At 41.4% G+C, this 138,198-nt stretch overlaps 2 protein-coding genes, 1 long non-coding RNA gene, 3 other non-coding genes and 1 pseudogene across 7 annotated transcripts; 4 read left to right on the plus strand and 3 right to left on the minus strand.

The window, feature by feature from the left end:
• Window positions 1-10,090: 10,090 nt before the first annotated feature.
• LOC130681374 (uncharacterized) lies at window positions 10,091-14,788 on the minus strand. 2 transcript variants are annotated; one of them, XR_008994491.1, is made up of 2 exons: window positions 14,233-14,788; window positions 10,091-10,750 (listed from the first exon to the last, which is right to left on the minus strand). It is a non-coding gene; the product is annotated as an uncharacterized LOC130681374 (long non-coding RNA). The 2 variants fall into 2 exon arrangements; XR_008994492.1 differs by having other exon boundaries at window positions 10,091-10,792.
• A 38,233-nt stretch (window positions 14,789-53,021) lies between these two features.
• LOC118908974 (coiled-coil domain-containing protein 34-like) lies at window positions 53,022-57,634 on the minus strand. The gene is given in 4 exon segments (XM_057494366.1): window positions 53,022-53,702; window positions 53,705-53,823; window positions 53,825-54,070; window positions 57,299-57,634. Coding segments are annotated over 4 exon segments (981 nt in total). The 5' UTR covers window positions 57,523-57,634; the 3' UTR covers window positions 53,022-53,310.
• Window positions 57,521-115,554, plus strand: LOC118909937 (histone PARylation factor 1-like; annotated as a pseudogene).
• A 2,965-nt stretch (window positions 115,555-118,519) lies between these two features.
• Window positions 118,520-118,601, plus strand: TRNAS-UGA (transfer RNA serine (anticodon UGA)). Its single transcript has one exon. It is a non-coding gene; the product is annotated as a tRNA-Ser (tRNA).
• A 1,097-nt stretch (window positions 118,602-119,698) lies between these two features.
• On the plus strand, window positions 119,699-119,770 carry TRNAQ-UUG (transfer RNA glutamine (anticodon UUG)). Its single transcript has one exon. It is a non-coding gene; the product is annotated as a tRNA-Gln (tRNA).
• Window positions 119,771-134,929: 15,159 nt separating this feature from the next.
• On the minus strand, window positions 134,930-135,001 carry TRNAM-CAU (transfer RNA methionine (anticodon CAU)). Its single transcript has one exon. It is a non-coding gene; the product is annotated as a tRNA-Met (tRNA).
• Window positions 135,002-135,811: 810 nt separating this feature from the next.
• LOC118912138 (histone H4) lies at window positions 135,812-136,209 on the plus strand. Its single transcript, XM_036884969.2, has one exon. It carries the CDS (start codon window positions 135,839-135,841, stop codon window positions 136,148-136,150), a length of 312 nt encoding a protein of 103 aa, XP_036740864.1. The 5' UTR covers window positions 135,812-135,838; the 3' UTR covers window positions 136,151-136,209.
• Window positions 136,210-138,198: the final 1,989 nt, after the last annotated feature.

Genomic DNA, 138,198 nt, shown 5'->3' on the forward strand with positions numbered 1-138,198 from the left:
ACTTTTTTCCTTCCAAGAGGGAGGAGGCTGACATCTGGGTCTTAGTTGGCACATCAGAAGGATGGAATTCAGGAAGAGCTGTCCCCTTTCCATATAAGGCATGGACCTTGGGGTCTGGTCTGTTCTCCCCCTATGGCATCTCTCTGTTCTGTTTGCATGTCCTTGTTTTTCCTTTCTCCAGCCTAACAGATATTTCTTTTTGAAGACTATTTTTTATACTTTATTCAGATGAAACAGCTTCTGCATTCTCCTGTCCTCCACACTCTGGCTGTAATTAAAGACACTTAAGAGAGCAGAGATCAACTTTGGAGGAAATTTGAAGTTCCTGAACTTCATTTTGGTAGTATGGGTGTTCCATGTTAAACAGGAAAAAGGCCTCCTTTTTCTTTACATGAACATTAACACTTGAGTGGCATTTACTTTCATAAACCATGAATTTTATTACCAGGTGCAAGTCCGGGGAGAGGAAATCCCAGGGTAAAATACCTCTAAAAACCAAAATCAGTCAAAGGGAGAAATAAAGTTTAAAACCCATTTATTGCTTACAAACTTCAGGTCTGGGATGTCTTTCTCCTTTGCTCCAGAAGAAGCAAGCAAGTCAGCCCCTCCCTTTAAACTCTCAGATTCATACATGTCCTCCATTGCCCAGGTAATTACCCATTAATATGGAGATGAACTTTTCTCCACCCCTGAGGATATGTAAATATACTAAAGCCAGACGAGATATTCTGGAAATGTTACAATTTTACCCACACCATGGACAAGGAACAGGAATTGTAGAGAAGTGAATGAGTAATGTTTTAGAATTTGTTTAGCGGTGAATGTTAAGCTATATTTCATAAATATGAACCAATGCCATAGAACAGCCAAATTATAACTGTGTTTAGGAAACAAGAGGAACAAATGGAGAAGAAAGGTGAGAGAAATTGAGGAGGACTCAAAAGGAATGGAAGAAGCAAACTGCTACTACAAAAGGGAGGGTAAGAGCCTAGATAGCAAAGAGAAGCCTACTATCCACTGTGGAAGGAAAAAGGAAGAAGGAAAAGAGAAAAATGAGTAGATAGACCTTGTCATGTGTTTGGTGTTTCAGCTGGATACAATACCTGTTATATAACTGAAATACTCCCCACATTTCTTGGATTGGGCCTCACGAGGGGGGTAAGATAGAAGATGCGGCCCAGCAGGACCAGAGTGCTCCCCACACCCCAGCTCTCCGGTTGGAGGAAAGGAGTTGGAGTGGGGAGGGATGAAATGTTACCATATTTGAGAGACTTTCAGGTGTAAGATGGCACCCTTATATCCCATTCTTAACTTGCTCTATTTATTCTTCATTACAAGGAGCACTAATTGACAGCAATGTATTTATTTTTGTTTCCCCAACCCCTTCTCAAGAATTAAAGCTCTACTGGACAAGTTAGTCCTTTTGCCTGCTGACTCTCCAATGCCTAAAGCTATTCAGACACACTGTAGGCTCTCAAAAAGTATTTGCAGGGTGACTTAAGTATACATATGTCTATAAATACAGGGATAGAAGCCAGAGCTGAGTTGTCACAGTGGTTCAACTGAATGAGTGACTTAGCCTTTCTGGGTCTCACTTTCCTCATATATACAACAAGGATAATAATAGTACCCTATGGAGAGTAATTTTAAGGATTAGGTGAGATAACTCCTATAAGGCTCTTAGAGCAGTTATGGTCATTTAGTAAGCACTTAGCAATTGTTAGCAACTTTTACATTTTCCTTAGTCACTGAATTAAAATGAAAATAAGAGTGGCCAATTCTTTTCAGGTCAAAAACTAAAGGGAGAGAATATAAGCTTTTGAACTATTTAAATCCCACCCCAAGAAGTGTAGTTGGGGGATTTGTAACAGAGATAATATTTTCAGGAATATCTCTTGACAAAGCATGATTTGAGTCATTACCCGTTCATGCTAATAATAACAAAAATGTGGGTTAAACAGGGGTAGAGATACCTCACAGCAAATTATATGAGCACATGTAAAAAGAACCTTATTCATTGTATAGCAAATATTAACACTGATGGAGAGTAGCACCTAACAAACAGAACCTTTTTATTTCTTCAGTTAGGGGAGATATATGAATGCAGAGAAGAAATGAATGCAAAAATAACTGAAAATGGAGAGAGGGAGGAGCCAAGATGGCAGTGTGAGTAGGGCAGTGGAAATCTCCTCCCAAAACTATATATATTTTTGAAAATACAACAAATAAAACTATTCCCAAAAGAGAAATCAGTGGATACAGTACAACAGCCAGGCTACATCTACATCTGTGAGAACTCAGTGCCTCATGAAGGGGGTAAGATAGAAGATGTGGCCCAGTGGGACCCAAGTGCTCCCCACACCAAAGCTCCCTGGTGGGAGGAAAGGAGTCAGAGTGGGGAGGGAGTGAAAGATCAGGACTGCTAAACACCAGCTCTAGTCATCCACATAGGGAGTGCAGACACACAGTGCACAGTGTGCTGGATATTAGAGAAACAGAAAAGCAAAATCTGCCAGCAGGTCCCTGCAACTGGCTCCCCTGGGACAAAAGAAAAGCAAGTGATTTTTGAAGGTCTTAAAGGGACAGGGACCTCACAGCTGGACGGAATCATCCCAGCACACTTAGCCCAGCAGCTGGGAATCCTGGGGAACTCTGGGCACCCTTACCCCCTGGGCAGCACAGCTATGAAGCCCCTGATGGTGATAAGCAGTCTGCCAGTCATTCCCCAGGCTGGCGAGGCCCCTGACACAGCAGCCCAATAGCCTGAGAGTGGCAGCAGTGTAGTGGGCACACAAGCCAGTGGTGGCAGTGGACGAGCAGCCTGGGAGTGGCTCTGCCCCCAGCAGCCGCCCAGAATCACCTCCCAGTGCGCAGCCTCCTGGGCCAGACCCAAAGGCTACTGCCAGTGAGCAACTGCCCAGTGCAGGCAGAAGAAGCCAGGGCAAGGTGCAAGGGGTGCTGCTCTTGCAGGAGAGCCACTCCCTGCAGTGCGCTGGGCTACCCTGACAGTGACCCAGTTCATGGCAGCTTAGGGGATTAATCTGGAGGCTGCTCCAGGAGTGCGGGTAACCTACGCAGGCAGCGGAGAAGGGTAAGGCAACCAGAAAACAGGAAAGAACTTTGTTCTCACAGCTGACACATGTGCTACCTGCCTAGAGCTACCTCTATTGCCATGAAAAGGCAGAAGAATTTGGTCCAGTCCAGAATTACCCAGACAACCCCCAAGAGAGGGCTTGGGGAGATAGAGTTAACCAATTTTCGTGTAAAAGAATTCAAAATAAAGGTCATAACCATGCTGATGGACCTGCAGATAAATATGCAAGAGCTAAAGGAACAAGTAGGGAGGGAGAATACAGAAATAAAACAATCTCTGGAAGGACTTAAGAGCAGACTGGATGAGGTGCAAGAGGCCGTTAATGGAATAGAAATCAGAGAACAGGAACACAGAGAAGCTGATGCAGAGAGACATAAAAGGATCTCCAGGAATGAAAGAATATTAAGAGAACTGTGTGACAAATCCAAATGGAACAATATTCACATTATAGGAGTACCAGAAGAAGAAGAGAGAGAAAAAGGGTTAGAAAGTGTCCTTGAAGAAATAATTGCTCAAAACTTCCCCAAATTGGGGGAGAAAATAGTCTCTCACACCATGGAGGCCCACAGAACTCCCAACACAAGGGACCCAAAGAGCACAACACCAAGACATATAATAATTAAAACGGCAAAGATCAAAGACAAGGACAGAGTATTAAAGGCAGCCAGAGAGAGAAAAAAGGTCACCTACAAAGCAAAACCCATCAGGCTATCATCAAACTTCTCAACAGAAACCTTACAGGCCAGAAGAGAATGGCATGATATATTTACTGCAATGAAACAGAAGGGCCTTGAACCAAGAATACTGTATCCAGCATGAATATCATTTAACTATGAAGGAGGGATTAAACAATTTGAGACAAACTAAAGTTGAGGGAATTTGCCTCCCACAAACCATGTCTACAGGATATTTTAAAGGGACTGCTCTAGATGGAAGCACCCCCAAGGCTAAATAGATGTCAACAGAGAAAATAAAATCACACCAAAGAAAACAGACCAACCAAATACTAACTAAAGGCAAAAAAATAAAATCATCTGCTCACAAAAGCAGTCAAAAGAAACACAAGAGTACAGAATAAAACACCTAACATATAAAGAATGAAGGAGGAAGAATAAGAAGGGAGAGAAATAAAGAATCATCAGACTGTGTTTATAATAGGTTAATAAGAGAGTTAACTTAGATAGCTAGATAGTAAAGAAGCTACCCTTGAACCTTTGGTAACCAAGAATCTAAAGCCTGCAATGGCAATAAGTACATATCTTTCAGTAATCACCCTAAATGTAAATGGACTGAATGCACCAATCAAAAGACCCAGTTGTTTTCATTTACTTAGAAAACTTTTTTTTTACGAACACCTAGACACATTTCCAAGTGTTAACCAGATGTTAACTCCTAATACCCATAACACACCTGTGAACTATTGATATCCTAATTTTATCCACGGATTTAGTGAGTCACCCAAAACTTAAATTATTTTGCCCAGTGTCACACAGTTAGTAAACGACAGGGGGTTCTGACTCAGTTTAGTTCCACGATCCTTTCTCTAATCCATTACAGTAAAAATGTTTTCTGTTAGTAACTAAGCTGTTAGCCCAAGTAACAGCAGGTAAAATTTAGACCAAACTAGCCAGGTTCCCCTGAGCCCTTTCCTCAACTTGACCTATAAAGACCTGAAAAAACCATTAACATAGTTTCTAATAACTCAGGGCTGTATCCCTAGGAGGACCCTAACCCTCTTAAATTGGCTGCCCTAAGTCAAGACCCACCATTTATTCATTCTTCTTTCTGTGCCTTTTCCTTTTTTTTTTTTTTAAGAATAATCTCCACTATTTTGCTCATCAGTGTGAATTTTACAGTCTTTTACCAAAAACCCAGGGGGGGTTTGTGGAGTAACATTGAATGTTTAGGTTATTTGGGAATCTATGTACATTTTAGCAAATTGAGTCATCACAAAACATAGTGCAGTGTTTATCTCTTAATTCGAGTGAATCTTGTTTTGTATCCTTCAATAACATTTCATAGTTTTATTCACATAGACATGGAATATTTTTTCTTAAAATCCTTAGAATGTGTTATATTCTTGTGAATGATATGTTTTTTCTATTTCAATTCCAGATGGGTCACTGCTAATATATTAGGCTATAACTTTTATGTGGTGCTCATATATCCACCAAACCTGCTGAGCTGCATTAAATCTAGTTATTTATATGTTCTCGTGGATTTTTACAGACATATTCAAACAATGTAAGTTCCTTCTTGTTCTAGTCTGTTGATAATGTTTGTGATGGAAGAGTGTTATATTCTACTAAATACTTTCCTAGTAGCTATGGAGATGACCACACAGTTTTTACTCTATCAGTATCTTACACTGGCAGATGTATGATGCTTAAACTTTTCTTCCATTGTTGGAATAAAGCCTACGTGATATATTATTATTTTTTAATTAATGATCTCCGTTTCTATTTGCTTGTGTTTAAAGTTATTTTCTTAAATGAATGTTTGTGAGATAAGACTATAATTTTCTTTTTCTTTCTTTCTCTTTTTCTTTTTTGTATTCTTGTCCAGTTTAGATGATAAGGTTATACATTTTCAAAAGAAAAAAAGGAAGAGAACTATTTCTCTATTGAGACAGCTTCTATAAAACAGGGCTTATAAAGTCCTTACGTTTCACTAAAACTTGTAAACCCAACTGAGCTTGGTATCACTTGGAATGAAGGGTATATAAGAGATTTTTTTATTGCCTATCATATTTACTTAAAATCACCACTTGTTTATTAACTTTTTCTTGAAAATTTTTCCTTTTCTCATTTTTTAATAAAAGTTATTCATAGCATTCTCTCATAAGAATCCATAAACAATTAGATTTAATAAAAGCTCAACAGGGTTGGTGGTTATACCAGCACCACATAAAAATTCATAGCCTTTCTATACATTAGCCGTAATGCATGTGGAACTGAATTAGAAAAACCATAGTTTACAAGAGTACAACATGTTCTAAGGATTCTAAATCCAATTATTTCTACTTAATTCGATTTACTCTTTTTTTCTAGCTTCTTTGGTTGAATACCTAGTTTACATATATTCAGTGTTTCTTATTCTTTAATATAGGCATTTAATATTATATATTTCTCTTTTTGTACCAGTTAAGATACATCCTACAATCTTCATATGTATTGTTCTCATTCATATTTATTTCACGCTATTGTATCCTTTCCTTTCTGATATCCATTCCAATCCATGGTATTTAGAAGATGTGCTTTTAGTTTTAGTTTCCAAGCATATGGGAAGATTGTTTTATTTTTACAATTTTTACAAAAAAATCCCTTGTATTGCTATTTAATGGGATTATAATAAAAGAGTGCAGTGTACACAAACTGAATTTTTGGTAGTTATTGTGTTTCTGAAGCCAGGGTTGAATTTTTTGAAATTATTAAATGTGTGCTCTGAAAAAAGTCAGATACTATGTATAAGTGCAGGAATCATAGATCAAGTTTGTTTATTATGTTGTTCAAATCTTCTACAACCATAAGCATTTTTCTTTGCTTTTTATATGAATTTCTAAGAGTAGTATATTGAAAGCTTGCCCCACAATTGTAAACTTGAGGTTCTCCTTCTAATTCTGCCATTTATTGCCTTCCATGGTTAGTGGTTCTGTGGTCATGTGCATACAAGGTCCTGAATGTTACATCTTATTAGTGGATTTTTATTTTATCATTATGGAGTATCTATAACTCTTTCATTTTTATAAGTTCTATTTTGTTATTTCTTAAAATTGGCCTGTTTTTTTTTATTGTCCCTTGCTTCTTGATATTATTCCATTTTTATTTATTTAAACTTTAAGTGAATAGTTATTTTATCATCTCTGATACTTTCGAAATCTGAAATGTTATGTCAGAGAGAGGGAGGGGATCTAAAACTCTTATTTTGAAACCTTATCTGTTTACGCTTTGATTTGGTCGCATTTTTTATGAATTTATATTTGGACATCCCAAGTTCCTGGTAGAGTGCCTGAAATGTAGTATTTGTTCACTAAATATTGTGTAAATAAACAACCAATGTGTGTATCTAGAGAACGTCTAGATGCTTCCCTCCTGAAAGGACTTATATTTGCCTTAGTAGGGCACTAGGTGGCGCTACCAACCCACATCTCTTTACTTTCAGGCCGTTTTCTTTGAAATTGTAGACTCTTAGGGAGGTGTGTGTTTAAATCCTTGTGGCAGATTTCTTCTGCCCTCCTCCACACGGCCCTGCTGAGACAAACAGGTTTTCTTCTTATGAATCTTTGCTAGATTTTCTTTTTTTTCTCCAGCCTACACTTTCTCAAAGGGACCTGGCTTTATGCTACTTATCTCCAGTATGGTTTAAGGGCCTAGAATCCTTTATCCAAAGATGCAGACATTAATTGACAAAGCTGTGAATTTTCAAAATGATATTTGCAACAGGGAAATCAGTCGGGTGTGTTTATCTCTCTGGTTTCAGCTCCTAGGTTTTATTGTACTGGAAGATTTCAGGGGATTTTCCTTGGCTTCTTGTTATCTGGTCATTGTTGCTAGTTTGTTTCTGTATTTTAGCCCTTAGGTACTTTGCTTCAGGAAGGCTTTCCAGAATATCTTGTTTTTCCACACTTGAAATAAAACTACTTCAGTGCCCTTCTCTATTCCCATTAATACTTTTTGCTTGAAAATGTGCCTGATATTAATATTGCTATACTTACTATCCCTTGTGTGGGTAAAATTGTAACATTTCCAGAATATCTCCCGGGGCTTTAGTTCATTTGCATATCCTCAGGGGTGGAGAGAAGTTCATCTCCATATCAATAGGTAATTATCTGGGTAACCGAGGTCGTGTCTGAACCTGAGAGGTTAAGGGGAGGGGTCTGCCTTGCTTCCTGGCTTCTTCCAGAGCACAGGAGAAACATGGCCCAGGCCTGCTGTTTGTGAGCAATAAATGGGTTTTAAACTTTATTTCTCCCTTTGACTGATTTTGGTTTTTAGAGGTATTTTGCCCTGGGATTTCCTCTCACCAGACTTTCATCTGACACAGTCAGCAGGGTGCCTCTGAACCTGAAATCTGTTATAATGGGTGCAACTTTCAGGAAGGCTGCTGCTGTGGATTGTGGGGAGACCCCAGCGGATGTAGCGACAGAGGGTGCCACTTCATCTGTTATCCCCACAGCTGTGGTGCTTCCAACTTGGGAACCCATAGGGGGGGATTGGTCTAGGATAAAGTACCTCCCAGAGGGGTGGGGCTGTTGGATTTCCCCAGAGGAGGACACCGCCCCAAATCACTCATGAAAGGCGTCTCTTGATGCAATAAGCAAGAGGAATTTATTTAGAGACCAGCTAGCTGGGGTCCAATTGTCAGCCCGACGCAGCGGGTCTCAACAAGGACCCCGAGCACTCAAAACCAGGGGTTTATATGGCATTTTCAAAACACTTAACTCTTAGTAATTTTCTACAGCTGCACATTATCTTTGCAAGACATACATCCTGGGGTTAAGCGAGAGCAAGATAAGACCACTCTTCGATTGTTAGGGAGGTTCTGCACGATAAGCTTGGTATGTAGGATTAACTGACCAAGGTTAGCTGACCGAAGGCTACAGCTGCCCCCATCCCGGTGTTCATGATTAACTTGTTTTCCAAGGCCTTACCCAGTTCCAGTTTTTTTTCTTTTAAGTCACAACTTCAGAAAACTGCTTCTAGGCCCTTAAGATGGCTACTCTTATGCTAACTTATTCTCATTCTTACATTCCCCTCTTCTTCTTGTAACTATTTCAATCATGAAATTAGAGGTCATCTGTTTGGTAGTGCAATAGGGGAAAGGCACAATATGAACGGCGCAGTCTTAGCTTTTGAGGGTTGTCTTTGTCTAGCTGACGTGGTCATCTTGGAATAGAGTTTTTGAGAACGGTGCATGGGTCAGCTAAACGGCGTTGGTGTCTCTGGACATGCACCTGGTCACTTTAGGGGTCTTCTGGTGATTTTTAAGCTGGAGAGGATTCTCAGTAGGTTGGGCTCTCCACGTGAGATGGTCGTCAGCTGTCTCGGCTGAGACAACGGGTTTCACATGAGATGCGTGGATCCAGGTGGCAATCTTGTCAACTTTGACTGCTGTTGGGGTGGTCAGCAACACTAAGTAGGGTCTTTTCTACCGTGGCCCGAGGGTCTGTGCTCGGTGCTGCCTTACAAACACAAAGTCTCTAACCTGGAACGGGTGGGCTGCTTCTGGAGTGCCGGGCTCGTAGACTGCTTTTAGTTGGGTCTACAATTCTCTTTGGACTGCCTGGAGAGCTTTTAACTTATTATATAAATCGCGGTTGTCAGTCTGGGTAACGGGGAAGGGGTCTTTGAATATTAAAGATAATTTCTTTCCTTGTTTTCTCTCTGGGACACTGGCGCCTTGGTTCAGGTGCACATCAAAAGATTGCATGCCCAGCCTCTAAGGTGGGCTGAGATATTGTCTATTTGCTAAAGAATCTTGCTTTTTACTATGCCATCTACAGCTGGGTCTGTATGCTAAGTCAATTGCTCAGCTTGCAAAATTACTTAGTCAGATCTGAAGGAGGAAAGACAGCACACAGGCCTGGGCCTTTCAGTATGCTAAAGTGAAACTTATACACGATTACAAATGACTAGCATAACAAAACATGTGCTACTCTTCTCTATCTGGGGAACATTAACTGATCTCACTGAAGAATGATTCTAGAGTTTCATGTTTAACATAGTTCTAGTAGGGGGGAGTTCTAGCATGTAGTTACATTGCTCTGATTGCAAATATCCCGCCCCGCCTCTTCCAGAGGCTCTTTATTCTGTCTAAGCCTATGGTCCCTGTCTCATTCTCTCCTCTACAGGTAGAGACTCTAGCTGCTGCTAGGGAAAAGGGGCGATGACCGCTCTGGCTGCTTCGTGCTGAGAAGGGGGCGCAGTAAAGGGTGCAGCTAGGTCTCTATCACTGGTCAGTTGAGAGGGCTTCAGAAGGCTAGCGCTTCTATCTTGGGTTTCATTTCTATTACTATTTGCAGTTTTGTGGCTTCTAGGCAAGATAAAACAAATTGTGTTATTAGGTTATGTAGCAACATCTGGAGTTGGATTTTCTATTCTGGAAGGAGGCTGCATTATTGAAACAATACTTTAAAATCACTGTCATTTTTATTAGAAGTAACCAGGTTAAGAAAATAATTAACAGCTGGCTTGATTATTTGCACAAGTGCAGCAAGAAGAGCAATTGATTACACAGGGTCTTTTAAATATGCTTTGCTGGAACTTTTTGCAAGGAACCTCAGATTGAACTTTTAAAGGCCTCTTGAGGCCAGACAGCCAAGCCAGACCTGCCATCAGGCTTTGCCTGCAGTACCTGTAGATTTGGATGAATTTTTCTCTTCTCAAGGTCTCTGCACCTGCCAGGAAGCGACCTTCTTTACTCACCTGGTAAGGCTGCTGGGAACTCTGCAAGCAAGGTACCAGGCTAGTTCTTCTAAGGGGCTTTGTTGGCTTTATAAAGTCAATCTTAGTTCTTTAAAGTTGTTCACATCTGAGTCTATGCACATGTCTCTCAGGTATGACATTCCAGCCAAAGCCTTGGCAGTATAACCAGTGTTCTTAATTAGTCTTCTCACAAGGAAAGCAGATTCTTACTAAACTCGTGCAAATAAACATACTGCCATGGAATACAAAAACAGTCACCAAAAGTTTTTAAACTCTGTAGGGATCAGGTAGAGAGAAGGATGTCTCAATTCTGCTTATAAAGACAGCCATCTACTAAACTGTTGTCAGCTTAAGAGAACAAGCTCAAAACACTATCAGCAACATTCGAAACAAAAAGACACAAAACTATTTTCTTTAGTTTATGTAATCTTATGTAACTAATACCTGTTCTGCTAAAATCTAGTTTTTTACCAGTCCAGGAACAACAAAACAGTGACTATAAATGACAAAAAACTTACAAATCACAATGGTCAAAGATCCGATGAGAGCTCACTGTAAGACAGTTGACATAAGGAAATTCTGATATTTCTGTAATACAAAACATTCAGTAACAAAGTTTAGCATTATTTTCTTTGACAGTGCTTTCTTGGTAAATATATATATATATCAGATAAATAAGCCAAATTAGTCAAATACTTTCTCTAATGAGAAAAAATTCTTCTGACATGTTCCAGGGGCCCTCTGGGAAATATCAGAGTTAACTAGAGGTAAAAGCACTTTTTTGCATTTAATTCTTTTAGAACTGTCTATCATTACACATTTATTGTCTATATACCTAGCACAGTAAACGAGATATCTTAAAAAGGTGGGGCAGCAGGGGAGACTGCTGCTGTCTTTTTTTAAAGACAATATATACAAAGTCAAAATAATCTATGTTACCAAGCATTCTTGAGAGAATGGTAGCAGATGGTAGATTTTTCTGCTTTCATCTTCAGGAGGGGAAAAAAGCTACAATAAGAATTCACATTTAGCTGAAAGAACTGTCCAAACTCAAGGCAGATTATAATATCACCAGGCATACAAAAGACCTGTTAGAGATACATAGAAAGAATGAATATGGCTATAGTCAAATTGAACTTAAAAGTTTAAGCAGAATCTCAAATTTAAATGTCTCTTTCCTTCACACAGATATTCAGATTTGACCAGAAATATGCTTTGAGATGAAAGAGATCAGGCATTTTACTTCTTCATTTAGGGATTGAGAAATGATGACCTTTGGCTTTCTAACCAGCCATTTCATTCATGGCATCAATAGTGGGTTGTGGTGACATGGAAAGGTATGCTGGATATTTGGATGGTTTAAAGATTATATACAATCAATAGCTTACAAACAGTGAAAATAATAAGAACATAACTCAGCATAAGTGTCCAAGACCAGATACAAAAAAGCAGAGAAAGTGCTTAAGTTTACAGGTCTTCCCTGAAAGCTTCAAGAATGTTTTACTCTTTAACAGTAGATAGAGCTTTTAATAGAATTTGCATAGCAACTTATAAGATCATTTGCATTAAAAAATATGGAGAGTCCTCCATGTTTTTTAAAACATACAAACATATCTACAGCATATAAATTAAACAAGAAGACCTGGTGGTTCTCAAAAAAATCTATTACAACTTTCCTCAAAAGTGGTCACACGTTTGCCCATCTAAACTTTTACAGTGAAACCTGTTTTTCTGGGAGAAACATAATCTTGTCCAGATTCTACACAATTTAATTTTTAAGAATAAATTTTGGTTTGTTAACTTAAATAATTCAATTTCTCATGCCATGCAATCGTTTTCAATAATATTTCAAAGGCAAATAAAGGTTACACAGTTGTTAACAAACTTTAGCTTTTAGTCTTTTTAATATTAAGATTTCATTTTTTAAAATATTCTGGCAACTCACTGAGACTTTAAGCATGAGAAACTGCTTTGATAAAACAATTAGAGAACTCTTTGCAATCTTTCAACATTAAGAGCAGACTAACAGTTAAAAAAAAACAACAAAAAACAGTTTTCTTTAACTGGAAACAAAATTCTAATTTTGCTGTGCACTTGATATCAAGACTCACTTGCTTTAATTTCACATAGCATGACTATATCTGTAAGAATATAGTAATTTATTCTTCATTTGCCCCATGGTCTCAAGCACATAAACGGGTGAGAATTATGCCTGGGCTTGCCGGGGTTTGTCCCACCTTATCTCTAAACATCCTGACTTTCCTCCAAAGCAACAGGCTGAGCGGATCCGCTACAACAAAAGGCACCCCGCTGCTGCACCACACTGCTCTCTCTTTGTTAGAGAGAGACGGAGAACAGAGACAAACAGCTGCACTTTAGAATAAAGCCACTTTCTTTTATCAAAAAACACATTCTTTAGCATGCAGACGAGTTTCCATTCTTTATACCTTCTCTTATTAAAACATACATCTTTTAGCATAGAGAAATGTTTTCTTTAAGTAGTTTTCATTAGAACTTAAAATCATTTGATACTTTAACTTTCAGTGAACACTGAAAAACAGGCCACCGTAAACTGTTACACTAGCATTCTTCATCTATGAACATATATTATCATTTTTGGAAATGTGCTTTACAACACAATTTCTCATTAGGCACAAAATATGTCTATATAACTTAGCAAACTTTAAAAATTTTGGTTACCACAAAAATTCTCAAGCTGTTTGCATACATACACACTGTTATACATTAATACAGTATTATTATTAAGATGTTTATTTGCTACACTTGTTTACTTATTTTTAGCAACTATGCCAGATTACTTAGAAAACTTTTACTAAAAACATTAGACAAAGTCAAGCTTTTCTTCAAGCATTTTCTTGAAATGTTTAACTGGTAACATCAAGTTAAATGACTTTAAGTAAACTTTGGCAGCTAATAACTACAATGACATGCCCGCCTCAGGCAAACCCAAATTAGCATTAATGCTTAACATTTTCCATCAGATTTTCTGGAAGTTTTAGAATGCCCAATTTTCACAAGCGCTTGTCTTTAAATCAATTTCATTAATACCATCCGGAGGTAGAAAGATATTTTCATTTACACACTTAGACACACAAACATACAGACTGAGACATAATGATAAGGTTCCCTCCGGCAGCCAGCCAACATTAAAGGATGGCCACTTGAGGTGCAGAAAACACGAAATTTTCTCTTCCTGATGTCCGTGCTCAAATTGTGAGCTCTCTCCCTAACGTCTGAGAAAAATGGTCTGTCATGAGAGACAAGGGGGTCGTCTGCGTCTGTCCCATTGTCAGTATAACAATAATTAGACACGTAAAAGACACAAAAAACAAAGACACACACAAATTAGACACACAGCGGCCGCGTTTAGTTCTCCTCAGAGTCTCAAACAGAAACCGAAAGGAATCAGAGGGTTGATACTTTCGGCGCCCAAAAACCAACCCTATCTCATCAGGTTCACTTTGCCGGAAAAACAGACGGGAGGCTACCAGGCGTCCCTGGCCCCCCAACCTCCCCGAGGTGTCCCCCAGGGTTGCAGCCTGCGGTGCTCCTAGTATGTCTACCAACCGCAGTCGCGACCCCTTACGGGACCGGGACGGCTGCCAGACAACGGGTACCCTTTCAGAATTCTGACCGGTCTCACTGAAAAACAGAAAACAGAATACAGACAACCCAAGGCGCCACTAATCTTACCTCTTCCTCCAAGAGCGACTTCGGGAGTGAAGCGGGGTGAGCGCAGATCCCGGACGAGCCCCCAAATGTTGGATTTCCCCAGAGGAGGACGCCGCCCCAAATCACTCACGAAAGGCGTCTCTTGATGCAATAAGCAAGAGGAATTTATTTAGAGACCAGCTAGCTGGGGTCCAATTGTCAGCCCGACGCAGCGGGTCTCAACAAGGACCCCGAGCACTCAAAACCAGGGGTTTATATGGCATTTTCAAAACACTTAACTCTTAGTAATTTTCTACAGCTGCACATTATCTTTGCAAGACATACATCCTGGGGTTAAGCGAGAGCAAGATAAGACCACTCTTCGATTGTTAGGGAGGTTCTGCACGATAAGCTTGGTATGTAGGATTAACTGACCAAGGTTAGCTGACCGAAGGCTACAGCTGCCCCCATCCCGGTGTTCATGATTAACTTGTTTTCCAAGGCCTTACCCAGTTCCAGTTTTTTTTCTTTTAAGTCACAACTTCAGAAAACTGCTTCTAGGCCCTTAAGATGGCTACTCTTATGCTAACTTATTCTCATTCTTACAGGGCCTTCCCCAAAACTGGGGAAGGGTGGAAACACGAGAAGCTGCAGAATTAGCCCTCTGTGAAATGGAAGACTGCTTGGAGACCTTAGGGGGCCATGTAGAGACTGGCATTGTAGGGTCGCTTTTCATCGAGACAGTGGAAAATGTTATACAAGAGAAAGAGAGGATTATTGAGGGACTCAGGTGGGAGAGAGACACACTTCAGCTTCACTTGGAGGAGCTGGGGGATAACCTATGGGATGCTGTTAAAGAAGAGAGACAGTTACTGAAAAGTCCTGTCAAGCTCCTAGAAGATTCCTTAGCAGCTGTGGGGGGAGACAGCAGGAAAACCCCCATTGCAGGAGGCCCTGGGGAAGGGAGAGGAAAGAGTAGTGCCTTCAGCCCCAGAAATGGTGGCGAAGCCCAAGGGAGAAGAGGAGGCTGGGCCATTGGCAGATCTGCTACCCAGGCCAAGGACAGAGGTACCATCTTCTCCTGTTTTAAAGGTCTGCCCAGCTGTAATTAGGGAAACCAAAACAAAAGAACTACGGGTTCCTCACGGGGAGGAGCAGCCCCCTCCCTAGCTTGTGGAGCACTCCATGCTCCATCCCTATACCCAGAATGAGCTGGTGGACAGGAGCATCCGGTACAGGTAGAGGCCATCAGAATCTCTGTCTATATGGCTTTTACGTCTCTGGGATGTGGGGGTGGAAAACATTGTGTGTCAGGTACTGAGAGGAGTAGAATGGCTTCCCTGATGACTCACCCTTCCCTCCAGCAATGGTTGCAAAATGCCTGTCACGCCTCAGGGAATCAAGACACTCCTGGAAAGGCTGACTTCCATCAGGATAGTTTGGCCTAATCAGGGTGACTTACCATATTTTCCCAGTCGTTGAAAAACGTATACAGAGCTCCAACAGGTACTGTGGGAATTGGGTATTAAAAATATCATCTATAATATGGACCCCCAGTGCCCTGATGAGGAGGTGTTCACTATAGGAATGAGAAACCTGGTGTGCATACAGCTTCCACATCTCTCTGGGTCCCTAGTGAATACTCTTGCCCCGTAACCTAGGGCAACCCATAGGGAGGCTACTGGTGCATTAGCAGATCTGGGGGAGGTTGAAACAATAAGGGCACGGAGGGAAGTACAGGCCATGACTGAGAGAAGTGCTAAAGGCCCCATGAAGGTCTCGAGGACCCAGATGTGGGTTGATTCAATAAAGGCCGGGGTAGTGAAAGAAAAACTTGATGGGCAACCCAATAGAAAATTGTTACAACTGTGGCACCAATTAAAGCCAGAGCAGCAGTTCCAGCCACTGAGGTCCAGGACACAGAAACCAGAGTCAAGGCCTCAGGCCCAGCCTGTGTCCCTGCTAAACTTCATGGGAGACAGTACTCAGGATTTGCCTGAGCCCTCAGCCTGACAGGATGATGATTGGGCATTGTGGTTTGACTGATGGGGTGTCAATGTTGCCACCTTGGAGGACATGGTGGGGACCAAAAGCCACCTGCAGAAATAGCAATTCATTGGTCCCCTGTGAATGTACAATGTGTCCTGGCACTGGTGGACACAGGAGCTGAGTGTTCTTTGATTCATGGCAACCCTGAGCGTTTTCCTGGGAACCCTATTGTGATAGATGGCTATGGATGTAAGGAAATTAGAGTGAAGAATGCCCAAATCTCATTGGGGAAAGGGTGTTTACCCCCAGAGTTGTATACCTTGTACATTTCTCCCATCCCTGAATATATTTTGTGGGTAGATATCCTGCAGGGCCTGTGGTTACAGAACACTGCAAATTGTTGTGCCCAAAGTCGTGAATCCCAGAAGACCACCAAGGAGCCAACACCAATGCAAAAGCAAAGAGCCTTTATTCGAGTTAGCTTGAGCTCAATCTCTCATCTACACCAACGCAGTGGCTAGATGCCAGAGAAAGAGCGCGTTTTCCCCAGAACAAAGGTTTTATGGGTTTCCAGGGCGGTTTGGAGGGGTGATGACCATGGCTCTGGCTGATTGACTGGGCCTGGGGGTAGTTGGGGGGGGTGATGGGTCATGCCTTTGGTCAGTTGGCAGGGTCTAGGGGTGTTGGGTGTACTTCTTGCTGACTGGAGAGAGACTAAGCTCTGATTGGCTGAAATAGGATCTGGGAGCTTGCCCTTTCAAAATGAGCTCAGACTGAGGGTACATGTGGTGAAGGCAGTTCTGAGGGTACATGCACCAATCTATAGCTCTGCGTATACCTTGACGGGTGACAAATATTAAACAGTATAAATTGCCTGGGAAGCACAAGGAAGTTGGAGGAACTCTAAAGGAGTTGGAGAGGGTGGGCATCATAAAGCCCACTTATAGTCCTTTTAATTCCCCAGTGTGGCCACTGAGAAAGCCAGATGGCCCCTGGCATATGACTGTAGACTACAGGGAATTGAATAAAGTCATACCTCCTTTGCATGCTGCTGTTCCCTCTGTAGCAGACATTCTGGGCACCCTCAGCCATGAACTCGGGACGTAGTAGACCTTGCTAATGTTTTCTTCTCTACTGACATAGCTCAGGAAAGCCAGGAACAGTTTGCCTTCAAGTGGGAATGCCAGCAGTGGACATTCACTCTCCTTCCACAGGGATATCTTCACAGTCCCACCATCTGTCATGGACTTGGAGCCCAGGACTTGACCACATGGAGGAAACCACAAACAGTGCAATTGTATTACTACACTGATGATATTATGCTCACATCTGATTGTCTTTCTGATTTAGAAGGTGCAGTTCCTAGACTGTTGCAACGCCTACAGGAAAAAGGAGGGGCTATGAACAGCACCAAGATACAGGGACCCAGTTTGTCTGTGAAATTCTTGGGAGGTGTCTGGTAGGGTAAAACTAAAGTTGTTCCTGAAGCCATTATAGACAAGGTCCAGGCATTCCCCACCCCTACCACCGTGGCAATATTACAAGAGTTTTTGGGTGTTTTGGGCTACTGGAGAGTGTTTATCCCACACTTGGCACAAATTCTGAAGCCCTTATAGCAGTTTGTACAAAAGGGCAGAAGGTGGGACTGGGATGAGGCATGTGCAGCTGCTTTTACTCCTACCAAGTGGGCAGTCAAGGCCATAGAGTTCTTGAGTGTAATGGAGTCATCAAGGCCCTGTGAACTAAATGTTTCTGTAATCGAAGATGGTTATGGATGGGGTCTTTAGCAGCGGCTTGAATGGACACGCCAACCTATTGAATTCCGGTCACAACTATGGAAAGGAGCAGACATCTGGTATACCTTGATAGAGAAGCAACTGGCTGCTGTGTACCACACCTTGCTGTCTATGGAGCCCATCACCAGAACAGCTCCAACCAAGGTAATAAACACCTATCCCATCATGATGTGGGTGTGAGACTGGACCCAAAGGCCGTGGAGTGGTGTGGCACAGGCACCTACATTGGCCAAATGGGGCACATATTTACAGCAGTGTAGCACCCTCTCTACTAGCCCTTAAGTGGAGAACTCTAACCTAATTGGGGCCAGTGACCTATACCAGGAAGAACTTGCTTTTCAGCCCTTGATAGCCAATACTCCTTATCAAGAGGGAAAAACCCCTATACCTGAAGATGCTTGGTACCCAGATGGCTCTAGTTGTGGTCAGCCCCTGAAGCAGAGGGCTGTGGCTTTCCATCCTAAGACTGAAACAATATGGATGGAGGATGCAGAGGGGAAGAACAGTCAATGAACCAAGTTGTGCACAGTATGGCTCGTGATCACCCAGGAGCCTTCCCCCATAGTTGTCTGAACTGACAGCTGGACCATCTATCTGGATTGACCCTGTGGCTACTGACATGGTATCATGCCAACTGGATGGCTGGCACAACATGCAGGGCACTCCTTCCAGTCTCAGCTGACTTCTTCAAAGGTCAGTGGCAAGCCCCACTGATGTGCTACAGCCCACATTGTCTTCTGCCCCACTTGCACCAAATGGTGATGTAGCTATTGGGCCACATCAGAGGCAGGCTTTCCTTCTAACCAGCACACCTGGGCCAATGCATCTACTTCATCATTCCCTGGGGATGCCAAAAGCAAATGGCCAGTCACATGATATACGGTAGATGTCTGTGCCACACCACTCCATAGCCTTTGTGTCCAGTTTCTTACCCACCCCATGATGGGATAGGTGGTTATTACCTTGGCTGGAGGTTTTCCGGCAATGGGCTTCATAGTCAGCAAGGCATGGTACACAGCAGCCAGTTGCTTCTCTATCAAGGTGACCTGGACCTCTGCTCCTTTCCACAGTTGTGACCAGGCTCCAGCTGGCAGCAGGAGCAGCAGCAATGGCAGATGCAGTAGCCTTAGGCTTGGGATATGGGCTGGGGTTGGCATGGCCCATAGTGGTGGTTGCGCCTTCACGACCACACGAGTGCAGACACACTTCCCTTGGGATGAGCACCAGTTCACCCCATCATTTCTAGGGGTGGCCCTCTGAAAGGTTGCACCCATTATGACAGATTTCGGGTTCAGAGGAATCTTGTCAACTACCACCTGATGTAAGTCCAGGGAGAGGAAATCCCGGGGTAAAATACCTTTAAAAACCGAAATCATTCAAAGGGAGAATAAAGTTTAAAACCCATTTACTGCTTACAAAACTGTAGTCCGGCCCATCTCTGTCTCCTGCTCCAGCAGCAGCAAAACCGGCCCTCCCCTCACCTCTCAGGTACAGATAAGCCCTCCTTGCCCAGGTAATTATCCATTGGATTAGAGATGAACTTCTCTCTATCCCTGAGGAATGATGCAAATGCACTAAAGCCATACTTCTTTCGACCTCTGAACGCCTATTGATATGCAGATGTACTAAAGCCAGGTGAGATATTTTGGAAATGTTACAATTTTACGCACATTGACTTTCAGAGGTATTTTGCCCCAGGGTTTCCTTTTCCCGGACTTAAAACTTTATGTTATGAAGAAAAGAATATATGAGTTTTAGTGTACAGTTAGGTTTCTTGGTCTCCATGGGAAAAGCTGTTATCAGTGTAAGGCTGAGAGCGCTGACGGGAGGAGCAAACACATCAGACCCTGATGATGTGTCAAGTTCCTGGCTGCTGCCCCCTCCCACATCGGACCCTGATGACATGTCAAAGTCCCAGGCTGTTGCCCCCTCCCAACCTGAAAAATGTGCCTTACGTTAGCCAATCCTCGCACCGCTGTAAATCTAAGCTCTGCCTCCCCCTGCCTTCTTTAAAAACTCACTGCCTGTCTGCTTACGTGCACGAATTCTCCAGCCTCTATTTCTATAGACTGGAGAAATCTCACCCGGGTGTTCGCATTCAAATAAACTACCTGGCCCTTTGTTGCCTCTCTTCGCCTGCTTATTTCGGCTAGAATTTATCTTACATTTGGCGTCAAAACCTGGGAAGGAGTGTGAGCGTGGGGCCCTGACCAGCCACTGGCAGCCCCCCCTGTCCTTCCTTGACCCGGGACCTCAGCCTGCTCTCCGCTGCGTGGACTATTTTCTGGTGAGTCCCTCAGTTTTCCCCGGTCTGCTTCCCTTCCTAACTCCGTTTCACCTGGTCCATCCGAAATCGTAGCTATGTCCAGGTCTGGGCATTCAGCCCATCTGTTGCGAGTATCCGGGATACTCGCCCCTGGCCCTGTGTTGGGGGAGATGTCCCTCACCCAGGTTCCCAGGCCATCTTCCCTGACTTGGTGCACTTGGGACACTGGGCATGCCTCTCAGCAGGATTTTTTTGGGAAGTGGGCGCAGACATGGGGAACCAGTCCTCCAAAGCAGAGGCTCAGACCCCACTGCAGTGTCTCATTTCTAATCTGGCTACTCTATATTTGTCCCAGGAAATTCGCAAACGGAAGTTAGTCTTCCTTTTCTCTCAGGCCTGGCCTCAGTATCCCTTGGACAATCAATCTCGCTGGCCCCCGAGGGAACTTTTGATTTTGGCCTCCTCATCGACTTAACTAATTATTGCCACTGGGGCAGAAAGTGGAGTGAAATCCCATATGTGCAGGCCTTTAGGACTTTGCGCACCCGTCCCAATCTATATGTTTTTTTTTTTTTTTTTTTTTTTTTTTTTTTTTTAATTATTATTTTTTATTGAAGGGTAGTTGACACACAGTATTACATTACATGAGTTTCAAGTGTACAACACAGTGGTAGAACATTTATATACATAATTCTAGGTTCCAGCTATCACCCTACCAGGCTGTTACAATATCTTGACTATATTCCTTATGCTATACCTTACATCCCGGTTACTAATTTATTTTACCATTGGAAGTCTGTCCTTTTTTTTTTTTTTTTTGTGAGGGCATCTCTCATATTTATTGATCAAATGGTTGTTAACGACAATAAAATTCTGTATAGGGGAGTCAATGCTCAATGCACAATCATTATTCCACCCCAAGCCTAATTTTTGTCAGTCTCCAATCTTCTGAGGCATAACAAACAAGTTTTTACATGTAGAACAAATTCTTACATAATGAATAAGTTACATAGTGAACAGTACAAGGGCAGTCATCACAGAAACTTTCGGTTTTGCTCATGCATTATGAACTATAAACAGTCAGTTCAAATATGAATATTCATTTGGTTTTTATACTTGATTTATATGTGGATACCACATTTCTCTCTTTATTATTATTATTTTTAATAAAATGCTGAAGTGGTAGGTAGATACAAGATAAAGGTAGAAAACATAGTTTAGTGTTGTAAGAGAGCACATGTAGATGATCAGGTGTGTGCCTGTAGACTATGTGTTAATCCAAGCTAGACCAGGGCAATAAAACATCCACGTATGCAGAAGATTTCTCTCAGAACGGGGGGGTGAGGTTCTAAGCCTCACCTCTGTTGATCCCCAATTTCTCACCTGATGGCCCCCCTGCGACTGTGCCTGTCTTAGGTTGTTCCTCCCTTGAGGAATCTTACCCGTCTCTGGCTAACCAGTCATCTTCCGGGGACATACAGGGAAATGTGAAGTTGGTAAGTGAGAGAGAAGCCTTATTGTTTGAAAAAGTTAGCTTTTTACTTCTTTGCATATTTATGCCCTGTCCAATCTATATGTTAAGTGTTCTCCTTCCCAAGTTGTGTTGGTCCAGGCCTCCGCTAAGGGCTGCTGAGCTCTACCACTCCTACTACTGGGAGGCTCTTCTCTGATAGACTCAGTGGAGAATTTCGGCTACCCCCCTTCCCCCTCCTCCAGGCCCACCACTGGGGCCAGCTCCCTTCCTCATTGTTCATGTCCTCCATCTTGTTCTCCTTCTCTCCCAGTCTCTCCTCCGCCTGGTCCCCTTCTCTTCCAGTCTGCCCACCATTTTACTCCACAGGTGCTGACTCCACTTCAGATAAAACTCCCCCATATCTTAATCCCCTGCCTTCAAGTTCTGTACTGATTCCCAGGTTGTATCCCCCACTACCAAAGTTGCCTCCTCTGTCCCCTCCTTCAAATCCACCACCGTCTTACTCACCGCAGCTGGCGCCCAAATGGTCTAGCCCTCCTGTAACTCGCTGTAAGTCACAGTGGTCTCAAGCCCACGTGATAGCTCCTCTAAGTGAGGTAGAAGAAGCTGAAGGAGTGGTGCAAGTTCATGTTCAATTTTCCCTGGCAGACTTGTCCCAAGTGGAACAGCTATTGGGATCCTTTTCCTCCAACCCCGTAATGTTTGCTAAACATTTTAAATATCTCACTCGAGCTTACAAGCTCACCTGGCACGATGTACATGTAGTCCTCCAATCCACTCTAACCCTGGAGGAATATGACCGTGTCACATCAGCGGCACAGCACTGTGCCAATGAGGCCCACGCCACAGATGAACGGGAACCTATGGGCAGGGAAGCTATTCCTCTACAAGAACCCCTGTGTGATTATAATTCTCCTGAGGGTGAAGCTTGCCGGGATCACATGGTTCGCTACTTACTGGCAGGTATGAACTCTACTGCCCAAAAAGCTATCAATTATGATAAGCTTAGAGAAATTACCCAGAAACCTGACGAAAATCCATCAGAATTCCTCAAGCGCCTCAAAGAAACTCTAGGAGCTTTCACTAAGATTGACCCTGCCTCAGCGTTAGGTTCCTCTCTCCTAGCCATGCATTTTATAACTCAGTCAGCTCCTGACATCAGGCGAAAGCTTAAAAAGGCTGAAGATGGTCCCCAAACCCCTCTAAGAGACCTAGTAGATATGGCATTTAAAGTTTTTCATGCCCGAGAGGACGAGAGCGAGAAGAAGTCAGCTGCCCAAATGGCAGAACAAACTCGTGCCATAACAGCTGCTCTGCGGCCAGCTCGTAGGGATCGTCGGGGTGTCCCTGAAGATCGACTTGAACCTCCGGGCCCTTGCTTTTGGTGCGGTGAAGAAGGGCACTGGGCACGGAAGTGCCCCAACCCATGCAAACTGACCAAACCATGCCCCAGCTGTAGTAAGCGAGGTCATTGGAAAGTAGACTGTCCTCTAGAGGGTGCTCCTCCCCCGGGGGCAGAGTTCTGCAGGGAGCAGACGCCTCGAAGCAGACCCTTCAGACCTGCTGGGCATCCTTGAAGATTGAAGACACCTGGACTCAGACACCCTTATCACCCTCGCTGAGCCCAGGGCTAAGCTGTGGGTAGCAGGTAAGTCCATCTCTTTCTTGGTGGACACGGGGGCTACCTACTCTGTTCTCCCCTCCTTTAAAGGGCCTTTATACCCTGCCAAGGTCTCCGTAGTTGGAGTCATGGGAACCTCCTCCAAGCCTTTAGAGACAGGCCCAGTAGCCTGCACCTTTCAAAGCATCCCGTTTATGCATTACTTTCTAGTCATGCCTTCCTGTCCTACCCATCTGTTAGGATGAGATTTGCTCTATAAGTTAGGAGCCTCTATTTCCCTCCCACCTTTTAAACGCTTACAAAATGCCAGAAACTCCCTCATTGCTTTAATCGGTGAAGGAGAGTTAGATGACAGAGATATAAGTCTCCCAACTCCCTGGACTGCTGTCAATTCAGTTGTATGGGACATCTCCACCCCCGTGGTGGCAACCCACCACACCCCAGTTTTAATATGCCTTAAAGACCCATCCTGCTTCCCTTCTCGGCCTCAATTTCCTATTTCGCAGGTTCACTGAAAGGGACCACAGCCCATTGTTAATCGTCTACTCTCACAAGGGCTTTTAGTACCGACTAACTCTCCATGCAATACTCCCATCTTGCCAGTAAAAAAGCCTTCTGGAGTGTACCGCCTCGTTCAAGACCTCCGAATAATTAACGAGGCTGTTATACCTCTACACCCAGTAGTGCCTAACCCATACACTCTTCTATCTCAGGTCCCACCCAGTACCTCTCAGTTTACTCTACTAGACCTTAAAGATGCCTTTTTCACTATACCCCTCCACTCAGAATCGCAGTCGCTATTTGCCTTCACGTGGGAAGACCCTGATACCTGTCAATCTAGACAACTGACCTGGACTGTTCTACCTCAAGATTTTAGAGATAGCCCCCATCTTTTTGGACAGGCCCTGGCAGAGGACCTCTCATGACATTCAACAGGCAAGAGTACTCTCCTCCAATATGTGGATGATCTTTTACTTTGCAGCTCCTCAAAGGAGGCCTCGGTCCTAGACACAACATCCCTTCTCAATTTCCTGGCAGACCTAGGGTACAGAGTATCCCCGGCCAAAGCACAGCTGTCTCTACCTCAAGTTACATACCTTGGGCTGACTCTAACTCCCACCACTAAAGCCCTGACGGCAGACCAAGCAGCTGCAATTACAGCTCTCCTGCCACCTACTTCAGGAGCCAAGATACTATCCTTTCTAGGATTGGTGGGGTTTTTCAGACACTGGGTGCCTAACTTTGCCCTTCTGGCCAGATCGCTCTATGCAGCTGCTACAGAGACTCCTACTGGGTCGCTAACTTTACCCACTGAAGTAGCTTCTGCTTTCAATCAGTTGCGGAATGCATTACTTTCATCCCCCCATTGATGCTCCCCGACCTAACCAAGCCCTTTACCCTATATACAGCAGAAAGGGCAGGAGTGGCCACCGGAGTGCTGGTATAGCCAGTGGGGCCGGGGTGCCATCCCATTGCATTTCTCTCCAAACATTTGGATGCCACTGCCAGAGGGTGGCAGCCTTGCCTCTGAGCCATGGCAGCTGCAGAAAGTCTGGCCCGAGAAGCCCTGAAATTAACCCTCCAACAGCCCATTACTGTGTATTCCCCACACCTTACAAGATCTTTTGAGTCATAAATCCCTGGCCTCCTTGAGTCCTTCAAGAGTACAAGAATTCCACCTCCTGTTCATTGAACATCCACAGGTAACCCTACAAGTCTCTCCACCCCTTAACCTAGCCTCCTTGCTTCCCATCAGCGATCAGGCAGATCAGTCCACTCATTCCTGTGTAGAGATTGTAGAAGCTCTTAGAAAACCTAGAGAGGGCCTACAAGACATGCCCCTCGAAAACCCTGACTTGACCTTTTTCGTAGACGGAAGCTCGGTGAAGGAGAGTGATGGGGTACGAAAGGCAGCCTATGCGGTGGTAACTCTGTCGCAAGTGATAGAAGCAAACCTACTCCCATCTGGGACCACCTCCCAGAAAGCCGAACTAGCAGCTCTTACTCGAGTGTTACAGCTGGCAGCCGGGAAGAGAGCCACAATTTATACTGACTCTAAATATGCCTTCTTGATTACACACACTCATGCAGCAATTTGGAAGGAAAGGGGCTTCCTCACCACCAAGGGAACCCCAATCATCTATGGCAGGGCTATCAGCCGCCTGCTACAAGCCCTACAGGACCCCAAGGAGGTGGCCATCTTGCATTGTAAAGGACATCAAACTGGAAATGATCCAGTAACCAGAGGTAATGCGTTGGCAGACACCATGGCCCGACAGTTAACATCCGGGTCTACCCCACCCTCTGTGTTGTTTCTTTCCCCCTCTCTATTGCCCCAATACCCCGATGATGAACGACAACTGCTCCTACAATGGAGAGTGTTAGGGGATCAGGGATGGATATATCTCGGTGGACGAATTGCCCTCCCCCAAGCCCAAGGCAGGGATGTCATATCCAAAATTCATCAGTTTCTACACATTGGGCCGGAAGCCATGCACTGGTTTCTCTCCCCCATATTTGCCCCTTATGGTCTCCGCAAGGCCATAGATGAGGTACACCAAGGCTGCACTACTTGTCATCGCTTCTCATCTCAAGGTGCTCTGAAAATCCAGATGGCCCTCCACCAGATGAGAGGAACCATCCCCGGACAGGACTGGCAGGTTGATTTCACCCACATGCCTAAAACTCAGGTATTTATTAGTTCTGGTTGATACCTTTTCAGAATGGATTGAAGCCTTCTCCACCAACCAAGAGACAGCTTCGGTGGTGGCACAGACATTGGTAGCACATATCATCTCCCGTTTTGGCCTGCCTGCCTTGCTACAGTCAAACAACAGGCCTGCTTTCGTCTCTCGAGTCACCCAGCTAACAGCTGAGGCTCTCAATATCACCTGGAACCTCCATATACCCTACCACCCCCAATTGTCAGGCAAGATTGAAAGAGCTAACGGTCTCTTAAAAGACCAACTAACTAAGCTGTCTCTAGAGGTAAAGCTGTCGTGGCCCGATCTTCTCCCCATCGCTCTTGCTTGGCTATGTGCTGCCCCCCAGGGACCAGCAGGACTAAGTGCATTTGAGCTGATGTATGGCAGGCCCTTCTTATTAAATACAGGCCTGCCCACTACCTCTCCTCCTTTGGCCTCCTACCTTCCTTACTTTACACTGTTGAGGCATCTTCTTAGGGAACACGCAGACCAGCTCCTACCCCAACTTACGTCATCCAGCAACCAAGGAGACATAGCGATCCTTCAGCCAGGAGATGAAGTGCTCCTAAGAGAACTCCAGCCAAAACCTCTCCAACCCCGCTGGACAGGGCCTTATACAGTAATCCTCACTACACCCTCAGCAGCCAAACTACATGGGCACTCCTCCTGGTATCACCTTTCTAGGCTCAAACGGGTACCCAGAACATGATGAGTGGGTGTCTTGTGAGGTGGGTCCTCTTAACCTACGGGTTAGTTGTGTCAAGTACAGCCAAATAGATGACCCTATAGTCTCCAGGCAGAGCTATTCGGCATGGAAATTCAGGCTTAACCTAACCCTTCCTCATGGAACTGAGGCCCGAGAAGTAGGCACCCAAAACTGCCTTCGTGTGGGTTGTCAGGCACCAGTTCAAATACCAATATACACAGACATCTTAAATACCTTCTCAAACCCAACGCTATGCTTCCCTTATGACCATACCTCTAGTACATGTACATTCCAGTCCTACATGTATGGAAGATGTCATCCTGAAGCAAACAAATGTAAAGTCCATAGAGTAGGAGACACGACAAGGGGAACCAATGACAAAATGTTTACCAAGATACAAGATAGGCTATACATTACCGTTAGTGACCCATGGGACCAACGCTGGGAAAAAGGAGTACGGGGCAAGCTGTACGAAAGCGGTCAAGTCTTTCCACGGAGCACGATCGACATCAAAAGAGAGTGGACCACTGTAAACCCCACTCTGACAGAAGTCTTAAACACCCAGGCATGGGTATCAAGTAATATTTTAAAAACAGAACAGGCACTAAAACAGAGGATCCAGTCAGACCCCTAACCCCACTCTCAACGACCAGCAGGAACACAACTTTCCTGGGCCAGAGTCATTAGAGAAACAGTGCAGTTTCTTAATGCTTCACATATCCTCAGCAATGTGTCTAATTGTTTCCTCTGCGCCTCCCTCCAACGCCCCCCGGTGGCTGCAGTTCCCATTAGTTTTTTCCAAGCTCAACCAGTAAACTCTAAAAAAGACTGCGGCCTCCTTTAAGCAAAGTACCGATGTAGAGAACAAGCCTTGAGCCCAAAGCTCAGCATAAGCCCGGAGTCACCAGAAAACGGCACGAAAAGCCATCGTCCCCGCTAACCTGCTACCTGACTCAGCATTCTACTATCTCAGAATGGCCAATGAGAAGCCAATGCCGATGATGGGTGACTGTAGACACTCCAATTTCCCTTCAAGGAGGCAGATTCTTCTGGTGCACCAGCACGCTTACCCAATGCATCAACAGCACCATGGTAGGACCCTGCTTTTCAGTAATGCTAGTACCCCAACTAACTTTGTACAGCAAACCTGAGGTAAGACAGGCACTAGAAAAATGGTCTATATATCAAAACACTAGACAGAAGAGGGCAGTTTTTCTACCAGTACTGGTGGGAGTGAGTCTAGTTACTGCAGTGTCCGCGGCCGCCACAGGGGCAGGAGCATTAAGCCATAGATTCATGAGCTCTCAAAGTCTAACAAGTCAATTGGCAGCATTAGAAGATAGTGAGCCTAACCTTAGGAGAAACCTCAACCTCTCTTATTTCCCTCCAGTGACAACTTACTTCCCTTGCCCAGGTCACCCTTCAAAATCAACGAACCTTAGATCTGCTTACTGCAGAAAAGGGTGGAACCTGTATTTTCTTGCAAGAAGAATGCTGCTACTATATCAATGAGTCTGGGGTCGTAGAGCAAAGCGTAAAAAAACTGCAAGAATTACAAAAAGACTTCCACAGAACACGAGTACCTGAAGGCGACCCTTATGGGTGGCTTCAGTCTCCCATAATGGCCTGGTTAATGCCTCTGGTAGGCCCCTTAATAACAGTTTGTAGTTTACTCTTAATCGCCCCATGTGTTTTCAAGTTCCTTCAACAGCACATAGCAGAAATTTCACACATAAAAATTAATCAATTGTTGCTGCGCGAGTACTTGCCCCTCCCGACTGAGCATCCAGCCATCAACCAACCTTAAACCCCCCCACGTCGCCCCTCCTCAGCCAGATGTAGCCAGATTGAGTAGGTGCCCATTATAACCAAAAGGCTGAAATGTAAGGCTGAGAGCACTGACGGGAAGAGCAAGCACGTGGGACCCTGATGACATGTCAAGTTCCCGGCTGCTGCCCCCTCCCACATTGGACCCTGATGACATGTCAAAGTCCCCAGCTGTTGCCCCCTCCCAACCTGAAAAATGTGCCTTACGTTAGCCAATCCTCGCACCGCTGTAAATCTAAGCTCTGCCTCCCCCTGCCTTCTTTAAAAACTCACTGCCTGTCTGCTTACGTGCGCGAATTCTCCAGCCTCTATTTCTGTAGACTGGAGAAATCTCGCCCAGGTGTTTGCATTCAAATAAACTACCTGGCCCTTTGTTGCCTCTCTTCACCTGCTTATTTCGGGTAGAATTTATCTTACAATCAGACCAGACAAAATGAGCAAGTCCCATTTTTGGATTATCTATACTAGGAATGGCAAATAAATGTCACACAGTCTCTGCTGATTTATTTTGTTTTCAGCCAAAAGAGAGATGCTCTCCAGAAATGTTAGTCTCAGCTTCAGGGATCACAATTTCTAACTGACAAGAGTTAGAGCACCTGTGAAGACTTATCCATGCACCAACTGAAGCACATACCTTTAAACCCTATTTCTGTTTGTTTCAGAAATAGACTGTACCTGAGGCCAATTTATGGAATTTGAGAAGTTTGACTTCAGGATATGCAGTCTCCTTTTGGTACTCAGTTTCAAATGCCCAAGGCCTGCTGACTTTTGAACCCTATCCCTAATCAGACAAGCTTCTGCAAGGCAAGGTGCTTATCTATTTTACATTTGTATACTTGAAGAAATGAAGTTAGTGGACAAAAGACCAGGGTAGGTGGCCAAACCATTGGTTGAAAAAAAGAGGAAGAAAGTAAAATTATCATCACTATCTACCTTAAAACTCATTTATTTGCTTTAGTTCTTTTACATTTCTGGTTGTGGGAAAAAAGGTCATCTCACTCATTAAATAGACAATGGTAAGCAGGCTGGAAACATTTTCAGGTGGAGGGAATCTTCTCATCCCTGGGATTTTCCTTTATCATACCCTGGGGTTAAGCCTGTTTTCAACACTTTTCCTTTGGTGAGGTGAGCAAGAACCCATTGCCCTCATGTTCCTTCTCCACTTTAATGCTCAGCAAGATGGTTAAGCTGCTCAGAGCCACAAAATGGGGAACTCAGACTTAGCCAAAATAGCCCCCCTACTAATCAATGACAAGGAGTTGGCATTATCATTTAAAAATATATATTATTATTAAAAAATAAATAATGGTAATCGCATTTACTCTGTGTTGGCTATACGTGTATTAGGTAAGTTTCTATTGCAGTCATGTCTCAAAACAAACATAAAACATCTCATGGTGAGAAGGGGACCATGGGTGTAGTCAGAGTAGGGTGAGGGTCACTAGAAAAAGGCAATAGAAGATTTTACAGTCAGAACAATGTAACAATGTGCAAAGAAGTCCCTATTGAAACTCTGTGTTAAACATTATGCAGAGTCACAGTGACACTAATTCTCTAGGGTAAAGATACCAGACTAGGAATATAGACATCTTCAGTGAGATCAGTTAAAGCTCAAAAGACCAGTAGCAACTTGGCCTGGAATGTTTGAGTGTTCCCTAGATAAAGCAGAATATATAGCAGCATAACCCGGGACTTCACTGTATCTCAACTATAAACAGCCCTAGCAAACAGACAACAACCCAGCCCACCTTGCGGGCAGGATACACCTAGTCCTTCACCCACATTCCTGAAAATCGGCAACCAACTATAAATCCCCTAGACAACACACCATCATGGGCTCTCATCCCCTCCTGATGTAAGACAGGAGCTCTGTCCTCTCACTTTATCTCTAAATAAAAGCCTATCCCTGACTCTCCTACCCTGAGTGTTTGCAAAGTTCATTCTTTGGCTCTGTGAACAAGAACCCCGCCATCAACAGGATTACATCTGTAAGTCTGGGGAGAGGAAATCCTGGGGAAAAACATCTCTAAGAGTCAAAATCAGTCAAAGGGAGAAATAAAGTTTAACACCCATTTATTGCTTACAAACTGCAGTCCCAGGCCGTCTCTCTCCTCTGCTCCTGAAGAAGCAAGCAAGCAAGCAAGACTGAGAGTAAAGGCAGTTCTGAGGGGACATGCTAAGCACTCACCTGTAGCTTTGCCTATACCTTGGACGGTGACACATATTAAGCAGTATAAATTGCCTCGGGGCAAAGGGAAATGGAGAATCTCTACAGGAGTTCAAGAGGGTGGGCATCATGAAGCCCACTCATAGTCCTTTTAATTCCCCAGTGTGGCCAGTGAGAAAGCCAGCCGGCTCCTGGCATATGACCATAAACTACAGGGAACTGAATAAAGTCAGACCCCCTTTGCATACTGCTGTCCCCTCTATAGCAGACATTTTGGACACCCTCAGCCATGAACTCAGAACGTATCATTATGTAGTTGACCTCCCTAATGCTTTCTTTTCTATTGACATAGCACAGAAAAGCCAGGAACAGTTTGCCTTCATGTGGGAATGCCAACAGTGGACATTCACTGTCCTTCCACAGGGATATCTCCACAGTTCCACTCTCTGTCATGGACTTGGAGCCCAGGACTTGTCTACATGGAGGAAACGGCAAACAATGCGATATTATCACTACACCAGTGATATTATGCTCACATCTGATTGTCTTTCTGATTTAGAAGGGGCAGTTCCTAGACTGTTGCAACATCTACAGGAAAAAGGATGGGCTGTGAACAGCACCAAGGTTCAGGGACCCGGTTTGTCTGTGAAATTCTTGGGGGTTGCTGGTCAGGTAAAACTAAAGTTGTTCCTGAAGCAGTTATATACAAGGTCCAGGCATTCCCCACCCCTACCACTGTGGCAATATTGCAAGAGTTTTTGGGTGTTTTGGGCTACTGGAGAGTGTTTATCCTGCACTTGGTACAAATTCTGAAGCCCTTATACCGGCTGGTACAAAAAGGCATCAGATGGGACTGGTATGAGACATGTGCAGCTGCTTTCACTGCTGCCAACAGGGTACTCAAGGCTGTAGAGGCCTTGAATGTAATGGAGTCATCAAGTCCCTGAGAACTAGATGTTCATGTAACCAACGATTGTTATGGATGGGGTCTTTGGCAGCATCTTGAACAGACGCACCAACCTATTGAATTCTGGTCACAACTATGGAAATTACCAGAGGTCTGGTACACCTTGATAGAGAAGCAAATGGCTTCTGTGTACCACACCTTGTTGGCTACCGAGCCCATTGCTGGAACAGCTCCAACCAAGGTAATAATCACCTATCCCATTGCGGTGTGGGTGTGAGACAGACCCAAGGGCCATGGAGTGGCATGGCACAGACACCTACATTGGCCAAATGGGGTACATATTTACAGCAGTGCAGCGCCCTCTCTTCTAGCCCCTTAAATGGAGAACTTCAATGCTTATTGGCGCCAGTGACCTATACCAGTGGAAAGCAGGAAGAACTTGCTTTACAGGCCTGGGTAGCCAATACTACTTATCAGGAGGGAAAAGCCCCTATACCAGAAGATGCTTGGTATACAGATGGCTCCAGTTATGGGAAGCCCCCAAAGTAGAAGGCTGTGGCTTTCTGCCAGAGTACAGCTCCAGTGAGTCCAGGAGTCCCTGAAGGATGAATGGCATCAGCGACTGATGAAAAGAGTGAGGATACAGACACTAGCAAAAGTTGAGCCTGGCCTTTAATGAAAAGTAGTATCTTGATTATATACTCTTAGATTACATAAAGTACAGATATTAATCATATAATTGACACATAGCATGGTTACATGAGTTTGGAGAATGAGATTGCATCATTTGGCAGGTCTTAACAGTTAACTTGTTTCTAAGTAAGCTTGGTTTTTAGTTATTACAGTCAGAAAATCTCACAAATGTTAGGTGCCGGAGTCCAGCACCAGCGCTGTGTGTGTGTGTGTGTGTGTGTGTGTGTGTGTGTGTGTGTGTGTGTGTGTGAAGCCCAAAAGGATGAGACGAGTTGGTGCAAAGACAGGACACAGAGTCAGATGGAGGTGGTCTCTCGACAAAGCTTTATTTATACCATTTTGCACAAGGATATGATTATTTTTTATTGTTCTGTTGATTAATTGGTTTAGGCAGTTGGTTAATAGGTATAGGCAAGCTTTTTTCTTTCTTTTCCTTTCTAATCTATTCATGGTTGGTCAAGTGTTAGACAGGTGATCTTTTTCTGTTCCTTGACCGAAACTTTTCCTAGCAACATGTACTCTATTGTGTTGTTTCTATGCAAAGCAGTTTCTAAGTAGTGCATGTGACTGCAGTCGCGTGCAGTATGTAGCAGTGACTATGAAGTCTATCAGCTCAGGGTGAAATACAGGTCACCAACTGCCACAGTTAGCTAGGATTCTTTCCCACAAAAATATTCTTAGAGGCTTTAATAAATTTATAATCAATCTAAAATCATAAACTCATATCCTCACCATACACTCCGTTATAGGACACAGTAGGCAGCAAACTAAATTTCCCCTTCTTATCTACATTTGTCTTTCTTCTGTGTGGATACCAAAATCTCCCTGACGTATAATACACAGGTCTCCATGACTCCACTACTGCAGGGACTAAACAAGTTCTTACATGGTGAACAATGCAAGGGTATTCATATCATAGAAACTGTTTCTGTTTTAACTACAAATCTTAAACTATAAACAATCAAGTCAAATATGATGTATGATTATTCATTTGATTTTTATACTTTATATGTGAATCTCACATTTTCTCCTTTATGTTTCTAATAAAATGTTGATGTAGTAGGTAGATGCAAGATATAGATAGCATGATTTAGTGCTGTAAGAGGGCAAGTGTAGATGATCAGGTCTGTGCCTTTAGACTAGGTATTAATCCAAGCTGGACAAGGGCAACAAATCATGCACGGGTGCAGACAATTTCTCTCAACACTGGGGTGTGGTGAGGTTCTAAGCCTCACCTCTGTTGGCCCCCATTTTCTCACCTGATGGCCTCCCTGCGACTATGCCTGTCTTAGGTTGTTCCTCCCTTGAGGAATATTACCCATCTCTGGCTAACCAGCCATCTTCTGGGGCCATACAGGGAGATGTAAAGCTGGTAAGTGAGAGAGAAGTAATGTTCTTTGGAAAGGTTAGTTTTTCACTTCTTTTCAGATTTATGCCCTGTGGCTTCCAGGCCCAGCACTTGTCTTGAGGTATCTTTACTTCTTGAAAAATTATGGTATTTGGTAATTTCACATATAAGGCATGAATTTTAGTAAATGACTGTAATTAGGAAGGAAGAAGAAAAGTAGAAGTAGCAAATAGAAGAAAACATGAGAAGATGGATTAAGTGTCAGACAGGGTTATTCCATTCAGTATTCCCCCATAACTCTATTTCTCTAATTTTCACACCATAACTATAAAGAGCAGCAATCCCTGCAATCTCCTCAGTAAAAAATTCAGAACCCCCAACATCATATGTTACCCAATCGCCCTGATTACTAAAATCAAAAACAACACTCAACCCCTCACCCTTTAATATATAAAGCACTAAAACTAATTCTATCACCACACCAACAACAAAAGCACCGAACACAACTATATTCGACACCCAAACCTCAGGGTACTCTTCAATAGCCTTAGCCGCTGTATACCCCAAAACAACAAACATCCCCCCAAGATAAATCAAAAAGACCATCAGACCTAAAAAAGACCCACCAAAATTAACTACAATCCCACAACCAACTCCACCCGCCACAACCAAACTAAAACCTCCATAAATTGGAGATGGTTTTGAAGAAAACCCAAAAAAACTAATCACAAAAATAATACTTTAAATAAACACAACATATGTCATTATTCCCACATGGACTCAAACCATGACCTATGACATGAAAAATCATCGCTGTAATTAAACTATGAGAATCCAATGACAAACATCCGAAAAACACACCCTCTACTCAAAATCATTAATAACTCTTTTATTGACCTATCCACTATATTCTGTACTCTATTAGGGGGTGAAACCGGATTAGCATCATATTCTGTACTCTTTGTCTATCCCTTGATTGACTTTGGGGATAGTTTATTTAATTTCGCATTTGCTCAGTAATTAACTGTTCTACTTTCCTTACTGTGGTTTTATCACCTCTGGTGACAGCTATTAAACCTTGGATACACTTCCATCTATAGCAGTCCCTCCAAAATACACTGTAGAGACATTTTGTGGAAGGTAAATTCAGCTTTTGCTTTTCTGGAAATTGATTAATCCCTCCTTCAAATTTAAATTATAATCTTGTCAGATAAAGTATTCTTGTTTTGAGGCCGTTCTGCTTTATTGCATTAAATACATCATGCCACTCCCTTCTGGCCTGTAATTTTTCTGCTGAGAAGTCTAAAGATAGCCTATGGGCTTTCCTTTATATGTGATCTTATTTCTCTCTCTGGCTGCTTTTAATAGTCTGTCCTTAACCTTGATCAATGCTATTTTAATTACTATATATCTTGGTGTTGTCTTTCTTAGTTTCCTTGTGTTGAGAGATCTGTGCACCTCCATGGCCTGAGTGACTATCTCCTTCCCCAGATTGGGGAAGTTTTCAGTAAATACCTCCTCCAAGACACTTTCTATCCCTTTCTCTCTCTTATTCTTCTTCCGGTACCTCCTCTATTATATGAATATTGTTCCATTCGGATTGGTCACACAGTTCTCTCAATATTCTTTCATTCTTAGAGATTCTTTTTTCTCTCTGTGCCTCAGCTTCTTTGTATTCCTCTTCTCTAATTTCTATTTCACTTATCATCTCTTCCACTGTGTCTAATCTGCTTTTAATACCCTCCATTGTGCTCTTCAATGATTTTATCTCTGAACAGAATTCATTCCTGAGTTCTTGAATATTTTTCCATGCCTCCATGAGCATGTTAATGATTTTTATTTTGAACTCCCTTTCAGGAAGATTCATCAGATAGACGTCATTAAAACTTTCTCAGGAGTTGTAGTAATAATTTTACTCTCAGTCAGGTTCCTGTGGTGTTTCATATTTGCATATGGTACTCTCTAGTGCCCAGAAGCTCTACTCTGTGGAGCTTCTCAGCCCCTGCAGCAATGTTGGGGTCACAGGGGAGTGGTATTGGTACCTGGGCAGAGGAAAGAACTGTTTCCTGCTTCCAGGATGCTATGCCTGCCTCCACTGCCTGAACCAGTGGGCCAAGCACACAGGTATAACCTCTGTGCTTTGCATTTGTAGTTGCTGTAGATGGGGCTTCCCTCTGTCTGACCTAATGCCAGGGTAGGGTTTGCCAGTTTGTGAGCCAGGTGGGTACAGGAGAAAGGCACAGTAGGATGTGTTATCACACAGGGGGTCTTTGGAGCTGTGTAGGCAGCCAGGGAGCTGGAGCACCTGAAGATCAAGAAAGTTCCCAACCTGCTGGGCAGAGTGCACCCAGACAATTTTGTCTACCTGTCCTTTCTCCTGAGCAGTAAGCTCTGTGAAATCCTTGCCTCTTTAGCAGCCCTCTTGCTCTTAGGAAGTCTCTCAGACTGCCCTCCTTTCTTTTGTCTCAGAGCTGCTGGATATAGATTCCTGCTTTCCACAAGTGGCTGGAATCTCAGCCTCTCCAGGTATTCTGCCTGTGTTAGCTTTCCAACCCCCTAATCACAAGAGTACCATGAAAGCACCATGAAATGTAGGTTTGTGTTCCCAGAGCAGATATCCGGAGTTAGGTATTCAGCAGTTCAAGACCTCTACTCCCTCCCCGCTCCATTTCTCTTCCTCCTGCTGGTGAGCTGGTGTGAGGGAAGGGCTTGGGTCCATCTGGGCCATGGCTTTGGTATGTTATCCTATTCCATGAGGTTTATTCTTTTCTCCAGGTTTATGCAGTTTGGCGCAGCCCATTTTCCTGTTGCTTTTTCAAGATTAGTCATATTAATTATATTTTCATATTATATGTAGTTTTAGGAGGAAGCTTCTGTCTCACCTCTCATGCCACCGTCTTTAATCCTCTGTCTCTTAAAACTTTTTATTATGGAAATTTCAAACAGACAAAAAAGTACAGAAAATAGTATAAAGAAGGAATCACGTGCCCATTCACAGCTTTGGCAACTTTTAACATTTTGCCAGATGGAAAGGATTTTATCTCTCTGCCCTCACTTTTCTCCCCACATGGCATGCAGTTTCATCCATAGGGATCAATCTATAATGGATAAGGCCTTTTTTTTTTTACATACCCACAATGCTGTTATTAAGCCTAGTTAAAATTAATAATACTGTAATGTCTAAACCTAGTCATGTATAGATTTTTCCAATTGTCTCTAAAATGTATTTTTACAATTGGTTTGTTCAAATCAGGGTCGTCAGGGAAGATTTTTTCATTTATTTTTTGTTACAGTCAATAGTGTGTGTGAGTGGGAGTGAAAACTTGTTTTATTAACTGCTGATGACTTGCTAACTCTCACAGAGACTATGCTAGGGTTTTTTATGCATTCATTATCACCCATAATCCTTAAAACATCACTTTTTAACAGGAAATAGTGATCTCATTCTGCAGATAAGGTACCTGAGCTGGGATGCTAAACTGTTGTAGGTCACCGAGAGAGAGGAACAGGTTGCTGGGATTTAAAGCTAGGTGTCTTATCCCACAGTTTCTAATCATAACTGTTATTGCTGCTCTGAATCTCCATGATAATAGAGAAAATGGTGGATGATTATTCAGGTTACAGATATGATAACACAAACAAACCATTAAGGAAAACATTCTGACTTTATGAAAGTAATGCAGAACTATAATGCCACCTGCTGTTTGTGAGCATGATGTAACAACAGTTGTATTTCCATTATACTGTAAACTCTATGCTTAACCTCCAAAAATGACTAGCTGAAGAATTCAAAAAGGATTTGTTGAGTGAATGTGTGTCATTTAGTATATGTTAGATTAATTTATGAGTAATTTACTTGAATCATAAAGTTTGAGATTTGGAAAGATATAAAACTCAGCTAATTTAGTTGCCCATGTAATGTAGAAACCCTCTCAACTACATACTTCACTGGAAGTTCTCAGATCTCTGTTTAAATATTTCCCAAATAGGGAATGAATACCTCACAAAATGGACAAGGCTGATTGTAATAAAATTTTTTCTTCGACAAAGCAAAACTTGCCTCCCTGTACCTTTTGCCTTCTGTTTATAGTTTGGACCTGTGGAGCTAAACAAATTTAATGCAATACCTCAAACATTACAGCTCCAAATGTTTTTATTACAGCAATACACTCTCTCAATTTCTTGTATTTTTCACATTTATGAAGGACTTGTCAAGGCCTATAGTAACTCATTTTTTCCTTGCCAGACCCTTATGAAGTGAGGCCTCTTTCCCCCATTTCACAGATGATGATAATGCTCAAAACACTTCCTGACCACTCCTTCCTCCCTGCCCCTTTTTCTTTTCCATGTTTAATTGTTCTTCGTAACATTTAAGTCACCATCTGACATGATATATGTGTTATTTTTTTCCTCTCTTCCTCACTAGCATGCCTACTTTCTGAGGGCAGACTTTTGTTAAGGTTTGAGTGTTGCTATTTTGCCTCACTGACTGAGCTCTGACCCGAGCATTGCACCCTCCAGTGACCTGTTATTCAGAATGACTACAGAAATGAATTTAATAAAACTGTAAAACGTGAGAAAGATTCATTAGTCGTGACATCCTCACCCAAATGTTTCTCTTCATTTTGCCATGTATAAAGAATGCTTTTTCCTAAACCCACAATATTTCAGGTTGAAAATAAAATGTGGGTAGGAATCATCCAACTATGCTGTTGTGGGTAAAATTGTAACATTTCTAGAATATCTTGCCTGGCTTTATTACATCTGCATATCAACAGGCATTCAGAGGTGGAAAGAAGTATGGCTTCAGTGCATTTGCATCATTCCTCAGGGGTGGAGAGAAGTTTATTTCCATATCAATGGATAATTACCTGGGCAAGGGAGGGCTTATCTGTACCTCAGAGGTGAGGGGGGTGCCGGTTTTGCTTCTGCTGAAGCAGGAAAGAGAACCAGCCCAGGACTGCAGTTTGTGAGCAATAAACCTATTTTAAACTTTATTTCTCCCTTTGACTGATTTCAGGTTTTAGAGGTATTGTGCCCCGGGATTTCCTTTACCCGGACTTACAGCTGTATTGAGAGAAAAAGTGCAATAGTATCTATAACACATTGTAAAAGGTTTTGCAAATATTACTCACCACTGCATTACAGAAAAGTATTTTTTCCCTTCAATAACTTACTTTCCTCGTCCCCTGCTCTTTCCACACCTCATTACTCCTTCCTGCCCTCCTATTCTACCTTTCTCCTCCTTCCCCTTTCTCCCCTCTCTTCCTCCTCCTCCTCCCCTATCTTTCCCTCCTCCTCCGCCTTCCCTTTCCTTTCCCCTACTTCCTTCTCCCTCCTCCTCCCTTCCTTTCCCGCCCTTCCCTCCCCTCCCCTTTTTTCCTCCTTCCCCTCCCCTCGCCCTTTCCTCCTCCTTCCCCTCCCCTCCCCGTTTTTCCCTCCTTTCTCTCCCTTCCCCTTTTCTCCCCTCCTCCCTTTGCTCTACTCCCCTTCCTGTCTTCTTCTCCGCCTCTTCCTCTCCGCCTCCTTCTCAACAATCACTTTTCAAATGATAATCTTTAGGCTTCTCTGCCCCCTATTGGTCGCTGCTTGTGACTGGATGCACTTCTTGCCTGGGAAACAACAGCCACCTCTCAACCAATATAAAAGAAGGGGCCTATAAATAGGCAAGCCAAGGGTTGTGCACTGTGTTTAATCGCAAGAACTGAAAGCGTGTGTTTTGTCCGCAAGAATTTTATAATAGAGTTAGGAGATTCCCATGAAAAGGTTTGAACTCTGTAGGCCACAAACTCAGGAGTTAAATTCATACGTTTATTTGTATATAAACTGAGGTTTGTTTCCCCAGCCCTCTTTCTGCTTAATGTCAGGACTTTTATCTTAGCCAAATCAGGCTATACCTAGGTCTTACTCAATTCAGGACTTTATCAACTAATTTTGGGTGCTCCCCGTTTCTCAGAATTTTATCTCAGTTTGGAGATGAAGAGAAGAACTCTTGTCTTATTTAGGTATGGGGAAGAGTCACCTGCTCCCGACTGTCCTCTGCTCACTCTGGCATCTGCCTCTATACCTGTGTGCCCTGGTTTCTTAGAGTGGAACCATGCAGATCCCTGCTCCTTTCCTCCTCATCCTGGCAAGGGGTCCCTGGACCCATGCTACTCTCAGCCACATCCACACCCAGAGGAAACAGACATCTGGGGAGCTTCCCTTCCACCCTGTGGTTCTGTCTCAGGCACTCCCAAAGCTGTCTTCCTACATCTTTGTTTTAATGTAATCTCAATTTTTTTTTCTTCTGTGACCCAAAGTAAGAAATGCATTTTTGTATTGTAGCTCAGAACACACATTCAAAGTTATATATACTGTATACTCTTATAGTTCCATTCTGTTCTATTTGCTTTTTAAAAAATATTGGTCACTACACAATGCATTGATTTCACAATTGTTAATGGCCCAGGGCCATTGTTCTAGGATTATTGTTTTATGGCATAAACATTATGCCCCAAATCCTGCAGGGCTTTACTTTTGTTACCCAAGACAGGATTTTGAGACCTGAAAATTTATCTTCAAATTACAGTTTTTGACACGAATTTTTAAAAATAATTTTGAAAACTGAAAATGCATTTATTTCTCTTCATATTAATGCCAGAACCTTTTCATCTGGGCATGAGGCAGAACAGTTTTCTGATGCAAAAGCATAAACACATGGGTAAATATTTCTTAATGTTTTTTTTTGCCTGCAACAATTCCTTTAATATGTATACAAAGTTAGATTAATTTAAGTTGTGTCAAGGAAGAGTGAATGCTAGAGGAACTGTGGGGCTTCTGGCTAAAACGGACTTGGAATAAACTCATTCTAAAAAGAGTGTAAGGTAATCAGGCATCAGGTTTGGATTGGGTTTTGTCACAGAGCTAGGTTTTCAGTGACTGGATAGCTCAGTAATTTTTACATAGAAGGAAGGAGAACTAAAGAGGGCCTGGAGATGACATTGGTGAGAAAAAAAGGGTGTTTAGTTATTTTTGTGATTTCAGTGTGTCCTTATCTCCTTTTTGTTTCAGCCATAGTTATAGACTGATCTTCCCTCCAACTTATTTTATCATAAGTAACAGAGTGGCCTGTTCTGATTATTGTTGATACTGTAAAACATTTCATTCAATTGTCCTAGCATTTAGCTTCCAGCCACTGGGGTGATTTTTTGCACATTTTCATAGAATTATTGTGAGAATTGAGTATAGTTATATTACAGCATATGAAAATTCAGAGAAATGTTTTTGGCACATATCAAATGCTAAATAAATATGTGAGGTTTGTCATTACTGCTTCTTATTGTCATTACTGCTGAGAAAATGAGAGACTAGACCTTAGTGGTAGGCTGGAGCCAGCTTGCACTAGCTCATGGAACCCAATTGTGTACATCCCTTCCCAGCTCAACATTCAATGACTTCAGTGACTTCACAACTGCAGATTGAATCAGCTATGGTGAGAGAATTTATACCATGGGAACTGGCAAACAACACATATCAGGATAGTATTTTTCCCTGGAGTGGTTATTAAACATTTGCTAGCATACTATTGACTTGGAATGCCCTGGAGCCTAAGTAACTTAGTGAAAAATTAATATGAAAATGAAGGGGCACTTAAGAAAGGTATTTGATTTGATCCAAGTGAGAAGTAATTGGAAAGTTGGTCTAGAATAAGGTCATACCTAAAATGAAGTCCACATGAATATGGGATTTTTAGTATAGTATTACATTTGCAGAAGAATACTACCCATGTATATATTTCTGCTCAGCCTGAGGAAGTGAAATGCAAGAGGAATTCTAAATTAGCTTACAAAATAATTATACATTATTATGAGGTAATAATTTTGAGGAGTTTGGAGAAATTTATGTATTTTCTTCCATATGTGTAGCATGTATGTGCTAATAATTCCTATCACCTTATCACTTGGAGTATTATGAGAATGCTATATTTATAAGATTTAGAGTTTAAGCATAAAACATGGAAGATTAATAAGCAAGGGACAATAAAACATATTAGTGATATGAGCTGCTATAACACAGAACCCACAAATATGTTTTTCAAATCAATAAATGTCTATTTTTCTCTCAGGCAACAATGAATGCAGATTTTCTGGTTAGTCTTCACAAGGCTGCTAAGGGACTATCACATGGCTCTGGAGTCTAGGGCCATGGGGTTTTGTTGGATCCTCAGCATTTGACTGACAGAAAGGGAATGAGACAGAGAGGAACCTGCATGGGAGGCTTTCTGGATCAACTTCAAAGTTGCAAACTGATTAGTTACCTCAATTCTTCCCTCATGCCATTGTCTGGATCTCAGCCACATGACCATACCTAATTGCAAGAGAGGCTAAGAAATGTAGTTCATACTGAATGCTTGTGTCGCCACCAAAATTCAGATGTTGAAACCTAATCCACAATGTGATGGTGTTTAGAGGTGGGGCTGTTAGGAGGTGATCAAGTAGAGTCCTCATAAATGGGGGTATTGTCCTTATAATGAGACTGCAGAGTGCTCTCTGGCCCTTTCCACCATATGAGGACACAGCCTTACCAATTCTGCCAGTGTCTTGATCTTAGACTTCCTAGCTTCCAGAACCATGAGAAATACATGTTCGCTGTTTAAAATACTAGTCTATAGTATTTTTGTTATAGCATCCAGAATGTACTAAGATAATTGTGTTTCCAGGAGGAAAACAGACTTTGATAAATCTACTATAGCAGTCTGCTACAATAATTAACCGTGTGTTTTGTCTTACAGGACATCCACAAGGGAAAGGGGTCTCCAGTTTCCTGGACAGGCATTTTAACCAGCCAGAGTTACTCACCTACTTGGTCTTTTCAGGGGCAGAGTCAGATCCAGTGACCCGATTTTGAAGGACTCTCGCAGTACGAAATCAATCATGTTTCCTTGTCCGCTAAAGGGAACAGGTGCATGAAGACGCAGTTATCTCGCAGATGGGGTGTGGCACAAATTAAACAGGTCAGGCCTCGTGTGAATTCATCTCACGGAAACACGAGTTAGAATCTACAATCAACTTTGGAAATTAATTTAAAAACTCACCCTGGTCAGCGTCCCTGATTAGGGGAAGGGAGAGTAGGAAGAACCTGTAATGTTACTCTTAGCTACCTCCCTACCTCTACACCCCTTCGAAGCAACAGACCTTAAACTGAATGTCTATATTTGTATAAAGACAAAAAAACAACAAAACTCCCCAAAATGTCCATTTTATGATATATATGTAGAAAACTAGGTAAGATAAGGAATGAAATAGAATAGGAAGTGAAAAGACAAGCAATTCGGAGACAAAATTAGAGAGTGTTTGGACGGCGTTTTGACTCAGGAGGCAGCCAGGCATCATTTTGTATACAGCCGCGGGATCTTCACCGAGCTGGGAAAATTAATCTCATAGATCTAATTGATAGGTAAAGAAAACCTGTACCTATGGGAGGCTTCATGGCGCAACGGTAGCGCGTCCGACTCAGGGTAGGGAGGTTGCGTGTTTAAATTATGTCGAAGTCAGTAGCTTTAGTTCCTGTGGAGTGTACTGTCCTGTAGAGTTAAAATATAAGGGAAGAAAAATACCTTCCTTCCTTCTGACATTAGATTCCCTCCCTAAATTAACTTTAGGAAGTAAATAAGTAGGTATTCACAGGAAGATGCAACTGTGTTTTGGGGCTTATTTCCGGGCCGTAGAGACAGTATTACTTTTGCAAATGTTCTTAATTTCACTCCGCCAGCTCGTCGGTATTCCCAGCCCTCCCAACCTTCTCTCCACACTCACTTCTGTGCTCACAGACCCGTCTCTTCATCCGCATATCGCTTTCCAACCTTCAGAAGCTTAACAGATCTTCTCGGACAACTAGCTTAGGTTCTAGTGGGTAACCTAAATTCACCTGCTTCACACACGTGCCTGCTTTCCACGCCAGAGACGTTACATAGCAAGCACATCCTTAGCTCCCTGAGATTTCCCCCACTCCTGCAAAACACAAAAGGAGTCAGTTCATTTCCAGAGGCAGAAAGCTTGAGTGGGTTTGGAGGATTTTGTTTGTTTGCCAAATTGAGACTATAGGGAATGAAACATTACATCAGAGAAAGTTAGTACTCTGGGCTAAAAGCTCCATGAACCCCCTAAAACTCTATGTACTAAGAAGTGTAGGAATGTGGATTTTTTTCTCACGTGGGAATCGAGACCCCCACAACAGTAATGTAAACCATGGCATTACAGCATAGAAGAGAAAGCACGTTTATTTCATGAGAATCAGTTATTTTTCATAACTTATACAAGTTATAAAGGATGACTTGAAAATATACCTGGGATATCAGCAGACATTCTGCTACAGATGTAATAATGTGTTCATGCAGTAACAGACGTAATCATGCCTCTGTGCACCGAAGTGTAGGCAAAATAACCTTTTATTCTTACTAGTTGTTCCTTAGTAGTTAGTTCAGACCCATAGCCATCGTATTACAAAAGACAGATTATTGGTCTGAAATAAAAAAGAGAGAAAAAACACAACTAATTCTGCAAGTTGGGAAGGAAAAAAAGTAGAAAAGGCTGAATATTGGTACTTTCCTTTCCACAGCAGAGTGGCACAGTGGAAGTGTGCTAGACCTATAACCTACAGAGCTATAGGTCAATACCGTCCTCTGCTACACTCTGGCCCTTACATTTTCCCTATCCTAAGTGATCTACCCGGGTTTAATTTGGAATGTGGTGCCGCTTCCATGGGGACTGTGAGACAGTAAGCTAAAAAAAGATTGAGCCCTTTTTACAAATCTTGTGAATAGTTTGATATTTCAAATTACGTGAATGTAAATAGGATAAAAATAAAAGTCTATCAAAATTTGCCATCTGTTTATCTTACGTGGCCCATATTTTAAAGCACATGAAAAAATGCTCTACATCTTACGTCATCAGAGAAATGCAGGTCAAAACAATGAGACACTTCTATACACCTATTAGAATTCCCAAAATATGCGAACACTAATAACATCAAATGCTGGTGAGAATGTGGAGCAACAGGAACTCTCTTTCATTGCTGGTGGGAATGCAAAAATAGTACAGCCACTGTGGAGGACAGTTTGGGAGGTCCTTACAAAATGAAACATACTATAATGATTCAGCAATTGCATTCTTTGTTATTTGTCCAAAGTTGAAACTATGTCCACACAAAAACCTGAACACAGATGTTTATAGCAGCTTTATTTACAATAGCCAAAATTTGGAAGCAAACAAGGTGCCCTTCAGTGGGTGAATGGATAAATAAGCTGTTGGTACATTCAGACAATGGAGTATTATTCAGCATTACAAAGAAATGAACTACCAAGCCATGAGAAGACATGGAGGAAATTTATATGCATATTACTAAGTGAAAGAAGCTAATGTGAAATGCCACATACTGTGTGATTCTAACTCTATGACATTCTGGAAAAGGCAAAATATGAAGAGAGTAAAATGACCAGTGGTTGACAGGAGCTGACGGGAGGGAGGATGAATAGGCAGAGCACAGATGATGTTTGGGGCAGTGATAATACTCTGCATAATAGTATGATGGATACATGTCCTTATACATTTGTCTAAACCCATAGAATTTATGATACCAAAGATGAACTGTAATGAAAACTGTGGACTTTGGTTGATTATGATGTGTATGTAGGTTCATCAGTTGCAACAAATATACCATTCTGATGGGGGATGTTAATAATGAGGGAGGCTATGCACGTGTGAAGTCATGTGTAACTTCCTCTCAATTTGCTGTGAACATATAACTGCTCTGAAAAACTAATCTTGAAAAAGGGAGAGAGGGAAAAAATTGCTATTTAGAAATCAACTCTTTGTGAAACTCCCAATCTTAACTCTCAAAGAATGATACATTTGAAAGATCCTCCTCTATTAAACTTTTATTATCTAATGTGAGGTTGGGTCAGTTAAAAAAAATTTAGCAATGTGATTTAAAGAAAATTTAGGTCTGTAACAGAGAAGTAGTGATTACAGCCAGGCCTATATTATTTTTTGTCATTTCTAGTAAAACATTATAAAAATAAATAAATAAAATAAAATAAAATAAAATAAAAATATACACATGGAATTACAGAGACTTGGGAAGGTTGGGAAATTAAGGAACCTTGAAAGGCAGAACCAAAATGGGAGCCAACCAGGAGTGGAACCTGGAATATTCTGATTTGTGGTCAGACGGGTTACCCAAACATGTCTGATGGCAGACTTGCAATTACAAAATAAAGGAAATGGTGGAATTACTATGTTGCTTTATTTATTTATTTAAAATTTTATTTTGGTATCATTAATCTACAATTACATGAAGGACATTATGTTTACTAGGCTTCCCCCTTCACCAAGTCTCCCCCACATCCCCATTCATAGTCACTGTCCATCAACATAGTAAGATGCTGTAAAATCACTACCTGTCTTCTCTGTGTTGCACAGCCCTCCCCGTGCCCCCCCCACTATGCATGCTAATCGTAATGCCCCCTTTCTTTTTTTCCCGCCCTTATCCCTCCCTTCCCACCTGTCCTCCACAGTCCCTTTCCCTTTGGTAACTATTAGTCCATTCTTGGGTTCTGTGCTTCTGCTGCTGTTTTGTTCCTTCAGTTTTCTTTTGTTCTTATACTCCACATATGAGTGAAATCATTTGGTACTTGTCTTTCTCTGCCTGGCTCATTTCACTGAGCATAATACCCTCTAGCTCCATCCATGCTGTTGCGAATGGTAGGGTTTGTTTTTTCCTTATGGCTGAGTAATATTCCATTGTGTATGCGTACCACATCTTCTTTATCCATTCATCTACTGATGGACAATTATTGCTTCCATATCTTGGCTATTGTAAATAGTGCAGTGATAAACATAGGGGTGCATTGGTCTTTTTCAAACTGGAGTGCTGCATTCTTGGGGTAAATTTCTAGAAGTTGAATTCCTGGGTCAAATGGTATTTCTATTTTGAGCATTTTGAGGAACCTCCATACTGTTTTCCACAATGGTTGAACTAATTTACATTCCCACCAGCAGTGTAGGAGGGTTCCCCTTTCTCCACAGCCTCGCCAACATTTGTTGTTGTTTGTCTTTTGGATGGTAGCCATCCTTACTGGTGTGAGATGATATCTCATTGTGGTTTTAATTTGCATTTCTCTGATGACAAGCCATGTGGAGCATCTTTTCATATGTCTGGTGGCCATCTGAATTTCTTCTTTAGAGAACTGTCTATTCAGCTCCTCTGCCCATTTTGTAATTGGATTATTTGCTTTTTGTTTGTTGAGGTGTGTGAGCTCTTTATATATTTTGGATGTCAGCCCTTTATCGGATCTGTCATTTACGAATATATTGTCCCATACTATAGGATACCTTTTTGTTCTACTGATGGTGTCCTTTGCTGTACAGAAGCTTTTCAGCTTGATATAGTCCCATTTGTTCATTTTTGTTTTGTTTCCCTTTCCCAGGGATATATGTTCAAGAAGAGGTCACTCATGTTTATGTCTAGGAGATTTTTGCCTATGTTTTTTTCTAAGAGTTTTATGGTTTCATGACTTACATTCAAGTCTTTGATCCATTTCAAATTTACTTTTGTGTATGGGGTTAGACAGTGATCCAGTTTCATTCTCTTACATGTAGCTGTCCAGTTTTGCCAGCACCATCTGTTGAAGAGACTGTCATTTTACCATTGTATGTCCATGGTCCCTTTATCGAATATTAGTTGACCATATATGTTTTGGTTAATGTTTGGAGTCTCTATTCTGTTCCATTGGTCTGTGGCTCTGTTCTTGTGCCAGTAACAAATTGTCTTAATTACTGTGGCTTTGTAGTAGAGCTTGAAGTTCGGGAGTGAGATCCCCCCACTTTATTCTTCCTTCTCAGTATTGCTTTAGCTATTCGTGGTCTTTGGTGTTTCCATATGAATTTTTGAACTATTTGTTCCAGTTCATTGAAGAATGCTGTTGGTAGTTTGATAGGGATTGCATAGAATCTGTATATTGCTTTGGGCAGGATGGCCATTTTGACGATATTAATTCTTCCTAGCCAGGAGCATGGGATGAGTTTCCATTTGTTAGTGACCTCTTTAATTTCTCTTAAGAGTGCCTTATAGTTTTCAGGGTATAGGTTTTTCACTTCCTTGGTTAGGTTTATTCCTAGGTATTTTATTCTTTTTGATGCTATTGTGAATGGAATTGTCTTCCTGATTTCTCTTTCTATTAGTTTATTGTTAGTGTATAGGAAAGCCACAGATTTCTGTGTGTTAATTTTGTATCCTGCAACTTTGCTGAATTCCGATACAAGCTCTAATAGTTTCGGAGTGGAGTCTTTAGGGTTTTTTATGTACAGTATCATGTCATCTGCAAATAGGGACAGTTTAACTTCTTCTTTACCAATCTGGATTCCTTGTATTTCTTTGTTTTGTCTAATTGCCATGGCTAGGACCTCCAGTACTATGTTGAATAACAGTGGGGAGAGTGGGCATCCCTGTCTTGTTCCCGATCGCAGAGGAAAGCTTTCAGCTTCTCGCTGTTCAGTATAATGTTGGCTGTGGGTTTATCATATATGGCCTTTATTATGTTAAGGTACTTGCCCTCTATACCCATTTTGTTGAGAGTTTTTATCATGAATAGATGTTGAATTTTATTGAATGTTTTTTCAGCATCTATGGAGATGATCATGTGGTTTCTGTCTTTCTTTTTGTTTATGTGGTGGATGATGTTGATGGATTTTCTAATGTTGTACCATCCTTGCATCCCTGGGATGAATCCCACTTGGTCATGGTGTATGATCCTTTTGATGTATTTTTGAATTCGGTTTGCTAATATTTTGTTGAGTATTTTTGCATCTACGTTCATCAGGGATATTGGTCTGTAGTTTTCTTTTTTGGTGGGGTCTTTGCCTGGTTTTTGTATTAGGGTGATGTTGGCTTCATAGAATGAGTTTGGGAGTATTCCCTCCTCTTCTATTTTTTGGAAAACTTTAAGGAGAATGGGTATTATATCTTCTCTGTATGTCTGCTAAAATTCCTAGGTAAATCCATCTGGCCTGGGGGTTTTGTTCTTTGGTAGTTTTTTGATTATTGCTTCAATTTTGTTGCTGGAATTGGTCTGTTTAGATTTTCTGTTTCTTTCTGGGTCAGTCTTGGAAGGTTGTATTTTTCTAGGAAGTTGTCCATTTCTCCTAGGTTTCCCAGCTTGTTAGCATATAGGTTTTCATAGTATTCTCTAATAATTCTTTGTATTTCTGTGGGGTCTGTCATGACTTTTCCTTTCTCGTTTCTGATTCTGTTGATGTGTGTTGACTCTCTTTTTTCTCTTAATAAGTCTGGCTAGAGGCTTATCTATTTTGTTTGTTTTCTCAAAGAACCAGCTCTTGGTTTCTTTGATTTTTGCTATTGTTTTATTCTTCTCAATTTTATTTATTTCTTCTCTGATCTTTATTATGTCCCTCCTTCTGCTGACCTTAGGCCTCATTTGTTCTTCTTTTTCTAATTTTGATAATTGTGACATTAGACCATTCATTTGGGATTGTTCTTCCTTCTTTAAATATGCCTGGATTGCCATACACTTTCCTCTTAAGACTGCTTTTGCTGTAGTTGGTGCTCTGTGTTGTTGTTGTTGGTTGTTTCCATATATTGCTGGATCTCCATTTTGATTTGGTCATTGATCCATTGAGTATTTAGGAGCATGTTGTTAAGCCTCCATGTGTTTGTGAGCCTTTTTGCTTTCTTTGTACAATTTATTTCTAGTTTAATGCGTTTGTGGTCTGAAAGTTGGTTGGTAGAATTTTAATCTTTTAGAATTTACTGAGGCTCTTTTTGTGGCCTAGTATATGGTCTATTCTGGAGAATGTTCCATGTGCACTTGAGAAGAATGTGTATCCTGTTGCTTTTGGGTGTAGAGTTCTGTAGATGTCTATTAGGTCCATCTGTTCTAGTGTGTTGTTCCGCGCCTCTGTGTCCTTACTTATTTTATGTCTGGTGGATCTGTCCTTTGGAGTGAGTGGTGTGTTGAAGTCACCCAAAATGAATGCATTGCATTCTATTTCCTCCTGTAATTCTGTTAGTATTTGTTTCACATATGTTGGTGCTCCTGTATTGGGTGCATATATATTTATAATGGTTATATCCTCTTGTTAGACTGAGCCCTTTATCATTATGTAATGTCCTTCTTTATCTTTTGTTACTTTCTTTATTTTGAAGTCTATTTTGTCTGATACTAGTATTGCAACACCTGCTTTTTTCTCTCTGTTGTTTGCATGAAAAACTTTTTCCATCCCTTGGCTTTAAGTCTGTGCATGTCTTCGGGTTTGAGGTGAGTGTCTTGTAAGCATCATATGGATGGGTCTTGCTTTTTTATCCATTCTATTACTCTGTGTCTTTTGACTGGTGCATTCAGTCCATTTACATTTAGGGTGATTACTGAAAGGTGTGTACTTATTGCCATTGCAGGCTTTAAGTTTGTGGTTACCAAAGGTTCAAGGTTAGCTTCTTTACTATCTTACTGTGTAACTTAACTCACTTACTGAGCTATTATAAACACGGTCTGATGATTCTTTATTTCTTTCCCTTCTTATTCCTCCTCCTCCCTTCTTCATATATTGGGTGTTTTGTTATGTGCTCTTTCTAGGCATGCTCCCATCTAGAGCAGTCCCTGTAAGATGCCCTGTAGAGGTGGTTTGTGGGAGGCAAATTCCCTCAACTTTTGCTTGTCTGGGAATTATTTAATCTCTCCTTCACATTTAAATGATAATCATGCTGGATACAGTATTCTTGGTTCGAGGCCCTTCTGTTTCATTGCATTAAGTATATCATGCCATTCTCTTCTGGCCTGTAGTGTTTCTGTTGAGAAGTCTGATGATAGCCTGATGGGTTTTCCTTTGTAGGTGCCTTTTCTTGTCTCTCTGGCTGCCTTTAATACTTTGTCCTTGTCTTTGATCTTTGCCATTTTAATTATTATGTGTCTTGGTGTTGCCCTCCTTGGATTCCTTGTCATGGGAGTTCTGTGTACCTCTGTGATCTGAGAGGCTATTTCCTCCCCTAGTTTGGGGATGTTTTCAGCAACTATTTCTTCAAAGACACTTTCTATCCCTTTTTTTCCTCTCTTCTTCTTCTGGTACCCCTATAATGCAGATATTGTTCCATTTCGATTGGTCACACAGTTCTCTTAAAATTCTTTCATTCCTGAAGATCCTTTTATCTCTCTCTGCATCAGCTTCTCTGTGTTCCTGTTCTCTGTTTTCTAGTCCATTAATGGTCTCTTGCATCTCGTCCATTCTGTTTTGAAGTCCTTCTAGTGCTTGTTTTATTTCTGTATTCTCCCTCCTTAGTTCTTGCATATTTCTCTGCAAGTCCATCAGCATGGTTATAACTTTTGTTTTGAATTCTTTTTCAGGAAGACTGGTTAAATCTATCTCCCCAGGTTCCTTCTCAGGGGAAGATGTAGAAGATGTCGAAGCTATCTGGGTTTGCCTTGTCTGGATCAAATTTTTTTGCCTTTTCATGTTGATAAGTGCAATGGTGAGCTATTGACTCGTCTGTCAGCTGGGAGAGCCAAGACTTTCCACTTGCTCTGGCCTTTCTTTACTGGGACAACTGCGACCCCTAGTGGCTTGTGTTGGGCAATTGCGTGTAGACTGGGTCTCTGTGTCTTGCCCGGCCAGTATGGGGGAAGTTCCCTTGCTGTGTGGGTTGCCAGCCTCAGGCTGGTGCTCTGCTATAACAGGGCCCTGTAGGGGTAATGGACGGGGGCCTGTTTGGCTGTTTACCTCCCTGAGGTGTGTCAGCTGTTGCCCAGGGGGTTAGTGCACCCGGAGTTCCCTGGAATTTCCAGCTGCTGGACTGTGACACAGGATGCTTCCATCCAGCATTGGGGTCCCTGTCCCTTTAAGGCTTTCAAAAAGCACTCGCTTTTCTTTGTCACAGGGGTCCTGGCTTCAGGACCCACTCAAAGGTCTTACTGTCCTGTTTCCCTAGTATCCAGGACCCCACACATACACTGTGTGTGTGCTCTGGTGCGGATGGCTGGGACTGGGTGTTTAGCAGTCCTGGGCTCCCTCTCCTTCCCTGCTCCGACTCCTCTCCTCCCACCGGGAGCTGGGGTGAGGGACCTCGGGTCCCGCTGGGCTGCGGCTTGTATCTTACCCCTTTTACCAGGCGCTGGGTTCTCACAGGTGTGGATGTAGTCTGGCTGTTGTCCTGTGTCTTCTGGTCTCTCTTTTAGGATTATTTGTATTTGTTGTATTTTCAAAAATATATATGTTTTTGGGAGGAGATTCCCACTGTCCTACTCACGCCTCCATCTTGGCTCCACCTCTACTATGCTGCTTTAAATATGAATGTGTGACATCTTTTCTCTAAACCAATTTTTTCTTCTGGTCAACAGGATTTCAACCCCCAAATCTTCAGAATTCATCCAAAAGGGAATTCTCTCTGTTTGCTCGTCTTGGTTTACTCATTTGGTATGATTTCTTGGTGGTCAAAGAGAACTCCATTTTGATGTAACTTGTAAAAGGTCTGAGAGAATGTTTAATACTTCCAAAGGCAGCTTGTAATTGAAGATCAATTAGATAGGAAAGAGAAGATCCGGGTCTGTGAAAACACACGTCTCGTAGTCGGCAAGACTCAAACCAGGATGGTAGACCCCAATGGACTTCTAATGTATCACCTTAACCACTTGGCCACAACTACAGCCTTTCACACTCTCTATTTTTGTAATGTTACCATATATCACTTATTTTATGGCACTTCAAGATTCACTAACAGGTGAGGGCAAGTCAAAGAATCCCACGGTAATGAATTCTGAGAGGAAATCAACCAACTTCAGTTCCAGCACGTGGTAAACTGAGAATGCTCTTTGGCTCTTTTCTAGAAAGGAAATCCGTGATATGTTGCAATAACTTCTACAATCCTCATATTTTTGCTGGAGCAGGAAATTTATCCTCAATAAACAATCTGAGAAAGATGGTCCTTACAGACACCCTGTATCTTCAGACACCTAATCCAGTGCCTGGAATATAGTAAGAGCTCAAGAAAGGTCAGCTGCTACTGTAACCTTTCTTTTAAAATTCAAGAATGGGGCTTCATCAAAATGTTCCACCGAAAAGCCTATCTCCTTTCTCAAAATATTTTAAAGTAGCAGATAGAATACTTTAGAATGAAATAGAGAAGTGGAAATTATTTCTGAGAATCAAATCCACTTCTCTTCTTGGGGCTTTCTCTCACAAGGGGAAGAACAACTGTATCTGATACTTTGTGGATAACAATTTAAAAATATTTGCAAACACCACCTCCAAAGCAAAAACAGAACCCTAGGATCATCATATTTTTTTTATGGGTATTACAATGTAGTTTTAATAAATGTTATACACAAACACAATTATCATATAATCAATCACTTATCCTTTGAAACAATATGCCAAGATCAACTTTGAAGCATTTATAAAAATGAAAATGTATAATATGTCTTCTTCATTAACTCTAAGGACTCCATATACAAATGCAAAAATTTGAACTTGTCAATAATCACATTGAATGTTAAGCTACTGACTAAGCAATAAAAAAAAGATTTGATTTTAAAATTAAACAGTTCCGGGTAAAAGCATGCAATTTCTCATATATATTATATTTGTATTCTGCACAGAGTTCCAAGGCAAAGATTGTTTCTGGCTTTATGAATTACCAGAGATGAAGACCTGTGTGGCTGACTTATCACAGGCTTTTTGGTCTTCTTTCCTGATAGAGCCTTAGCTTCTTTAGGAGGTGGCATATGAATTGGTTTCCATGGAATTGGGTTATAAAAGGCTGGCTCTGGATAAGAATTCCCACTATAAAAACCTGTAAGCTTTCCATTGGCATAACCATAGCTCTTTGCAGCTGGATGAGGTTTATTTTTTGCATTTTCCAACCATTCCTTAAACTTTTTTTCTGCTATTTCCTTTTTTTCCTGTAATTCAGCTTGCCGTTGTTTTTCTTTTTCCTTTTCTTTCTTCTTCTTCTCACATTCTTCAGCATATTTTTCTTTAACCATTCTTGATATTTTTCTTTCGCTTTCTCTTGCATGTGTTCTTTCTCCAGGTCCTTTGCTGCTTTTTCCTCCATTTCCTTATTAATTTTCTGTTCCCTTTCTTTTCTGCTCATTCTTTTTCTGCACCCATTCCTTGTGTTTTTCTTCAGCAATTACTTTCCTTTTTTCATGTTCTTCCACTTCTTTTCTTTTTTCTAGCTGTTGATTCAATTCCTCCTGAGCTTTCTGTTGCAGACGGTCACGTTCTTCTTTTTCTTTGCCAACAAACCAGACTTCCCAGGGTGTCAGGCTGCCTTCTGGTAAGCCTGTCTGTTTCTCTTCTTGGTTATTTTCTGATTCAGCTCCATTCAATTTTCTCAAGCCATTCTCTTCTTCTCCAACCTTATAACCACTGACTGGATTACAGCCTTCCTCCCTCCATTTCAAACCATTCTCCACAGTTGCCAGATTCATCTTTCAAATGTATCCTTCTATCATATCACTCCATATCTCAAAGTTCTGCAGTGGCTCCTTTGTCCATGCATGAAGTCCAAACTCCACAGACTGACACCATGAATTGGCTCTTGCCTATCTTCGAGCCCCTTCTTTCACCAGTGGCTGATCCAAACTCTTGTTAACTTAGGCAGACTGATGAATGTACCATGCCATTGTGCTCTCCAGCTTTGCCTAAAACTCTAACTTCCTTTCCTCTACCTCACCCAGGGCCAAAACCAAGCTTACATTTTAGAGTAAAACACTTGGGGTGAATCTCTACCTGCCTCTTCCCAGCTATGCTGATTTTTTAACTCCTTTAAGTCTCCATTTCTCTTCTGTAAAATGGAGGTAACAGCAGTGGCTGCCTCACAGGTACTACTGCATGGATAATCCAAGCTACTAAAGCACTTAGTAGAGTTCTGGGCACTCAGTAAACACTTCATACATGTTATTTAGTAGCAGTGGTAGATGTATGGTTAATTCCTACTCTCCCTTCAAGATTCAACTCAGACACTAATCTTTACTTGCCTCACAGTGAAACTGCAAAAAATCTGGACTTACATGCCTTGGGCTTAATGTCACTTGTCCATCTCTGCCATAGGCCACAAATTCCTTACAGAACAGAAAACATGTCTTAACTTGAATTTTTTATTTCAAGAGTTTAGCTTAGGGCCTAGAATACAGTAAGCTCCTAAGAAATGTTTGTTGAAAGAAAAAATCAGTGATGTTTTTTAAAAAATAGTACTTTAAATGTTAAATTTCTTGCCTTAACTCTTTTAACAAATGTGTTCAGTATGTGTGGCGTATACATTACAGCTTTATCCACACTCAGGAGAGGTTTCATAAGCAGTTGTTTATGACCAAGACATTTATTACAGCATGGGTTTCTTAAAAGAATATATAAAAACCAAAATAAAGCTGAATTAACAGCAGGCTGGAAGCATATTATAAAACTCCAGAAAAACACTTCTCATCTTATCTGAACTTAATTGTGAGCTTCATCTCAGTCCTGTCCAGTACATTTGAAGGTCAATGCAGCCTCTAAATAAGGCTCTCTTTACACCTAAAACACCTGGAGCTCATATCCATTGTGTGTAGCTAGTGCCTGAGTCTATCTCAGAAAAAAACCTTGCCCTATTAGTTCTGCTGCAATCCTTTCACTGTACCAGGGGAAGGATGGAATAAAGGCATAAAATCCTACCCAGCTCTTGTATTACTCATTCATCCAGAGAAGATACTCATTGCCCAGAAAGAGCTGTGGCTGGAACAGGCTGCCTGCTGTCCTCAGCACACCACCCCTAAACTGTCCAGGGCACTAACTAAAGATCAGAGGTAGGGAGGAGGAATGAGGACATCTCTAAGAACTTCTCTTTCCTGAGAGGAAAGGCCATGTTTTCTGAAGCAATGGAAAATAATCACTGTATCTATCTGTTCTCTAGGAAGTAGAAAATTTACTCAGCATACATCTGACACTTGCCACACACATGGCCTGACAAACTCCTGCATTCTTCCCAGACCATATCCTGCCTATTCCTTTGATTAATAGGGAATGAACTGTGATAAGGAGAGCAGCCTCAGCCCTGGGCTGCTACCAGCTCACTCAGGCTTTGGCTAAGGTGAGCTGTCACTGTGTCTGACTCCTCTCCTGGTGAACTCCACTAGGTCAGGGCTTTGGCTCTTGGCAGCTCATGCGTGGTCTCAGCAGCTGAGCTGTAGTGTTGAAGGGTTCCTTAGGTTGCTAAACTGTATCTACACTGCTTAGTCCCACTGATTAGGCTGACGAGGTATAAAATAATTAAAAATTATTTTACAGTCCTGAAGAAGTCCTACCAAGGCCCACATGAAAGGAGACTCCTGAAACCCTAATTCTACCACCACGTTTTACTAACAGGTGGATCACAGAAGGCCTGTTTCTTGTTGCTACAACCAGTCTGGCAAGTGGGCTGCTTGGTTCCTCTTACTGATTTCCATTCCCACCAATGTACTTACCTTTACTTCTCATTCTTAAGAAGCTTGTGTGCATTCACTCACCCTGGGTACAAATGCCTTATACTGAAGGGGGCTGACTGGTCACACAGAAAACACGGGTTCTCCGGTCTGTATTTCTCAGATCTCCTGTATTGTGCCTAACAGTCAGAAACCTATAAATGTTTTCTGAAGAAGATGTAATGTGTCTACCCCAGAATAGACCCCCTTATTAAGCATGCCTCAGAAAAAACAGATATTCCTACAAGAAATAGGCCCTTTGCTCCTATTTCTATACAGTACCCAGGGAAGAGAGAGTGTGATCAGTGTAACCTGGTCCTCAGTCCAAGCTCTGCTAATAACTAGGTGTATGTCTTTGATGTAGACTTACTTGCACAGAGCCAGTTTTGTTATCTGTAAAATGAGTGGCCTCATCTGGGCTTTAATTCCACTAAAGTAGAGACCATGACTATCTTATTAATGGCTCCCAGTATCTAGACTAGTATATGGCACAAAGAGAATGTTTGCAGAGTGAATAATTATATTAATAAACAAATTAAGATGGCTTTAATAACTTCTCTGGTTCTGACATTCTTTGACTCAATGCCTATGACTTCTACTGAGTGCTCTGATCAGACCAATGTTGTCTCTGGATGCTCAGGTTGACACTGCTAACCTCTGTGCTTCAGTTCCTTACTTGTGACGGAAAAAGTATACTACTTACTATAACCTACTTCACTACCAACCAGATTTTTTCAAAATAACTGCAGGTACTGCGATGGTGCAGCAAACCACATTTCGGTGTTAAGGGTTTGGACAAGGGCTCTGATGTCCACGATCTGACTTTTCAGTATTCACACAACTCATGAAAAAGTGGCAAAATTTTGTTATTGACACTGTGCGTTTTTCTGGGGACTAAGATTATAGCAATCATCATTTACTCGGGAAAATGGATTAAGAATCATAGAAAGTCTGTCGTGGTGTGTAAGAATTGGCCCAGGGCCCTTTATAGGCAAAAAGGAACAACACCTCTGGATGCAGGTGCTTGCGCGGCCTTTGACGCAGAAGGATGTCGCCACTAGAAGGGTCTAAGGATTCTTCATAGGGCTGCACCGGTCTGCAGCCTCAGGTTTACCTGGGGCACCCCTGTAACTCCATTCCTCTCAAGCTTGCCACCTTGGCCTCTGAGTCATGAGCATCTGGGTCCACGTCGTCCTCATCCTCCCCCTCACCACCGTCGTCGTCAAAAGGGAAGCTCTGGTGGCCGAGAGGAGACAACAGCGACATTGTGGAATTGCTGTAGCTCGGCGGCGGCGACAACGAGCACACCGACACCGTCTCCAGCCCCTGCCCTCGGGCGTCTGCCATGAGGACCGAGGAGGAGTGCGAGGAGGGCTGGGACCCGGACCTGCATTCGAGGGAAAACCAGGGCTCCAGGGTGGGCGAAGCAGAGGCCCGCCGCCCCGCGGCCAGCTTCGGGCCCGCCCGGATCATCATATTTTTGAAACTACACAACCATTATCACAATCTTATTGTGTATGTGTGTAGGTGTATTAGTGTGAAAATAGGGGATCCTGTATTTCATCAATAGCTCCATTCTATGAACAGAAGGATAGGACATAATTGATAAACCACTGCTTTTATGTGTTGATGGATTGAAAATTATCTCCAGCCCAGACCTCTTTTCTGGGCTACAGAATACACAATTATCCTAGTTATATCTTTGCATGTCCATGGACATCTAAATACAATACATACCAAAATGAATGCTTCATCCTCCCCCGACCCACCCCAAACGTGAAGCTGCTCCAACTGAAAGGATATCTCGCCGCGACCCTCCCTACCCTGAAATAACTCAGGGAGGCACGGACCCACGAAAGAGATTTTAATAGCTGAAAGAGAGAATGGCTGTCTCTAGGTGCAGAGAAGCAGCTCGTGGGTGAGGAAGTGTGTTTTTAAGGAGTAGAGGTGGGGTGTGTTCTGTGTTGGTGATTGGATCTTAAGGGGTGGGGCTCTTAGCACGCCAGAATTTGCCTTTATTCCCATCATTTTCTTTTATTAATAGGGCCTCTGGGGAATTGGGCATAGAATCTCATTCTCCAGCTACTTCCTGCTGGAAGGGGGCACAGATCCTGGGGTTGGCGAGGCCATTGCTGTAGAGTTGGGGAAGGGTGGGCATCTTGAGATGATTCGTGATATCATCATAGTTAGTTTCGTTATTCATTGTGAGAAGGCCTTGATAGCCGTGGAGGAGTAACTGGTGGACAGTATGGTCAGAAATTTTTGAAATTTGATTTTGAATGAATTTTTGGAATAGGTTAATGAAGCAGGGAAGGAAAAGGAGAATAATAATAAAGGTAATAGAGGTTAGGAGGGGCAGGAGCCAATTGAAGGGGTAAGGGAACGAATTGTTAGGGGAGTTTTCTAGAAGTTTGGAGGCTTGTTCGTGGATGCGTTTTGCGCCATACCGGATGAGACCGGATTTGTTGGTGTAGAAGCAGCATTGTTCTTGGAGTAGGGCACATATGCCGCCCTGTGCAGCTGTAAGGAGGTCTAGACCTCTGTGGTTCTGGAGAACAACTGAGGCTAGAGAGTCTATTTGATCTTGTAGGTGTTCTAATTGGTTTGAGACTTCTTTTAGTCCTTTTGTGGGTTACCATGATAGTTTAGCGAATTCTAAAAGGGATATTCCTAGAGCTCCAATTCCTGTTCCAGTACCCGTGATTATTCTTAGGGTAGCAATTAGGGGAACTAATTGTACAACACGATGTGCTCTGATGTGGGTTATAGGAGAGACAGAATGGGTATGTCAGGTGTGGCTAAGGAAAGGGTGGGAGTAAGGAGACTTAAAGTACAAGTCCAGGTCCAGCTGGCAAGCAGACATATGCTCTGTCTCTGCATACCTGAAAGATGCCTGTTTCCAAGGATAGACATCCTATGAGGTCAAAGCGGGATAAGAGGAGGAGATCTGGGGGGTGGTTTGGGGAGTAAATGTTGGACTGCTTGAAATTTATGCCATATTTGAAAAGAGGAGCTTAATGCTGCAACTGTTAGAGAGGGTAGAGGTGAGGCTGGTTGTAACTTGGCTGGACTTTCTTGGCTGAGAGCTGCATATTTTTGGTTTAAGAAGATTCTGCCTTTGGGTATGTCGAGTTGTTCGCATTCTTGGTTTCTGCTATGGGCTAGGGTAGTGTCCTTAAGGGAGTCTTTTCCTCCGTCTTGGCAATATTGGGATGTTGTGGCATTTAGACTGCCTTGGAAAGAGTGATATCCAGGGACTCTTAAGAGAGCCCCCAGATGGTTAGTATTGTAGTGTTTTCATGGTGGAAGGAGTTGAAGGGTGTGTTTGCAGAGGGAAGGATCTAGAGAACCTATTGGAATATACTGGTCTTGTTGGGCTGGAGAAATGCATAAGGGGGCAGGATGGACCATATGAAGTTTACTTTGGGATGGGCCGATAATGGCTCGTTGGGGAAGTTGGTGGGCTTCCAAGGTTTGTCTATGCTTTTTAGTCCTTCTGGTAATCTGATGTCAGACCCCTCAGCTAGGGCTGTGCCTCTGGGGTTAGCTGTTTCAGTGAAGTGAAGTCCTGTTGAGGTATTGATCCAGGCTGTTAAGGGAGCAGGGGTTGCTGAGTCTGTTAACTGAGAAAGGTGCAGACAGACCCAGGAAGGGGGTTGGATAGTTCCATTAAAGGTTTGGATGATTTGGACTGTGTGAGAGATTGATTGAGTTATGTGGGAAGGGTTTGAGCCATGGGGTTAGAGGTTGAGTGAGTAAGTGTTATTAAGAGAATAAAGCTTGAAGTAAGAGAATGCATGAGGAAAAGGTAGTGATTTCCTTTGGGGAGAAGTCTGAAAGTGTTCCCTGCAGCCATAAATCTTGAATTATTATATGTAAGGGGGTAGAGGGTGAATATTGGAGAACTTCTTCTAATAAGATGGCTAGGAAATGAGCAAAGTTATGCAAGTTTGGGCTCATAGGAAATGAGTACAATTATGTAGGTGTTGTACGTATCCTTTTGTATCTTTGGGGGTGTGGTGTTTGGGGATGGCTGGAAGAGATGTAAGCCGAGATGAAAACCAGATTAGGAGAGCTCCTGTTTGGGTTATAGAGTAGGTTACTGAAGGATTTGTAGTCTATGGACTCGAAGGTGTAAGTGGTCCCATTGGGATGGAGGAGTAGGAATCTGTGGGAGATTCAGAGGAACGCAAAGAGAATGAGATAAAGGGTTTTATATGGGAGTTGTGGATCCAGTGAGGAAATTTTGTAAGTTTGACTGCAATAGAAGTGGATAGGACCACTTGATAGAGTCCCTACCATTTGGGAGTTAGGGGTGATGGTACCTGGTTAGGAGAAGAGAAGAGGGCTGAATCACCGGGTTGATAAAAAGTAGGAGAGGGAGGGCCATAAGGTTTTGGCATGTAGAGGTTGGCATGGGTCCATAGTAGAGAGCAGATATGTTGAAGTAGTGGAGATATTAGATGAGAAGGAAGAGTGGGGGTTCAGAGTTAGGACCTGGTGGAAGCATAGGGAGGCCGTACATGAGCTCGAAAGGAGAAAGTGAGGTGGGCTTTTTAGGTAGAGCCTGGAGTCAGAGCAGAGCTAAAGGGAGAAGCTTTGTCCAGTCTATATGGAGTTCTATGGATAGTTTGGTAAGGATGGATTTAAGAGTTCGGTTGGTTCTCTCCACCTTACCTGAGGATTGTTGGTGGTATGGGATATGGAAATGCCAGGGATATTAAGAGATTTAGTTGTTGTCTGGGAAACTTGGGAGATAAATTCAGGGCCATTGTCTGATCATAAGGAAGTAGGTACTCCAAACCGGGGGATGATCTCTGATAACACAATGGTGGAGACTCTCTGAGCTCATCTGTTAGTTGTAGGGAAGGCTTTAACCCAACTTGAAAATGTGTCTACCAGTACTATAAGGTATCGGTAGCATTTTACTGAGGGCATATGAGTGAAGTCGAGCTGCCAGTCGGTCCCAGGAATGAGACCCCGTGCTTGATGAGTGGGAAAGGAGGGAGGTCCAGAAGGTGAATTAGGATTGACCTTTTGGCAGATTTCACATGAGGTGGTAAGTGTTTTTAGAAAGGTAATGTCAGAAGAGGAGAGAGGTAGGTGGGTTTTTAGAAAGTGTTGTAAAGATTGGAGATTAGGATGAAATAGGTTATGTAGATAGGATAGTATGGCTTTAGTAGAAGGTGATTTAGAGTCAGCAGCAGAGGGGTCATTAGGTGTAGAAGTGAGAACAAGTATTATAGAAATCATTGCTGCCCATCTGGCTGCTTTGTGTGCTCTGTTATTTACCTGAGTGATAGAAGATTGATCTGATTGATGAGAGTGGTAGTGTACTAGGCCTATGGCAGTTGGTAGGTATGAGGCTTCTATAAGTTGTATGATGTAGTTAGCATTGGTAATGGAGCTGCCCTTGGTATTGAGGAGTCCCCTTTCCTTCCAGATTGCTGCATGGGGAGTAAGATATGGAAGGCATATTTGGAATCAGTGTAGATGGTAAGTGAAGATCCCTGTGCTAATGTAAAAGCACAGGTGAGGGAAATTAATTCTGCCTATTGGTTTGTGGTGTTAGGGGGAAGGGGTTTTGCCTCAATAGTTTGATCAAGGGAGACAATGGCATATCCGGCTCGATGGACGCCCTCATGGATAAAAGAACTACCATCAGTGAACCAAGTATGTGTAGTCTGAGGGAGAACTCCCTCCTGGATACGAGAAAGACAGGGTAGTAACTCATCTAGGATTTGTAGGCAGCTATGAGAGTCAGGGGAAGATTCTATTTTTTCCCTTGATTTGGTAGGAAATGGGAGAAGAGCAGAAGGATTGAGGGGAGGGCAGACTTCAAATTTAATGGAAGTATCTAAGTATTTAATGGAGTTTGTAAGCCCTTGTAGGTGAGGAGTTCAGAAAGATGGTGAGGGGAAAGAACAGTGGTGGGTGATCCAAAAGTGAGCTGCTTTGATTCTTGGATGAGGATGGTGGCTACAGCAAGAGTCCACAGACAGGGGGCCCATCCCTGAATGGTGGGGTCCAGCCTTTTTGAAAGATAGGTGACAGGGACAAAGGAAGGCTCTAACCTGTGGCCTAGGACTCCCAGAGCAAACCCTTGATTTTCTGAAATGAACAGGAAGAAGGAATGTGTGAGATCAGGGAGATGGAGAGCAGGGGCTTATAAAAGAGCTGCTTGAAGTGTATGAAACGGCTTGGTTACTGGTGTATGGAGAGGTTCTGAAGTGGATCCTTGGGATGCTGAATGGAGGGGAGCAGCTAGGAGGGAGAAATTGGGAATCCATGAGTGGAGAAACCCAGCGAGTCCTAGAAAGGAGAAGATTTCATCTCTTGTATGGGGAACAGGTAGTTTTGAATGAGTTTCTTTCTGACTAAGGTAATGGCTTTATGGCCGGGGGTAAGTAAAACCCCTAAGTAAGTTAGGTCAGAGGTGGAAATTTGGACTTTGGAAGGTGAGAACTGATACCCGTGTTTTGAGAGAAAGTTGAGAAGGAGCATAGTATTTTGCTGAGAGGTTTGTAAGGAGGGGCTGCATAGAGAAGATCATCAATAAATTGAAGAAGAGTAGAGCCTGAGAGAGTGAGGAATTTGAGGTCTTGTGTCAAGGCTTGTCCAAAGAGGTGGGGACTATCCCTGAATACTTGAGGAAGGACTGTCCAGGTTAACTGAGCAGAGGTTTGGGTGATGGGATCAGTCCATGTAAAGTCAAAAAAGTCTTGAGAGTTGGGATGGACGAGAATCGTGAAGAATGCATCTTTGAGGTTGAGGACAGAAAAGTAAGTAGAAGAGGTGGGGATAGTGGGTAATAAAATATAGGGGTTAGGGACTACTGGGTGGATTAGTATCGGCCTCCTCCCCGTCTCCGACCCACAGGTAAAGGAGGCGATGCGATGAGATATTGAAGACCTGAATAGGCCAGCCAGTGGACTCAAGGCATACCAGCTCAAGAGTGGTGCTGGAAAGACACCTCTCATATTTTCATATTTATTGATCATGCATCACATTCTTGAGTGGGTTTACAAGTTTCTAGACACAATGATTAACATGCTTTACTACAGGAATGTAATTGCCTCCAGGTCACTGGGGCAAGTCGTCCCTGGCGCCAGGCAATGAGGGGGTAGAGATAACAAGAAACAGATCTCAGTTTAGATTTAGTGAGCTGCGGCATGCACCACAGATAACAAGGAAGGCAAACAATTCCCATAGAAACAGAATGATCTATGGGTGGCAACCCACATTTTTTTCGTTTTTAAATTAAAAAGGAAGAGAAGTCTGTTATTCCACAGTTTGGTAAAGAAAAGCTGCCACAAGAAATGCTTCGTCAGGGGGGCGAGGTGCTAAGCTTCGCTTCAGTTGACTTCTTCATCTCTCGACTTGTGGGCCCCCGCAACTGTGCTTGTTTTAGGTTGTTCTTTCTGTGAGGAATATTATTCGTCTCTGGCTAGCTAGCCATCTTTTGGGGCTGTACAGGGAGTAAATGCAATAGAGCAAAGAGGCATACAAAAGATTTATTCAAACACTTCGTCATTCTCTTAATTGCTGCAGAATTTTAAAATATACAGTGATCTGTTACATGGATTCTCAAGAAAATAATATGCAATTATTAGTTTTTTGCTATGACTTCTTGAAATATAGCATATGCGTGAATTGGCTTTATTAAGCCAGCAATTAGATGGAGCACTTATGTTACTAAAACGGGAAGGCAAATGCATGAAAGAAGTAGGCTTACAAGTATTGGCTAGAGCTAGTGAAACTAACAGAACTAATCAGGTAATTTAGGTAATTGTGAAAACTTATCAATAATATATCATCTAACTGGTTTTGAATTGTCTGTGAAAAATCAGATATATTAAAACAAGACATTTTAGAAAATTGTTCACAGCTCAAATGTTCTTTCAGCAACAATTAGTCTATGGTAGCATGATTCTGGAGCACTGCCACTCAAACTTCTCTAAATTCTTGATTAAGTTCTGACAGTATGGAAGCAGTCAGATTTGTAGTCCTCCTGTAGGCACAGACTAGCTTAGGTATTTCTTTCTGCATTTTTACAAGTCTTGGTACAGGCAATACAAACACAGCTGCGACTGCAACAGCAACAGGGTCTAACAATTTCAAGTTGTCGTCACAATCTGGAGGCAGGGCTCGGGTCACTCTTCGGTGTTTAAATTCAGGATGATCTATAAGGGCTGGAAGAATATGCCTTATACTACAAATGCTTTGATAATGTGAGGAAAAGGCTTGATAGGTTTTGTTATCACACAAAAATACTTAGCTATTTGGGAGTTTATATTTATGTGGCCATTTTACATGAATAGTAGAATTACAGTAAGAAGGTATGTTAGTACAATTGATACATATACAACTAGAAACTATAGTAGTGCTAACTGGTAAATTCAGTTGAATTTCTCAAATAAAAATCTTGGGGGCTAAAGTAATATTTATTCTAGAAATATTAGTAAACACTGAAAAAGGGAGTCATGCTTATCAAATTCTTCTTTAAGATTCCACTAATAGAGGAATCACTTGCTACACAAAAAGATGTCTTGTTAGGCCCTTGATTAGCCAATTGTAACTACATATTGGTGAAGAATATTCATTCTTTGCGGTTAGTGAAATATCTAAATAAATATAACTACTTTTATATATTTGATCAGGGCATCTTTTCTGAAATATTTCACAAGAATAATTGCTAATATCATTCTGGGTTAAAACTGTTTTATAAATATCATAGCGGGTATTGTCTCTTTTAGACTGATCAGTAGCATTATCTCAACTAAGATTTTTTTCTATCTTTCTGTCTATATATTTCATTACTATCTTTTTTCTAAGTCACTGGGCTTACAGGAATTGAACAAGTGGAGATACAATGAAGTACTACTCCCCAGCCGAAGTACAGAGGACTGCTAATACTAGCAGTAATAGTACAGGCCTGGGTTATGTATATGTGTATAGAGATTAGAATCAAAAACTTAATTATCATGTAGGGATCCTCACTCCAGTGACGGAACTGGTTGAGGGACATCACTTGGGACAGCTGTCTCAGATGGCATTGTTGCTGGGAATTCTTCTTTATAGCATATCTTGATCTGCTTTCTAGGCAGCCAGATCAAGCATTGGTTTTCTAATGACACAAACAACCTCTTTGCCTCAGACTTTAATATGACTTTTATACTATTGTGAAGAATGTATTAGAGACTACTATACAGGAACTGCTGTTGTTTTAGAAAAAGAAATATTGTCAGAAAAATGCACTTCTATAGCTGAATGTCTGTTACTTTTTAAAAGACTAAAATTAAGGATATTTAAAGGATGTATTAATTGTTGATTTGAAGTTAATTTTATCATATTGGGCAGTAATCCCCCTTTTTGTTTTAATAAATAATGCTTAAGAGTAGGATGGCGATGTTTAATTAGAGCTCTTGACTTGTAGAATTGTATGAAATACTTGGTTTATGAGTGATATTATATAGCTGAAAAAAATTTTTTTAGTGTAGAGAAGAGGTAAACTGGAGCATTGTTAGCTTAAGAGAAAAAGCTTAAAACATTTTGTCAGCAACATTTGAAACAAAAAGCTACAAAATCATCTTTTCTAGTTTACTTAATTTTATGTAACTAATACTTGTTTTGCTGAAATTTAGTTTTTCACTAGTTTAGGAGTAATAAAACAGTGACTTTAAATGACAAAAGACTTACAAATGACAATGGTTAAAGACTTGATGAGAGCTTACATAAGATAGTTGACATGAGAAAATTTGAATATTTTTGTACTACAAAACATTCAGTAATAAAGTTTAGCATCATTCTTTTTGACAGTGCTTTCTAGGTAAATATATATTAGATAAATAAGTCAAATTAGCTAAATATTTTTCTCAGTGAGGAGAAAAAATTCTTTTGACATGTTCTAGGGGCTTTCTGGAAAATATTAGAGTTAACTAGAGGTAAAAGCACTTTTTTGAATTTGATTTTGGAAAGTTGTCCAAAGAAAGTTTCTTTGGCATTTGCTTAAATAAGATTATAGGTTGCTATGAAGCAATACTTATCTATTTAACTAGAATGACAACAAAATACTTTAAAGACAGATACAGAAGTTTACACAGTTGTTAGCAAAGTTTAACTTTTAGTCTTTTAATATTAAGATTTCATTTTCTTAAATACTCAATCCATTGAGATTTTAAGCATGGGAAACTGTTTTGATAAAACAATTAGAAAATCTTTTGTAATCTTTTAACATTAAGAGCATACTAACAGTTTAAGAAAACTTTGTTTTTTTAACTGAAACCAAAATTCTAATTTTGCTGTGTACTTGATATCAAGACTCACTTGCTTTAATTTCACAAAGCATGACTACATCAATTTTTCTATAAGCTTTCTACAACTTTCTTTTTACATTCAGTGTTTTCTCTTTTTAAATAAATAGCTGTACTTTAGAATAATTACTTTCTTTTATTTTCAACAAAACAAATTTCTATTATTTATACTTTCTCTTATTAAAACACATATCTTTTTTTTTTGTAGATAATTATTTTTTATTGAAGGGTAGTTGACACACAGTATTACATTACATTAGTTTCAGGTGTACAACATAGTGATTCAACATTTATATACATGACAATTCTAGGTACCAGCTATCACCATACCAAGCTGTAAAACACATATCTTTAACATACAGAAATATGTTCTTTATTATATTAAGTAGTTTTTATTAGAATTTAAAACTATTTGATACTTTAACTTTCAGTGAACACTGAAAAATAGGCTACTGTAAACTGTTACACTAGCATTTAGATTGATACATCTATGAACATATATTATTATTTTTGGAAATGTGCTTTACAGCACAATTTCTCATTAGGAACAAAATATGTTTATATAACTTCGCAAACTTTAAGAATGTTGGTTACTACAAAAATTCTCAGGCTCTTTGCATATATATATATATATATATATATATATATATATACACACTGTTATACGTTAATACAGTATTATTATTAAGATGTTCATTTGCTACACTTGTTTACTTATTTTTAGCAACTATGCTAGATTACTTACAAAATTTTTACTAAACATTAGACAAAGTCAAACTTTTCTTTAAGCATCTTCTTGAAATGTTTAACAGGTAACACCAACTTAAATGACTTTAAACTTTGGCAGCTGATAACTATAAGGACATGTCTGTTTCAGTTAAACTTAAATTAGCATTAATACTTAATATTTTTATTAGCCTTTTTGGAAATTTTAGAATGCTTAATTTTCACAAGTGCTTGTTTTTAAATTAATTTTTATTAATACTATCTGGAGGTAGGAAAATATTTTTCATTTACACAGACCCACAAACATACAAATTGAGACGAAATGACTACAGTTTGGCAACACTTTTCATATGAAAACATATACACAGACAGACAAACTGATATAAAGATTTGAGTTACTGATATTTAATTGCTTTTTTTCTTTTTAGCTTACTTGATTAAAAGTACTTCAGTTTTCAAGAATACACTCTAAGGGTGAGCAGTTTACATAACTGGGTTAAGGTTTAGATGGCCTCAGACTAATGGGGCCGATGAAGGCTCTGAACTGATGATAGGGACTGTGTGTCTAGGGGACTGGAAATGAAGTGCCAGTACAATTTTAGCTCTGTCATTTAAAGCCAGGCTGTATTGCAGAAGATAAATTTCTTTTATCTCAGGGAGTTTAGTTTAAGACTTCTCAATTTTCAAAGATAATGATGAACTTAATAAGTAGAATAGATGTTCACTAAAATAATTTAGAAAACTAGCTCTATATTGTAGTAGTCCATGGGACTTTTCACCATTTTCTTCCCTTGTGGCAAAATATATTTAGCTGCATAACATTATATTGCATACTTCTTTCAGGGGCCAAGCCTCTGTAATCAGAGAGTTTATACTGGGGCCAGGTTTGTGTGCAGAAGATAAGATACTTATTTTTTAGAGTTTAGGGATCAAATTGCTCTCAGTTAGTTTTCTTAGTTCTTTCTGCCTGAGCTTTAGACATTCTTTGAGAGGCCCCTGCCTGACTGATAAATGCAGGGACTGCGTGACTTTTTGCTACTAGAGCTTTGATCTGAGTTACAAGCTTGTTTTTCTTCCCTGGAGCTGCAGACAAGGAAATGCTTAGTTCTAGGATGACTGCCTCTAAGGAAAGTAGTTAATAGAATAGAGCTATTTACATGTTGGTCTGAGGGTTCAGCTTGATTACTTTATAGATTCTATTTACATTACACAGGAGAAAGTAACATAGGCCTAAGAGGAGTGCTTTGAATGGGGAGCAAGGTAAAAAAGCAATCTTTAGGGTCAATGATAGCCATATTCCAGTCTTTTGGAATCAGCTGGAAAAGGGAGGCTTTGTTGTAAAGGTCTCATAGGTTTAAGAACTGCATTAATTTGCCTTAAGTCATGTAAGAGTCTCTAATTTCTTGACTTCTTTTTTATAACAAATACAGGGGAATTCCACAGGCTCGTGGAAAATTCTAATCTATCTAGCTGAAGCTGTTCTCTAACTTGTGTAAGGATGCCATTTTTTCTTTATTAAGGGGCTATTGATCTACTTAAACAGGCACAGGGATAATGTTTCCCTGTCTGTGAGCTTCTTTGAAATCTCTTAATGCATTACTCCCATCAGCTTGTCTAAGGGTTTCTTATGGAGGCAACTAATAACAATACTTTTTAATATATTTATGAGGTTGAGCAAAGTTCTTTTTAGAAGTTTTCATTCTTGGTGTTTTCAGGAGGGCACGGAGTAATTTTCAGTAATCTTCCAGTTTATCTGCTTTAGTTTCATGTTGGCCCATTATAGTGTCCCTGATGTCTCGATCCTGTTCCCTACATACGCTTTCCTGGGAATCTTACCGGATTGACAACCTTTGGAGCTTTTTTCCACCCTTGAATTGCAAGTGCCGCCAAGCGGAGGTTCTCCGCCCTGAGTTTCGACCATCTTTCAGGTCCCTGTTCGGGCTCCACTTGTCAGGCTCCTCCCTGTCTCTGACTCACAGATAAAGGAGGCGACGTGATGGGATATCGAAGACCTGAATAGGCCAGCCAGGGGACTCAAGGCATACCAGCTCAAGAGTGGTGCTGGAAAGGCACCTCTCATATTTATTGATCAAGCATCACATTCTTGAGTGGGTTAACAAGTTTCTAGACACAATGATTAACATGCTTTACTACAGGAATGTAATTGCCTCCAGGTCACTAGGGCAAGTTGTCCCTGGCACCAGGCAATGAGTAGAGATAACAAGAAACAGATCTCAGTTTAGATTTAGTGAGCTGCTGCATGCACTACAGATAACAAAGAAAGCAAACAATTCCCATAGAAACAGAATGATCTATAAATAGCAACCCACAGATTAGAATAACAGCTGCATTGATAATTCCTAAATCTTGAACTACTCTATAAGAGCCATTAGGTTTTTTGATAGCCAGTATCGGGGTATTATAGAGGAATTGGCTGGTCTCAAAAGGCCCTTTCATAGGAGCTCTTGGATGATGGGTTGTAAACCCAATAGGCTTTTGAGAGGTAAGGGGTATTGAGATTGTGAGGGGAAGGAGGTAGGGTCTTTGAGTTTGATCATTACAGGTGGGCAGGTTGCTATGGAGGGGATGGAGGTATCCCAGACAATGGGGTTTACTTGGCAAGAGGATAAGGGAAAAGGGGAGGGAGGTGGGTCTGGAATGGTTTGGAGAGCAAGCAGGAAAAGGATCGAAGGCAAGTCAGGGTTGAGGCATGGGCTAAGGGTAAAGGTGATGGAGGCCTGTAGCTTAGACAATAGATCCCTTCCCATAAGGGAAACTCAACAATGGGAAATTACTAAAAAGGAATGGGAGAAAGCAACACCCTTAAAGAGGCAGTGAAGCATGGGAGTTTATAAAGACTGGTAGGATATGCTCTCTACCTTGACTATAGAGGACTGCAAAAAGGAGGTGGGCCCCCAGAACTCCTTCAGGACTGAGTAAGTAGCTCCAGTGTCTAATAGGAAGGAGATGGGTTTGCCCACTACCACGATGACCACCCTGGGCTTCTGCAAAGTGATGTTAGTAGCCAGGTGTGGGAGTCCTGGGCCCCCTCAGTCGTCGGTGGCCAGACCTAGATGGTCTATAGGTGGGTTGTCAGAGCTGGATGGCCTGGCACCTCTCCATGTGTGAGGACAGTCAACAGCCCAATGTCCCTCCTGATGGCATTTTGGGCATGGACTGGGAGCTTCTGGGGATTTGGGCAAGCTCTAGCCCAATGTCCCAATAGGCCACATTTAAAACATGGACCAGGAGGTCCTCCTGGTTGCTTCTTGAGAAGCAGTGTTACCCAGGTACCAGTGGTTGAGGCAGGCTGGAAGGCCTTAGCCATCATTTGGTGTTTTTGTTTACAAGTTTTGTCATCTCTTCCATTGTACACCTTGAAGGCTACTGCCAAGACTTCTACCTGGGGAGTCAAGGGTCTACTCTCTAGGCATTTAAGTTTAGCTTTTATGTCAGGGAAGCTCTGGGAAAAAAAGTAAGTCATAAGTAGTTGTCTCCTATCTGGGGTCTCAGGGTCTAAATTGGTAAACTGTAGAAGGGCTTTAGTAAGATGGTCTAGGAACATGGAGGGATTTCAATTTTTATCTTTGATAATTTCTTAGAGTTTCTCATAATTGATAGCTTTATTAGCTGACCTCTTGAGACCCACCATGAGACAAGTGATAAATTGATCTCGGGTAATGACTCCCCTGGGGGTGTTGTAATCCCAATTGGGGTCTCGATCTGGAACTGCTTCAGCACCAATAGGGTGAGCAGGTGTGGTTTGGTGGACTTCATCAGCATAAGTTTTAGCTTTTTTCCCAGACTCGCCTGCGCTCCTTGGGTAGAAGGGTATTGAAGAGGATCAAGTGTACGTCATGAAAGCTTAGATCATACGATTGGGTCAGGTACTGGAACTCCTTTATATAAGTGGCCGGGTTGGAGGTGAAGGAGCCCAATCTCTTTTCTATTTGAGGCAGGTCTGAGAGGGAGAAAGGGACATGGACCCGAAAAACGCTTTCTGTGCCTGCCCCTTCTCATAAGTGGGACTATTACTTGGGTATGAGAGTAACTGGGGGACTTGGTAGGGGATCTCGGGATGGGAGGGAAATGGGTTGTGATTGAGGAGGTGGCGTTGTTGCCCTGCCGCTGACGGGAGCTTGTGGTGGGAGACTTGGTGGGGGTTGAGGGGGAGGAGGCTGGGCAGTTTCCACAGCAGCACTGGCTGGACTAGGTGGTTGAGGAGGAGGAGGAGGAGAAGGAGGAGATGCTGTGGGGATTTGGGGTAGGTAGGGTGGGGGTTCATCAGTGGGGTCAAAGTCAGAGGATGTAGTGGGATCTGGTTTGTTGGAGGGTGAGGACTTTAAGGTGAGTAGTAGGTGTTTAGGATTGCAGGGGAGCAGAGAGAGGGCTTGGTTCAGAGGTTTGAAAAAGCCTGGATATAAGGAATCTCTTTCCACTTGCCTGTACAGCCACAGAAGTCATATAAATCTTGGAGAATATTAGGATCTAAAGAGCCATTGAGTGGCCATTTGGACTGATTATCTAGAGAATATTATAGCCAGAACTCATTACAGTAACGAATAAGTTTGAAAGGTTTGAGGTCAGGAGTAAGGTGGAGGGGTTTGAGATTATTGAGTAAACATCCCAATGGTGAGTACATGAGGTTGGAAGGGCCAGCTCCCATGGTGAGAATGAGACCGTTCACAGATTGCAAAGGTGTCCCAGAGAGATAAGGAAAGTTTGAGGAGAAGACCGAACACGGCTAGGGAATCGTCACCACCTCTAACCGGGCAGTCAAGGTGAAAAATGCCAAGGAGCCTTGGTACCTGGTACCATGAGTTTATGAGTAGATAAAGGGAGACGGGGCCTCAGTGAATGAGGATTCTCACCATGGGGAGGCAGAGAAGGGTCGACTATGGGGATCAACCGTGGCTGTGAAGGCCATGGGTGGGGGTTCCCCTGCCCTGGAGGACACCATGAGGGTGCCAGAAACTCAACGGTCACTTCCCAGGTTCCACACAGGCATTTAAGTCAACCCCAAAGGGAAACTTACCAAATCAGAGGCCCGTGTTGGGCAGGAGATAGAGCCACCAGGGAGATGGAAGGTGGGGTCGTGGAGGAGGATTGGGAGTGAGGGCTCCCAAGGCAGCTCAAATTCCTGGAGGAAGAACAAGATCCTTGGTAGAGCCTCAATCTGAGTCACAGCACCATTGAAAGGGTATCTTGTCATGACCCTCCCTACCCTGAAATAACTCAGGGAGGCACGGACCCACACAAGAGATTTTAATGGCTATCTCTAGGTGGAGAGCAGCAGCTCGTGGGTGAGGAAGTGCATTTTTAAGGAGTAGGGAGGGGTAGAGTGTGTTCTGCATTGATGATTGGATCTTAAGGGGTGGGGGTCAGCACACCAGAATTTGCCTTCACCAAAAACCCAAAATTTGGACAGGAGAAGTAAGATACTGAAGCTAAAGACTCAGAATTCTCCTTATCCTTTTTTTTCTCTATGACTCTCTCCCCAAAGCCAATGAGTTATGAAGCCTTCAATTCAACCTCCTAATTATTTCTCAAATCTGGCTCTTCCAAGTCTCAGGACCAATTTTCTTAGATAAGGGTCTTACAGTTTCTTATAGGAGTTATTGAAACAACTTCCTAGAAGTCTTTAGACTTCCAATCCCTCATCCCTGAATTGATCCATTCCTTCCTTCATTCTTTCAAAACTTTTATTCTGAGCACAATCACAGGCCAAGTACTTTGCTAGGTGCTGCTCATTTATTGGTAAACAAGAAAAATATAGCTACTCCTTTGAGGGATTTCTAGAGTAAACAATTACAGAAGTAGACATTTATAATCTAGTATAACAAATGAGAGGTCCAAAGTGCCACAGGAGGAGTGCTAGATCCCAGTCATGATCATCTTAGGTGGTTGTTTGTAGTCACTCATTAGACTCCAAGGTTCCTGAAGAAAGGTTACAGTTCTACTTTCATTCCCTCTTGAATAGGTAAATGGGCACTCAAACATATGTGAAATCAATCACATTTAAGTTTAGACCTGAAGGATGTGTGGGAGTGAACCAAATTGGAAGGGGGTTCTAGACCTAAACCTCATAGAATATGAGAGAAACTGATTCTATCTTGCTGTAACATTGCTTTTTGGAGTGACAGCAATGGAAAGAAGACCAAAGATATAGTTTAGGGCAGATTATGTAGGTAGGGCCATGTCAGCAACAACTGGTGTATTCCTCTGAGAATGCAAATCTGATTGGGTCCCTCCCTTGTTTAAAGACTTGAAAGGTATTCTATGGCCTACTGGGAAGATCACAAATGACATAGGACAATATCATTATGGGAATTTAGCTAACTTTCTCAGCTCCTTTTGTAGCCACTCTGTCAAGGGAGCTTTGGAACTCCTGAGGCAAGGAAGGATCTGCCCTTCCTCAAGGCAAAGGTATCTTCATGACCTCACTCTTTGGAGTCCTGTGCTTTTCCTTTAAGGCCTTCATTTGAAAAGGACAGCTTCTGCCAAGCCTTTTTAAAATATTCAAACTTTTATTATAAAAAATTTTGAATGTATAAAAACATTGAAAGAGTGAGGAATTATCTGTATACTCACCACCCAGATTCAACCATTGTTAATATTTTGCCTTATTAGTCTTGTCTACTTTTTTGCTGAATCATAGAAAACTAATTTGTAGACATTGAAAGGAAAGGAGTTACACACAGCAGCAATTCACCAGAGAATTCCACTTTATTAGGGAATGGTGCTGGGTTATATAGGAAGGGGCATGGGGTGATTGTGGTGTTACTTCTACGGGGCTGGTGGCTATTGGCTAGGTGCTGGGATTGGGAGGGGGGCGAGGGGTGATTGGGCTTCAGGTGGCGTCTGTGGGAACTGACCCTGAAGAGAAACAGGAGGTTCGCCATCTTATGGGTGGGGGCCCTTCATTCCCCCATTTCTCCTCTATGGGGTTGTGGACATTGTTTTCTCTCTGACTGCTTCCTGCTGAACGGGGGCGGAGAAGGGAGTGAGGGCTTGAGAACTGGGAGGAAAGGGTTGATAGGACTCCCCACAGTAAGGACGAGTAGACGTGGACTTCTTCAGGTTGGAAATCAATGAAGGTTCCCTGTAACCATAGGTTGAGGACTTGTTGATTCTAATGGTGCCAAGAGGATACAGGAGCCAGAAGCCAGGCATCTGCGGCCATTGTTTCCAGGAACAGTTTCCAGCGGAGAGAGGGGTCCATCTCAGCGTGTGGTGAGGAGGTTACGTGAGGGTGAGGGATCTTCTGTGGCTAAAAGCTGGTAGTTTCTGAGTAAAAGCTGGTTGAAAGTTTGATTAGAAATTTTACCAACTTGGGATTTGATAAACTTTACAAAGTAAGAAGAGACAGGCGAGGAGAATGATTATTATAGGGCCTGCAATGGGCCAAAGCCAGGTAAGGAAGGGGCCTGTTAGTATTGAAGAGAATGGATTGGAGGAGTAATATTGTGGGTACCGGGAGTTACCCATGTAGTGAAAGATGCAAGACTTGTAGGGACATTCTTCGTAGGTGTCTGGTCATCACCTGCAACAGGCTTGTTTTTAGTCATAGAGGAAGCAGAGGTAGGGAGAATAAAGGTAGCTGCTAGTGAACACTTCGGTGGAGGGAGGAAAGTGGAGGTATAAAGGCTCGGAGCAGCCTTTCAGAGGGCAGTCTGATGTGGCAATGAGGGCAGTACTTTTTGTTTGATGCTGTGTGTAAGTCTGTCTGACTTTGAATCGCCATACAAAGGAGGCTGGGGTGGCGGGGAAGATAATAGAAATGAGGAAAAAAAGCAAGAGAGAGCGAGGGAGCAGTAAAGGAGGAAAAAGTCATGATTCGGGTATGGATGGCAAAGGGGGTGAATGGGATTTTGGAGGAAAGAGGACAGTAAGGTCAGGAGTCTGGAGGGAGGGAGAGTCTGTAAACTTTAGTAGGTTAAGAGATCCTTTAGGTGATGTGGGGACAGAATGGTAAGGGGTGCCCCGAATGTCAGTTTATGAGCTTCCTTCTGCAAGAGCTGTCCAGCGGCTAATGCCCATAGGCAGGGGGCTCATCCCTGAACTGTGGGGTCTAATTGCTTGGAAAGATAAGCTACTGGGGCAAAGGATGGGCCATAATGTTGGCCTAGGACTCCTAGAGCTTGACTGGAACTCTCATGAATGTATAATGAGAAGGGCTTCGACAAATCAGGAAGATGGAGAGCTGGGGCTTCCACAAGGGCTTGACGGAGCTTAATGAAGGAGTGCGGGGGTGAGGAGGATAATGGTTCTTCAGGGGTCCCTTGCTGAGGTCGTATAGGGGTCTTGCCAACAGGGAGAAGTTAGGGATCCACGCTCGAAAATACCCAGCCAGGCCTAGATAGGAAAGGATTTCTGTCTCGGTTTTGGGAACGGGCAGGTCAGAAAGGAGCCATTTTCTGTCTAAGGTAATGGACTTTCTTTGTTGAGATAGAAGAAATCCGAGGTAAGTGACAGAAGGGGAAGAGATTTGAGCTTTGACAGGGGATACCCGGTAACATCTGGAAGCTAGAAGGTTAAGTAGGGAGGCAGTGTCAAGTTGAGACTGTTCCCACGAGGGACTGCAGAGTAGAAGATTGTCCTCGTATTGTAATAAGGTGGACTCAGAGTGATCATGATGAAACTGTTTGGGGTCCTGAGCTAGCACCTGTCCAAAAATATGGGGACTATCTCGGAAGCCTTGTGGCAAAACTGTCCAAGTGAGTTGTTCAGAATGTCTTGTGTATGGGTCCGTCCAGGTAAAGGCGAAAAATCTTGGGAGGAGGGGTCCAGAGGGACAGAAAAAAATGCGTCTTTGTGATCTAGGACTGAGAAGTGGGAGGCTGAGGCAGGGATCTGGGGTAAAAGGGTGTATGGATTTGGGACTAAGGGATGGATAGGGACGATGGCCATGTTAATGAGGCGAAGGTCTTGGACAAGGTGGAAAGATCCGTTGGTTTTTTAACAGCTAATATGGGGGTATTAAATGGGGAGTGAGTGGGTCTGAGGTAATTTTTGTTTAAAAGATCTTGAATGATGGGTTGGAGGCCTATGAGGGCCAAAGTGGTTAGGGGGTATTGGGCTTGACAGATATACTGAGAGGGGTCACGTAATTTGATAGAGGCAGGAGGACATAGAGCCATGGAGGGGCTTGTAATGTCCCAAACTTTGGGATTTACAGGGTGTATGAGGGCGGAACTGGAACTTTCATTGGGTAGAGGGGAGTCGTCAGCTATGAGGGCCATTAGAAAGGGAGTACTGGGGGCTGTGGGAGTGGATATAGTTATGGGAACATGGAGGAGAGAAAGGATGTCCCGTCCTAGTAAGGGGATGGGACACTGGGGCATAACCAGGAAGGAGTGGGAGAAAGGTATGGGATTGTCTTGGATTGTGCATAAAAGGGGGGGGTTTTAAATGGAAAGTCTGTTTACCTCCTATGCCGACTATAGGAGTAATGGCAGGAGTGGTTGGGCCCCTGTATTCCCGCAAGACTGAGAAGGTGGCTCCTGCGTCTAGGAGGAAGGAGATGCGGCGACCGTCTACTATTAAAGTAACCCTGGGCTCCTGTTTGGTGATGGAAATGGTCAGGAGAGAAGCCCCCGGGCCCCGTCAATCTTCTTCTGTCAGCCCCACTACGGAGGGCTTAAGATGGGGGTTGTTCGTCCAGCCTCCCCTTCGGGTGGCTGGGCAATCAGACCCCCTGTGGCCCTTTTTGTTGCATCTGGGGCATGGGGTGGTAGGAATTCTGGGGGAGGGGCACGCCCTTGACCAATGTCCCTCTTTTCCGCACTTGAAACAAGCTCCTGGGGGGTGCTTGTTTGTAGAAGAGCGCCCAGGTTGTGGTTTTATCAGCTGGGCCAACATTTGGAAATTGGCCTGATCAGCCTTTTGTTTACGGGGTTCATTCTCCTCCTCCCGGTTATGGAAGTCTTTAAAGGCCACTGTTAGGATCTCAGTCTGTGGGGTAGCAGGGCCCTGTTCTAACTTTTTGAGTTTAGCTTTAATGTCGGGGTAGCTTTGAGCCAGGAAGTATGTCATAAGGACATGTCTCCCATCACGTGTTTCTGGGTCTAGGCTGGTACACTGTAATAGGGCTTGAGTGAGTCTGTCTAAGAACTCAGAGGGTGTCTCCTCCCTCCTTTGAATTATGCCTTGGAGCTTTTGAAAATTGACTACTTTACGAGCTGCCTTTTTCAGACCTGTTATTAAGCAGGAGGCAAAAATATCTCAAGAGCCGAGACCCACGGTGGTGTTACAATCCCAGTGTGGGTCTTGTTCGGGGACAGCAGTGGGGCCAGGGGGATAGGTGGGGTAAGTCCTGTGGGTTTCGGTGGCGTGCGTTTGGGCGAAGTCCCAAACTCGTCTGCACTCTTCAGGAAGGAGGGTATTGGCCAGGAGCATGAAAATGTCATGATGTGTGAGGCTGTATGGCTGGAGGGTCCATTGAAACTCTTTGATATATGTCGTGGGATCAGTGGAAAAGGAACCTAGGCGTTTCTCCAGTTGGGCTAAATCTCCTAAGGAGAAAGGGACATGAATGCGCACAATGCCTTCGGATCCTGCTACTTCTTGGAGGGGGACAATAATTTTGGGAGGTCCTCGGGACTGAGTCTGAGGAGGACTGAAGGGTTCTGGCTCAGTCTGTGGGGGAGAAATAGGTGATGGGGGCAAAGACGGGATAATTTTGGGAGGCTTTCGGGACCTAGTCTGAGGGGGACTGAAGTGTTCAGGCTCAGTCTGTGGGGGAGAAACAGGTGATGGGGGCAAAGACAGAGGAGGCTCCTGGAAATTAGTTGGAGGGGGGCTGAAAGGCTCAGGCTTGAACTGCAAGGGGGGTGAGGTGGGGGAGGAGATGGTGGTGGAGGAAGAGGGAGGGGTTGTTGTAGGAGAGGAGGGGGAAGGGAGTGAACGGGAGGCTTCTGCGGGGGTGGAGGCAGCGGCTACGGCAGCGGTGGTGGAGGAAGGGGGAGGGGCTGTTGTGGGAGAGGAGGGGGAGGCGGCGGCCACAGCGGAAGAGGGCGGAGGGGTTGTAGGAGGGGGAAGGGAGTAAAAGGGAGGCTTTTGCGGGGGAGACAGCTTGCAGGCTAGGAGAACTTGGGGGGAGGCAGGGGTGGAGGCAGAAAGCTTCAGTATAGGGAATCTCCTTCCATTTTTTCAGGCACTGGCAGTAGTTAAAGAGATCGTGAGTGATGTTAGGATCAAGAGTTCCCCCTGCGGGCCATTGGTTGTTATTGTCTAGGGGGTATGTCGGCCAATCTTGGGAGCAGTATTTACGGAAAAGTTTTGATTTTATATCAGGCGTCAGGGAGAGGGTGGCTTAATACTTGAGCAGGCCTTCAAGAGGTGAACTTTCAGGGAGGGATGAGGAGGCTCCCATGGCTAAAGGACAGAGAAGGAGACAAACAGGGAAAGACGAACGGAGATCCTCGGACTGGGAGCAGACTGCAAGGAGACAAAGGGCGTCCCCGATGATCCTTGGGGGTCTGCAGAAACTCGTATACAAGTCGGTTTCTTAGGAAGTGTGGGTCGTCACCCAGACTTCTCTAAGAAGGCAGAGTGCCAGAGTCTGACGTACCTAGTACTAGGAGTTTTCGGCAGAAGGAACGGAAGGAGGGGGGGAGAAAGGGGGCGTTTTCATCCGCAAAGGAGTCACCTCATTTATGGCTGTTGGAGGGGGGCCTGAGGGTCCGCCGCAGCTGTGAAGGCCGAAGGCGGGGAGAGTTCCCTCCTCATCCCTGAGCGTCAGGGCCATGCCGGACGATTACGGTCAATGGTGCTATGATAGCTCAGGGAAGAGCGGCCCGCTCCGGGGGAAAACTAACTCAAAGGCCAAGGAGGAGTGGTGAGTGTGAGGAGCCAGTGCCGGAAAAGAGGACGAGGGCAAGCTGCTGCTGGTGTCGGGGTGAGACGGGGCCCAGTTGGGGTGTCCCGTCTCCCGGGTTTCGGCACCAATGAAAGGAAAGGAGCGACACACAGCAGCAATTCATCGGAGAATTCCGCTTTATTAGGGAAAGGTGCTGGGTTATATAGGAAAGGGCATGGGGTGATTGTGGTGTTACTTCTACGGGGCTGGTGGCTATTGGCTAAGTGCTGGGATTGGGAAGGGGGCGAGGGGTGATTGGGCTTCAGGTGGTGCTGGTGGGAACTGAGGACCTGGAAGAGAAGCAGGAGGTTCGCCATCTTATGGGTGGGGGCCCTTCAGACATCATGACACATTAAACCTATACATATTTATATGTATCACCTAAACCCATCTTACATATATAACCAAAATACCATTGTTACAGCTAAAAAATCTAGCAATTCTTTATAAAAGCAACTCATATGTGGTTCTTATTTAAATTTCTCTAATATGTCTTTTGGAGTGAGTTTTCTAACTAAAGTCCAATCAAGGTTGATTCATTGCTTTTGGTTGTAATGTTTCCATAGTGCCTTTTAGTTTAAAACATGTTCCCAGTTTTTGATGCTTGGTTGTTTTAACAGTAACTTTTTAAAAAACTCATGTCTTATAGAATGTCCCACTTTTTAAAATTTGTCCCATTTTTTCCTCATGGCAACTTTTAATTTATTCCCCTACTTACTAGAAGTGTAAATGGTTAGATCCCTTTGGTTGGTTAGATTAGATTCAGATTTAAAAATTGGGGCTTGACACTTTGTACTTGATACAGTTACTGAATTCAAGTCAGGAGGCACTTGATAAAATGGTGCTCCAGAGGCGCTCTATTTTTCCCTTTGCAATGAGCAAGTTGTCTTGGGGTGGTACTTTGACATCATGAACTTATTGTCTTGATGTTTTCTTAAAGGTTTTTTTTTTTTTTTTAAATAATTATTTTTTATTGAAGGGTAGTTGATGCACAGTATTACATTACATTAGTTTCAAGTGTACAACACAGTGATAAAACATTTATATACATAATTCTAGGTTCCAGCTATCACCCTACCAAGCTGTTACAATATCTTGACTATATTCCTTATGCTATACATTACATCCCGGTTACTTATTTATTTTACCATTGGAAGTCTGTCCTTTTTTATTTTTTTATTTTTATTTATTTATTTATTTATTTATTTATTTATTTATTTATTTATTTGTGAGGGCATCTCTCATATTTATTGATCAAATGGTTGTTAACGATAATAAAATTCTGTATAGGGGAGTCAATGCTCAATGCACAATCATTAATCCACCCCAAGCCTAATTTTCGTCAGTCTCCAATCTTCTGAGGCATAACAAACAAGTTCTTACATGTAGAACAAATTCTTACATAATGAATAAGTTACATAGTGAACAGTACAAGGGCAGTCATCACAGAAACTTTCGGTTTTGCTCATGCATTATGAACTATAAACAGTTCAAATATGAATACTCATTTGGTTTTTATACTTGATTTATATGTGGATACCACATTTCTCTCTTTATTATTATTATTTTTAATAAAATGCTGAAGTGGTAGGTAGATACAAGATAAAGGTAGAAAACATAGTTTAGTGTTGTAAGAGAGCACATGTAGATGATCAGGTGTGTGCCTGTAGACTATGTGTTAATCCAAGCTAGACCAGGGCAAAAAAACATCCACGTATGCAGAAGATTTCTCTCAGAACAGGGGGGGTGAGGTTCTAAGCCTCACCTCTGTTGATCCCCAATTTCTCACCTGATGGACCCCCTGCGACTGTGCCTGTCTTAGGTTGTTCCTCCCTTGAGGAATCTTACCCGTCTCTGGCTAACCAGTCATCTTCCGGGGCCATACAGGGAAATGTGAAGTTGGTAAGTGAGAGAGAAGCCTTATTGTTTGAAAAAGTTAGCTTTTTACTTCTTTGCATATTTATGCCCTGTGGCTTCTATCACCAGCATTTGTCTTGAGGTATCTTTACCACTTGGAAGAATTATGATACTCGGTAAATTTGATATGAGGCACGAATTCTATTTAAGGGTTGTAATTAGGAAGGAAGAAGAAAAGCTATAGAAGTAGCAGGCGGAAGAAAACATGGGAAGATTGATTATTTCTTTGACATATCTTCTTGTAGAGTAACTTCAGCATGTATAGGTTTTAAACTACTAATTAAATTGCGCACATACATTAACATAATAGGAGTATAGTTACATAACCAAAGCATACCTGTAATAAAAAGCCATCTCCAGTGAAACCAAGAAAACCAGTTAGGCTCCTTAGGCATTTGTGAAAACTTATCTATGATATGGTGGATATTGTCCAACTGAACTTGAACAGTCTGAGAGAAATCAGACAAATTAAAACAACCCATTCCTGGGGAATGTTCACATCCTTTATGTTCTTTTAACAGTAAATAGTCTGTAGTTGTAAGATTTTGGAGCGCTACAATTTGCACTTCTCCAAATTCTTGGTTGAGTTCCAACAGTATAGATTAAGTCAAATTTGTTGTTTTACTGTATGCACAGGCCAGCTTAGATATCTCCTTCCTCATTCCCATGGCAAGTCCAGGAGCTGGTGGGATGAGTGCATCTACAGCTGTAGCAGTGCGTGGATCGTTGTTGGGGTTTTTTGATGATCATCTTCTGGCATGAGTCTTCCAGAGAGTGCTGATGTTGGAAGTTCTCTTTCATATCGTATCTTAGTTCATTTTCGGGGTAGCCCAATTAGGTTTTGATCTTCTGTATAGACGCAAACAGACCCTTTGACTACACTTTTATATGCCCTTTATACCCTTGTGTAGAACTCATTGGAGGTTACCACACAGGAACTGCCCTTTTTTTTTTTTTTGGTATCACTAATCTACACTTACATGACGAATATTATGTTTACTAGACTCTCCCCTATACCAGGTCTCCCCTATAAACCCCTTTACAGTCACTGTCCATCAGCATAGCAAAATGTTGTAGAATCACTACTTGCCTTCTCTGTGTTGTACAGCCCTCCCTTTTCTCCTACCCCCCCATGCATGTTAATCTTTATACCCCCCTACTTCTCCCCCCCTTATCCCTCCCTACCCACCCATCCTCCCCAGTCCCTTTCCCTTTGGTACCTGTTAGTCCATTCTTGAGTTCTGTGATTCTGGTGCTGTTTTGTTCCTTCAGTTTTTCCTTTGTTCTTATATTCCAAAGATAAGTGAAATCATTTGGTATTTCTCTTTCTCCGCTTGGCTTGTTTCACTGAGCATAATACCCTCCAGCTCCATCCATGTTGCTGCAAATGATTGGATTTGCCCTTTTCTCATGGCTGAGTAGTATTCCATTGTGTATATGTACCACATCTTCTTTATCCATTCATCTATCGATGGACATTTAGGTTGCTTCCAATTCTTGGCTATTGTAAATAGTGCTGCGATAAACATAGGGGTGCATCTGTCTTTCTCAAACTTGATTGCTGTGTTTTTAGGGTAAATTCCTAGGAGTGCAATTCCTGGGTCAAATGGTAAGTCTGTTTTGAGCATTTTGATTTACCTCCATTCTGCTTTCCACAATGGTTGAACTAACTTACATTCCCACCAGCAGTGTAGGAGGGTTCCCCTTTCTCCACAGCCTCGCCAACATTTGTTGTTGTTTGTCTTTTGGATGGCAGCCATCCTTACTGGTGTGAGGTGATACCTCATTGTAGTTTTAATTTGCATTTCTCTGACAATTAGCGATGTGGAGCATCTTTTCATGTGTCTGTTGGCCATCTGTATTTCTTTTTTGGAGAACTGTCTGTTCAGTTCCTCTGCCCATTTTTTAATTGGGTTATTTGTTTTTTGTTTGTTGAGGCATGTGAGCTCTTTATATATTCTAGATGTCAAGCCTTTATCGGATGTGTCATTTTCAAAGATATTCTCCCATACTGTAGGGATCCTTTCTGTTCTATTGATGGTGTCTTTTACTGTACAGAAGCTTTTCAGCTTAATATAGTCCCACTTACTCATTTTTGCTGTTGTTTTCCTTGCCCGGGGAGATATGTTCAAGAAGAGGTCACACATGTTTATGTCTAAGAGGTTTTTGCCTATGTTTTCTTCCAAGAGTTTAATGGTTTCATGGCTTACATTCAGGTCTTTGATCCATTTAGAGTTTACTTTTGTATATGGGGTTAGAAAATGGTCCAGTTTCATTCTCCTACATGTAGCTGTCCAGTTTTGCCAGCACCACCTGTTGAAGAGACTGTCATTTGGCCATTGTATGTCCATGGCTCCTTTATCAAATATTAATTGACCATATATGTCTGGGTTAATGTCTGGATTCTCTAGTCTGTTCCATTTGTCTGTGGCTCTGCTCTTGTGCCAGTACCAAATTGTCTTGATTACTATGGCTTTATAGTAGAGCTTGAAGTTGGGGAGTGAGATCCCCCCTACTTTATTCTTCTTTCTCAGGATTGCTTTGGCTATTCGGGGTCTTTGGTGTTTCCATATGAATTTTTGAATTATTTGTTCCAGTTCATTGACGAATGTTGCTGGTAGTTTCAAAGGGATTGCATCAAATCTGTATATTGCTTTGGGCAGGATGGCCATTTTGACGATATTAATTCTTCCTAGCCACGAGCATGGGATGAGTTTCCATCTGTTAGTGTCCCCTTTAATTTCTCTTAAGAGTGACTTGTAGTTTTCAGAGTATAAGTCTTTCACTTCTTTGGTTAGGTTTATTCCAAGGTATTTTATTTTTTTTGGTGCAATTGTGAATGGAGTTGTTTTCCTGATTTCTCTTTCTGTTGGTTCATTGTTAGTATATAGGAAAGCCACAGATTTCTGTGTGTTGATTTTGTATCCTGCAACTTTGCTGTATTCCGATATCAGTTCTTGGAGTTTTGGGGTGGAGTCTTTAGGGTTTTTTATGTACAGTATCATGTCATCTGCAAATAGTGACAGTTTAACTTCTTCTTTACCAATCTGGATTCCTTGTATTTCTTTGTTTTGTCTGATTGCCGTGGCTAGGACCTCCAGTACTACGTTAAATAACAGTGGAGAGAGTGGGCATCCCTGTCTAGTTCCCGATCTCAGAGGAAATGCTTTCAGCTTCTCGCTGTTCAATATAATGTTGGCTGTGGGTTTATCATAGATGGCCTTTATTATGTTGAGGTACTTGCCCTCTATTCCCATTTTGCTGAGAGTTTTTAACATGAATGGATGTTGAACTTTGTCACATTCTTTTTCAGCATCTATGGAGATGATCAAGTGGTTCTTGTCTTTCTTTTTGTTGATGTGGTGGATGATGTTGATGGACTTTCGAATGTTGTACCATCCTTGCATCCCTGGGATGAATCCCACTTGGTCATGGTGTATGATCCTTTTGATGTATTTTTGAATTCGGTTTGCTAATATTTTGTTGAGTATTTTTGCATCTACGTTCATCAGGGATATTGGTCTGTAGTTTTCTTTTTTGGTGGGGTCTTTGCCTGGTTTTGGTATTAGGGTGATGTTAGCTTCATAGAATGAGTTTGGGAGTATCCCCTCCTTCTCTATTTTTTGGAAAACTTTAAGGAGAATGGGTATTATGTCTTCCCTGTATGTCTGATAAAATTCCGAGGTAAATCCATCTGGCCCGGGGGTTTTGTTCTTTGGTAGTTTTTTGATTACCGCTTCAATTTCGTTGCTGGTAATTGTCTGTTTAGATTTTCTGTTTCTTCCTGGGTCAATCTTGGAAGGTTGTATTTTTCTAGGAAGTTGTCCATTTCTCCTAGGTTTCCCAGCTTGTTAGCATATAGGTTTTCATAGTAGTCTCCAATAATTCTTTGCATTTCCGTGGGTTCCGTCGTGATTTTTCCTTTCTCGTTTCTGATAGTGTTGATTTGTGTTGACTCTCTTTTCTTCTTAATAAGTCTGGCTAGAGGCTTATCTATTTTGTTTATTTTCTCAAAGAACCAGCTCTTGGTTTCATTGATTTTTGCTATTGTTTTATTCTTCTCAATTTTATTTATTTCTTCTCTGATCTTTATTATGTCCCTCCTTCTGCTGACCTTAGGCCTCATCTGTTCTTCTTTTTCCAATTTCGATAATTGTGACATTAGACCATTAATTTGGGATTGCTCTTCCTTTTTTAAATATGCTTGGATTGCTATATACTTTCCTCTTAAGACTGCTTTTGCTGTGTCCCACAGAAGTTGGGGCTTAGTGTTGTTGTTGTCATTTGTTTCCATATATTGCTGGATCTCCATTTTGATTTGGTCATTGATCCATTGATTATTTAGGAGCGTGTTGTTAAGCCTCCATGTGTTCGTGAGCCTCTTTGCTTTCTTTGTACAGTTTATTTCTAGTTTTATGCCTTTGTGGTCTGAAAAGTTGGTTGGTAGGATTTCAATCTTTTGGAATTTTCTGAGGCTCTTTTTGTGGCCTAGTATGTGGTCTATTCTGGAGAATGTTCCATGTGCACTTGAGAAGAATGTATATCCCGCTGCTTTTGGATGTAGAGTTCTATAGATGTCTATTAGGTCCATCTGCTCTACTGTGTTGTTCAGTGCTTCCGTGTCCTTACTTATTTTCTGCCCAGTGGATCTATCCTTTGTGGTGAGTGGTGTGTTGAAGTCTCCTAGAATGAATGCATTGCAGTCTATATCCCCCTTTAGTTCTGTTAGTATTTGTTTCACATATGCTGGTGCTCCTGTGTTGGGTGCATATATATTTAGAATGGTTATATCCTCTTGTTTGACTGAGCCCTTTATCATTATGTAGTGTCCTTCTTTATCTCTTGTTACTTTCTTTGTTTTGAAGTCTATTTTGTCTGATATTAGTACTGCAACCCCTGCTTTCTTCTCACTGTTGTTTGCTTGAAATATGTTTTTCCATCCCTTGACTTTTAGTCTGTACATGTCTTTGGGTTTGAGGTGAGTTTCTTGTAAGCAGCATATAGATGGGTCTTGCTTTTTTATCCATTCTGTTACTCTGTGTCTTTTGATTGGTGCATTCAACCCATTAACATTTAGGGTGACTATTGAAAGATATGTACTTATTGCCATTGCAGGCTTTAAATTCGTGGTTACCAAAGGTTCAAGGTTAGCCTCTTTAGTATCTTACTGCCTAACTTAGCTCGCTTATTGAGCTGTTATATACACTGTCTGGAGATTCTTTTCTTCTCTCCCTTCTTGTTCCTCCTCCTCGATTCTTCATATGTTGGGTGTTTTGTGCTGTGCTCTTTCTAGGAGTGCTCCCATCTAGAGCAGTCCCTGTAAGATGTCCTGTAGAGGTGGTTTGTGGAAAGCAAATTCCCTCAGCTTTTGTTTGTCTGGGAATTGTTTAATCCCACCGTCATATTTGAATGATAGTCGTGCTGGATACAGTATCCTTGGTTCAAGGCCCTTCTGTTTCATTGTATTAAATATATCATGCCATTCTCTTCTGGCCTGTAGGGTTTCTGTTGAGAAATCTGACGTTAGCCTGATGGGTTTCCCTTTATAGGTGACCTTTTTCTCTCTAGCTGCCTTTAACACTCTTTCCTTGTCCTTGATCTTTGCCATTTTAATTATTATGTGTCTTGGTGTTGTCCTTCTTGGATCCTTTCTGTTGGGGGTTCTGTGTATTTCCGTGGTCTGTTCTATTACTTCCTCCCCCAGTGTGGGGAAGTTTTCAGCAATTATTTCTTCTAAGATACTTTCCATCTCTTTTCCTCTCTCTTCTTCTTCTGGGACCCTTATAATACCGATATTGTTCCTTTTGGATTGGTCACACAGTTCTCTTAATATTGTTTCATTCCTGGAGATTCTTTTGTCTCTCTCTATGTCAGCTTCTATGCGTTCCTGTTCTCTGATTTCAATTCCATCAATGGCCTCTTGCATTCTATCCATTCTGCTTATAAACCCTTCCAGAGTTTGTTTCATTTCTGCGATCTCCTTTCTGGCATCTGTGATCTCCTTCCGGAGATCATCCCATTTCCCTTGCGTATTTCTCTGCATCTCTGTCAGCATGTTTATGATTCTTATTTTGAATTCTTTTTCAGGAAGACTGGTTAGGTCTGTCTCCTTCTCTGGTGTTGTCTCTGTGATCTTTGTCTGCCTGTAGCTTTGCCTTTTCATGGTGATAGGAATAGTCTGCAGAACTGGGACGAGTGACGGCTGGAAGGACTTCCTATCTTGTTGGTTTGTGGCCCTCCTCTCCTGGGAGAACAGCGACCTCTAGTGGCTTGTGCTGCGCAGCTGCGCGCAGACAGGGTTTCTGCTTCCTGCCCGGTTGCTATGGATTTAATCTCCGCTGTTGCTGTGGGCGTGGCCTGGCTCGGGCAGCTACTCCAAAATGGTGGAGTCGCGTTGGAGCAGGAGCTGCTGGGAGGCTATTTATCTCCGTAAGGGGCCTCCCTGCTCCCTGCAGCCCAGCGGTTAGGGTGCCCAGAGATCCCCGGATTCCCTACCTCTGGATCAAGTGACCCGCCCTGCCCCTTTAAGACTTCCAAAAAGCACCCGCCAAAACAAAACAACGACCACCAAAAAAAAAAAAAAGAAAAAAATTTATAAATTAAAAAATAAATAAATAAATAATGTTTTTAATTAAAAAAAAAAAAAGGTGGTCGTTCGTTTTTCTTCATTCTCCGGTGCCAGCCTCAGGCCTCTGCTCACCAGTCTTGCTGCCCTGTTTCCCTAGTATTGGGGTCCCTATCCCTTTAAGACTTCCAAAAAGCGCTCGCCAAAACAAAACAGCAAAAAAGCAAAAAAAAATGGTCGCGCGCTTTTCTTATGTCCTCTGTTGCCCAGCCTCCAGTGCCTGCTCACTGTTCTTGCTGCCCTGTTTTCCTAGTATCGAGCGCCCTGCGCTCTGGCCCGGATGGCTGCGGCCCGGTGTTCGGCAGTCCTGGGCTCCGTCTCCCTCCCGCTCTGCCTATTCTTCTCCGGCCGGGAGCTGGGGGGAGGGGCGCTCGGCTCCCGCCGGGCTTGTATCTTACCCCCTTCGCGAGGTGCTGGGTTCTCGCAGGTGCGGATGTGGTCTGGATATTGTCCTGTGTCCTCTGGTCTTTATTCTAGGAAGGGTTGTCTTTGTTATATTTTCATAGATATATACCGCGTTCGCCCCTTGTGGCGGTGACGACAGCGATACGTACACAGACCTGGTTCACTTCAGTTGTTTATTGTTGCTCAGAAGGCCGGGAGAAGGTGAGTGAGAAGAAGCAACAGCCGGGGGGAGCGAATGAGAGGAAGAATGAGAGGAGAGAGAGACAGAGATTGAGAGAGAATGAGTGAGAGAGTGAGAGAGTGAGTGAGTGAGAGAGAGAGAGTGAGTGAGTGAGTGCTTCTCTTTCCTGCTTATGCCTTATATAAAGGAAGCTGGCCTATGGCGATCAAGATCATGCAAGCCTATAGGAGCAACTTCCTTATGCTAATGCCACCAAACCAGGCAGGGTGGTGCCCAGGAAGCGTGCGCCACCTTAGGGCATTGGTCAACTAGAGTGGAAGGGCGGTGTTCAGCCATAGTGGGACTCAGCCTCGGCCGTAGGCCGGCCCCTACAGATATATGTTGTTTTGGGAGGAGATTTCCGCTGCTCTACTCACGCCGCCATCTTCCGCCCCTCCCTTCTTAAAGGTTTTAAGAACAAGAATTTCTTTTGCCTGAGTCCATTATTTCTCTGGGTATTGCAAATGGTCTTCTAATTCTTCCATTTTCTTACATTTGTTAGAGGGTAATTTTGCCACACTTGTTGACCTTTTCCTGTCTTTACCCACTCCCCAGTCTTTCTTAGAGGTTCCTATGGCAGCTTCACATTACCCCTGTTGTAACAGTCTTGCAATGCAGGTAGGTTGACGCTAAACAATGAAAGGCTCTGTCTGTGGTGTCTGCACTATCCTCCAGTGGGAGGCAAGAATTTGAGAGACATTATGCAGCCTATGAAGTCCATAGTAGTTCTCACACTCGAGTGTGAGCAGGACTCACTTGGATAGTTGGTTGAAACCCAGACTGCTGGCCCTACTCCCCAAAATTCTAATTTTGAAGTTTGAGAGTAGCACTGAGAGGAAAGGGGACTGGCGGGGAGAATGTGCATTTTTCTTAGGCTCTCTAGAGCTGCCTTTGGTCCGAGGACGAACTATTGAGTAGTGCGGTCTGGGAGAATGGACTGTATGGTGATATTGTGGAGACAAATGGAAAAACAGACACTTGGGGAGGGGGAGTAACAAAATTAAAGTAAGGGGCATAGAGGAGAAAATTATTAAGATGGAAAGAAGATTTCTGATTACCAACTTTAATCCAAAAAATAGATTAAGTAGAATAATAATCGCTTAAATGGATAAACTGGCTTCCTTTCAACCACGAAATGACTCACACTCTCAATCATGTATTTCGAGGTCAACAGCCTTACCCATTAGGCCACATAGTCCTCCCGTGAAGGTGTTGCCGTGTGTGGAAAATTAATTGAAAGAAAGTAATCTTGGAGCTTATAACTAACATTGTGAAGTAATCATTGCAAATCAAGGTATTTCCAACACCTCAAAAATGTTACAGTGTAGTTGGGGAAACAAGTTGAATCTAATGGTCAAAAACTACCAAGAAGAGGAATATACTACAATAGCTAACAAAAGAGTGCTTTATCTTTTGATAGGAATCAGGGAGGAAGGCTACAGTGAAGAAGGAATGCTTGAGCAGAGAGCTGAAAGAGAGGCAAAGACAGAGCCAGATTGCTTAATATCCAGGGAACCACCACTGCCTTGCAGTGCTTTCAGGTAAAGATTAAACACAGAATTCACTTTTGCCCACTCCAGACTTCCCACTCAAAACAACTCTAAAACATAAATTCAAATAGGACACAAAGTTCAGGAGATGAGATAACAGGAACAAAATTTTGTAATCTGGAAAGCCGTTTGAGGTGATAGTTGAATTGTCAGACCTGAGAGAGAAAGTTGAATCCTAAAGTAGTGTGAGTAAATCAAGAGGCAATCAGACGTAAACCACAGAAACTCCACCCTCACAGCCCATGCCAGGCTCAGCTACTACTTAAATTGCACACACACATTAACATAATAGGAGTATAGTTACATAACCAAAGCATATCTGTAATTACCAGCCATCTGCAGTGAAACCAAGAAAACCAGTTAGGCACCTTAGGCATTTGTGAAAACTTATCTATGATATGGTGGATATTGTCCAAATGAACTTGAACAGTCTGAGAGAAATCAGACAAATTAAAACAACCCATTCCTGGGGACTGTTCACATGCCATATGTTCTTTTAACAATAAATAGTTTGTAGTTGTAAGACTTTGGAGCGCTACAATTTGCACTTCTCCAAATTCTTGGTTGAGTTCCAACAGTATAGATCCAGTCCAATTTTGTTGTTTTACTGTATGCACAGGCCAGCTTCGATATCTCCTTCCTTATTCCCATGGCAGGTCCAGGAACTGGTGGGATGAGTGCATCTACAGCTGTAGCAGTGCGTGGATCTTTGTTGGGGTTTTTTGATGATCATCTTCTGGCATGAGTCTTCCAGAGGGTGCAGATGTTGGAAGTTCTTTTTCATATCGTATCTTAGTTCATTTTCGGGGTAGCACAATTAGGCTTTGATCCTCTGTATAAACACAAACAGACCCTTTGCCTACACTTTTATATGCCCTTTATACCCTTGTGTAGAACTCGTTGGAGGTTACCACACAGGAACTGCCCTTTTTTTTTTTTTTTTTTTTGCTATCACTAATCTACACTTACATGACGAATATTATGTTTACTAGGCTCTCCCCTATACCAGGTCTCCCCTATAAACCCCTTTACAGTCACTGTCCATCAGCATAGCAAAATGTTGTAGAATCACTACTTGCCTTCTCTGTGTTGTACAGCCCTCCCTTTTCTTCTACCCCCCCATGCATGTTAATCTTAATACCCCCCTACTTCTCCCCCCCTTATCCCTCCCTACCCACCCATCCTCCCCAGTCCCTTTCCCTTTGGTACCAGTTAGTCCATTCTTGGGTTCTGTGATTCTGGTGCTGTTTTGTTCCTTCAGTTTTTCCTTTGTTCTTATATTCCACAGATAAGTGAAATCATTTGGTATTTCTCTTTCTCCGCTTGGCTTGTTTCACTGAGCATAATACCCTCCAGCTCCATCCATGTTGCTGCAAATGATTGGATTTGCCCTTTTCTTATAGCTGAGTAGTATTCCATTGTGTATATGTACCACATCTTCTTTATCCATTCATCTATTGATGGACATTTAGGTTGCTTCCAATTCTTGGCTATTGTAAATAGTGCTGCAATAAACATAGGGGTGCATCTGTCTTTCTCAAACTTGATTGCTGCATTCTTAGGGTAAATTCCTAGGAGTGGAATTCCTGGGTCAAATGGTAAGTCTGTTTTGAGCATTTTGATGTACCTCCATACTGCTTTCCACAATGGTTGAACTAACTTACATTCCCACCAGCAGTGTAGGAGGGTTCCCCTTTCTCCACAGCCTCGCCAACATTTGTTGTTGTTTGTCTTTTGGATGGCAGCCATCCTTACTGGTGTGAGGTGATACCTCATTGTAGTTTTAATTTGCATTTCTCTGATAATTAGCGATGTGGAGCATCTTTTCATGTGTCTGTTGGCCATCTGTATTTCTTTTTTGGAGAACTGTCTGTTCAGTTCCTCTGCCCATTTTTTAATTGGGTTATTTGTTTTTTGTTTGTTGAGGCGTGTGAGCTCCTTATATATTCTGGACGTCAAGCCTTTATCGGATGTGTCATTTTCAAATATATTCTCCCATACTGTAGGGATCCTTCTTGTTCTATTGATGGTGTCTTTTGCTGTACAGAAGCTTTTCAGCTTAATATAGTCCCACTTACTCATTTTTGCTGTTGTTTTCCTTGCCCGGGGAGATATGTTCAAGAAGAGGTCACTCATGTTTATGTCTAAGAGGTTTTCGCCTATGTTTTCTTCCAAGAGTTTAATGGTTTCATGGCTTACATTCAGGTCTTTGATCCATTTTGAGTTTACTTTTGTATATGGGGTTAGACAATGGTCCAGTTTCATTCTCCTACATGTAGCTGTCCAGTTTTGCCAGCACCACCTGTTGAAGAGACTGTCATTTGGCCATTGTATGTCCATGGCTCCTTTATCAAATATTAATTGACCATATATGTCTGGGTTAATGTCTGGATTCTCTAGTCTGTTCCATTGGTCTGTGGCTCTGCTCTTGTGCCAGTACCAAATTGTCTTGATTACTATGGCTTTATAGTAGAGCTTGAAGTTGGGGAGTGAGATCCCCCCTACTTTATTCTTCTTTCTCAGGATTGCTTTGGCTATTCGGGGTCTTTGGTGTTTCCATATGAATTTTTGAATTATTTGTTCCAGTTCATTGAAGAATGTTGCTGGTAGTTTCATAGGGATTGCATCAAATCTGTATATTGCTTTGGGCAGGATGGCCATTTTGACGATATTAATTCTTCCTAGCCACGAGCATGGGATGTGTTTCCATCTGTTAGTGTCCCCTTTAATTTCTCTTAAGAGTGACTTGTAGTTTTCAGAGTATAAGTCTTTCACTTCTTTGGTTAGGTTTATTCCTAGGTATTTTATTTTTTTTGATGCAATTGTGAATGGAGTTGTTTTCCTGATTTCTCTCTCTGTTGGTTCATTGTTAGTATAAAGCCACAGATTACTGTGTGTTGATTTTGTATCCTGCAACTTTGCTGTATTCCGATATCAGTTCTAGTAGTTTTGGGGTGGAGTCTTTAGGGTTTTTTATGTACAGTATCATGTCATCTGCAAATAGTGACAGTTTAACTTCTTCTTTACCAATCTGGATTCCTTGTATTTCTTTGTTTTGTCTGATTGCCGTGGCTAGGACCTCCAGTACTACGTTAAATAACAGTGGAGAGAGTGGGCATCCCTGTCTAGTTCCCGATCTCAGAGGAAATGCTTTCAGCTTCTCGCTGTTCAATATAATGTTGGCTGTGGGTTTATCATAGATGGCCTTTATTATGTTGAGGTACTTGCCCTCTATTCCCATTTTGCTGAGAGTTTTTAACATGAATGGATGTTGAACTTTGTCAAATGGTTTTTCAGCATCTATGGAGATGATCATGTGGTTTTTGTCTTTCTTTTTGTTGATGTGGTGGATGATGTTGATGGACTTTCGAATGTTGTACCATCCTAGCATCCCTGGAATGAATCCCACTTGGTCATGGTGTATGATCCTTTTGATGTATTTTTGAATTCGGTTTGCTAATATTTTGTTGAGTATTTTTGCATCTACGTTCATCAGGGATATTGGTCTGTAGTTTTCTTTTTTGGTGGGGTCTTTGCCTGGTTTTGGTATTAGGGTGATGTTAGCTTCATAGAATGAGTTTGGGAGTATCCCCTCCTCCTCTTTTTTTGGAAAACTTTAAGGAGAATGGGTATTATGTCTTCCCTGTATGTCTGATAAAATTCCGAGGTAAATCCATCTGGCCCGGGGGTTTTGTTCTTTGGTAGTTTTTTGATTACCTCTTCAATTTCGTTGCTGGTAATTGGTCTGTTTAGATTTTCTGTTTCTTCCTGGGTCAATCTTGGAAGGTTATATTTTTCTAGGAAGTTGTCCATTTCTCCTAGGTTTCCCAGCTTGTTAGCATATAGGTTTTCATAGTATTCTCCAATAATTCTTTGCATTTCCGTGGGGTCCGTCGTGATTTTTCCTTTCTCGTTTCTGATAGTGTTGATTTGTGTTGACTCTCTTTTCTTCTTAATAAGTCTGGCTAGAGGCTTATCTATTTTGTTTATTTTCTCGAAGAACCAGCTCTTGGTTTCATTGATTTTTGCTATTGTTTTATTCTTCTCAATTTTATTTATTTCTTCTCTGATCTTTATTATGTCCCTCCTTCTGCTGACCTTAGGCCTCATCTGTTCTTCTTTTTCCAATTTCAATAATTGTGACATTAGACCATTCATTTGGGATTGCTCTTCCTTTTTTAAATATGCTTGGATTGCTATATACTTTCCTCTTAAGACTGCTTTTGCTGTGTCCCACAGAAGTTGGGGCTTAGTGTTGTTGTTGTCATTTGTTTCCATATATTGCTGGATCTCCATTTTGATTTGGTCATTGATCCATTGATTATTTAGGAGCGTGTTGTTAAGCCTCCATGTGTTCGTGAGCCTCTTTGCTTTCTTTGTACAGTTTATTTCTAGTTTTATGCCTTTGTGGTCTGAAAAGTTGGTTGGTAGGATTTCAATCTTTTGGAATTTTCTGAGGCTCTTTTTGTGGCCTAGTATGTGGTCTATTCTGGAGAATGTTCCATGTGCACTTGAGAAGAATGTATATCCCGCTGCTTTTGGATGTAGAGTTCTATAGATGTCTATTAGGTCCATCTGCTCTACTGTGTTGTTCAGTGCTTCCGTGTCCTTACTTATTTTCTGCCCAGTGGATCTATCCTTTGTGGTGAGTGGTGTGTTGAAGTCTCCTAGAATGAATGCATTGCAGTCTATATCCCCCTTTAGTTCTGTTAGTATTTGTTTCACATATGCTGGTGCTCCTGTGTTGGGTGCATATATATTTAGAATGGTTATATCCTCTTGTTTGACTGAGCCCTTTATCATTATGTAGTGTCCTTCTTTATCTCTTGTTACTTTCTTTGTTTTGAAGTCTATTTTGTCTGATATTAGTACTGCAACCCCTGCTTTCTTCTCACTGTTGTTTGCTTGAAATATGTTTTTCCATCCCTTGACTTTTAGTCTGTACATGTCTTTGGGTTTGAGGTGAGTTTCTTGTAAGCAGCATATAGATGGGTCTTGCTTTTTTATCCATTCTGTTACTCTGTGTCTTTTGATTGGTGCATTCAACCCATTAACATTTAGGGTGACTATTGAAAGATATGTACTTATTGCCATTGCAGGCTTTAAATTCGTGGTTACCAAAGGTTCAAGGTTAGCCTCTTTAGTATCTTACTGCCTAACTTAGCTCGCTTATTGAGCTGTTATATACACTGTCTGGAGATTCTTTTCTTCTCTCCCTTCTTGTTCCTCCTCCTCGATTCTTCCTATGTTGGGTGTTTTGTGCTGTGCTCTTTCTAGGAGTGCTCCCATCTAGAGCAGTCCCTGTAAGATGTCCTGTAGAGGTGGTTTGTGGAAAGCAAATTCCCTCAGCTTTTGTTTGTCTGGGAATTGTTTAATCCCACCGTCATATTTGAATGATAGTCGTGCTGGATACAGTATCCTTGGTTCAAGGCCCTTCTGTTTCATTGTATTAAATATATCATGCCATTCTCTTCTGGCCTGTAGGGTTTCTGTTGAGAAATCTGACGTTAGCCTGATGGGTTTCCCTTTATAGGTGACCTTTTTCTCTCTAGCTGCCTTTAACACTCTTTCCTTGTCCTTGATCTTTGCCATTTTAATTATTATGTGTCTTGGTGTTGCCCTTCTTGGATCCTTTCTGTTGGGGGTTCTGTGTATTTCCGTGGTCTGTTCTATTACTTCCTCCCCCAGTGTGGGGAAGTTTTCAGCAATTATTTCTTCTAAGATACTTTCCATCTCTTTGCCTCTCTCTTCTTCTTCTGGGACCCCTATAATACGGATATTGCTCCTTTTAGATTGGTCACACAGTTCTCTTAATATTGTTTCATTCCTGGAGATCCTTTTGTCTCTCTCTATGTCAGCTTCTATGCGTTCCTGTTCTCTGATTTCAATTCCATCAATGGCCTCTTGCATTCTATCCATTCTGCTTATAAACCCTTCCAGAGTTTGTTTCATTTCTGCGATCTCCTTTCTGGCATCTGTGATCTCTTTCCGGACTTCATCCCATTTTTCTTGCGTGTTTCTCTGCATCTCTGTCAGCATGTTTATGATTCTTATTTTGAATTCTTTGTCAGGAAGACTGGTTAGGTCTGTCTCCTTCTCTGGTGTTGTCTCTGTGATCTTTGTCTGCCTGTAGCTTTGCCTTTTCATGGTGATAGGAATAGTCTGCAGAACTGGGACGAGTGACGGCTGGAAGGACTTCCTTTCTTGTTGGTTTGTGGCCCTCCTCTCCTGGGAGAACAGCGGCCTCTAGTGGCTTGTGCTGCGCAGCTGCGCGCAGACAGGATTTCTGCTTCCTGCCCAGCTGCTATGGAGTTAATCTCCGCTGTTGCTGTGGGCGTGGCCTGGCTCGGGCAGCTACTCCAAAATGGTGGAGTCGCGTTGGAGCAGGAGCTGCTGGGAGGCTATTTATCTCCGTAAGGGGCCTCCCTGCTCCCTGCAGCCCAGGGGTTAGGGTGCCCAGAGATCCCGGATTCCCTACCTCTGGATTAAGTGGCCCGCCCTGCCCCTTTAAGACTTCCAAAAAGCACCCGCCAAAACAAAACAACAACCACAAAAAAAAACAAGAAAAAAAATTTTTTTAATTAAAAAAAAAAGGTGGTCATTCGTTTTTCTTTATTCTCCGGTGCCAGCCTCAGGCCTCTGCTCACCGGTCTTTCTGCCCTGTTTCCCTAATATTGGTGTCCCTGTCCCTTTAAGACTTCCAAAAAGCGCTCGCCAAAACAAAGCAGCAAAAAAGCAAAAAAAAAAAAAATGGTCGCGCGCTTTTCTTATGTCCTCTGTCGCCCAGCCTCCAGTGCCTGCTCACTGTTCTTGCTGCCCTGTTTTCCCAGTATCGAGGGCCGTGCACTCTGGCCCGGATGGCTGGGGCTGGGTGTTCGGCAGCCCTGGGCTCCGTCTCCCTCCCGCTCTGCCCGCTCCTCTCCCGCCGGGAGCTGGGGGGAGGGGCGCTCGGCTCCCGCGGGGCCGGGGCTTGTATCTTACCTCCTTCGCAAGGCGCTGGGTTCTCTCAGGTGTGGATGTGGTCTGGATATTGTCCTGTGTCCTCTGGTCTTTATTCTAGGAAGGGTTGTCTTTGTTATATTTTCATAGATATATGTTGTTTTGGGAGGAGATTTCCGCTGCTCTACTCACGCCGCCATCTTCCGCCCCTCTCCTGGAAATAGTTTCTTAGGAGCTTAATTGTGAGGTCACATCCTCCCTCATAGCCGCATATGTTGAAGTCCTAACACCCAGTACCTTAGAATGTGACTGTATTTGAAGAGCCTTTAAAGAGGTAATTAAAAGAAATGAGGTCATAAGGGTGGGCCCTGATCCAATATGACTGGTGTCCTTATAAAAGGAAATTAGGGCATACATACAGTGGAAAGGCCATGTGAAGACTGGTCTTGCCATGTGAATACAGCTATCTACAAACATATTGAAAGGATTGATCTCAGACTTCTAGCCTCCAGAACTGTGAGAAAATTAATTTATCGCCTAAACCACCCAATCTGTGATACTTTGTTACAGCAGCCCTAGCAATCTAATAGATTGTCCCTCCATCCTGGAAGAAGACTGGAAGTTTATTTTCTTGAGATGGCAAAGTATTGGGTCTCTAGGCTGCAGCAGTGATTCTCAAACTTTTCCCTGCACCACTATCACCTGGAGAACTTGGTAAAGTAGACTGCTGGGGTCCACCTTAGAATTTCTGATTCAGTAGTTTCGGGGTAGGCACGAGGATTTGCGCTTCTAATGAGTTCCCAGCTGATTTGATACTGATGCTAAGGAAAAGTCTGAGGAGCACTTCTTGATAACTATTGGGTTGGAGGGCAAGTAGAAAATGGTTAAGAGCTCAGTAAATATTAGCGATTTGCTTTGAGCTGTGAACAGAATGGAACGTGTGCAACTAGAGAGACCAGAAGGCCCGTGGATTCCTATTGAGAAAGTGAGGGTTTCGGGAAGATCCCCTCCTATACACCAGGCTTTTGAGGGTAAGCAGCTTCTTACCAGGTTGAAGCAAATGTGCGCAAGAAAGGCGTGAGTAAGTTGTAGGGAGCAGCGAGGACAGACACCACAGGGCAGTGCACGGCTGGGAGTCCGTTTCATAAGGGAGATAAGTCCAGTGAATTTACAGGTAAATTTATATGTAAAACTCACAGCCATCGTTATTCCTGTTTCACTGCGAATCTAAATCCAACACATGCAGGAATTTTCTCAAAACAGAAAAATTTGATGAATGGAAAGATTGGACGTGAAAACCCACAAAATTTTCCTCATATGGAGCATTTGAGTTTTGGGGTTAATATTTAATCTGGTCAGTTCCTTTTCTTTCGTAATGCAGCATTAGCAAACCTGTGAATAGTGGGGAGAAAAAAATGCTGGAGTCTATCAATAAAAAGAGAGAAATCTTTAGAACCACAGGGGAGTAGAACGGTCTATTTAAATTCTAATTTAGAAGGAGGGCAACCTTTTCCCATGACCTCGTGGCACAATGGTAGCACATCTGACTCTTTCCAGGTTGGAAGGTTGTGTGTTCAACTCATGTCAGGGTCAGTTATAAATCCCTTTTGCAGAGAAGGAAAGATGAAAAAACAAGGCAACTTTCCTCTGAGGAATATCTGTTTGAGACCAAAGCTTCCAAGATGGAGCTGTGATTATGAAAAAATAAAATTCAACTGAGTGAGTTTTAAAGATCTTACTGGATCTTTAAAGGACCCATGAATTAGCATCCTGTCTAGCAGACAGAAAGGAGCTTCCAGGAGTTGTACAAAATGAAAGAATTTTATGGGCAGAAAGGAGTGGGAACAAAGAAGCTGTACTAGCAAAAATCGGATTGGTTCAGGCAAGGCCACTTTCCATTAAGGAATGGCAGGGACTATGAGGTAGATCACCTCACTAGTACTGACCCTGTGATTCCAGACTGGTTTAAGATTCTACTTCTGATAGAGGCCAAACCTTTGATTATGCCTCCCATGGAGTTTAGCATAATGACTTCATTTTGGGCCTGTTCACTTGTTATTAACATGAAAATTTGCTCTTAACCAGAGTTTAGTGGGGTGCATTTGTAATTTCTCTTTTGGCAATGGATTGCCTAAAACAGGGTATGAATTCCCCAAACAGCACATCTTTTGCAACCTCTCTTAAAGAGAGGTTTAGTTTAAACATTCACCTTTGGCATCAGGGAATGAATTGTCTTCTGGTTTCCTTCTTTCTTCTCTGGTAGTTTCTTCTCATGTCTTTTAGCTGCTGAGGATCTACCCCTGCACTAAGGCCTAAATGTTGTTCTTTTCCCAGGCATATCTTCTGCACTCTATTTCCTGACTGTTCTTTGTCTCTCTGGCTACAATAACCCATGCATTCTTCGCAGCTTTATTCCTATCCTTATTCTCACTGAGCCAGGAACTGGAAGCCATCCTGGACACTTTCTCTTCACACTCCAATCCAACCAGCAAGTGCTGATGAGTTACATCTTAAATGTTATATCCCTTGTATCCTCTTCTCTTCATTACTACAATGGCTTCTTTCCTTCCATTAAAATCTCTTGCCCTGAGTATTGACATGAACCTCCTATTTCCTCTTACCAGATCTCTTCTTGCTCAGTTAAATCAGAGCCCTTATTATGATTGAGTTAAACACAAATCAGATCCTGATATTCCCCTGCTTAAAATAAAACAAACAATCATGCTGAATAACCATCACACAGGCCTTCTTTTAGTTCCTCAAATGCGTTGCTCCTTCCCAGGTCAGGGCCTTTGTCCCTTCCCTTTCATCTGTAAGGAATGTTTTCCCTTGTTTGCTGCAAAATTCAGACACCATCCTTCAATGGTCAACCAAAGTAAAAGCCAGTTCCTCCAAGTGAGCCTTTCTTCCTGATTTTTTTTTTTTTTTTAGATAATTATTTTTTATTGAAGGGTAGTTGACACACAGTATTACATTACATTAGTTTCAGGTGTACAACATAGTGATTCAACATTTATATACATGACAATTCTAAGTACCAGCTATCACCATACCAAGCTGTTACAATATCTTGACTATATTCCTTATGCTATACATTACATCCTGGTTACTTATTTATTTTACCATTGGAAGTGTGTACTTTTTTTTTTTTTTTTTTTTTGTGAGGGCCTCTCCCATATTTATTGATCAAATGGTTGTTAACAACAATAAAATTCTGTATAGGGGAGTCAATGCTCAATGCACAATCATTAATCCACCCCAAGCCTAATTTTCATCAGTCTCCAATCTTCTGAGGCATAACAAACAAGTTCTTACATGGAGAACAAATTCTTACATAGTGAATAAGTTACATAGTGAACAGTACAAGGGCAGTCATAACAGAAACTTTCGGTTTTGCTCATGCATTATGAACTATAAACAGTCAGTTCAAATATGAATACTCATTTGGTTTTTATACTTGATTTATATGTGGATACCACATTTCTCTCTTTATTATTATTATTTTTAATAAAATGCTGAAGTGGTAGGTAGATACAAGATAAAGGTAGAAAACATAGTTTAGTGTTGTAAGAGAGCACATGTAGATGATCAGGTGTGTGCCTGTAGACTATGTGTTAATCCAAGCTAGACCAGGGCAATAAAACATCCACATATGCAGAAGATTTCTCTCAGAACAGGGGGTTGAGGTTCTAAGCCTCACCTCTGTTGATCCCCAATTTCTCACCTGATGGCCCCCCTGCGACTGTGCCTGTCTTAGGTTGTTCCTCCCTTGAGGAATCTTACCCATCTCTGGCTAACCAGTCATCTTTCGGGGCCATACAGGGAAATGTGAAGTTGGTAAGTGAGAGGGAAGCCTTATTGTTTGAAAAGGTTAGCTTTTTACTACTTTGCATATTTATGCCCTGTGGCTTCTATGCCCAGCATTTGTCTTGAGGTATCTTTACCACTTGGAGGAGTTATGATACTCGGTAAATTTGATATGAGGCACGAATTCTATTTAAGGGTTGTAGTTAGGAAGGAAGAAGAAAAGCTATAGAAGTAGCAGACGGAAGAAAACATGGGAAGATTGATTATTTCTTTGACATATCTTCTTGTAGAGTAACTTCAGCATATATAGGTTTTAAGCTACTACTTAAATTGCGCACACACATTAACATAATAGGAGTATAGTTACATAACCAAAGCATATCTGTAATTACCAGCCATCTCCAGTGAAACCAAGAAAACCAGTTAGGCACCTTAGGCATTTGTGAAAACTTATCTATGATATAGTGGATATTGTCCAACTGAACTTGAACAGTCTGAGAGAAATCAGACAAATTAAAACAACCCATTCCTGGGGAATGTTCACATCCTTTATGTTCTTTTAACAGTAAATAGTCTGTAGTTGTAAGATTTTGGAGCGCTACAATTTGCACTTCTCCAAATTCTTGGTTAAGTTCCAACAGTATAGATCCAGTCAAATTTGTTGTTTTACTGTATGCACAGGCCAGCTTAGATATCTCCTTCCTCATTCCCATGGCAAGTCCAGGAGCTGGTGGGATGAGTGCATCTACAGCTGTAGCAGTGCGTGGATCGTTGTTGGGGTTTTTTGATGATCATCTTCTGGCATGAGTCTTCCAGAGAGTGCTGATGTTGGAAGTTCTCTTTCATATCGTATCTTAGTTCATTTTCGGGGTAGCCCAATTAGGTTTTGATCTTCTGTATAGACGCAAACAGACCCTTTGCCTACACTTTTATATGCCCTTTTACCCTTGTGTAGAACTCGTTGGAGGTTACCACACAGGAACTGCCCTTTTTTTTTTTTTTTTTGCTTTGTTTTTGGTATCACTAATCTACACTTACATGACGAATATTATGTTTACTAGGCTCTCCCCTATACCATGTCTCCCCTATAAGCCCCTTTACAGTCACTGTCCATCAGCATAGCAAAATGTTGTAGAATCACTACTTGCCTTCTCTGCGTTGTACAGCCCTCCATTTTCTCCTACCTCCCCATGTATGTTAATCTTAATGCCCCCCTACTTCTCCCCCCCTTATCCCTCCCTACCCACCCATCCTCCCCAGTCCCTTTCCCTTTGGTACCTGTTAGTCCATTCTTGAGTTCTGTGATTCTGGTGCTGTTTTGTTCCTTCAGTTTTTCCTTTGTTCTTATATTCCACAGATAAGTGAAATCATTTGGTATTTCTCTTTCTCCGCTTGGCTTGTTTCACTGAGCATAATACCCTCCAGCTCCATCCATGTTGCTGCAAATGATTGGATTTGCCCTTTTCTTATGGCTGAGTAGTATTCCATTGTGTATATGTACCACATCTTCTTTATCCATTCATCTATCGATGGACATTTAGGTTGCTTCCAATTCTTGGCTATTGTAAATAGTGCTGCGATAAACATAGGGGTGCATCTGTCTTTCTCAAACTTGATTGCTGTGTTTTTAGGGTAAATTCCTAGGAGTGCAATTCCTGGGTCAAATGGTAAGTCTGTTTTGAGCATTTTGATATACCTCCATACTGCTTTCCACAATGGTTGAACTAGTTTACATTCCCACCAGCAGTGTAGGAGGGTTCCCCTTTCTCCACAGCCTCGCCAACATTTGTTGTTGTTTGTCTTTTGGATGGCAGCCATCCTTACTGGTGTGAGGTGATACCTCATTGTAGTTTTAATTTGCATTTCTCTGATAATTAGCGATGTGGAGCATCTTTTCATGTGTCTGTTGGCCATCTGTATTTCTTTTTTGGAGAACTGTCTGTTCAGTTCCTCTGCCCATTTTTTAATTGGGTTATTTGTTTTTTGTTTGTTGAGGCGTGTGAGCTCCTTATATATTCTGGACGTCAAGCCTTTATCGGATGTGTCATTTTCAAATATATTCTCCCATACTGTAGGGATCCTTTTTGTTCTATTGATGGTGTCTTTTGCTGTACAGAAGCTTTTCAGCTTAATATAGTCCCACTTACTCATTTTTGCTGTTGTTTTCCTTGCTCGGGGAGATATGTTCAAGAAGAGTTCACTCATGTTTATGTCTAAGAGGTTTTCGCCTATGTTTTCTTCCAAGAGTTTAATGGTTTCATGGCTTACATTCAGGTCTTTGATCCATTTTGAGTTTACTTTTGTATATGGGGTTAGACAATGGTCCAGTTTCATTCTCCTACATGTAGCTGTCCAGTTTTGCCAGCACCACCTGTTGAAGAGACTGTCATTTCGCCATTGTATGTCCATGGCTCCTTTATCAAATATTAATTGACCATATATGTCTGGGTTAATGTCTGGATTCTCTAGTCTGTTCCATTGGTCTGTGGCTCTGCTCTTGTGCCAGTACCAAATTGTCTTGATTACTATGGCTTTATAGTAGAGCTTGAAGTTGGGGAGTGAGATCCCCCCCACTTTATTCTTCTTTCTCAGGATTGCTTTGGCTATTCGGGGTCTTTGGTGTTTCCATATGAATTTTTGAATTATTTGTTCCAGTTCATTGATGAATGTTGCTGGTAGTTTCATAGGGTCTTCCTGATTTTTAAACAGTTATGTGCCCCCAGACCTTTACTTCCCAGACATTTATCACATTCCCTCAAACCACCTATACTCTTGCAATATGTTGATTATGACTCTTACCTCCTACAGTGTTTGCTTCCTGAAAGCTGGACCCTTGATGCCTAACAAAGTATCTGGCACACAGAAGGCTGAGGGCAGGAGCCATTTCTGGTTTTTCCAGGACCACACCTAGTGCTGAAAACATAGCAAGAGATGCTTAAATATCCGTTCATTTTAATAAGAACAGAATAAAAGAAAGCAGGATGGTATAATCCATGTTACATTGTTTCTTATAATTTATGATTTCTGTGTATCATGAAAGATAAACTGAATTGTTTAAATGTCTTTGTTGGGCTTTTGCAACATGATACCAAGTAACATATAGGAATCACTTTAAAAAAATATTCCTGGGCACTTCATCAGGCTTTATAATCTGAATGAAATATCCCTTAAGACTGAGCTAACATAGGGAAGAGCAAAAGGAACTCTGTTCTAAGCTAAAACTCCACCTTAAGACTTAAAGATTAAAGGGTAAAGTACCCACAAAGTCTTTAAAATGAAGAATTTATAGTAAGCCAGTCATATGGTCAATCATCAACCCAACATATCTTAAACCAGAATAAACACTCCCAAGAATCAATGACTAGTCCCTGTTTTCCCAAGAAGAATCATTACCCTAGGGGAGGAAAAAAAAATTACAAAGACCCTTTGTGTCAGCGTATCTCATAGAAATATCAAAGAAGAGGTCTCTGACTATGTTCTGGGAAAGCCAATGACTCAACATTTGCTAACCATGAAGTAGTGCCACCAGAAGCTGAATGACAGAGATAATACCAAGAAATAATTTATCAGTCCCATTCCTCCCAAACCTTTTACCTATATATTCCAAATCCCATATAAACTTAACACCACAATCCCTCAGAAAGCCAGTACTCCTTTTTGCTGAGTCCCTTGTGCATAGCCTTTTCTTTCAATAAAACTTTACCTGCTTAGGAGATTCAAGATGGCGTCTTGAGAGGTGAGACAGAGAACTCGTCCCAAAACCACATAGAGTACGAAAATATAGTTAATACAACTAGCCCTAAAACAGCAACAGGAAAGAAGGCTGCACGAGACTGCATACAGACCTCATGAACAGAGCAGACCTCATGAAACAGGGTAACGTAGGAAAGCCTTGATCGGCAGGACCCAAGCCCTTCCCCCACCCAAGCTCACCGGTGGGAGGAAGAGAAAGGAGCGAGGAGGGGGTGGAAGCCTAGAAATGCTGAACACCAAGCCCTGGAGGTCTGCTTTGTGAGCAGAAACCTACATTGTGTGCTGCTCTGGAGGTTGGGGAGCTGGGACAGGCAAAGTGTTTGAGAGACTGTGATTCTGGCTATTTGTGGAGGACAGGGATCCACATCCAGCTGCTCTGGGATAAAGGAAAGGCAGGTGGTCTGAGAGGTATCCTAGCAGTGAGAGGGCTGCTGAAGGGGTGGGATTGGCATGGAGCTTGCTGCATAGGAGAAGGGAGAGCTGGACAAGGCTGTCTGGGTGCACTCTGCCCAGCAGGTTGGGAACTTTGAGGAGCTTCAGGCACTCCATCCCCCTGGCTGGCTGCTCAGCTCTGAGGCCCCACAGTGTCATATGTAGCCTGCTGTGCCTCTCTCCTGGTCTGCTGACACCAGGCTCGCAAACTGGCAGTCACTGCACTGGTGTCAGGCCAGACAGAGGGAGGCACCACCTACAACAGCAGGAGACGCCAAGCACAGAGGCTTAAACCTATGTGCTCAGCCTACTGGCTCTGACACTAGAGACAGGCAATGCAGCCAGAAAACAGGAAACACCTCTTTCCTCCCCCAGGCACCAGCGCAGATCTCCTACAACCCCTGACCTCACTCTAGGGTCTGAGCAGCTTCAGAGACTGGAGCTTCTGGTCACTAGAGGGCACCATATAGAAATATGAAATGTCAAAAGAACCTAGTTCAGAACAAAATCTCACAAACCCCAGAAAAAGGGCCAGATGAAACTGAACTCACCAATCTTCCTGAAAGAGAGTTCAAAATAAAAAACATAACATGCTTATGGAGGTACAGAAAAATATTCAAGAACTCAGGAATGAATTTAAGATGGAGATTCAATCATTAATAAATTCCACACTGAGATGAAACTTACAGTGGAGGGATTTAAAAGCAGATTAGAGGTAGTAGAAGAGATGTTAAATGAAATAGAAATTAGAGAAGAAGAATACAAAGAAGCTGAGGCACAGAGAGAAAAATGAATCTCTAAGAATGAAAAAATATTGAGAGAACTGTGTGACCAATCCAAACAGAACAATATTCACATTATAGGGGTACCAGAAGAAGAAGAAGAGAGAAAAAGAGATAGAAAGTGTCATTGAGGAGGTAATTGCTGAAAACTTCCCCAATCTGGGGAAGGAGATAGTCTCTCAAGTCATCGAGATGCACAGATCTCTCAACACAAGGGACCCAAGGAAGACAACATCAAGACATATAATAATTAAAATGGCAAAGATTAAGGATAAATACAGACTTTTAAAAGCAGCTAGAGAGATAAAAAAGATCACATATGAAGGAAAATCCATCAGGTTATCATCAGATTTCTCAATAGAAATCTTACAGGCCAGAAGGGAGTGGCATGATATATTTAATGCAATGAAGCAGAAGGGCCTCGAACCAAGAATACTCTATCTGGCCAGGTTATCATTTAAATTTGAAGGAGGGATTAAACAATTTTCAGATAAGCAAAAGCTGAGAGAATTTACCACCCACAAAACACCTTGGCAGTGCACTTTGGAGGGACTCCTATAGATGGAAGTACTCCTCAGGCTAAATAGATGTCACCCAAGGGATAGACAAAGAGTACAGAATATGACTCATAACATACAAAGAATGGAGGAGGAAGAAAAAGGAGGAAAAAAAGAATCTTTAGTTTGTGTTTGTAATAGCATAAGAAGTGAGTTAAATTAGACTGTGAAATAGTAAGGGAATTACCCTTGAACCTTTGGTAGCAACAAATCTAAAGCCTGCCATGGCAATAACTACACACCTATTGATAATCACCCTAAAGGTAAATGGACTGAATGCACCAATCAAAAGACATAAAGTCACTGAATGCATAAAAAAAAGACCCCTCTATATGCTGCCTACAAGAGACTCACTTCAAACCCAAAGACATACATAGACTGAAAGTAAAGGGATTGAAAAAGATATTTCATGCATCTAATAAGGAGAAAAAAGCAGCAGGAGTTGCAGTACTTTTATCAGACAAAATAGACTTCAAAACAAAGAAAGTCACAAGAGACAAAGAAGGACATTACATAATGATAAAGGGGTCAGTCTAACAAGAGGATGTAACCATTATAAATATATACGCACCCAATACAGGAGCACCAACATAAGTGAAACAAATACTAATAGAATTAAAGGAGGAAATAGAATGCAATGCATTCATTTTAGGAGACTTCAACATACCACTCACTCCAAAGGACAGATCAACCATACAGAGGTACTGAACAATGTATTAGAACAGATGGACCTAAAAGACACCTACAGACCATTCCATCCAAAAGCAGCAGGGTACACATTCTTCTCAAGTGCACATGGAACATTTTTAAGAATAGATCATATAGTAGGCCACAAAAAGAACCTCGGTAAATTCAAAAAGGTATGACACTAAAAATAAATTACACAAAGAAATTAGACATAAATTACATAAACACATGGAGGCTTAATAAAATGCTCCTAAGTAATCAATGGATAAATGACTGAATGCAAACAGAGATCAAGCAATATATGGAGACAAATGACAACAATAATTCAACACTGCAAAATCTGTGGGACTCAGCGAAGGCCATATTAAGAGGGAAATATACTGCAATACAGGCCTACCTCAGGAAAGGAGAACAATCCCAAATGAACAGTCTAAAGTCACAATTAATGAAACTAGAAAAGGAACAACAAATGAGGTCCAAAATCAGTAGAAGGAGGGACATAATAAAGATTAGAGTAGAAATAAATTAAATCGAGAAGAATAAAACAATAGAAAGAGTCAATGAAAGCAGGAGGTGGTTCTTACTCTCTTTGAGAATATAAACAAAATAGATAGACCCCTAGCCAAGCTTATCAAGAAAAGAAGAAAGTCTATACACATAAACAGAATCAGAAATGAGAAAGGAAAAGTCACTATGGACACCATAGAAATACAAAGAATTATGAGAGAATACTAGTAAAAATTATATGCTAACAAACTAGTAACTTAGAAGAAATGGACAGCTTTCTTGAAAAATACAACCTTCCAAGGCTAACCCAGAATGAAACAGAAAATTTGAATAGACCAATTGCCAGCAAAGAAATTGAATTAGTAATAAAAAAACTACCTAAGAACAAAAGTCCTGAACCAGATGATTTCACTGCTCAATTTTATCAAACATTTAGTGAAGACCTAATACCCATCTTCCTTAAAGTTTTCCAAAAAGTAGAAAAGGAGAGAATTCTCCCAAACTCATTCTATGAGGCCAACATCACTCTAATACCAAAACCAGGCAAAGACACCACAAAAGAAAATATTACAGACCAATATCCCTGATGATCATAGATGCAAAAATACTCAACAAAATATTAGCAAACTGAATTCAAAAGTACATCAAAAAGGTCATCCATCATGATCAAGTGGGATTTATTCCAAGAATGCAAGGGTGGTACAACATTCAAAAATCCATCAACATCATCCACTACATCAACAAAAAGAAAGACAAAAACCACATGATAATCTCCATTGATACTGAAAAAGCATTCAACAAAATTCAACATCCATTCATGAGAAAAACTCTCAAAAAAATGGATACAGAGGGCAAGTACCTCAAAATAATAATGGCGATATATGACAAACCCACAGCCAACATTATACTTAACAGCAAGATGCTGAAAGCTTTTGCTTTAAGATCGGGAACAAAACAAGGATGCGCACTCTCCCCATTTTTATTCAACATAGTTCTAGGAGGTCCTAGCCACAGCAATCAGACAACACAAAGAAAGAAAAGGCATCCAGATTGGCAAGGAAGAAGTTAAACTGTCCCTGTTTGTAGATGACATGATATTGTATATAAAAAAAACCCTAAAGAATCCACTCCAAAAGTACTAGATCTATAATCTGAATTCAGGAAAGTTGAGGGATACAAAATTAATACACAGAAATCTGTTGTATTCCTATGCACTAATCATGAGCTAGCAGAAAGAGAAATCAGGAAAACAATTCCATTAACAATTGCATCAAAAGAATAAAATGCCTAGGAATAAACCTAACCAAGGAAGTGAAAGACCTATACTCTGAAAACTACAAGACACTCATGAGAGAGATTAAAGAAGAAGCCAATAAATGGAAACACATCCCATGCTCATGGATAGGAAGAATTAATATTGTCAAAATGGCCATCCTGCCTAAAGCAATCTACAGATTCAATGCAATCTCTATCAAAATACCAACAGCATTCTTCAATGAACTAGAGGAAATCATTCTAAAATTCATATGGAACCACAAAAGACCCCAAATAGCCAAAGCAATCCTGAGTAGGAAGAATGAAGTGGGGTGAATTATGCTCCCCGACTTCAAGCTCTACTACAAAACCACAGTAATCAAGACAATGTGGTACTGGCACAAGAACAGACCCATAGACCAACGGAACAGACTAGAGAGCCCTGATATAAACCCAAACATATATGGTCAATTAATATATGATAAAGGGGCCATGGATATACAATGGAGAAATGACAGCCTCTTCAACAACTGGTGTTGGCAAAACTGGACAGCTACATGTAAGATAATGAAACTGGATTATGGTCTAACCCCATACATAAAAGTAAACTCAAAATGGATCAAAGACCTGAATGTAAGTCATGAAACCATAAAACTCTTAGAAAAAAACATAGGGAAAAATCTCTTGGACATTAACATGAGCAACTTCTTCATGAGCATATCTCCCTGGTAAAGGAAACAAAAGCAAAAATGAACAAGTGGGACTATATCAAACTAAAAAGCTTATGTACAATAAAGGACACCATCAGTAGAACATCCTACAGTATGAGAGAATATATTCATATATGACATATCTGATAAGGGATTGACATTCAAATTATATAAAGAGCTCACCCACTTTAACAAACAAAAAGCAAATAAGCCAATTAAAAAATGGGCAGAGGACCTGAACAGACACTTATCCAAAGAAGAACTTCAGATGGCCAACAGGTACATCTGAAAAGATGGTGCACATCGCTAATCATCAGAGAAATTGAAATTAAAACCACAATGAGATATCACCTCACACCAGTTAGGATGGCCAAGATCCAAGAGAAAGACAACGGCAAATGTTGGTGAGGATGTGGAGAAAGGGGAACTCTCCTACAATGCTGGTAGGAATGTAAATTAGTTCAACCATTGTGGAAAGCAGTATAGAGGTTCCTCAAAAAACTCAAAATACAAATACTATTTGACCCAGGAATTCCACTCCCAGGAATTTATCTTAAGAATGCAGCAGCCTAGTTTAAAAAGGACGTATTCACCCCTGTGTTTTACGCAGCACTTTTTACAATAGCTAAGAAATGGAAGCAACCTAAGTGTCCATCAGTAGATGAATGGATAAAGAAGTGGTAAATATACACAATGGAATATTATTCATCCATAAGAAGAAAAGAAATCCTACCATTTGCAAGAACATGGATGGAGCTAGAGGGTATTATGCTCAGTGAAATAAGCCAGGTGGAGAAAGACAAGTATCAAATGATTTCACTCATCTGTGGAGTGTAAGAACGAAGAAAAAACTGAAGGAACAAAACACCAGCAGACTCACAGAATCCAATAATGGAGTAACAATTACCAAAGGGAAAGGGACTGGGGAGGATGGGTGGGAAGGGAGGGATAAGAGGAAAGAGGGGCATTACTATTAGCACACATAATGTAGCATGGCAGGGGTAGGTGGGTACATGGGAAAGGCAGTATAACACAGAGAAGACAAGTAATGATTCTATAGCATCTTACTATGCTGATGGACAGTGACTGTAATGGGGTATGTTATGGGGACTAGATAATAGGGAGAGTCTAGTAACCATAATGTTTTTCATGTAATTGTACATTAATGATACCAAAATAAAATTAAAAATAATGCAATTCAAATAACAAAAAAACCATCAACTTTATCTGCTTAATTTTCTACTGGGAGTTTGGTTCATTTCTATGGCATAGGAACTGAAGAACCTGGCTGAGGTCCAATAACAAGTTCACTTACTTATTTTACTTTGATTGTGTTAAAGAAACATTGTACTGGATGTTTGAAAACAATGGTAAGACATATTTTGTTTGAGCTATGACAATCAGGGAGAAAGATTTCAGTATACAACTGAACTCAATTCCAAATAATAGCAAGAACAGCTAGAGATTTATTGCAAGTGGGCAGTGTGAAAGGGTCAGTGGATGGAAAATTACAAAAAGGAACTTATTAGATATGAAGGGTTGGGGAGGGTGGAAATTTTTAATAAACTGGTTTAGCAGGATTCTTGCTAAAACTGGACTCAGTAGGCAAGGTCAAACCCTGACAGAGAAGAGAAATCAGAGGAACCTAGTTAAAGTTTAGCAAAGAGGGAGTCATTGTCAATAGTATGTTGCAGGCTTCTTTTTCTTCACTAAGTCAACCTCTAGAGAATCTCATGACTACAAACGAGGTGACCTATCTGTGGCTATGAGAATTATAGTCTTTAAAAGTTATAAATGCCCTTCTATGTTAATAACTTGTATTCTGATTTATAACATCAGGCTCCTGTGAGTCCTACTAGTGAGAATCACTAGTTCCTACAGCCTAATATCCTTCATGTGATAATTTCATTGAGTGTGCTCTACCATGAAAGCTGAAGGCCAAGCCCTATAATAGGTGATCACAAGGCAGTAATCATGTCTGGTTGACTGACTTCTATAAATGCCATTTTTATTCTCACTTAAACTTGGATTTCCCAATTTTAGATTTTCTGTATGTATGTTTCTCTTTTCACTAGATTAATTTTTTAGTCGAGCATTTGGGTCTCATTCCCCACCCCCTCCCCCTGTGTGTATATCTTCTAATCACAATGCCTGATGTACTGATATTGATATATTACAACCATATTTATTGACTCCAACATTTGGTAAGGAAATGTTATATTTTCCTCTGTTTCAATATAGAACCCAACATACCATTTCCATAAAATATCAACCTAAACTTTCTTTAAAAATTCAAGATACTAGGAAGTAAGCTTTAATTCCCAGTAGAAGGGGGATCATTTTTTAAAAAAATTTTATTAAGGTATTATTGATATACACTCTTATGAAGGTTTCACATGAAAAAACAGTGTGGTTACTACATTTACCCATATTATCAAGTCCCCACCCATACCCCAATGCAGTCACTGTTTATCAGTGCAGTAAGATGCCACATATTCACTATATGCCTTCTCTGTGCCACACTGTTTTCCCCATGACCCCCAACACCATGTGTACTAAACATAATATCCCTCCATCCCCTTCTCCCTCCCTCTCCACCTACCCTCCCACATCCCTCCCCTTTGGTAAGCACTAGTTCCTTCTTGGAGTCTGTGAGTCTGCTGCTATTTTGTTCCTTCAGTTTTGCTTTGTTGTTATACTCCACAAATGAGAGAAATCATTTGGCACTTGTCTTTCTCCACCTGGCTTATTTCACTGAGCATAATGTCCTCCAGCTCCATCCATGTTGTTGCAAATGGTAGGATTTGTTTCTTTTTATGGCTGAATAGTATTCCATTGTGTACCACATCTTCTTTATCCATTCTTCTACTGATGGACACTTAGGTTGCTTCCATATCTTGGTTATTGTAAAAAGTGCTGCAATAAGCATAGGGGTGCACATGTCTTTTTGAATCTGAGAAGTTGTATTCTTTGGGTAAATTCCAAGGAGTGGGATTCCAAGGTCAATTGGTATTTCTATTTATAGTTTTTTGAGAAACTTTCACATTGCTTTCCACAATGGTTGAACTAGTTTACATTCCTACCAGCAGTGTAGGAGGGTTCCCCTTTCTCCACATCCTCACCAGCATTTGTTGTTCTTAGTCTTTTTGATGCTGGCCATCCTAACTAGTGTGAGGCGATATCTCATTGTGGTTTTAATTTACATTTCCCTGATGATTAGTGATGTGGAGCATCTTTTCATGTGTCTGTTGGCCATCTGAATTTCCTCCTTGGAGAACTGTGTCTTCATATCCTCTGCCCATTTGTTAATCGGATTATTTGCTTTTTGGGTGTTGAGGCGTGTAAGTTTTGGATGTTAACCCCTTGTTGCATGTCATTTACAAATATATTCTCCCACACTTTCTATCCCTTTTTCTCTTTCTTCTTCATCTGACATCCCTATAATGCGAATATTGTTCCATTTGGATTGGTCACACAGTTCTCTCAATATTCTTTCATTCTTAGAGATCCTTTTTTCCTCTCTGTGCCTCAGCTTCTTTGTATTCCTCTTCTCTAGTTTCTGTTTCATTTATTGTCTCCTCCACCATATCTAATCTGGTTTTAATACCCTCCATTGTGCTCTTCAGTGATTGGATCTGTAACTGGAACTCATTCCTGAGTTCTTGAATATCTTTCCATACCTCCATGAGCATGTTAATGATTTATATTTTGAACTCCCTTTCAGGTTAAAAATAAGATTCATCAGGTCGATGTCATTTAAATCTTTCTCAGAAGTTGTAGTAATAATTTTACTTTGAACCAGGTTCCTTTGGTGTTTCATATTTGTATATGGTGCCCTCTAGTGTCCAGAAGCTCTACTCTCTGGGGCTGCTCAGCCCTGAAGCAATGCCGGCGGTCATAGTGGAGTGGTATTGTTGCCTGGGGGGGAGGAAAGAGCTGTTTTCTGCTTACTGGCTACTACTCCTGTCTCCACTTCCTGAACCAGTGTGCCAAGCACACAGGTATAAGCCTCTATGCTTTGCGTTTGTAGTTGCTGTAGACAGATCTTCCCTCTGGCTGGCCTAACTCCAGGGTAGGGTTTGCCGGTTTGTGAGCCAGGTGGGGCTGGCCAGGAGAAAGGTGCAGTAGGCTGCGTATCACGGAGGGGGTCCTTGGAGCTGTGTAGCCAGCCAGGGAGCTGGAGTGCCTGAAGATCATGAAATCACCAACCTGCTGAGCAGAGTGCACCTGGACAATTTTTTCTACCTATCCTTTCTCCTGAGCAGTGAGCTCTATGTAATCCTTGCCCCTTTAGCAGCTCTCTTGCTAAGGGCTTCCTTGTTAGAAAGTCTCTCACACTGCCTACCTTTCTTTTGTTCCAGAGCAGCTGGATATGGATCCCTGCTTTCCACAAGTGGCTGGAATCTCAGTGTCTCCAGGAATTCTGCCTGTCTTAGCTTTCGAAACCCCTAATCATGAGAATACCATGCAAAAATCATGAAATGTAGGTTTGTGCTCCTAGAGCAGATCTCCAGAGTTAGGTATTCAGCAGTCCCAGGCCTCCGCTCCTTCTCTGCTCCGTTTCTCTTCCTCTTGCCGGTGAGCTGGGGTGGGGGAAGGGCTTGGGTCCCACCGGGCTACAGCTTTGGTACGTTACCCTGTTCTGTTAGGTCTGCTCTTTTCTCCAGATGTATGCAGTCTGGCACAGTCCGCTTTCCTGTTGGTCTTTCAGGATTCGTTGTATTAATTATGTTTTCATATTATATGCAGTTTTAGGAGGAATCCTCTGTCTAACCTCTCATGCCACCGTCTTTAATTGTCTCGAGTCCTAGAAGGGGAATCTTGCCCAGGAAGAAGTTGGAAATAACTTAGTTTATTCCAAGAACTTTATTGTTTATTCCAGGAATTTCTTGAGAAATTCATCAACTTCTCAGTAGAGGGTTTCAAATGACAGTTTACTAATTTACATGCTGTACTCTTTCAACTCTTGTGGTGGTTTCAAAAAAATGTCCAAAATAGGAGATTAATTTTCCTTCCTTGAGTGTGGGCTGGACTTAGTGACTTGCTTTGAGTGAATAGAAAAAAGTGGAAGTTGGCTGTGTCATACTAGGTCCTAAGAGGATGCATATCTCCTAGATTTCTCTCTTGGACCACGTGATCTGATGGAAACCAGCTGCCATGTCAGGAGAACACTCACATATAGAGAGGCCTATGCGCTGAAAAAACTGAAGTTCTCATCCAACAGCCACATGAGTGACTTTAGGAGAGAATTCTCTAGCACTTGCATAAAGGTATGTTAGCAAGAGGAGTGCAGGTAGGGATGGGCAGCAATGTGAAAAAACAGTTGATGTGAAGAAGAGTAAATTCTGTGAAGCTGAGTCTCCAGTGACTTTCAAAAAGAAATAGGAAATCATAAATTTTCTCTGCTTGAAGGTTTCTGTCACTTCTGGAAGTAATCACTTCTTGATCCTGAAAAACCAGCTGATTCACTTTTAGCAAGCCTTGGACTTTGATTAATGAGTCTTTATGATATCTTTCTTGAAAAACATAAAATGAAGGAAAAATAAGCAAACCTGAATTTTAACTTTAACTAAAGTTAAAGAAACATAAAATGAAGAAAAAAATCAGCAAATATGAATTTTAACTTTAACTTTAATTTTACAGATATTACTATGATTCTCCTCAGTTCCATGCCATTATTATTGAGAATAATGAAACTCAGTACATGAGGGGTATTTCAGGAATTCTTCTGATGAACTTTCTGTATATGTTGGTTCAAAGAAAGCAAAGAAAAATTGTATAATTGTTCAAAATGGAGATGTTAGCTGCAGTCAAATTACTTTTCATGAAAAAATTTTAAGTGATAGATAAACATAAAAAAGTCTTTTAGAAAATAGAAATGAAAGAGTCACAGAAGCAGCCAGATAACTGGGGAACATACTGGAAAAGAGGACCGTGAGAATGAAACAGAGGGTTAAGAAGGCTATGACAGTCCTTTCATGGTGCAGGCCTGATTGTCCAAGAAGAGGAAAATTATGTTGGATACGGAGAGTTCCTTGAAACAGGTGCCAACCTCAAGAGAGTTTGCAAGACACCAAGTTATAAGAAGAGACTAAAACTTTTGCTCCCATTCAGGAAACAATGAGCTTCTGCATTTTGCTAATGACAACTGTGATTACGGCATGGGGCTTGACCTGGGAATGGGCCTCTTTGCTATAGCTCACATTATTTTCATAATGTTGCTGGCCAGCTTTTATCCCTTGTATGTAATGCACTGAAGATGAATCTTTGCAGAAATTATTGAATACCATCTGGCAAACAGAAGCAAGGAGAATATAGACCAACTTGCAGCATGAGTGAGATTTGGCTTTGTTTGATATAAACTATTTTAAAGCATTGGTATGAAACTTGTGATTTTGTTTTGTTTTTAAGGAATACAGAAAAGAAAATTGATAGAACATTTACTTAAAAAACAAAAGAGGGAAGAGAATTCTCCAGCTCCAAATAGGCAGATGACTACAACTTCTGTCAACATCTTGTCTGCAATCTCATAAAAGACAAGACAACCTCCCACTCAGATAAGCCACTCCTGAATTTCAGACCTATAGAAACTGTGTGATAGTAAATGTTTGTTCTTCTAAGTCACTAACTTTTAGGAAAATCTGTTACCCAGCAATAGATAATGAATGCGACATTTTATCTCAAAATCATCTTCTAGTTGTGTCTACCAATCCTAAAATATATCATGATTCTATCCAATCCTAATGAAGTTCCCACTTTGAAAGACTGACCAAAGTTCAGATTGCAAGGATTTCAGTAAATAGCTCATCTTTACCCTATCCTCTCAGAGACACTAGTCAAACACCTGGAATTATGTTCTCTCTTGTCCAATAAACTCAGCTTTGTTCCTTCCACAAGGTTTTTGGTGTTATTTTGAGGTGGCAGCATTTAACAAATGGTAAATAAAATCTGAGGAAGCAGAGTGTGCACTGTAAAGATAGTTTTATCTCACACACAAAGAACATACTTTGGATATTCTAGAATAGCCTACACTCTGCAATCAATTCAGTACAACTAAAGAGCACCAACTATGGGCACAATACTGAAATTTCTGCTTAAAATAGAAATAAGATAAGATTTCTGACTTTCAGTGGTTCATTTGAAAGTTATATGAAGTAAAAATCCACAGCCAATATTTATATGGTGTTTTACACTACTTTTCTAATGGCTTTAATAGGCATCATTTAATTTACCTTTATAGCCCCTAGAGGAATGTAAGTCAACTACTCTAGGCTACATTTACATATGAGTAAACAAGAATTAACAAATTATGTAACTTGATCTACTTCACTTACACCATTCACACTGTCCAGTTTTGTATTATTCTGTTGCTAGTAGTGGGAGAGACCTAATTTATGGCCCAAATTCTTCCTTTAAGTTCAACCTTACTAGACTTTTACTTCACTGTTATAGCTTCCTGCCATTACTTGCCTTCAAAAGCATCCTAATCTTAGCTGCCAAATGCTGCAACTTCTCTATTCTAAGTGAAAAGATACAGACTAGAATGAGAGAGAGGTATGTAAAAAACCTGGCTTTCACATGCTTTATAATCTGGACTATCAGAGCCCATTATCTCCCTAAAAACAAATTCAAGACTTATTTCAGTAGAGTCAATTTTCATTGACCGTCAATGGTTTTCTCTGTGTTGACTTTTTCTTTACCAACTGAAAAGTCCTCAAAAACAGGGGTTATAACTCATACTCATTTCCAGGCCCCTTTTGGATTTTGGTTCCTAAGTGCCACAGCGACCTCAGCAACTGGTGGTCATATCCTCTCCAGCGGCTAGTAATGGTTATATGTGTAAGGACTAGGATTCGGGAGAATTCTTACTTTCACCATTTTATTATTCCCGCCTATGATGACAATACTCTACTAACAAAACTTGGGTCTCCACATAGAATAACAGAAGGCCTTTTTTCTAAAATGTGGTAACTTGGTGTTTCAAACCTAAATTGAGCACTTCGATCTAGAAATTAGCTAAATTGGCTTGCATCGTAAACGAGAGATTTTCAGGATTTGTTTTTATTAAAAATTTAAGTTTGGGAGGATGGAGAAAGACATTTTTCTATGTTGGCTATTTATAGTGTTTATCACCTTCAAAAGGCTCCACGGATCCCATAGTCAATTTCAGCTTCCCTCTAAATCACGGTTTTCGCAGAATGTTTATAGTTTTATCTTTAATTAGATTTAAGAAAATCCTAAGGAAAAAAACATGCGTTTTTGCTATTTTACTGGTTAAGGACAAAATAATTATAGCTATAAAGATAAATAAAGATGATTACCTGTAGTGGGTATTGGTGGTTTGGTGGTAGGGCTTTTCGCAGCTATGCGGGAGGCCTAGGTTCATAATCCTACTGAAGACAAGTTTCAACTTCTGTTTTTACTCCTCAGGCGGTGGGACATTGAAAAACGAAGAGTAGAAACTAAAGTAACTGTGCACCTCGTATCCGGGTATGGCTGAGAAAGGCCAAAGTTAACCCTCCTTTTGCATTTTCATGCATTATGCGTTACCATGCGTTTGGTTTCCCAGCAACCTGAAACGTCATCCTGTCCTTTCAAGTAAACTTTGACCTCAGCTGATTGGTTGTCTTGATTACAGGAATCTAAGCAGATAGTATTTGGAGGTGGAGTGTAGTTACGGACATAAGCGTACGTATTATATTCTTAGAAGGAACTCCTAAAATAACCTGTAACTCTTTCAAGTACCAAAGTGCCAAAATTTACCACATTGAATACTTAATTGAAAACCTTTCTAACAAAGAAGGACAGTGGCACAGCAGAATCTCTCTGGGCCCCTGACACAGAGGTCAATGGCTTGAAACTACTCTTTGCTATGTGAGCAGTCTGTATTAGCTCAAAATCAGCTTTTAGGAGGAAGGGATTTCTTTATCGCTGATTGGGATTTATGGACCAGTTTTGGATGCATGAAGAATCCCCAGAGTACTTCGTTGAAAGAATTTCTTTACAGTTTTTAACTTAGCAATAAGCTGATTATTCATTACATTTGGCGGATCTGTAATTTAAAAGGGACCACTGTATCTTTCAGGGATTGGAATGTGACCGTCATAAGGTATCTCGTACGTTAGACAAGTGTTATAATGTGTAATAACTTCTGAAACCATCATTTTGATCTTCAAAATCCTGACCTTTTTTTATCACGGTGACAGGCACTGCACAACAGTTATCAAAATAAACAAACTTCAGTTTGTTATAATGATAGTATTCCTCATTAAAATGTATGGAGCAAAAGAAAGCAGTTCTGTAGTCGTGGCCGAGTGGTTAAGGCGATGGACTTGAAATCCATTGGGGTATCCCTGCGCAGGTTCGAATCCTGCCGACTACGGAGTTCTGTTTTCTTTCCCTCTACAGCCACCTGCTGGGCAAATGTGATAAACTTGTCAAACACAGAACAACTTAAAACGCAGTTCTACTGGCTATTATTATCTTTCTCCATAAAAGTGGAAACTGGGTAGTACTGCTCCTCTACTGTAATAGTTGACGTAGAAAGTCTTTGGAAATAGTTTTGGGAAATTAGCGGTTTCTGAGAGATTAAAGAAGCTATTTTAAAGAATTCATAATTCTCTGTAATTCTTTTTAAATTGCTATTTCCTTATCTAAAATCCCTCTCAGGTCTGACTTCCGAATCCTTACTTGCCTCTAACTTCTTCCACTTGATGTTCCTCCAAGATTTAGATACATCCAGTGCATCATTATTCTGAGTATATCTGATGTTTTAGAATCAATACCGCCAACATAAATTTCCAGTCCTTCCTCCTGAATCCCTTTTATTATTCCACTTCGGAGGCCAGAATCGTAGAAAGGAAGTACCAGTTACAGAGTTTTAAAAATTATTTTCAGATGTTGACTCTTATTTTTTTTTAAACTGTTTCACTTGAGGAAACTCTTTCTGGTACATACACATATATTGTATATGCAATATAAATTAAGACAAAATATAACAACAATTAATATTTTATTATACTTGGAATCGATCCATTAGGAAGTGGGGATAAGCAAAAAGAAGTAAAAATACTTAAAAAGGTAAAAATAATTTTCTTAATCCCCGAAATTACCAGTAAATTCCCATTCTATATTTAACTTTTTCTTCTTGAGTTTTCTATATTCATACATGTCCTAAGAGAGTTTTAGATGTTGACACTTTCCTTTATAAACCCATAGGTAAACAAAAGTTCATGGTCCAGGTTAGCAATTCAATAAATAGTTTTGATTTTGCACGGAGTACTGATATTCAAGCCCTCCATGGGTCCTGTGAAAAATTTCAAGGGAAGATGAGCTCGGTTTGACTTTCCGCTAGGAACAATTTTGTTGCCTTCTTGGATTCAGGGCCTTCATTCTTCTTAAATGCAAATCATTCAAAACAAGCACATAGGACACAGTACACACCCTTACTAGAAGAGAGTCTAAATGACCCTTGCAGTTGGCCCCATGGTGTAATGGTTAGCACTCTGGACTTTGAATCCAGCGATCCGAGTTCAAATCTCGGTGGGACCTGTGTCTGTCTTTGATACTTTCTCTAGTACTTTTCTTAAATTACCCTCCTAACCGAAGTTATGTGAGCAAATGCTAAACACCTAAGCATTCACGCACCCCATCCACTTCAGCAACTAGACACTGTACTGCCAAACAGCATCCCCTAAGCTTTCTTCTGGAATTCCACAGTACCGTCAGATGCCTGCCTGGATGCCCTAAGTATTCGTTACATATTCTGGACCTCAGCTCTGGGTTAGGGTTCTATCAATTTCTAACATGAACTGGGTACTCAGTTTATAGTCTGCGTGAGTAGGTCGTTGCATTTATTTTGGAATGTCTGGTGTCTGAGATACAGCTGACTTTCTATTAATATTTGAAAAATTAAAACTATGGTCCACAGAATACTGAAGACAAATTCTGAAAGAATATTCATACATACTCCAAAACCTTTCACGGTGTAGCACCATGGTGTGTGTAATGGTTAGCATTCTGAACTTTGGATCTAGTGATCTGAGTTTAAATCTCCATGGGACCTCATTTGGTTTTCCTGACCTATTCATGTGCTTCTCTCAAATAGCTAGTGATCCTGGTCTATGGGCACGATCTTCTCTCTCCCGTCTTCTCTTCCAGAGGAGCATCATGTAATTCCTTACTCTGTACTTGGACTTATAAAAAGTATCCTGTTTATATCACCTGTGTGTCCTTGTAGAATATTTACTCTTTTTCTTGACATATACTCTTGCCTGGGTTCCCAAAGTCCGTCAGATCTTACTAGTTGTGTGCTCAGGGTCTTAATGGTTCACGTACCAGAAGACCACCTTGCAAATCTTTTATTCTCTGAAGCCTCTTCAAAGTGTATTGGCCTGACACAGGAATGTACATAAGAATTGCAGAAGATCGTTTCTTATGTAAGGACACAATGGTTGGCGTGTTGTGTTCAGAATCCTGCAACTTGAGCCCAAATCTCTTTGGGACCTCAGCAACATCTTGGTGATTTTTCCCTTGTGGTTCTTTTAAATCATTAGCCTACCTTAGATGTGTACACATCTGGCTGCAATGCTGCCTTTTCAAATCAACAACCAAATCAACACAGAGCCATTGGCCAAGTGAAAATTATCTCTGACTACCTGTTCTCTGGAATTCTAGCCCTACTGCCCCATACACCTGACAGCTATTTTTCACATTCTCGCCCTGAGTTCCTCAGATCCTGGTAGTTAAAATCCTAGCCCCAGTTTATGTTATACAGTCCCCAACTCAGGGCCTTCCTTTCCTGGAGCCTACCTAAAGTGTTCCATCCTCTTCTAACACTAACACTATCCTGAATAATTCATACTGCAAGTGATACAGTTGATTACATCTTAGAGCCTCCATTGTCTGTACCCATTAGAGGCTCCTTTCAAACTCCTTTAAGCTAATGGGTTGCCTACAATATTTTGAAAATAAACTTATCTGTTTGGCCTACACATCAGTCTTTCATAGAGAACCAACTTTAAGGGCCTCTTGATGTAAATGCTAGCATATGGATTTCAAATCTTGGTGTACTTGTCTCAGTTTTTGTGGCCTTGCCCTCTAGTTTTCCCAAAACAGGAGTATTCTTTGGTATGTATAGACTTGCTCTTCTTCTCCACCATCAACAAGCAGCTCCTTGCTCTTTCCTCTGATTACTGACAATTGTATAAATTTAAGATGTGCAATATGTTGATTTGATGCATTTATATATTGTACTATTATGACCACAATAGCATGAGCTAGCACCTCCATCACATCACATAATTATCATTTCTTTTTTGTGGTGAGGACATTTAAGATATAGTCTCTGAGAAAGTCTAAAGTATATGATACAGTATTTTTTACTACAATCACACTGCTATGCATTAGATCTCCAGAGCTTATTTGTCTTCTACAAGCAAGTTTTGTACCCTTTCACTCATGTCTTCCAAATTTCATACCCCCTGCCCCGGCCCCTGGTAACCACCATTCTATTCACTATTTCTAAGAATTCAGCTTTTTTAGATTCTATATAAGAGAGATCATACAATATTTGTCTTCTTTGTCCAACTTATCTCATTTGGCATAATGCCTGGCAGGGCCACCTATATAGTTGAAAATGGCAGGATTTCCTTCTTTCCCATAGCTGAATAATATTCCATTGCATATATATACACTACATTTTCTTTATCCATTCATCCATTGACAGACACTTAAGTCCTCTCCTGAACTTGGTTATTGTGAATAATATTGCAATAAACATGGGAGTGCAGGTATCTTTTCCATACTGTTTACATTTCCTTTGGATAAATAACCAGAAGTGGGATTGCTGAATCATATGATAATTCTATTTTTAATTTTTTGAGGAACCTCCATATTTTTTGTGGCTGTACCAATTTACGTTCCCACAAACAGTGCACAAGGTTTCCCTTTTCTCTACATTCTCACCAACACTTGTTCCTCTCTTGTTATCTCTTGTCTTCTTCATGATAGTTATTCTAACAGGTGTGAGGTGATAGCTTATTGGGTTTTGATTTGCATTTCCCTGATGATTGGTAATCAACATCTTTTCATGTACCTGTTTGCCATTTGGAATAGCATTTGGATAAATGTCTATTCAGTACTCTGCCCATTTTTAAATTGGATTGTTGTTGGTATTGAGTTATATGAGTTCTTTATATATTTTGACCCCTTAGCCAATATATGGTTTCAAATATATTCTCCTTTTTCATTGGTGGCATTTTCATTTTGTTGATGATTTCTTTTCTATGCACAGAAGCTTTTAGTCTGATATAGTCCTACTGATTGATTTTCTCTTTTGTTTTTGTGCTTTTGGTATCATATTAAAAAAATTGTTGCCAAGAACTGTGTCAAGGAGCTTTTGCCCTTTCTTTTCTTGTAGGAGTTTTATGGTTTCATGTCTTGTGTTTAAGTCTTTAATCCATTTTGAGTTAATTTTTCTGAGTGGTGTGGTCTAATTTCATTTTTCTGTTTGTGGTTATCCAATTTTTCTAACACCATTTATTGTAGAGACCATCTTTTCTCCATTGGGTATTCTTGGCTTTCTTGTCAAATACAAGTTGCTATATATGTGGGAATTTATTTCAGACCCTCTATTCTGTTCTATTGGTTTATGTGTATATTTTTATGTCTGTATCATACTGTTTTGATTACTATGGCTTTGTAGAATAGTCTGAAATCAGGAAGTGTGATGCCTTCAGCTTTGTTCTTTTTTCTCAGGATTCCTTTGACTATTTGGGATCGTTTGCGGTTCCACAGACATTTCAGGACTTTTTTTTCCCTATTCCTGTGAAAGATGTTGGAATTTGGATAGGGATTGAACTGAATCTATGTATGGATTTGGTATATGGATATTTTAACAATATTAATTCTTCTGACCTACAAACACAGTATCTTTTTTCATTTGTTCATGTCTTCTTCAATTTCTTTCATCAAGGTCATGTTTTCATTGTACACATCTTTTATTTGCTTGGTTAAGTTTATTCTTAAGTATTTTAATGTTTCTGATGCTATCATGAATGGGATTATTTCCATTATTTTTTTTTCAGATATGTCATATTAGTGTATAGAAACACAGCTGATTTCTGTATATTAATTTTATATTCTGCAACTTTACTGAATTCATTGATTAGTTCCAACAGGTTTTTGATTGAGTCTTTAGGATTTTCTCTGTTTAAGATCACATAACCTGCAAATAAAGACTATTTTACTTCTTTTCTGATTTGGATGTCTTTTATTTCTTTATCTTGTCTGTCTGATTGTTCTTGCTAGGACTACCAGTGCTATACTGAGTAAGACTGGCGATAGTGGGCATCCTTGTCTTCTTTGTGAAAGCTTTCAACCTTTCACTGTTGAGTATTTTGGCTGTGGGTTTGTCATAAACGGCCTTTACTATGTTGAGGTATTGTTAGTCTGGAAGAAGCCAGCAAGCAAGCAAGCCAGCCTCCCCTTAACCTCTCACGTACAGATAAGCCCTCAGTTACCCAGGGAATTACCCACTGATATGGAGATGAACTTCTTCACCCCTGAGGAAAGACACAAATGCACTAAGGCCATATTTCTTTCCACCTCTGAATGCCTGTTGATATGCAGATGTACCAAAGCCAGGTGAGATATTCTGGAAATGTTTCAATTTTGCCCACAGGTAGTTCTATACCTAATTTATTGAGGGTTTTTATCATGAAAGGCTGTTGTATCTTGTCAACAACATGACATGACAAACTTGAAGCATGAAAGGATGTTTGCATTTTATATGATATTATAAAACGCCCCTTTATTGAGATCTTCCAAGGTCCCTCATGTGTGTGTGCTTCCTGGTTGCAGCAAGAACCCCGACTTTCCAGCTACAAGTGTATTCCTGGTTATCTTTGGCTGGAGGGCATTGAAATAGGTAATAGTAATAAAAATGACAATAGTAAATTATTACTTTGATCACATTCCCCTGTACAAAACAAATAAAACTAATTGAAATAAGGCAAAATACTCTCAGATGGCCCTAAAATTCTTTGGTCTGACATTCAAAACCAATCACAGTTTTGATGCCGGGGTTCTTGTTCATGAAGCCAAAGAATGAGCTCCACAAACACTCAAGATAGGAGAGCAAGGTACAGGCTTTTATTTAGAGATAAAGTGAAAGGACAGAGCTCCTGCCTCAGGCCAGGAGGGGACAAAAGAGTCGAGGGTGGTGCATTGTCTAGGGGTTTTATAAGCAGTTAAGAATTTTTGAGAACATGAAAAAAAGCTTAGGGGTGTGGACTTGTTAAGTGGTCCCTGAATATTTAGAATTAACACAAGCAACTTCCTCTGATGATTTCTCTCTGAGATACCAGCATTTTGGACTGGAGCCATATGAAACAAGGCCACCTGCTCAGCCCCCAAGGTGGGCTGAGGTATTGTTTGCTAAAGGAGAAGTTAAGAATTTCTAACGTCTTAACTTCTTGGGTATTAAAATGCAATCTTATCTTTAAGGTGGAATCCTTCTTGCCTTTTACTGTGTTGTTTATGCCTGGGCTTACTTGCTAAATTAGTTGACCAGTTTGCAAAATCACTTCATCAGATCTGAAGGAGGAAAGACAGCACATAGGCCTGGGCCTTTTAGCATGTTAAAGTGAATCTTACACATGATTATAAATGATCAGCATAATAAAAACATGAACTACTCTTCTTTATCTGGGGTGGGGTATATTAACTGATCTCACTGAAGAATGACTCTAGAGCTGAATGTTTAACACAGAGTTTTAGTAGGGGGTTTCCTTGCATGTCCTTACATTGTTCTGACTGTAAATATCCTGCCTTGCTTTTTCCGGAGGCCCTTACCCTACTCTGACTACACCACGGCCCCTGTCTCAGTTTGATCTAAATTAATCACTCCCACCCCTTCACCAGTCTCCCACTTGGGCTTCCTAGAGAGGTGATGACCATTTCTAAGAGGCGTTAATATATACCACATTGAGACAGGGACCATGGGTGTAGTCAGAGTAGGGTGAGGGCCTCCAGAAAAAGACCCCTACCAAAACTACATATTAAACAATTAAGCAAAGACAAAGTCATATTAATTCTCTTAAATAAAATATCAAACTAAGAATATAAGCTTTTTTCAATAAAGATTAGTTAAAACTAAAAAGCCAGAAGTAACAGCCTGGAATGTCTGAACATCTCCCAGATAAGAAAATACCTCAATATAGCCCATGTCCTGTTTGTGTCAATTAAATAAGGCTATTGTAAAATTTACTTTAGCCTGCTAAAAGGCCCAGTTTATCTTTAACTTTACCCAGATGCTGCTTTTTCTCCTCCAGCCCCTAATCAAGTCAGTAACTCAGCTCACCTTGAAAGCAAGACAAGCAGCCTTGACTGATATACTCTCAAACCAAGAAACTGCTACTCTGAGAAAGGATCAAAGCAGTACATTTCTTATGTTACCTCAGCAAAATAGACCGGAAAACTGATAAGAAACTTAGTGTCTCTCTAAAAATAAACATTTAGAGACCGTCTGATGGATCTACAGCCCTAGCTCTTTGTCTCTCAACTACCTATAAATCCCCTAGACAATGCACGCTACGGGCTCTCTTGACCCTCCTGGCTCACGCCAGGAGCTCTGTCTGTCCTCTCACTGCATCTCTCAATAAAAGTCTCCCTGGCTCTCCTCCCTTGACTGTTTGCTAAATTCATTCTTCGACTCCGCAAACAAGAACCCCGGCATCAGTTCAAAGATCTCACAGAAGAATGACTCTAGAGTTTAATGTTTAACACAGAGTTTTGGTAGGGAGGTTTCCTTGCATGTAGTTATGATAAGGAAAAATTTACAGGGACAGCAATTTCCAAGGACAGCAGTCTAGTCCAGGTGGCTCCCTTCTGTTGCTCTTCTTAGCAAACACAACAGAAACTCCCTTAACTTCCTTTTCCCCTTCTCTCCCTCCTCTGCCAGCACTTACTCCCTAAACTCACTCCCCCTTGCCTGCTCGATTGCTGTGCACGTAGGAATGTTAAAGATAAGGAAGCAGAAAGATATATATTGCTCCCTTTGCCTTTGTTAGGGGCTCAGACTTTTTAGGAGATTACTCTCCTCTGAGTCTGCCGGTGTGAAATAAAGCTCCAACACTCCAAGACCTCCTAGTGCCGCTTGGTTTTTCCTTCAGTGATCCAGTCCAGGTTTTTTTTCAGTATTTTCCGTAACAAAAGTACAGCCTTTAGGTAAGCTTGGCTTAGATCAGTTGCCTTCAGATGTTTAAGTAATAAATGCTTGTTGTTATTTATACACTTCTAAGTATTTGTGATTTTTTATTATAGAGCAATAGCTGATTGAAACAGTCTTTGCTCCTTCCAGGTCATAATAAAAATCCTTACATTTTTTAACCTATTTACTCTAATGTATAATATAATTTACTTATACATTATATAATCTACTTATTCTTCTTTTGTTTTCTATTTTGCACCCTCCTCACCTCCCCAAAATGTCTTAAGGACATGTGTACCTTGTTTACTGTGATCCTAGAATCTTAGACCCTATGTCTTAGAATCCTAGTGCTTAGAATAGTGGCTGGGAAGGAGAGGTGCTCCACAGACATTTATTAAATTTATGAATCTGTTCTTTGTCTGGCAGGGCCCAGTTCCTAGTGTTTATAATTTATACTCAGGAATCTTTTTTATTTCTGTTCTTTTCATCTGTCTCTAAAGAGGTTTTTGTTATCTTTTCCTGCATCCACTTCTCAAAGCAATAAGGCTTATACATCTATGAGAAGGTGCATATATTTTTATTCACTAGATTTGGGGACAAGTCCTTAAACTCTAATGATCATGTATGTTCCGGATGTCAACAGATTGTCCTTTTTCAATTTTCTTCTCTTTGGCACTTCCCGATCTGGAAGGGCTGCCTGCTCCTTTCAGTATCTCTGCTGTTAACACAGGAGAAAGAGAAGAAAAAAGAAGAAAGAGGGAAAGTATTTGTCAGGAACATTTTTATCTTCTTGGATCACAGTTTCCACATTCACTGAATGTCTGGGAGGTGTGGGCATCCAAAGAAAGTTTGATTCATTTTCTAGTCTAGAGATTAAATACTGGTCAAGGAGGGAAAAGTAAGCTTTTTGCATGTTCTTGGGAAACCAGAAATATTCAAGCAATGTAAGTATTTCTTAACTGTATTTATTTTAAAAGGTTATAATCTCTTCTTTTGAGGTTATATATTTTCTCTGGTTTATGAAAGGATACTGAGCATAAATGGTAAATTTTGTGAGGAAAGAAGCAAGGAATGGCTTTACACAAAATTAGGACATTGCAATTTTTTTAGTCTGAGAAATTTCTGTGTCTGGGAATCAACACCTGGACCCCAGCGTTTTCGTTCAATTTGAGTTCTACAGATGATTAGAGAAAATCAGTCAGATAGGAGATCTAAGAAAGAGGCTGGGGGAAGGAAGAGGTAATCATTACCTTGTTTCAATTTAATGTAATCATTGCAATTTAATCATTGCTTTGATTTAGCAAAAACACTTATGGCCTCCTCCCGATCTGAAATGATGATCCGATCTGGAATCAAACACCATGTTTCTCCATGAAGTCAGCAATTGGAAATTACTTTTTCTTCATTCTAAATTATTATTAAATTCAGCAATTTAGGCGCAAAAATGTGTTTTTGTATATTTTTCACAGCTGTCTTGTTTGCATACACAGTCTAAACAGCTGGGCTCTTTTAATGGCCTTAATGTTTCTGTTCTGCAAGTTAGGTTTGAATATGAGCTGCTCTTATCCTTTGATGACAAGAAAAATGAAAGGAAAAAGGGAAGTTAAGATGGAAACGGAAGGGAAAAGTGAAAAACAGTAACAGACTCCCACAGCAGCCCGAAATTCTAAGGACTCACGGACTCAGACTAGAAGGGAAAAGTGAAGAGACTGTGGACCTGGGCCAAACCAGGGGGAGGGACAAGCAACAGGTTTCCCACTGGGCTAGTCTCCGGGGACCTGGCATTACTCTGAGACTCAGCAGTTTCAGAGAGCTCAATTTACAGATCTGAATTCTCTTTTTCAGGAGGCCCAGGAGAAGCAGAGCGTGTGAGAACGAAACTCAGGTGCCTAAAACTCAAATATGGGGAGAGCTTGGAAGCCCCCAGATTATTGAATGGCCTTATTTCAATTTTAACTCATCCTACCTTCACCCCTGACACCAGTTCTCCCAAGACTTCAGAGAATGACTTCTTGAAAGTAGAGCAGGAAGAAATGGGTTTGGAAAATAGATAACAGGGACCACTCCTCCTCGTGAAATATGGCAATTTTGATACAAACAATAAGAGCTTAACCACAGAAAGACTCAAATCCTTAATCTTCTGATGTGAAGTCAGATGCCTTATCCATTAGACCACACCAACCCTGTAGTGCCCCTTGGCCACATGACTTAAAAATTATGGGCTTTCCGCAGAGTTCAGAGTCCTGTGAGTCACATGATGCTGATAAAAAGCAATGACCCAAAAGTTGTGGGATACAAAATTAATACACAGAAATCTGTTGCATTCCTATACACTAACGATGAACTAGCAGAAAGAGAAATCAGGAAAACAATTCCATTCACAATTGCATCATAAAGAATTAAATACCTAGGAATAAACCAAACCAAGGAAGTGAAAAACCTATACCCTGAAAACTACAAGACACTCTTAAGAGAAATTAAAGAGGACACTAATAAATGGAAATTCATCCCATGCTCTTGGCTAGGAAGAATTAATATTGTCAAAGTGGCCATTCTGCCTAAAGCAATCTACAGATTCAATGCAATCCCTATCAAAATACCAACAGCATTCTTCAATGAACTAGAGCAAATAGTTCTAAAATTCATATGGAAGGACAAAAGACCCCAAATACCCAAAGCAATCCTGAGTAGGAATAATAAAGCAGGGTGAATTACGCTCCCTGACTTCAAGCTCTACTACAAAGCCACAATAATCAAATAATCAAGACAATTTGGTACTGGCACAAGAACAGACCCATAGACCAGTGGAACAGAATAGAGAGCCCAGATAAAACCCCAAGCATATATGGTCAATTAATATACGATAAAAGAGCCATAGATATACAATGGGGAAATGACAGCCTCTTCAACAACTGGTGTTGGCAAAACTGGACAGTTACATGTAAGAGAATGAAACTGGATTATTGTCTAACCCCATACACAAAAGTAAACTCAAAATGGATCAAAGACCTGAATGTAAGTCATGAAACCATAAAACTCTTAGAAAAAAACATAGTCAAAAATCTCTTGGACATAAACATGAGCAACTTCTTCATGAACATATCTCTCCAGGCAAGGGAAACAAAACCAAAAATGAACAGGTGGGGACTATATCAAACTAAAAAGCTTCTGTACAGCAAAGGATACCATCAGTAGAACAAAAAGTATATATGGGAGAATATATTCATAAGTGACATATCCAATAAGGGGTGGACATCCAAATTATATAAAGAGCTCACACACCTCCACAAACAGAAAGCAAGTAAGCCAATTAAAAAATGGGCATAGGAGCTGAACAGACACTTCTCCAAAGAAGAAATTCAGATGGCCAACAGGGACATGAAAACATGCTCCACATCGCTAATCATCAGAGAAATGCAAATTAAAACCACAGTGAGATATCACCTCACACCAGTTAGGATGGCCACCATCTAAAAGACAAACAACAACAAATGTTGGTGAGGATGTGGAGAAAGGGGTACCCTTCTACACTGCTGGTGGGAATGTGAACTAGTTCAACCATTATGGAAAGCAGTATGGAGGTTCCTCAAAAAACTCAAAATACAAATACCATTTGACCCAGGAATTCCACTTCTAGGAATTTACCCCAAGAATGCAGGAGCCCAATTTGAAAAAGATATGCACCCTTATGTTTATTGTAGCACTATTTACAATAGCCAAGAGATGGAAGCAACCTAAGTGTCCATCAGTAGATGAATGGATAAAGGAGATGTGGTACATATACAGAATGGAATATTATTCAGCCAATAGAAGAAAACAAATCCTACCGTTTGGAACAACATGGATGGAGCTAGAGGGTATTATGCTCAGTGAAATAAGCCAGGTGGAGAAAGACAAGTACCAAATGATTTCACTCATCTGTGGAGTGTAAGAACAAAGAAAAAACTGAAGGAACAAAACACCAGCAGACTCACAGAACCCAATAATGGAGTAACAGTTACCAAAGGGAAGGGGACTGTGGAGGATAGGTGGGAAGGGAGGGATAAGGGGGGAAAAAGGGGCATTAAGATTAGCAGACATAATGTTGTGGGGGGAAAGGACACGGAAAAGGCAGTATATACAGAGAAGACAAGTAATGATTCTATAGCATCTTACTACACTGAAGGACAGTGACTGTTATGGGGTATGTGGGGGGACTTGATAATAGGGGGAGTCTAGTAACCATAATGTTGTTCAAGTAATTGTACCTTAACGATACCAAAAAAAAAAAAAAGCAATGACCCGCGCGTGCCTCCCATGCTTTTTGTCATTGGAAAAAATGGAACTAGATTATCTGGGTAATCTGGAGTCACAGAACCCGGCCAGGATTTATGAAGGGTACAGGTTGACAATTGTTTCATTCTTGTAGTTCATAGGTACTCTAGAGAGAGAAAATTCATTTATGACTCCAGAGCAGAAAACCTGGAGTTTATAGCAATATTGCATATTGTCTGCATTGAGGGATATTTTTTTATAATCAACTTAGAGGTTCTTCCTATTAATACTTACCCACATTCACCATTTTCACACTGCAGACAACTGGGATGTCTGCCTGGACAGTTAGCACGGAAAGGGCACCAGCAAGGCAGTCGTACTACAGGCAGCACCTGCACGATTGTCTTTCTCGCCATCCTGCATGGATATCATCAGGTCCCCAAGCATAACAGTTTTCCCCTTCCCATGCCCTTCTGGTACTTTCTCTGATTGTATAATGTGATATTACAGCGATTTCACAGTATGTCTCTGTTTGAAGAGAATGCTTTTTTTGGCTTTTCTCAGGGGTCTAGGGAGGTCCAGGGTCATTACTATTATTTGAGGCTTCCACATATTACTAAATAAAAAAACACTACAGTAGGGCTACAAAAATTTTGACTGTTAACAATACTTACAGTTAATAGATGAATCACCATAAAAACATGTTGCAATAAAATCACTCTATGGAGAAGATATTTATAGAATTTATAATATTCTGTAGAGTGCTTGGCCCAATAATGTGAGATACATTGCAAGTTAAATTTGGGTGACTTCTTTCAAGTTTGTCAGTAAATCTCTGACCACATGCCTCTTGTTTGAAGATCATCAGCATTTCTACACATCAGGCATTTCCTTAGCATTTCCTTAATTTTCTTAAATCCCAGACCCTGGGAGCACTGGTTCTCCCTGGCTCATTTGTGATAGGTCTTGGCTTTTCTTGACTATAAATTAGCAGCCTCTGGAGCACAGAAATGGGGCCTTCTACATAGTCTTTCTTTCCCTGTCCACAGAATAACATGTGGAAAATAGAAGCTAAAAAAAACACAATGTGTTGAATTTCTCATGTTCATATTTTTTAAAATTTTGTAATCATCCTTAATACATGACTATTTAACAAAAAAGACTTTTCTGTCCCATAAAATCTGAATATTGACTTGCTGTCTCTCTTTCTTCCTGGAAGTAGGAAGATGGTGGCTAAACCATCATGGGTAGTGTTGGTGGAAGGGGCTGGATTCTGAATGTTTTGAAGAATTTACTGATTGGTTTGAGTGTATGAGAGAGAAATGAGTCATATACACCTCCAAGATTTTTTGCTATAACAACAAAAGTTTCTTTTACTGAAAAATGGGGACTAATAGGTCATATACACCTCCAAGATCTTTTGCTATAACAATAAAAGTTTTCTTTTACTGAAATGGGGACCACTGAAGAAAGCAGGAGGAGCATTCTGGGGTAGACTGTGTGTGTGGGGGTTAGGATTAGAAGTTCTATTTGGACACGTGGAGCTTAAGTTGTGCAATAAACGTATAGGTAGAGATAACCAGTATGGAGTAGTCAAATTAAGGTGATATATATACTCCCTAACTTCCCATCTCCTCTCCCATTTTAGAAGAGAAATGACTTTCCCCAAAATTAACCAGTCAAGCTCTGTTTGCTCTCCAGGTTCTTCCCTCCTCCCCAGGAGGCACAGGAGGGAGGTGGGGAAGGCAGAGGGTCATCAGGGCTCAGGCACCCAGTGTGGTGGAAAAACGATCTTTGGGATTGATGGTGTATTCTGCTTTCCATGACGTTTTCCCTTAAGCATCAACATGTTTTCTGGTGATAACCAAGAAACATACATCCCAGATATCTGTAGCAAAAGATGATGATGAAAGCCTTGGGCATTTAATGATTGTGATAAGAAACATAGTTGATCTGGACCTGAAGATGGCTTATGGAGTGGTGGTGAATGAAGGTTCACAAAGGGACAATCTATCATGTTCACCTCCATTTTCTTGGAGACGGCAGAAAAATTGACCCTGCTGGTTTATCAAGCTTTAGGAATAATTTTCTCTTCTCTAGGCAATGACCAAGTTTGCAAGTTCCAATATATTATACAGTACCGTTATTCTTGCCTGTATATGGAGAGACTGAAGAAATAATTTAAAAAGAAGCATACATTATAAAAGACATTGATGCATAGTTTATAGTAAAAACAAACCAAAACCCAAACAAAAACAAACAGAAAAAGTCAAGGACCAGGCCACAAACTTGAAAACCTCAGAGATTTTTTTTCTGATGAGAGAATTTACTCCTTTGATCAAATTTTGACCAAAATTGGTCCTGGTTTCCTTTTTGCCCATAGAAAAATAAGATCTAAATAAGAAGCTAATTTATTTCACCTGGAGGGAACAGGGGTCACCCTACCCTCTGATTACTATAAATTTATCTCCCACAACCCCTGCTGGTTCATTCTGCTCAGGAGTGCAACCCTTACATGACCCTGCCTGGTGTGCATGCCTTCCTCTTCTATGCTGTGAATGTGTGTGACTAGTAAACTGCTACCAGTTTCATCTGTCCAATGTTGAGTGTCATGTGTTCAGCCACGTCTTATTTAGGGTGGAGGATCCCTCCTTCACCAACAAGGGGAATAGCAGGTGATCAGAAATACAGCCACTTTTCTTTTCTCTCCAAATCCTCCTTCTACAGTTTCCCTTGCCTCCCTGTTGTGTCACACAGATTTTTTTTTTGAGGTTCCCTAGAAACTCTTAACTGTTATTCCTCCTTCTATTTGTTTCTTCTGCCTATAATCCTCTTCTTGGTTGCCTGGTAAGCTCTTAGTCATTCAAGTTTTGGCTCAAAATCTGCCACTTTTCCTGAATTAGACCATTGCCAGGGCAAAGTTAACGCAGAAAATCTATTTCACTCAGTTTTCACGTATCTCTGTAGCCATGGTGATGACCTTTGGTCAAACTGAGAATTAAAATACTGGAATGTTCAGTTACCAGGCAACGATGTTACATCTGAAGGAGTGGCTCACTATGAACCAGGTTGTCAGCATATTGAAAAGAAACATGAATACACATGATGTGTATCTGGTGTCTGGTTTGGGGTCCACCCTACGGCTGGTTATGTGGTAGGTATGTGACTAGCTACCTTTAAGAACTTTGGGGTTTAATACTCAGGAGGACTTGGCTGGGCAAGCACAACTCACACATTCCTGCAGTTCACAGCTGGAGAGAAAGGGTGTCTATGTCATCCCTGAAGATGGAGGACAAGAAAGCCTTCTCTAGTCTTTGCTTGTGTATTTTTTTTTCTTATTGCACTTTTGCTTTTTTGTAATAAATCTTGAGTATGTGTTGAGTCATGTGAGTTCTTCTAGAGAATCACTCAACTAGTGGGTGGTCACGGGGCTACTATCATTTTCCCTTGTTCCCATTGCACTGTGTATAATCTTAAGGAAATATTTTATTGTACTATACAAACTTACTTGTTTAAGTAGGCTACTTAATGCCTTTTCTTAATGCCTAGCACAGTATCTGACGTATCTGAAATAGGAATCCTTTCTGGGAGAGGAGAATCTGAAACAGTGCACACATATACTTTAAAAAATGAGCAAAGAGAATAGTTGTTAGAGACTGTAAAGGAAGGTAGAGGGTAAAGACACATTTACAAGTAAAGTTGTTTTCTCAGGTTAGAGTTCAATCGTGGCCACCAAAACTGCACTCTGTCTCAGACTGCTACTTATTTACTCCATAGACTAAGACTCTAGTAGTTGCAAAGAATCTGCTTGGCAATGGCATAGCAGATTTCTGGTCTACTGCCATAACCTCATGCTTCAACTACCTAACAAATATTGCTTTCTGAATCATGTATAGAAGAAATAAAACTCCTTACCTCAGCTTCCACCCCTTCCTTCAGCTTATTTCAGCATTTCCCTGGCTTCATAGGGCGAAGAGAACTGTCATGGTAACTGGTGGCAACAATAGCACGCTCACTTTGGCAACCAGAAAACTAGCTTATTATGAGAAGTTATTTTGGTTAATGATGATTCAGGGTCCATGAATGACGTTGGCTAGCTGTAGTGAATGTAAACAGCTTCACGTTTATTTTCAGAAAGCAGAAACATAAAACCCTGGTTCTAGTTTGATTTCTCTTTTTTATTGTGGAAATGAAGTATAGTATTTTAACTGAGTATGTAAGGGGAAAAGGGAAAAATAGCGGGCTAGCAGAGGATGGTTTCGATCCATCGACCTCTGGGTTATGGGCCCAGCACGCTTCCGCTGCGCCACTCTGCTCCGCAGTAGTGGGATTTCTAAAATTTCTCTTAACTTTGTTCTGAGTTGTTTCGACTCCCAGGAAGAGTACAGGAGCTTGCTAATTTATTTCAATACTTTGTCGCGAAATGCCGATTCTCTTTGGAATAATGTCGCTACGCGAATCAAAGAGAAAACAAAACTAGGAGAGGAGTAAACATCAACTTACTGTTAAGTAACGGGGAGCAGAAATGAGGGGTGGCCAGCTATTTAAATGACGATTACAAAGTTCAATGGAAGGAAAAGGAAAGAGGAGCAAAGAATCGGGCTTCTGCGTGGCAGGCGAGAATTCTACTACGGAATCACTAACCCCATGTATTTGCCTTTAGAAAGAAAACTCTTTGGTCAGATTTCCCTTGGCTTGGTGATGGAGCGGATGTAGTCTTGCAGCTCTTTAAACTCCTCCGGAAGGGGATTTCAGTTAGAAGGGGTTGCGCCGCAGGAAGAAGTGTGGCAGCACTGTAAACCATGGGTTCCAGCCAGTCGCGTATGCCAAGGCTCCAGTGCAATCGTCCCAGAGTCCCAAGCAACAAAACATAATGTGAAAAGTTAATTTCTTTAGTCTGATATAGTTAAAAAGGGCTGAAAATTCCTATCTGGGAACGCAGGATGTGCAGCTCGGAAAAACACCCACGGAGGGCAAGCTCCTCCTACGGGCGGGCGTCCGTGACATCCTCCAGAATTGGGATAGAAAAGGCGGAGTCAGAGGGCGAAACGGTCGTTTCCGCTCGCGCGTTTTCAGTTTTCAAATAGGTCCGATATCTGCACATATAATAAGTTGCCTTTGTGTGTTCGTTGTTAGAAGCTTCAGTTCTTGTCATGTCAGGTCGGGGCAAGGGCGGGAAGGGCCTGGGTAAAGGCGGCGCTAAACGCCACCGCAAGGTGCTGCGGGACAACATCCAGGGCATTACCAAGCCCGCCATCCGTCGCCTTGCCCGGCGCGGAGGGGTCAAGCGCATCTCCGGACTCATCTACGAGGAGACCCGCGGGGTGCTGAAGGTGTTCCTGGAGAACGTGATCCGGGACGCCGTCACCTACACCGAGCACGCCAAGCGCAAGACGGTCACGGCAATGGACGTGGTCTACGCGCTCAAGCGCCAGGGCCGCACCCTCTACGGTTTCGGCGGCTAGGTCTACCATTCTCTGTAACCTTTTACTCTTAAACAAAAGGCCCTTTTCAGGGCCGCCCACATGTTTCTGTAAAAGAGCTAGCATGTTCCGGCATATGTAACATTAAGACAACCCCTAAATGCACAACACTTAAGCACAATCTAGTTTAGGTCCTGTATTTTGGAAGTCCAGCATTAAAAGCTTGATGCGGCATTCCTACTGGGGTGGGTAAGTACAGCGTTGTAAGTACAAACGTGCATATTTTGTTTACGGTGGCAGTGAAGAGGTTCACGTGGCATTTTTACCTAGTTTACGAGTTCTTCAAAGTCGTGTATGCCGGGTTTCTAGAATGCTAAGGAGAATTAGGGTTCAGCTATGGGAAAGAACAAGGCAAGCCTCCCTCTGCCCGTTTCTCTGCTCAAAATGGCGGAAAGACGGGGAAGAAAGCCCGCACCCAGCGACGGAAGGGGGTGCCTTGGAACGGGTGCGACTTCACTAGCAGAATGGAGGGATCCCCGGGCCGCCGCGCGCCCCTCGTCTCCGGTGGCGTTTGCGTGGCTGCTCTTCCTTGTTGACTAACCGTCTCTTGTAAAAGGCACTGAGGAAAAATAACGGCACTCTAAGGGAGAGCTAAGGATTAAGCAGAGACTAGTAAATTTGACTTCCTATTGTGAAAAGTTAGGAAGGCTGTTATTTAATTATATAATTGTCACCTAAACGGTAAGTAGACATGGCAGCATTCTCAAAATGTATGGTATCCAGATATTTCACCCCAAATTATTTATACACTAAAAAAATCCTGCCATATACTCATTAAGACCAAACTCCCTTCTAATAGTTCACATTTTAAAAAAATCCTTATTATCCTTGTAATGTTTTACATAACCTGGCTTGCTCTTGATGCCGGAGTTCTTGTTCGCGGAGCCGAAGAATGAAATTTGCAAACACTCAAGGTAGGAGAGAGCAAGGCAGAGGCTTTTTTTAGAGAGCGAGAGGACAGGTCCTGGCTCAGGCCTGGAGGGGACAAGAGAGTCCAGGGGTGGTGCATTGTCTAGGGGTTTTATAGGCAGTTGAGAGACAAAGGGCTAGGAATGTACACCTGCTAAGTGGTTCCAAAATGTTTATCTTTGAAAAAACACTAAGTTTCTTATTAGTGTTCCTGGTTATTTACAAGAATTTTATTGCTCTGATTTCCTCCCAGGAAGGATAGCAGCTTCCTGGTCTGGGAGCATATCACTCAAGGCTGCCTGCTTTGCTCCCAAACTGGGCTGAGTTATTGTCTGTTTGTTAGAAACTTACTTTTTAACTAATTGGGTTTTAAATTGCATCTTATTTTCAAGATGGAATCCTTCCTGTTTTTACTACATTGTTTTGGGCTTGCTTGCTACATTGCCCAGGTTGCAAATAATTTGTTTAGGGCTGAAGGAAGAAAAGCAGCAACTGGGTAAAGTCAGAAAAACAAGCTGGGCCCCCCAGCAGGCTAAAGCAAATCCCACAATGGATTATTCTGCTTTGTTTTTTCCAGAGGCCCTCACCCTACCCTGTGTAAACCCATGGTCCCTGTCTCACTCTGAGGACAATCCAGTCAAGCCTTTGGTTCAGTTTCAGTGTAACCCCGGGGAAAAATCCCGGGGCAAAATACCTTTGAACTGAAATCAGTCAGAGAGAAATGAACTGGGAGAAACCCCTTTACTGCTTGTAAGCAGCTGTTTGCTTCTGCTCACCTGTGTCTCACGACCCCGCTGCAGAAAAGAAGGGGCCCCACCGAACCTCTCAGCTTCAGATACATCCTCATTCCCCCTTGTGGGGCAATTCCGGGGAGTTCTCAGGCCTCTTGAAGTCTATTTGTGGAACCCAACTTGAAAGCCTTATATCTAAAGCTGTTTTTTCTCTTCCCTTAGCTGCACCAGCTCCTGATCTCTCTGAAAAGATGGACCTTGAGAATACAAATCTGTCTGATTCTTTTGAACTGGTGTTTCCTTGCTGTGGAGATACTGTCTACACAGTAATATAGAAATTAATAATCTACCCAGAGATTTCACTTGAACTACAGACTCAAGACACTCAGC

The sequence above is a fragment of the Manis pentadactyla genome, chromosome 16 (genome assembly GCF_030020395.1).
Source record: "Manis pentadactyla isolate mManPen7 chromosome 16, mManPen7.hap1, whole genome shotgun sequence".
Lineage (NCBI taxonomy): Eukaryota > Metazoa > Chordata > Mammalia > Pholidota > Manidae > Manis > Manis pentadactyla.

What these genes read in the sequence shown, in the direction of transcription:
- LOC118912138 (XM_036884969.2), top strand. Translation starts at nt 135,839, where the DNA reads ATGTCAGGTCGGGGCAAGGGCGGGAAGGGCCTGGGTAAAGGCGGCGCT.